Below are 144,179 nucleotides of genomic sequence, written 5' to 3'. Positions count from 1 at the left end.
GGGACATTTTGCTCGTAATTGTCCGAACAAGTCGGGAAACGCTTTGACCAGGTGAATTGTGAGGGGGTTCACCTAGGTCTGCAGCTTATCTCCTCGAATAACTCCCTTTTAGTCCCAGTTAAAGTTTCCTTTGGCAGCCTCAGTTCTTCGGTGTCGGCTTTTGTTGACAGTGGAGCTGCAGGAAACTTTATGGATTTAACTTGGGCTAAGGCCTTAGGCATTCCTCAGTTACCTTTGGGTAGGTGTGTCACCATGCATGGCTTAGATGGGAGTCCACTGTCTAATGGGATTATTTCTCTCCGTACACCTCCTGTACTACTTACAGTAGGAGCTCTACATTCCGAGAAAATCGAGTTCTTTCTTACACATTGCCCAGCAGTTCCAGTTGTTCTGGGTCACCCTTGGCTGGCCTTTCATAATCCCACCATTGATTGGCGGTCGGGGGAGATTTCACAGTGGGGTACTTTTTGTGATAAGGAATGTATCACGTTTCCAGTCAGAGTAGCAGCTATCATTCCAGAACCCATTCCGGTGGAATACCAGGAGTTTGCTGATGTTTTCTCCAAAGGCAATGCGGACATTCTGCCTCCCCATCGGCCTTATGATTGTGCTATTGAGTTAATTCCTGGTGCTGCATTGCCAAAGGGAAGATTATATGCATTATCCGGGCCAGAAACTGCGGCTATGAATGATTATGTAAAGGAGAGCCTTGTGAAAGGATTTATTAGACCATCAAAATCTCCTTTAAGTGCAGGCTTCTTCTTTGTGGAGAAAAAGGATGGCTCGCTTAGACCTTGCATTGATTTTAGAGCCCAGAATAAGATCTCAGTTAAAAACACCTATCCTTTGCCCTTGATTTCTGTACTCTTTGATCAGTTACGTTCTGCTGTGATTTTTTCTAAAATTGACCTTAGAGGAGCGTACAACCTCATCCGAATTAAATCTGGAGATGAGTGGAAAACGGCCTTCAGTACTCAGTCGGGTCACTACGAGTACCTGGTGATGCCGTTCGGCTTGTCTAATGCTCCAGCAGTTTTTCAAGACCTCATTAACAATGTGCTCCGTGACTTCCTAGGGAAATTCGTGGTCGTTTACTTAGACGACATCCTGATTTATTCTGAATCAATGGAACAACATGTTACCCAGGTGCGTCTGGTTCTTCAAAAATTACGTGAGAATCATTTATATGCCAAGCTGGAGAAGTGTGAGTTTCATGTCACGGAAGTATCTTTTTTAGGGTACATTATTTCCCCTCGGGATTTTCCATGGAACCAAAGAAGCTCCAGGCCATCCTTAGTTGGGCGCAACCCACCAATTTAAAAGCAATTCAGCGCTTTTTAGGGTTTGCGAATTATAATAGGAGGTTCATTCATTCTTTTTCTGACCTGGTTGCTCCCATTGTAGCTCTGACAAAGAAAGGAGCGGATCCTACCAACTGGTCGTGTGAAGCTGAGTTGTCCTTCCGGGCCTTGAAACAAGCCTTTGTCTCGGCTCCAGTCCTCAGACATCCCAATCCGGAATTGCCCTTTGTTGTGGAGGTTGATGCCTCGGAGGTTGGAGTGGGGGCTATCCTTTCTCAAAAGGATCCGGAGTCTCTGGAGTTACATCCTTGTGCCTTTATGTCCAGGAAATTCTCCTCCGCTGAATCCAACTATGACGTTGGTAATCGGGAGTTACTGGCGGTAAAGTGGGCTTTCGAGGAGTGGAGGCATTGGCTGGAGGGAGCAAAACATACTATTTCAGTATTGACTGACCATAAAAACCTGCAATACATCGAATCGGCTAAACGGCTTAATGCCCGGCAGGCACGTTGGGCTTTATTTTTTACTCGTTTCAAATTCATAATCACTTTCAGGCCTGGTTCCAAGAATACTAAGGCTGATGCCCTGTCACGCAGCTTTCTTCCGGTTCACAATAACAGTCCTGTTACTCCCATACTTCCATCTTCGGTCATTTGGGCAGGCCTCACACAAGATTTATTTACCCAGTTAAAACAGCTTCAACACCAAGCTTCTGGAAATACTCCTGCTGGTCGTCTTTACGTCCCTGAGTTTTTGAGAGCTACTGTTTTAACGGAATTCCATGATAACAAAGTTTCCGGGCATCCGGGAATCTCTAAGACTTTGGAGTTAGTCTCTCGCTCAGTATGGTGGCCTGGTCTTTCTAAAGACGTTAGGAAGTTTGTTTATTCATGTCAGGTTTGTGCACAGCATAAGGTTCCCCGTTCCTTGCCTATCGGGCAACTTATGCCCTTAAATGTTCCTCTCAGGCCATGGTCCCATATTTCCATGGATTTTGTGGTTGACCTTCCCCATTCAGCCGGATTCCGAGTCATATGGGTGGTAGTGGACCGTTTTAGCAAGATGGCTCATTTTATTGCTCTCCCCCGATTGCCTTCTGCCCAAGGGTTGGCAGTTTTGTTTCTCCGCCATGTTTTCAGACTTCATGGGTTGCCTACTGATATTGTTTCTGATCGGGGTCTTCATCGCACAATTCTGGAAATGTTTTTGTGCCTCATTAAAGATGAAATTGTCGTTAACATCCGGTTACCACCCACAATCCAACGGGCAAACCGAGCGAGTTAACCAATCATTGAAATAGTATTTGCGCTTGTATTCTGCCAAACTCCAGAATGATTGGTCCGAGTTTCTTCCGTTGGCGGAGTTTGCTTACAATAATTCTTGTCATTCCTCCACTAAAGAGTCTCCATTCTTTTCAGTTTTTGGTTTTCACCCCAGAGCTAATTCTTTTTTTCATCATTCCTCAGTCTCCTCGCTAACTTTAACCTCCCATCTCAGAGCCATTTGGAAAAAAGTGCACCTTGCTCTCAGAAAAGTGGCCTTTCGAGAGAAGAAATTTTCTGACAGGCTCCGACGTCCTTGCACTTTTAAGGTGGGAGATAGGGTATGGTTGTCGACTCGTAACATTAGGCTTCGACAATCCTTGGCTAGATTGGGACCCAAATTTATTGGGCCATTTCTTATTATTAAAAGAGTCAACCCAGTTGCCTTTCGGTTACGTTTACCAAGATCTCTCAGGATTGGAAATACGTTTCATTGTTCCCTGTTGAAACAATACGTTTCTTCCAGTAGATTTCCTCGGAGGATCTCTCAGGGTAGATCTCCGGTGGATGTACAGGGACAACAGGAGTTCTTGGTGGAGAAGGTTCTCGATTCCAAATTGTCCCGGGGCCGGCTTTATTTTCTGGTTCACTGGAGAGGCTATGGTCCGGAGGAAAGGTCTTGGGTCCTGGATAAGGATCTTCATGCCCCGAGGCTCGAGAGGGCATTTTTTCGGGAATTTCCTCGGAAACCTGGCTTTAGGGGTTCCTTGACCCCTCCTCAAGGGGGGGGGGTACTGTTAGGCGCCGGGGTCCGCTTGTCCGCGCGACCCGGGACCTAGCAACTAGGGACGCCGTGCACGTACAGCCGCCGGCTCCCTAGCAACGCTAGACGCCGGGCGCGCTGAAGCCGCACGGACCCTAGCAACGGGGTCGCCACTGGCGGACCGCGTTCCCCGTTGCTGGGTTTTAGGATTTAATGCGTTCACCTGTTCTCTGGCCGTGCAGCAAGGCAGCTGCACGGCATTTAGTCCAATCAGCCTCTAAACAGCTGATTGGAGGACTCCCTGTTAAGTACACTCCCAGGGCTTCTCACAGACGCCGGTAATAGCTTCCTGCATGCTGCCTTTGTTTGCTGAGAGTCTGTTTCCAGTTGTCACAATCCTGACTGTAGGTTTATATTTGGTGACTTACCCCTGCCATCTGTCCTGGATCCTGTGTCTTTTCACTCACGGAGTTAAACAGCTTGTCAGCACTATGAGTTTTCCTGAGTTCTCTGCCTGAGAGGTAATCAGCTCCACCTGTGGTGATCTCCTGTGTGAGGCTGAATTCAGTAATCTAAAAGCAAGCATCCTGTGTTTTGCAGAAGTCCAGGCTTCAGTGTTCTCTTGGCCTGCTAGGCCTCATTCTACATCACAGCCTTGGCTAGAGTAGTCACATGACAGTGACATCACCTAATCCTGCCCACCAATTATCAAGGACCAGGAAGTATAAATCAGGAGGCTGAGTTGGAATCTGGGCCAGTTCCTTGTGTCACATACAGCCTTGTGTGGGTCTTAAGCTGAGCTCCCTAAAGGTAACCTTTGTACCTAAGTTCCTGTGGAAACTCTGTTCCCTTGTTACCGTTTGGTTTATTTGTGTGTTGCCATTTGATTTCACCATTTCCCTGAGTTTCAATGTAAAGGTACAGCTGCAATGTTTCGTCTTAAAGGCACAGTACTGAATTCCGTGTTCTCCACTGAAAACCACAGCTGTCGTGTTTCAGTTTTACTACTGTTGTAGTTGGGATCTCCAGGGCTCAGTACCTCGTGCCTCAGCATCTCCATGCTTCCAGCATCTCCGTGCCTCAGCATCTCCGTGCCTCAGCACCTCCGTGCTTCCAGCACCTCAGTATCTCCGTGACTCAGCATCTCCGTGCCTCAGCACCTCAGTGCCTCAGCATCTCCGTGCCTCAGTGCCTCAGTACCTCCGTGCTTCCAGCACCTCCGTGCCACAGCACCTCCGTGCTACAGCACCTCCGTGCCTCAGTACCTCCGTGCCTCAGTACCTCCGTGCTTCCAGCACCTCAGTATCTCCGTGACTCAGCATCTCCGTGCCTCAGCACCTCAGTGCCTCAGCATCTCCGTGCCTCAGTGCCTCAGTACCTCCGTGCTTCCAGCACCTCCGTGCCACAGCACCTCCGTGCCACAGCACCTCCGTGCCTCAGTACCTCCGTGCCACAGCATCTCCGTGCTTCCAGCACCTCCGTGCCTCAGCACCCCTACGCACCCCAGTGTCTCTACGCACCCCAGTGCCTCCACGCACCTCAGTGCCTCCACGCACCTCAGTGTCTCCAAGCACCTCAGTGTCTCCAAGCACCTCAGTGTCTCCAAGCACCTCAGTGTCTCCAAGCACCTCAGTGTCCGCAAGCACCTCAGTGTACGCAAGCACCTCAGTGTCTCCAAGCACCCCGTGCCCGTTAGCACAATTATACCTGGTATTCTTCACTGATTCATCAGTGCCTTTCCAGTTCTGTCTTTCAGGAGACCTTCAGCATGCCTCCTGTCTGCCGACCTAATCCTGCATGAGGAGAACCTAGATTCGGCCATCTCTGCTGCGGTTCCTCTTCCCAGTCACCGGAGGAAACCCAGAGTCCACAGCATTTCCAAACCAGGTCAGTGGTAGTATTCACATAATCCTCCAGTCGCCCGCACAGACTTCACTACACCGGGTTCATAAAAACCTCAGTCATGACAGTAGGAACTGGCCACATGGACCCGGCCGAAAGTGTTAGTCTGACGCATGACCTCCTAAGCAATATTGCAGGACGCTTGGAAGGTCTGGAGTCGACTCAGCATCGATTGGCACAGTGTCTGCAGCGGAATTCGTCCTCCAGAGATTCTATGACCTTCTGCTCTAAGACTCCTGACCAACTGCAGATTTTCTACCAGATGTTACTACAGTTACAAGAACTTTTGCCTAGTATTCTCTCTGTGATGCCTGATCCCCTCAGGAATACTACCAACGTTGTTGATCCTGTTTTGTCCCATCCAGTTAGTAGAGTCTCTTTCTCTGCGCAAGGGAAAGTTTTTCATCAGAGCTATCCACGGCCCAAGCTCTCTGAAGCTGAACGTCAGCGGCGTAAGGAGCTACATCTCTGTCTTTACTGTGGAAATTCTGGTCATTTTGTTAAAGACTGCATTCTTCGCAAGCCAGGTAATAGTGACAAATCTCAGTATCATAGTGCTCATGTCTACAAGTCATCCACAGTATCCGATCCTTCTGCTGTTGACGGGGGTATCAAGAAGGCTACTCTTCTGAGAGAGACTCAAATTTATGACTGGGGTCCGGTGGTTAAAAGACCTTATCCCAAGTTGGGTGTCCAGAGAAGAATGTTCAAGCCATTTACAGTCACAGAGGAGTCCGTGTCCACAGACCCAGGAGGGGCGTCTTCAGAGCGTCCAGCCCCAGGAGGGGCGTCTTCAGAGCGTCCAGCCCCAGGAGGGGCGTCTTCAGAGCGTCCAGCCCCAGGAGGGGCGTCTTCAGAGCGTCCAGCCCCAGGAGGGGCGTCTTCAGAGCGTCCAGCCCCAGAGAGTCTTCAGAGTGCTGCCCAGCCAGTGAGTCTTCAGAGTGCTGCCCAGCCAGTGAGTCTACAGAGTGCTGCCCAGCCAGAGAGTCTACAGAGTGCTGCCCAGCCAGAGAGTTTACAGAGTGCTGCCCAGCCAGAGATTCTACAGAGTGCTGCCCAGCCAGAGATTCTACAGAGTGCTGCCCAGCCAGAGATTCTACAGAGTGCTGCCCAGCCAGAGATTCTACAGAGTGCTGCCCAGCCAGAGATTCTACAGAGTGCTGCCCAGCCAGAGATTCTACAGAGTGCTACCCAGCCAGAGATTCTACAGAGTGCTGCCCAGCCAGAGATTCTACAGAGTGCTGCCCAGCCAGAGATTCTACAGAGTGCTGCCCAGCCAGAGATTCTACAGAGTGCTGCCCAGCCAGAGATTCTACAGAGTGCTGCCCAGCCCCGTGAAGAGGGGGCTCTTGCCTCAGCCCAGCCCCGTGAAGAGGGGGCTCTTGCCTCAGCCCAGCCCCGTGAAGAGGGGGCTCTTGCCTCAGCCCAGCCCCGTGAAGTGGGGGCTCTTGCCTCAGCCCAGCCCTGTGAAGAAAGGGCTCAGCCCGTCCCGGTTCCAGCCGGTCCAGCAATACTCCAGGCCCTGCCTGGTCAGTCCGTCCCGGTTCCAGACGGTCCAGCAATATTCCAGGCCCTGCCTGGTCAGTCCGTCCCGGTTCCAGCCGGTCCAGCAATACTCCAGGCCCAGCCTGGTCAGTCCGTCCCGGTTCCAGCCGGTCCAGCAATACTCCAGGCTCCCCCTGGTCAGTCCGTCCCGGTTCCAGCCGGTCCAGCAATACTCCAGGTTCTGCCTGGTCAGTCCGTCCCGGTTACAGCCGGTCCAGCAATACTCCAGGACCAGCCTGGTCCGTCTCCTTTGGCTCCAGCCAATTCAAGTATCCTCGGATCCAATCCAGTCCTACTCGTCCAGCCAAAGCTTTCTTCAGTTTCATCCTCTAAGCCTGCCAAAGATAGTCCAAGTATCTCCTTCCGTAGGAATCCGACCATTCAGGTTGGTCATGTAGGAGTCTCTCCTAGCTCAATACTAAGTTCTCTGCCAAAGAATTTAAAGTTACAGTGCACTTCTAGGTCATTTTCAAACTGTGTATCTAAAGGAGATTCGTATTTTCCGTTAGACTTGGACTCAGACTCTGAATTTGATCCAGTTTATGATGCTACTCCTTTCCTGGGAGGTGCTGTTCCTTCCTGTTGTGCTTCCATGCATGAAGAGGTTCCAGAATCACCAAAAAGCTCTACAGGTCTCTGTATGAAAAGTCCTCGTTATAGAACAAGATTTAATTTAAGCCTCAGTGGAGTGCTAGCTTCGAAAGCACAATCTTCTCGCACTACAAAACGAGGAGAGGAACCTTCTACAGTTTATTCCTCAGTCCTTTCGGATGAAGGAAATTCCAGTCTTGTCTATGATGGATGGTCTACCTGTTCTGAAGATGAAGATCAGGAAGACTTCTAAAGAATCCAGCTTAAGTTTTGTTCTGGACCCTCTGGTTTCCACTTTTTAGAAGCTTTGTGTACAAGTTATTCATCAAGTTCCTCTAAGATTCAAGATGGGTGTCCGGAGTCCACCCTTGAAGAGGGGGATACTGTCACAATCCTGACTGTAGGTTTATATTTGGTGACTTACCCCTGCCATCTGTCCTGGATCCTGTGTCTTTTCACTCACGGAGTTAAACAGCTTGTCAGCACTATGAGTTTTCCTGAGTTCTCTGCCTGAGAGGTAATCAGCTCCACCTGTGGTGATCTCCTGTGTGAGGCTGAATTCAGTAATCTAAAAGCAAGCATCCTGTGTTTTGCAGAAGTCCAGGCTTCAGTGTTCTCTTGGCCTGCTAGGCCTCATTCTACATCACAGCCTTGGCTAGAGTAGTCACATGACAGTGACATCACCTAATCCTGCCCACCAATTATCAAGGACCAGGAAGTATAAATCAGGAGGCTGAGTTGGAATCTGGGCCAGTTCCTTGTGTCACATACAGCCTTGTGTGGGTCTTAAGCTGAGCTCCCTAAAGGTAACCTTTGTACCTAAGTTCTTGTGGAAACTCTGTTCCCTTGTTACCGTTTGGTTTATTTGTGTGTTGCCATTTGATTTTACCATTTCCCTGAGTTTCAATGTAAAGGTACAGCTGCAATGTTTCGTCTTAAAGGCACAGTACTGAATTCCGTGTTCTCCACTGAAAACCACAGCTGTCGTGTTTCAGTTTTACTACTGTTGTAGTTGGGATCTCCAGGGCTCAGTACCTCGTGCCTCAGCATCTCCGTGCTTCCAGCATCTCCGTGCCTCAGCATCTCCGTGCCTCAGCACCTCCGTGCTTCCAGCACCTCAGTATCTCCGTGACTCAGCATCTCCGTGCCTCAGCACCTCAGTGCCTCAGCATCTCCGTGCCTCAGTGCCTCAGTACCTCCGTGCTTCCAGCACCTCCGTGCCTCAGCACCTCCGTGCCTCAGTACCTCCGTGCTTCCAGCACCTCAGTATCTCCGTGACTCAGCATCTCCGTGCCTCAGCACCTCAGTGCCTCAGCATCTCCGTGCCTCAGTGCCTCCGTGCTTCCAGCACCTCCGTGCCACAGCACCTCCGTGCCACAGCACCTCCGTGCCTCAGTACCTCCGTGCCACAGCATCTCCGTGCTTCCAGCACCTCTGTGCCTCAGCACCCCTACGCACCCCAGTGTCTCTACGCACCCCAGTGCCTCCACGCACCTCAGTGCCTCCACGCACCTCAGTGTCTCCAAGCACCTCAGTGTCTCCAAGCACCTCAGTGTCTCCAAGCACCTCAGTGTCCGCAAGCACCTCAGTGTCCGCAAGCACCTCAGTGTCTCCAAGCACCCCGTGCCCGTTAGCACAATTATACCTGGTATTCTTCACTGATTCATCAGTGCCTTTCCAGTTCTGTCTTTCAGGAGACCTTCAGCATGCCTCCTGTCTGCCGACCTAATCCTGCATGAGGAGAACCTAGATTCGGCCATCTCTGCTGCGGTTCCTCTTCCCAGTCACCGGAGGAAACCCAGAGTCCACAGCATTTCCAAACCAGGTCAGTGGTAGTATTCACATAATCCTCCAGTCGCCCGCACAGACTTCACTACACCGGGTTCACAAAAACCTCAGTCATGACACCAGTCCTGCTGTATCCGGTCATTCCAGTCCTCAGAAGTCCTGTACTCGGGAGTTACCATCTCGTCCCTGGAGTCCTGACTGATCACCGTTTTATATCCAGTGGTGTTCGTGAGTTGCGGCTCTGCCGTGTGTTGCGGCTCAGCCGCTTTACCTTTTATATTTTGTGTTTGGAGCATTTGCGGAGGGTTCCGCTTCCACAAGTCCTCTCTGGTACTCGGCGGTGCCGGGTAGGAGAATTGGACAAGTGGATATTTTGGTTGTCCTTTTCCTTGGCGGTTTCTCCGCACATATTATAGTTTTGAGTTTGCACTGATCAGAATAATCAGCTTTCCTTGGTCACATCAAACACCATTTATGAGTTAACAATGCATTTATTTAACCCATGCCATAGTTAATTACAAATAGTTTCAGCTGGGCCTAGTGAGAGTTAAGAGATGAATACTTGATGTAAGAATTACACACAGATAAAAAAAAGAAAAAGTTTTTTTTTCTTTTACCTCTAGGATTTAGTTAAAATCTGCTTGCTAGTTTAGAATAGCCATTGAAATGTTAATTAACCTGTCCCACTACCCTCTTGAACAGGCATATGAACCTCTGTTGATATGCAAATTAGAAGCACTGAATGGGTAAATGAGTCTCAGGAGACCAGTGAATGGTACATATATAATATTATTATAATTATGTGTATATTTATATCAGTGTATGTTCTGCAAGATAGCTATCCAATCTTAATCATATCATTTAAATTATTGATTATTGCTAGAGTCATTATAGATCTGTGTGAAATAGGATACATTTGTTGCTATATAGGTAAATTTATAGGTAAATCTGAAATAACAGTATTTTAAGGAAGTAAGCGTAAAGACACAAACGCAGTTCTGCATAAAAGTTTAGACAGAACAAGTTGTGTCTAGTGGGCAATAGTAATTAGTATTGTTCACATTTATAGAGCTGTGTGATTTATTGCGGACCAGAGGCGTAAGTTATTATAAGACGCCCGGAGGCAAAAAAGTTTATATTGCCCCCCCTCCGCGCCCCAGTCCAGTTATACACTCACAGCCACATATACATGCACTCACATATATACAAATACACACCCAACCACATATACACACAGCATATACACACACATTATACCACTTATACACACATAGCCACATATATACACACACATATCTACATACTCACAGTCACATACACATCTATACAAATACACACACACACATACCCACATTGACACACACACTGTCCCCCACCCTGACACTTTCCTCCATCAGATATCGCATCTCACCTGCCTCAGTGTCAGCATGCAGGAGCTGGGCAGCGGCGTTGTGGGGCAGAAGCTGAAGCCAGGCAGCGGCGTTGTGCGGCAGGAGCTGAAGCCGGGAAGCTGTGCTGTGGTGGTGCAGGAGCCGGAGCCGGGTAGCGGCACTGTGAGGCGGGATCCGGCCAGCCGTGATGTTCTCAGGCTGAAGCTGGAGCTGGGTAGCTGCGCTATCGGGCGGGAGCTCAAGAGATGCTGAAGAGCTGAGACGCTGAGAGCTGAAGAGCGGTATCAATCTGGAGCCGGGCAACCGCACTTCTCAGGGGGCGGGATCCGGGGTGTCATTCAGGAGATGGGAGCCACAAGCGGACAACCACACTGTCGGAGGCAATGGAGAAGGTGCCCCCTTCATTGCTGGAGCCCGGCGGCATCCGTCTCCATTGCCTCCCAGACTTCCGCCACTGTTGCGGACGCAGGGTTTTGTACACGTGTCTCGGACAAAGTAAAGGACTGCGCACGCAGCGTAAGAGACACGCACGGTCGCGTGTTTGCGCAAAGTGCATAAGAATGCGGGCGCTGAGTACAAATTATACAATAGTGTTGTTTAGTTCAAAGGTGGGATAGTAGACATTTAATACAATAGCACATAACTATCAGATTTCAAAAGCAGATTACTCTAAATTTAGTTTAAAAACTGTATTGCCTCTGGGGTAAAGCTGCCAATCTGAATGAAAATATTTTCTGTACAGAAAAACCAAAGTGTATTTGAGTGAGTGAAAGCGGCACGAGTGGAACTGAACCCAGAAACTGAAGTGGTCTGAAGTGGTCTGAAGTGGTCTTAGCACAGGCCCGGTGGCGTAGGGTTCGCTACCTTGCGTTATTAGGAACTGAAGTGGTCTGAAGTGGTATCCCATACAACTAAAGTGGTCTGGAGTGGTCTAGGCTAAGTGGTCTACAGCAATCGTAGGGCATATAGATAACTAGTATCTATAGGCTGTGCTATTGCATCGCATGTCCGTGTGTTCTGCACAGCACAACGTGATACCATTGTGTCATATGCGCTGTGGGAGAGCATACGCAGACGTGATTGCATAGACAAAAGGGGATTTTCTTTGACAACGTCGGGAAATCTCCCTGGTGGGCTTCACTGGAAAGGGTGAAGGATAGTTATCTAATTTCTCTGTTTTTCACCCTGCAAACAATTCCAGTTGAAAGATACCGAAAAGGAATTTTTTGCTGCCTCTCTCAGGAAAATATTCCAAACAGAACTTTGACCGAAATAAATTACGGTGTTGTAAGGTCTGATAGGGGCCCTAGGTTGGGTACATTGCCTTCTCTATCGACAGTGTATGGTAGTACTGGCCAACGTGGGCGGTGAGCGGGTGGAAGCGCTCGGAGAACTTTCACCGTCACCTTATATTGAGTATTTTGGTGTTTGTGGGAAAAGGCCCACAATTATGGGAGCCAGTTGCTCAAGTAAGGGACGTTTAACCAGGGTTCAGGTTGAAGAGCCGCGGCCCAGGGGGTCAGCGAAGTTTAAAGGAAAAAGTATTATGTGTGGGAAATATGGTCCACACGCTGAAGACTTTTTGTCTGAATGGGAATGTATGACTGACAAAGATAAGGAACCATTCCCTAAGGTGAGCAGCTTTGAACCAGAGGTATTGCAGAACTTAAGGATAAGAATATGTCTGATAAAATCCCAAAGACAAAGGGTCAGACATACAAATTGTTTAAACCTGTGACAGCAAGAGGGGTTGGTGAGTTTGATCCTAAGGTATTGCAGGTGGTATGTCTAACCAAAGTCATATAAGACAAGAATGGAAATATAAGAACTGTTTGAATTTGTAGCAACAATAAATAAGTAGGAAGAAAAAAAAAAAAGAGAATGCAAGTACACCGCCATATGTAGATGTGGAAGCAGTTACGGCCAGCATACAAACTATAGAAAATAATAAAAATATGAAAAATATGACTGTAACCTATATATGTACTAATGAATGTTGAAGTTTTATTTAGGAGGAGAAGGTGACCTGATCGTTTTCAGCCATTTCTCATGTACCCAGAGGAGTATCCAACCGGTAAAAGAAGAGCAGTAGCCTGTGGGGGAAGTGGCTGAGACCAGTGGAACAGGTAAGTATGGTATCATTCATGTACATATATAGTAAAACCCAAAAAAATAAAACAAAAAATATCAAGAAAGTAACGTCAGAAATGGAGAAAAACCTGTCCGCACATTAGTATTTGCCAGTAGGAAAGCGGACAGAGACAAGGTAACCCCAGGGTATTTCTTTCAGTTACCATATAAGAAGTATTCATTCCTAGTAATGCCCCTAGTAAAGATGAGCTTGGAAATGTTTGTTAGACCATGTACAGACCCTTAATACGGGATGAGAAGGATTGAATGAATACTTCGCATGACCAAGAAGCTTGTTAAAAAAAATTGTTTTTGTCTTTTGCAGAAATAGAAAACTCTCCATCTGGATAAGATCACTGGTAAACACTAATTCGGCAATGGGAGGTGGCTGTCTCTGTGCAAATGGACGGGCTCAATAAGGCATTGAGTGTCAGGGTGCAGACTTCTTTGCAAAATTGGCAAGGGGTCACAGTAGCTAATCTTAGATAGTGTGCTATTGAACATCACAAGAATAGTGTTAGGCGCAGAGAACAACAGGTGGAGAGGTTGAGGATGGTAAGTATACTGGCACATACAGGAAAGGCCCATCAGTCCAAACCCCAGATCCCTAATGGTCAATAATATGTTACACTTGTAGGAAGGAAGGGCATTTTGCCAGAGACTGTAGGAGTAGTAGGACACATAGTCAATATAGATCCCCTAGACAGAAAACGCAAGCCACATTATTAAACACATAGACGGAACCAAGGGACATATAGTAAGGAATCATAAGCCATATAGAAAACACAGATTCAGCTAATGGGAAGAACAGAATAAATGCAACTTACTAATGTTACATTTCACTGTTCTAGATGCATGTCCATCCCAGGTAGAGGAAATTATCTCACAGATACCGGGTTTTTTAAGGGGAGTAGACCAAGTAGAGAATCACTTCCCCGTAGTGCCCAATCCAGTTGTCAAAATTTTTATAAAATCTTCTTCACCTCTACAAACTCATCTATCACCAACCTCTATTCTGTTTCTCTACAGTTTTCCTCTTCATCTTTTGTGTTCACACAGGGTGGTACAATACATGGACCCAAGTCCTAGGTCCTTCAGAGTTCTGCCCGAACCCAGTATATCTCAACAGCACGATGACACCAGTATTACTGCAGTGTGCCTTGTCATGCACAAAGGGTGGAGAATGGGAATACTGGTGAAGGGAAATTTTGTATAGACACTGATATGCCTGTTGGTAAATGGAAAACCTAACATTTTCTTTTTCATTTTCTTCTTCCTTCTCTCCACTAGAGATGTCTCTTTTTTCTTTTTCTTTTTTGAGTTATGCTCATGGTACTCTACATTGCAAACACACGATAGTTAAATTAAGATACAAAAAAAAATTGTGTTCCCTGCAGGAAGAGGCGTTCTGGAGGACAAAGGGGTATGGCCAGGAGTCCTCCAGAGTGGGGAGGTGGACACGGTAAGCCAGTAGCCTCCAGAGCATACCTTCCAAGTGTAGCTGAGGTGGCACACGGTCTGACTCATCTAGGCAAAGAGGGTAGGTGCAGGCTGATGAGAGCCTACTGGTGTGCGCCAGGATTCTATTCTCATGCAGGTAAGAGAGCAATGACCTGTCTTACTTGCTTGAGGATGAATATTGGTAAAGCAATACCAACAGAGCCATCCCATATCCCTCCTGCAGACGGATCTTTTCAGGAAATACAAATCGACTTCGTACAGTTAACACCCTTTAGGAATTATTGTTATGTATTGGTGTGCACTGATGTTTCCTCAAACTGGGTAGAGGCATTTCCTGCCGCCACGGATGCTGCTGTGTTTACCGCAAAGAAAAATTGCACAGAAATTTGTGTGTAGATAATGGTACCCCTAGAAGTAGGAGCAAAGCTTGAAATTGTACTATTGTGATCATAGATACTGCCACTAGTATTATGTAGCTTCGGAACCACTCCCAGATCTTCACTCGACGAATCACCCTCTTCAAAATTTGTTTTGGTTTTGGTATTTGTGTCTTTTTGGTTGTTTATGGAAGACAACCTCGTGTCATGATTGATCCGCACAATGATCAGAAATACACCAATGAGGTGACAGTACAGTACCTTGTTGAGATGAGCCAGCATTTGAGAACTTGACAAAAGAACTTGAAACTGTTGATTGCTGGTATGCCAAATGCTAATTGTCTTGATTGTGAACCAAGAGACTGTGTGATTGCTCTTACGCTCAGGTTGCCTAATACACAGGTGGGAAGGACCATACCAAGATTTGTTGAGAGCACTGAAGGTCGCCGAAAGAAAGACTTGGGTCCACTCGTCCCACTGCAAGAAGGTCGCTGACCCGGAGAGAACTCGTGACAAAGTAGTTTATTGCTCACATTCATCGAGTTTGTGAACTGTGTGTTTGAAGTGAACTGTGTGTTCCAAGTGAACTGTGTGTTCAAAGAGCAAGGTGGAGAGCAAAGTGAACTGTGTGTTCCAAGTGAACTGTGTGTCCAAAGAGCAAGGCAAAGAGAACCTCGTATCACCAGAGACTCTGTTCCGTGAAGACTGAGAGGCGGCACTGTTGGACACTACCTGAGCGTACTAAAGGACTGCAGAAAGACCAGTCATTGTAATTGATTTGTTATGAACAAGAGTTGTTTTGTTCTATTTCTCTTTCCTCTCTTTCCTGCTGACACACATTTTCTTTCAGAATATTCTATTTTTGCGAGGTTATTTTATGAGGAGTCGAGTGTGGGACTGGAACTGGTTCTGTAGGAAGGAGTGATTTCCTTATAGGATCCCAGGATTAGCCGATCAGTTTGTTAAAATCAGAGAAAAATCAAAGTTCTAGTAGTTATGGAGTTCAGAGGTAATCAGGAACAGTCAGACAATGGCTATTCACACATTGCAGATAAAGAGCTCATTAATATATGTGGAAGAAAGGTTTATGAGTGGCTCTCTCCGAACTCCGAAGGTTTATGTTATTTAGGAAGGACACTACTTATAACCCTTGTTCAATTATTAAACAGACCTAGCATACGTTCCAGAAATGGAAACAATGTTCAGAAAATGATAGGAATATGTAGATCATGAAAATTTTATATGTCACTGTCACGGTTTGTTTGTGTCTTCTTCATCTACCCAGCAGAACCTCAAATGAATCCAAACATCAGTGTACAAAGACGTAGGTACATGTATGTGTGAAATGTTCATCGCAAATCAGACATTATAGACCAAAGCACTGTCCCAGCATACTCTATAGGTTGAATGTTGTCCCACACCCAACCAGTGGTCCCGTGACCGCCGAGTGCATATAGAGGATGTCTCGTCCTCCTCCCTGTCTTCCCCAAATATAGTCAAGTGTCTGATTTGCGAAATGCATACATACTTGTGTCTAGGTCACCGATTATGGTATGAAATATATTTTTCTTATGTTAATAATTGATGGCAGTTATTGTTTACTGCCAAAGGGTGGACTGTCGAAGTCAAAAAATATTACATAAAGAGAACATACAAACTACACACATTTAAGTCGCTATACTTGCAAATACGCGCAGCGAGCACAGCAATATATGGTAACACATGCATTTACACGGACATGCCACAGAGATGGATTCAACACTTATTTCATGCAGTACATAATTATAATAATATCAAGTGCCAGACATCATGATGATTTAGAATTGTATATAATGAAGTAATGTCATGAATGTGTATTATTTGAACGAAACCAGATACACCGGTCATATTTACTATTAAAACAACCAGCTTAATGTGTAGATTAATTTGATACTTGTTATTAAGTTGTAGGACATTGCAGCGGATAATTATGATTGAATGTATAAAAGCTAAAATCACTTTTATTAGAACAATAGATATTCCAAACAGGAAACTCACGCCAGCCCTTTGGATGTCTTCAAGGCTGAATCTGATTACCATATACAAAGGAACTGGTGACTCATCATGAGTCCCCTCCCCCAGAAACTAGATGAGACATAAGCTGACCACACAGGAGGTCAGTTACTTGCTTTTTGGTCTCAGAGGATGATGAAGGAGTTGCTGGCAGTTCAGTTCCTGTATTTATTTACAGAGAGAGGGAGACATAAGCTGCATTGGAGGGAATTGTAATTGTATCGCTGGCATGTAACTGAAACTGTATGTAATGGCATATAACTGTATTTAATTGTATGTTCTAACTGCTTACTGTGTGAGTGTAACCATGTAACTATAGGTATACTGTACTTTGTAATATATATTGAATCCATATCCTTTTTAATAACAAATATATACATCAATGAGCTTTGGAACTCAGATAATGTGTGGGTGTATTGTTTTCTCTTATGGGATGCAGTGTTTTGCGATGTATAGCGCACATTCATGGGATGTGGTAATAAGAGGTGCAGGCGTTTACAATATATATTAGAGCGGGCATTTTAAATATTTGTGAGAAATCAATTTGGCATTCTTACTATGTTAGTATAATTGTATGTTCAGCATGTGGGGCAATTCCACAAACAATACAGTATGCATGTAACGATATATCGCGTTGACGTATTATGTGTAAGGTGATGTTCATCACAGATGCGATGCGATGCGATCGCAAATGCAGAAAGAAGGTGGTATGCACCGCCTCCTGCATTTGCATTGCAGTACTTACTAAATGATGGCCTTATTCAGGTTTGTTAGCAGTTGGGCAAAACCATGTGCACTGCGGGTGGGGCAGATAAAACATGTGCAGAGAGAGTTAGATTTGGGTGGGTTATATTGATTCTGTGCAGGGTAAATACTGGCTGCTTAATTTCTACACTGCAATTCAGATTTCAATTTGAACACACCCCACCCAAATCTTAAGGTGCATACACACGGTGAGATTTTGCCTAAATGCTGATTTTGACTATGCGATTTTCCATGAACTCCCCGGAGCCCAGAACCACCGATATTGTCTACACCAGTGGTCTCCAACCTTAATTGGGGTGTGAGCTACTCTCAGAAAATAAAACCTCTGAAGGAGCTACCCCCTCCCCCCCAATGCGCGTGCGTTCCTGCGAAATTGGGTGTGGCCTCATAACTACAAGTAATGCCCCCCTGTGTAGTGCCAGATACACAAATAATGCCCCTCAACAGTGCCAGATACACAAATAATGCCCCTCAGCAGTGCCAGATATACAAATAATGCCTCCCAGCAATGCCAGATACATGAATAATGCCCCCAGCAGTGCCAGATACACAAACAATGCCCTCCCAGCAGTGCCAGATACAATGCCCCCACCAGTGCCAGATACAATCCCCCCCGCAGTGCCATTTAAAATGCCCCCCGCAGCGCCAGATAAAATGCCCCCCCGCAGCGCCAGATACAGTGCCCCACACAGTGCTAACCCTTGCTGGCTTCTCCTACTGCCGCCGGTGCTGCTCCTCCTGTATGAGGGACGTTAGGAGAGGAGAGCGTAGCGCGCACCTCTCCTGTGAAGTCCGGAGAGCGGCTGCGGTGAGGCTGACAGAGTCTCTGGCGGCGGTGGGCATTTAAAATATGGTGCCGGTAAGTGAGCCAATCAAAACTCGTGGTCCGGCAGCCAATTAGATGCCGCCACTGCCGGTCCATGAGCTCTGATTGGCTAATGGCCGGCACCATATTAAAAATGAAGGGAGGAGGAGTGCCAGTGACTGCCCAAGCCCGTGTGCTGCCGAAAATACTACGCTGACCTACGGGTTGGAGATCACTGGTCTATACACACGGTGCGATTTTTTGACTATATGCAATTTTGCTTATACCAGTAACTAGATTGTACACTTTCTAGTCAAAATTGCCATCGTCTATTTTTTCGTGCGATACCGACCTACGGGAGCGCGCATCGGTATTGCAAGCTGTATATATATATATGGTGTCATACGTGCTAACTTTTCTTATGATTTTGACTCAAAATCGTAAGTACACGTCGCACCCTCTGTATGCACCTTAACTCTCTCTGCACATGTTACATCTGCCCCACCTGCAGTGCAACATGGTTTTGTCCAATTGCTAACTTTTTTGGTTTGCTAACAATCCTGAATAAGGCCCTTAGGCCTTATATTCCCTATTGCATGGGCTCACATACACAGTAGAGTTAATTTATTTGTCAGAAGACAAGTTACCTACCAGATGATCTGATGAGGAACCAACTGGGCACTCAAACGCTACCTGCACTTCCACCTGAACTAGATTGCAAGCACTTGGGGGAAAAATAATTCTATTTCACATCCACACTCTTTTACTTGCAAGACTAATAGGGGTCTGTTTACTAAGCCTTGGATGGAGATAAAGTCACTGGAGATAAAGTACCAGCCAATCGGCTCCTCTCATTTTTCAAAACAACCTGTAGAATAGTAGATAGGAGCCAATTGGCTGGTACCTTATCTCCAGCGACTTTATCTCCATCCAAGGCTTAATAAATAGACCCCTTAATAAGCATGCTGTCCCCCTGCTATCTGAATGCAGTGCTTCTCACCCTGGTGCTAGTCAATGACGTGCTGTTGGGTGAGGCAGAGCCTTTCCTATCATCTCTGATCAAAACTCACCAAATTCCCAGGCATTTATACTGCTGCACCTGTGTATAATGCCCACATGAACCCTTGAGCTCAAATATTGTATGTAAATCTGGCTCTGGTACTAGCCAGTGCCTCCTGAGCCATTTACCTCACCACACGTCCCTGGTGCTAGTACCTTCAGGCATTGAAACCTTTTCTGTAATAGCGGGGTATGCAGGTGATAGGTATGGTCATCGATGAGCTCATCATTGATGTTGACATAGTTGATTTCCATCAATGGCATGAAACCACTGATGGTGAACATATGGGCCAATCTAAGATGGTGGTGGGGCTCAGGGTGTGTACACACGGTGAGATCCTTGCTATGCCCGATTTTTACTTGTGATTTCCCTTGAATTCCCTGGAGCCAAGATAGCACAGATTTTGACTAACTTTTCTTGAGATATGGACTATGTGTGCTTACGATTTTGGCTTATGTGAGATTTTGGCTTATGTGAGATGTCATTGACATGTGAGATGAACTAGATAGTACACTGATCTAGCAAGGATTGACTTACCTGCACAGTCTATCTTTTCTTGCGATGCCGACCTGGTGGGACGCGCATCGGGATCAAATCTGGATCGCAAGGTGACTTTCACCTTGCGATCTGCACTAACTTTTCTCGCGATTTTGACTATATAGTCAAAATCGAAAGAAAATATCTCACCGTGTGTACACACCCTTAGCAGGCTACCAAGGGCAGAGCTAAGCTCCATTTTAATGAAACATCAAAGCATCGTCTCCCAGTCTGCCATCGATGACAGAGAACCATTGGATCTCTGCCATTGATGGCAAACCATTGATAGCTGTTAACACCATTAATGGTCAATTGAAATCACTAGCAGGTGATAAATAGACACGTAGGAAAAGTGTAGTGATCTCTAGCCCCAAGCATCACTGTAGGGCCCTGATTATATAGGATGACCATATTATCCCTTTTACCAGGCACGCTCATGGATTACACAGGTTCTGTGGCTGGCTGACTTCAAGCCTACATTTCAGCTGGTTTTAATCAGCCATAGAACCTGTGTAATCCATGAGTGTCCCAGGTAAAAGGGATAATATGGTCACCCTACAACTTAAAAAGTCTATCCTTGTAGCAAAAAAATGCATATACCGGGCCTGATTCAGAGTTGGACGTAATGGTGACATCAGGCGCAAGCAGCCAATTTTTGAGTCTGCGCAGGCGTCCACTGCACATGTGTCTCGATGGTTACTAGCCAGAGATGCAGAACAGGATCAGATGAATTTTAGCATCCATTCCTGGGAGGTAACAGAGGGAGGTGGCTAGCCAGGTGCAGGTCCAGATACAGCGGCTGTAGCTAAAGGCGCTGAGCCGTTCACATTCGGAAGCCATGTTCATATGAAGAAACTGCACCTACCACAGTTGCGACCAATGATGCGTCAAATGAGACGGATTTAAGCTGCAGCCAGTGGGCGCCATAGTAGGAAGACCATCAGCCGAGGGATTATTATTATTATCCTTTATTTATATGGCGCCACAATTATTAGCATAAAGACGCAGAAAAGGCAGCAAGAGGCAGCTGGGCTGCTTCTGCGTCCAACTCAGAATTTAGGATGACCATCGATGATTTGAAATCATCGATGGTCTGTGACCAATGGTAACTACTTTTACCATCCATGTGGGAGAACCAGATGGTTTCCTTCCATCGATGATACAGAGCTATTGATGATTGTCCCGCAGCTCATTTCACACTCAGCAGGGGTGACCATCGGTGGTTGAAACCATCTATGGTTACCTTGCAGATGGCTTCACACCATCGAGGTTATCCATTAATAGTACCATCGATGGACAACCCACCGACAGCCAGGGCTTGATTAAGCCCTCGGGGGGGCCCAGGACACCCAAGACAGGAGGGCCCCCCACCGACCACCAGCACCGCCCGGCTGCATGCGCTGCTCACCTCTCCTGTCACAGGCAACGGGAGCCACGCTGCAGCAGGGAGAGAAGACTACAGGCTGCCGGGGCAGGAGGGATCCACGCTGCCAGGGGAGGAGTCTGACTGTGCATGCGGCTCCCCCCTCGGGCAGCACGGTTGGGGACTGAGTCAAGCAATCTCCAGCCTCGGCCACCAGCAGCATTTTTCCTGGTAGCAGCGAAGGCTGGAGATTGCTTGACTCAGTCCCCGACCATGCTGCCTGAGAGGAGGGGGAGGGGAAGCCGCATGCACAGTCAGACTCCTCCCCTGGCAGCGTGGATCCCCCCTGCCTCGGCAGCCTGAAGAATGGCTACAGAGTGGTGCAAAGCTCTGGCCGAGGGGCCCCTTAAGGCAGGGGGACAGGGGTAATTAGACTTTTTGGTGCCCTGTGCCAGAGAGAGAATTTGCGCACCCCCCCCCCCCCCCCGTTTTTCCAATAGGGACATAAGGCGCATACCTCGTGGGGAAGGGGCATGACACGATTGATCCCAGAGAAAGCCCATGCTATGATGCCCCTTCCCACATTTTTATAATACACACACATTCATAGACCACTCCAAGAAAATAGATTTGGACACAAATCCTCTTTATACCATATCCATGCACTTAATGTCACGATCCGGGTATCTGGAGGCCATTACCTGCCGTTTAGGTGTCTTCTGAGACTGGCCCAGCGTTCCAAATCCGGATCTCATCTGTGTCAACACTCTGCACATCCCTCCTGTCATTCTGAGACACTACCACAGCGGCGCCATGTTTGAATCCAACATGGCGTCTCCTGTCCTCCGTGGCCTCCGCCGCCGTTACTGTGTTATTGCTGCAGGTTCTCAGAATCATGTATCATGCCTGCCGCGGCCTCTGCTGCCCTCCAAGTGTCTCAGCTTATAACAGTCATCTGGCGTCTCCTGTCCTCCGCGGCCGGCGCCGCCATTATCTGTTAGGTTCCTAGTGCTCAGAACAAGGGAGATGTTCATGAAGTGAGTCCAGAGCACCAGGACGTAATGCTGGGAAAGGGGAATGGAAAGGGAATAGCCCCTGGCGCCCTAACTCTGTTGTCCCACCCGTGCTGTCAGAAATCCCTTGCGAGACTATGGTTTCTTGAGCCCTTGGCAGCCGCGTTTGAAGGGCGGATTATGTCTGCCCAACTCCGATGCCCCCCGGTCTTAGTGAGAGACAAAGGGAAATCCGAGACAGGATGATAACAAGAGGCCCTCTAACTAAGCAAACAGGCCAGGGGCTACAAGCTAACTAAAAACCTAAAGTATGTGCGGAGAAACCGCCAAAGGAAAATAACAACAAAGGAAATGCTGATCACACGCCGACACAATACCTTTGTGTACCGGCGGTGACAGCATAAGCAGAACCCTCTGCAAAACACCAGGGACAGAAACAATAATGAAATACAGCGGCCTAGGCCAACGGACGCGGGAGAGCCGCTACTCACGGAACCGGTACGAATACTGGCAAACGGACAGGAACCCTCAATGATGCCGACACACACTCTCAGAACTGGAGGACAGGCAGAATCCCAAACGACAGACCGGTGGACACCAGGAAACCAGGAACTTGACCAGGGATAGGCAAAGCCACTGGACCTCAGGGCAGGAACGCCTCACAGCAGGACACGGGAACAGACACAGGAATCGACACAGGGACTGACACAGGAATCAACACAGGAAGCAGCTAGTCAGACACTGCTATACAGGAGCTCAGGGACTGACAGGAACCAGGTCAGACTTCAAGCAGACTGAAAACCAAGAAATATCACCAGCATCTGTGAATTGCAGTCAGCCAGCATATAACAGAGAGGCCTAATTAATAATCCCATGCAGCTGCCCTGTTGCATGATTCCAAACTGACAAGATGCAATTAGCAGCCAGGTGAGGCTGAACACATGGGAACAAGCTGCAATTACACAGACTCACCAGCGGCAGCAGACAAGAGTATTCTAAAACAGAGCAACAGGAAATCCTGGCATGCAAGACAACTTTATAAACATAAAATACAGAACAAAACTGCAAAACAGGAATGAGCCACAGCCGTGGCTCATAACATTATCACTATGTTTGCACATTTCATTTCAAACTAGTTTTCCCTCCAGGTTCCAGCATGGGCGCAGCCATGTTGGATTTGATCACATGCTCCAATTCCTCCAATCCACCGTCTCTGGAATCTGCATAATTGCCTAGCCAATGCCTGCATAGCAGCAGGTATAAGTATCCTGTGTCTAGGCCAGATAGATGTCAGTGCTTTGAATGTCATACCTTGTTCCAGTCTCTCTCTCTCCTGTGGCTTGTTTTTCCAGGTTCCAGTTCCTGTCTCCAGCATCCACAAAGAGACCCGCACCTGCTTTCCATCTTGCAGTGCAGCCTGACTCTACAGCCTTCCGTGGCTGTCCAGTTTCCAGCTATCTACTATCTGCTTCCAAGCAGCCAGCTTTCAACTGATTCCAGCTTCTACCAAACACCGGTGCTGATCCAGCGAATCCTATTTTACCAGCAGTATCCACTACCACCGGTAATCATCTTTCAGCTATTCTGTTTCTACGCTCCCTAGCATCTCACATCATCCACTCTGTGTTTTATCACCTGGCTGGTTCCATCCAGCATCCACTCCGTGACTTTAGTACCTGGCTGATTCCATTCAGCATCCACTCTGCATTTCATCACCTGGCTGATTCCACTCAGCATCCACTCCGTGTCTTACCACCTGGCTGGTTCCATCCAGCTGATACAGCAGCATACTCAAGTTACAGATTCACCTGCTACAACTACTGGCATGTTCCTCGGCTATTTCTACAACTACAACCAGGCCTGGTAAGGTGATTCCATCAAAGGACTTTTACATCTGTTCTAAACCTACCAGTGCTCTGAGATACCTCCTATGGTTATGTATTCCAGGAACTGTGTTATTTGCCACTGTCTTTGCTAAACTTGAATACTGCTTGTTATCACACGGAGTTTGTTAATAAACTTTTATTTTGAATTTTAAACTGGTTGTCATGGTCACACCTTCGGGTAATCATTCTGCACTTACATGTCCAGGGGTCTGATTAAACCTCCCAGGTTTAATTTCAACTCAGCCCCTACAACTGAGGCTTCCTCCCGTCAGCCTAAACCCTCAGTTGTGATAGTAGGCACTGACCATATGAATCCAGCCAGAGACCAGGATCAAGCGGCTAGACCTATGCAAGAACTGGCAGCCAGACTCGAACATCAGGAGGCTGCACAAGGTCACATCATCCGCTGTCTCCAGGATCTCTCTACTCGGCTGGATGGGATTCAGACGACCCTCCGTGGACCTGGCACGTCTGGTGCGTCCACCACAGTGACTCCAGCTGTAACCCCACCCACCTTGCCCATTTCCATACCACGTCTTCATCTTCCAACGCCAGCAAAATTTGACGGATCTCCAAGGTTCTGCAGGGGATTTCTCAACCAATGCGAAATCCATTTTGAGCTTCAATCTGGCAACTTCCCCAGTGACCGTACCAAAGTTGCTTATATTATTTCTCTCCTCAGTGGCTCAGCCCTTGATTGGGCATCACCGTTATGGGAGAAGTCTGATCCCCTGCTGTCCTCCTATACTGACTTTGTAGCATCATTCAGGCGCATCTTCGACGAGCCGGGCCGGGTTTCCTCTGCTTCATCTGAGATTCTCCGTCTACGCCAGGGAACACGTACTGTGGGACAGTATCTTATACAGTTCAAAATCCTGGCATCTGAACTGGCCTGGAACGACGGGGCCCTGTATGCTGCATTCTGGCATGGCTTGTCGGAACGCATTAAAGATGAGTTAGCTACCAGAGACTTGCCTTCTAAGTTGGATGAGCTAATTTCACTATGCACGAAGGTTGATCTACGGTTCAGAGAGAGAGCAACCGAGCGAGGAAGATCATCCGTTCCTAAATCTTCTGCTCCTCCTCCTCGTCAACCATCTCCATCCAAGGATGAGCCTATGCAAATTGGTCGTTCCCGTCTATCTCCCGCTGAGCGCCGAAGACGCCTCTCCGAGTCTCTATGTCTCTACTGTGCAGCTCCGTCGCACACTATCAACGCCTGTCCCAAATGTTCGGGAATCTCCAGATCCTAGCTCGCCAAGGAGAGGGCCGGCTAGGAGTATTGATCTCCTCTCCATCTCCTCATGATTGTAACCTCCCAGTGTCGCTCCAAATTGCTCAACGTTACAGGAACGTCATTGCCCTCCTTGATTCCGGAGCAGCTGGGAATTTCATAACCGAAGCTTATGTTAAACGGTGGTCCCTACCCACCGAGAGACTGTCCTCGTCCATCTCTTTGACTGCCGTGGATGGCAGCAAGATTTTTGACACAGTCATTTCCTTAAGGACTCTTCCAGTTCGTCTGAGAGTGGGAGTTCTTCATTCTGAGTATATTTCTTTTCTAGTGATTCCAAGAGCCACACATCCAGTGGTTTTAGGCCTTCCATGGCTCCGTCTCCACAACCCATCGATTGACTGGACGACTACGCAAATACTGGCATGGGGTCCCTCCTGTGCTGAGACTTGTTTAGCCAAAGTTCTTCCTGTTTGTTCTTCCTTCCCCAGGTCATCTGATGTTCCGCCTCCTCCATATCAAGACTTCACGGACGTGTTCAGTAAAGCCTCTGCTGATATCCTTCCTCCTCATAGAGAATGGGACTGCCCAATCGACCTCATTCCAGGGAAGGTTCCACCGCGAGGTCGAACTTATCCGTTGTCTCTGCCTGAGACACACTCCATGGAAGAGTACATCAAAGAGAACCTGGCGAAGGGTTTCATCCGACCATCTTCTTCTCCAGCCGGCGCAGGCTTCTTCTTCGTTAAGAGGAAAGACGGTGGTCTGCGTCCGTGCATCGACTACAGAGGTCTGAACGACATTACCGTCAAGAACCGATACCCCTTACCCCTGATTACCGAGCTCTTCGATAGAGTTAGTGGTGCAACCATTTTTACAAAGCTGGACTTGAGGGGTGCCTACAATCTCATCCGGATCCGTGAGGGTGACGAGTGGAAGACCGCCTTTAACACCCGTGACGGACATTATGAGTACCTCGTCATGCCCTTCGGATTGAGCAACGCTCCAGCAGTCTTCCAGCACTTCGTGAATGAGATCTTCAGGGACATCTTATACCGCCATGTCGTGGTTTATCTAGATGACATCCTCATCTTTGCTATTAATCTAGAAGATCATCGTTTCTGGGTAAAGGAGGTTCTTTCCCGTCTCCGTGTCAACCACCTCTATTGTAAATTGGAGAAGTGTATGTTTGAAGTTAAAACCATTCCGTTTCTAGGTTACATTTTGTCCGGTTCCGGACTAGAGATGGATCCTGAGAAACTCCAAGCAATCCAGAATTGGCCTATACCCTTAACCCTCAAAGGGGTCCAGAGGTTCTTAGGGTTCGCCAATTATTATAGAAAGTTTATACGAGACTTTTCCACCATTGTGGCGCCTATCACTGCATTAACCAAGAAGGGTGCTAATCCGTCCAAGTGGTCCGAAGAAGCTACGCAGGCCTTTCACCTTCTGAAGGAACGGTTCATCTCTGCACCAGTTCTGAAACAGCCCGACACCGACTCTCCTTTTATCTTAGAGGTAGATGCCTCCTCCGTTGGAGTAGGAGCGGTGTTATCCCAGAGGGCCAAAGATGGACATCTACATCCTTGCAGTTTCTTCTCCCGGAAGTTCTCCCCAGCTGAGCGCAACTATGCCATTGGCGATCAGGAGTTGCTAGCCATCAAGCTCGCTCTGGAGGAGTGGAGATACCTGTTGGAGGGAGCTTCTCATTCAATCACCATACTTACCGACCACAAAAATCTTTTATATCTCAAAGGCGCACAATGTCTGAACCCTCGTCAGGCCAGATGGGCACTTTTCTTCTCTAGGTTTGACTTTAAACTCCAGTTCTGTCCGGGTTCTCAGAATCGCCGATGCCCTTTCCCGCTCATGGGAGCAAGAAAATGAGTCCGAGTCTGCAGACAAGCATCCTATTATTAATCCGTTGGCATTCTCCACGGTAGGGATGGACTCTACGCCCCCGCCAGGGAAAAGTTTTGTTAAGCCAGTTCTAAGGAAGAAGCTCATGCATTGGGCCCACGCTTCCCGCTTTGCTGGACATACAGGCATTCAGAAAACCCTGGAGTTTATCTCTAGGTCCTACTGGTGGCCAACTCTGAAGAAGGACGTTATGGAATTTATTGCCTCCTGCCCAAAGTGTGCCCAACACAAAGTCTCCCGCCAGTCGCCTGCGGGGCAACTGGTTCCATTATCTGTTCCCCGTCGTCCATGGACCCATTTGTCGATGGACTTTGTTACCGATCTACCTATCTGCAACAAGTTCAATACCATCTGGGTGGTAGTTGACCGGTTCACCAAGATGGCACATTTCATCCCTCTCACCGGTCTTCCATCAGCTTCCAAGTTGGCTCAAGTGTTTATACAAGAGATCTTCCGACTTCACGGTCTTCCTGAAGAGATTATCTCGGATCGTGGAGTACAATTTGTAGCCAAATTTTGGCGAAGTTTGTGTCAAGCCCTCCAAGTCAAGTTAAAGTTTTCCACAGCTTACCATCCTCAGACCAATGGTCAAACCGAGAGGGTGAATCAGGACTTGGAGGACTTCCTCCGCATATATGTGTCTTCCTCTCAAGATGACTCGGTTCAACTCCTTCCTTGGGCCGAGTTCAGCCACAACAATCAATACCATTCCTCATCTTCTTCGACACCATTCCCCATTAATTATGGATTCCACCCTAAAGTCCCAGAATTTCAACCGCTTCCCACAACTTCTGTTCCAGCAGTGGATGTCACCTTGCGTCAGTTTTCAAATAACTGGAAGAACGTCCGCGCAGCCCTGCTTAAAGCCTCATCCAGGTATAAGAAGTTTGCCGATAGGAAGCGTAGAGCGGTTCCTGCTCTCAAGGTGGGTGATCGTGTATGGTTGTCCACGAAGAATTTGAGGTTGAGAGTTCCCAGCATGAAATTTGCACCTCGCTACATCGGTCCCTTCAAGATTGAACAAGTCATCAATCCTGTTGCCTACAGATACAGTTACCACCCTTCTTGAAAATACCCAAGACATTTCATGTTTCCTTGTTGAAACCGCTGATCCTGAATCGGTTTCATTCCGCACTTCCTCCAGCTCCCAAAGTTCAGACTCAACGGGGAGTCGAGTACGAGGTGGCCAAGATTTTGGACTCACGTTTCCGTTACGGTCAGTTACAGTATCTCATTGACTGGAAGGGCTATGGTCCTGAAGAACGCTCTTGGACCAATGCCTCAGACGTCCATGCTCCTGCCTTGGTCCGAAATTTCCACTCAAAGTTTCCTTTAAAGCCTAAGAAGTGTCCTGGGGCCACTCCTAAAGGGGGGGGGTGCTGTCACGTTCCGGGTATCTGGACGCCATTACCTGCCGTTTAGGTGTCTTCTGAGACTGGCCCAGCGTTCCAAATCCGGATCTCATTTGTGTCAACACTCTGCACATCCCTCCTGTCATTCTGAGACACTACCACAGCGGCGCCATGTTTGAATCCAACATGGCGTCTCCCGTCCTCCGCGGCCTCCGCCGCCGTTACTGTGTTATAGCTGCAGGTTCTCAGAATCATGTATCATGCCTGCCGCGGCCTCTGCTGCCCTCCAAGTGTCTCAGCATATAACAGTCATCTGGCGTCTCCTGTCCTCCGCGGCCGGCGCCGCCATTATCACTATGTTTGCACATTTCATTTCAAACTAGTTTTCCCTCCAGGTTCCAGCATGGGCGCAGCCATGTTGGATTTGATCACATGCTCCAATTCCTCCAATCCACCATCTCTGGAATCTGCATAATTGCCTAGCCAATGCCTGCATAGCAGCAGGTATAAGTATCCTGTGTCTAGGCCAGATAGATATCAGTGCTTTGAATGTCATACCTTGTTCCAGTCTCTCTCTCCTGTGGCTTATTTTTCCAGGTTCCAGTTCCTGTCTCCAGCATCCACAAAGAGACCCACACCTGCTTTCCATCTTGCAGTGCAGCCTGACTCTACAGCCTTCCGTGGCTGTCCAGTTTCCAGCTATCTACTATCTGCTTCCAAGCAGCCAGCTTTCAACTGATTCCAGCTTCTACCAAACACCGGTGCTGATCCAGCGGATCCTATCTTACCAGCAGTATCCACTACCACCGGTAATCATCTTTCAGCTATTCTGTTTCTACGCTCCCTAGCATCTCACATCATCCAATCTGTGTTTTATCACCTGGCTGGTTCCATCCAGCATCCACTCCGTGACTTTAGTACCTGGCTGATTACATTCAGCATCCACTCTGCATTTCATCACCTGGCTGATTCCACTCAGCATCCACTCCGTGTCTTACCACCTGGCTGGTTCCATCCAGCTGATACAGCAGCATACTCAAGTTACAGATTCACCTGCTACAACTACTGGCATGTTCCTCGGCTATTTCTAGAACTACAACCAGGCCTGGTAAGGTGATTCCATCAAAGGACTTTTACATCTGTTCTAAACCTACCAGTGCTCTGAGATACCTCCTATGGTTATGTATTCCAGGAACTGTGTTATTTGCCACTGTCTTTGCTAAACTTGAATACTGCTTGTTATCACACGGAGTTTGTTAATAAACTTTTATTTTGAATTTTAAACTGGTTGTCATGGTCACACCTTCGGGTAATCATTCTGCACTTACATGTCCAGGGGTCTGATTAAACCTCCCAGGTTTAATTTCAACTCAGCCCCTACAACTGAGGCTTCCTCCCGTCAGCCTAAACCCTCAGTTGTGACAGTAGGCACTGACCATATGAATCCAGCCGGAGTCCAGGATCAAGCGGCTAGACCTATGCAAGAACTGGCAGCCAGACTCGAACATCAGGAGGCTGCACAAGGTCACATCATCCGCTGTCTCCAGGATCTCTCTACTCGGCTGGATGGGATTCAGACGACCCTCCGTGGACCTGGCACGTCTGGTGCGTCCACCACAGTGACTCCAGCTGTAACCCCACCCACCTTGCCCATTTCCATACCACGTCTTCATCTTCCAACGCCAGCAAAATTTGACTGATCTCCAAGGTTCTGCAGGGGATTTCTCAACCAATGCGAAATCCATATTGAGCTTCAATCTGGCAACTTCACCAGTGACCGTACCAAAGTTGCTTATATTATTTCTCTCCTCAGTGGCTCAGCCCTTGATTGGGCATCACCGTTATGGGAGAAGTCTGATCCCCTGCTGTCCTCCTATACTGACTTTGTAGCATCATTCAGGCGCATCTTCGACGAGCCGGGCCGGGTTTCCTCTGCTTCATCTGAGATTCTCCGTCTACGCCAGGGAACACGTACTGTGGGACAGTATCTTATACAGTTCAAAATCCTGGCATCTGAACTGGCCTGGAACGACGAGGCCCTGTATGCTGCATTCTGGCATGGCTTGTCGGAACGCATTAAAGATGAGTTAGCTACCAGAGACTTGCCTTCTAAGTTGGATGAGCTAATTTCACTATGCACGAAGGTTGATCTACGGTTCAGAGAGAGAGCAACCGAGCGAGGAAGATCATCCGTTCCTAAATCTTCTGCTCCTCCTCCTCGTCAACCATCTCCATCCAAGGATGAGCCTATGCAAATTGGTCGTTCCCGTCTATCTCCCGCTGAGCGCCGAAGACGCCTCTCCGAGTCTCTATGTCTCTACTGTGCAGCTCCGTCGCACACTATCAACGCCTGTCTCAAACGTTCGGGAAACTCCAGATCCTAGCTCGCCAAGGAGAGGGCCGGCTAGGAGTAATGATCTCCTCTCCATCTCCTCATGATTGTAACCTCCCAGTGTCGCTCCAAATTGCTCAACGTTACAGGAACGTCATTGCCCTCCTTGATTCCGGAGCAGCTGGGAATTTCATAACCGAAGCTTATGTTAAACGGTGGTCCCTACCCACCGAGAGACTGTCCTCGTCCATCTCTTTGACTGCCGTGGATGGCAGCAAGATTTTTGACACAGTCATTTCCTTAAGGACTCTTCCAGTTCGTCTGAGAGTGGGAGTTCTTCATTCTGAGTATATTTCTTTTCTAGTGATTCCAAGAGCCACACATCCAGTGGTTTTAGGCCTTCCATGGCTCCGTCTCCACAACCCATCGATTGACTGGACGACTACGCAAATACTGGCATGGGGTCCCTCCTGTGCCGAGACTTGTTCAGCCAAAGTTCTTCCTGTTTGTTCTTCCTTCCCCAGGTCATCTGATGTTCCGCCTCCTCCATATCAAGACTTCACGGACGTGTTCAGTAAAGCCTCTGCTGATATCCTTCCTCCTCATAGAGAATGGGACTGCCCAATCGACCTCATTCCAGGGAAGGTTCCACCGCGAGGTCGAACTTATCCGTTGTCTCTGCCTGAGACACACTCCATGGAAGAGTACATCAAAGAGAACCTGGCGAAGGGTTTCATCCGACCATCTTCTTCTCCAGCCGGCGCAGGCTTCTTCTTCGTTAAGAAGAAAGACGGTGGTCTGCGTCCGTGCATCGACTACAGAGGTCTGAACGACATTACCGTCAAGAACCGATACCCCTTACCCCTGATTACCGAGCTCTTCGATAGAGTTAGTGGTGCAACCATTTTTACAAAGCTGGACTTGAGGGGTGCCTACAATCTCATCCGGATTCGTGGGGGTGACGAGTGGAAGACCGCCTTTAACACCCGTGACGGACATTATGAGTACCTCGTCATGCCCTTCGGATTGAGCAACGCTCCAGCAGTCTTCCAGCACTTCGTGAATGAGATCTTCAGGGACATCTTATACCGCCATGTCGTGGTTTATCTAGATGACATCCTCATCTTTGCTAATAATCTAGAAGATCATCGTTTCTGGGTAAAGGAGGTTCTTTCCCGTCTCCGTGTCAACCACCTCTATTGTAAATTGGAGAAGTGTATGTTTGAAGTTAAAACCATTCCGTTTCTAGGTTACATTGTGTCCGGTTCCGGACTAGAGATGGATCCTGAGAAACTCCAAGCAATCCAGAATTGGCCTATACCCTTAACCCTCAAAGGGGTCCAGAGGTTCTTAGGGTTCGCCAATTATTATAGAAAGTTTATACGAGACTTTTCCACCATTGTGGCGCCTATCACTGCATTAACCAAGAAGGGTGCTAATCCGTCCAAGTGGTCCGAAGAAGCTACGCAGGCCTTTCACCTTCTGAAGGAACGGTTCATCTCTGCACCAGTTCTGAAACAGCCCGACACCGACTCTCCTTTTATCTTAGAGGTAGATGCCTCCTCCGTTGGAGTAGGAGCGGTGTTATCCCAGAGGGCCAAAGATGGACATCTACATCCTTGCAGTTTCTTCTCCCGGAAGTTCTCCCCAGCTGAGCGCAACTATGCCATTGGCGATCAGGAGTTGCTAGCCATCAAGCTCACTCTGGAGGAGTGGAGATACCTGTTGGAGGGAGCTTCTCATTCAATCACCATACTTACCGACCACAAAAATCTTTTATATCTCAAAGGCGCACAATGTCTGAACCCTCGTCAGGCCAGATGGGCACTTTTCTTCTCTAGGTTTGACTTTAAACTCCAGTTCTGTCCGGGTTCTCAGAATCGTAAGGCCGATGCCCTTTCCCGCTCATGGGAGCAAGAAAATGAGTCCGAGTCTGCAGACAAGCATCCTATTATTAATCCGTTGGCATTCTCCACGGTAGGGATGGACTCTACGCCTCCGCCAGGGAAAAGTTTTGTTAAGCCAGTTCTAAGGAAGAAGCTCATGCATTGGGCCCACGCTTCCCGCTTTGCTGGACATACAGGCATTCAGAAAACCCTGGAGTTTATCTCTAGGTCCTACTGGTGGCCAACTCTGAAGAAGGACATTATGGAATTTATTGCCTCCTGCCCAAAGTGTGCCCAACACAAAGTCTCCCGCCAGTCGCCTGCGGGGCAACTGGTTCCATTATCTGTTCCCCGTTGTCCATGGACCCATTTGTCGATGGACTTTGTTACCGATCTACCTATCTGCAACAAGTTCAATACCATCTGGGTGGTAGTTGACCGGTTCACCAAGATGGCACATTTCATCCCTCTCACCGGTCTTCCGTCAGCTTCCAAGTTGGCTCAAGTGTTTATACAAGAGATCTTCCGACTTCACGGTCTTCCTGAAGAGATTATCTCGGATCGTGGAGTACAATTTGTAGACAAATTTTGGCGAAGTTTGTGTCAAGCCCTCCAAGTCAAGTTAAAGTTTTCCACAGCTTACCATCCTCAGACCAATGGTCAAACCAAGAGGGTGAATCAGGACTTGGAGGCCTTCCTCCGTATATATGTGTCTTCCTCTCAAGATGACTCGGTTCAACTCCTTCCTTGGGCCGAGTTCAGCCACAACAATCAATACCATTCCTCATCTTCTTCGACACCATTCTCCATTAATTATGGATTCCACCCTAAAGTCCCAGAATTTCAACCGCTTCCCACAACTTCTGTTCCAGCAGTGGATGTCACCTTGCGTCAGTTTTCAAATAACTGGAAGAACGTCCGCGCAGCCCTGCTTAAAGCCTCATCCAGGTATAAGAAGTTTGCCGATAGGAAGCGTAGAGCGGTTCCTGCTCTCAAGGTGGGTGATCGTGTGTGGTTGTCCACGAAGAATTTGAGGTTGAGAGTTCCCAGCATGAAATTTGCACCTCGCTACATCGGTCCCTTCAAGATTGAACAAGTCATCAATCCTGTTGCCTACAGATTACAGTTACCACCCTTCTTGAAAATACCCAGGACATTTCATGTTTCCTTGTTGAAACCGCTGATCCTGAATCGGTTTCATTCCGCACTTCCTCCAGCTCCCAAAGTTCAGACTCAACGGGGAGTCGAGTACGAGGTGGCCAAGATTTTGGACTCACGTTTCCGTTATGGTCAGTTACAGTATCTCATTGACTGGAAGGGCTATGGTCCTGAAGAACGCTCTTGGACCAATGCCTCTGACGTCCATGCTCCTGCCTTGGTCCGAAATTTCCACTCAAAGTTTCCTTTAAAGCCTAAGAAGTGTCCTGGGGCCACTCCTAAAGGGGGGGGGGGGGGGTGCTGTCACGATCCGGGTATCTGGACGCCATTACCTGCCATTTAGGTGTCTTCTGAGACTGGCCCAGCGTTCCCAATCCGGATCTCATCTGTGTCAACACTCTGCACATCCCTCCTGTCATTCTGAGACACTACCACAGCGGCGCCATGTTTGAATCCAACATGGCGTCTCCCGTCCTCCGCGGCCTCCGCCGCCGTTACTGTGTTATTGCTGCAGGTTCTCAGAATCATGTATCATGCCTGCCGCGGCCTCTGCTGCCCTCCAAGTGTCTCAGCATATAACAGTCATCTGGCGTCTCCTGTCCTCCGCGGCCGGCGCCGCCATTATCACTATGTTTGCACATTTCATTTCAAACTAGTTTTCCCTCCAGGTTCCAGCATGGGCGCAGCCATGTTGGATTTGATCACATGCTCCAATTCCTCCAATCCACCGTCTCTGGAATCTGCATAATTGCCTAGCCAATGCCTGCATAGCAGCAGGTATAAGTATCCTGTGTCTAGGCCAGATAGATGTCAGTGCTTTGAATGTCATACCTTGTTCCAGTCTCTCTCTCCTGTGGCTTGTTTTTCCAGGTTCCAGTTCCTGTCTCCAGCATCCACAAAGAGACCCGCACCTGCTTTCCATCTTGCAGTGCAGCCTGACTCTACAGCCTTCCGTGGCTGTCCAGTTTCCAGCTATCTACTATCTGCTTCCAAGCAGCCAGCTTTCAACTGATTCCAGCTTCTACCAAACACCGGTGCTGATCCAGCGGATCCTATCTTACCAGCAGTATCCACTACCACCGGTAATCATCTTTCAGCTATTCTGTTTCTACGCTCCCTAGCATCTCACATCATCCACTCTGTGTTTTATCACCTGGCTGGTTCCATCCAGCATCCACTCCGTGACTTTAGTACCTGGCTGATTCCATTCAGCATCCACTCTGCATTTCATCACCTGGCTGATTCCACTCAGCATCCACTCCGTGTCTTACCACCTGGCTGGTTCCATCCAGCTGATACAGCAGCATACTCAAGTTACAGATTCACCTGCTACAACTACTGGCATGTTCCTCGGCTATTTCTACAACTACAACCAGGCCTGGTAAGGTGATTCCATCAAAGGACTTTTACATCTGTTCTAAACCTACCAGTGCTCTGAGATACCTCCTATGGTTATGTATTCCAGGAACTGTGTTATTTGCCACTGTCTTTGCTAAACTTGAATACTGCTTGTTATCACACGGAGTTTGTTAATAAACTTTTATTTTTAATTTTAAACTGGTTGTCATGGTCACACCTTCGGGTAATCATTCTGCACTTACATTTCCAGGGGTCTGATTAAACCTCCCAGGTTTAATTTCAACTCAGCCCCTACAACTGAGGCTTCCTCCCGTCAGCCTAAACCCTCAGTTGTGACACTTAACTTGAGAGCTCTTTGTTATTCAGTTACAATACCCTTTATTAAATAACACATTTCAATATACTGCCATACCCAGGATTCAAACCTATAACCTGTTGAATTCTAATCAAACACCCTACTCATTGAGCTAATTTATTCTGCATAAAAACTATGAACACTATATGAAGCTGCTGGTACTTTGTTAATAACTAATCAGCAATGCAATTGAGCAGATCTATGTAGTGTGCAGCCACACATCCAGTCCCTTGCAGCCAAACACTACATAGATTTGCTCAGCCACAATGCTGATAATTTATTCACAAAGTACAATGTAAGATTCAAATAGTTAGAATTATATAGCTTAGAATTATCTACCTTTCTATGTAAAGACAGATTGCTCAATACAGGACCAGTGCATCCCTTACAGCGGCGGGTGTCACCGCACAGATGTGGGATGAGACGGCGGGCAGCGCTGGAGCCAGAAACCCGGCATCACCAATCCCCTTATACACCATTTAGCAGCCTCTGAGTGCTGTCCTTATATATAAAAAGATCTTTCCTGAGACCACACTCCTATTTGCGACGCTGTCCCTTTGTGAAGTAACATATTAACATAGTATCTGAGGTTGAAAAAAGACAATTGTCCATCGAGTTCAACCTATTTGTGGTCTCCTATGCATGATGATTTAACTAAAATTTCTGACTGATGCTGCTGTCAGCCGTTGCATTTTATCCCTATTTATAGTAACTATAATGCATGACTATGCACCACACCCCTGGATATCCTTATCCATTAGGAATTTATCTAACCCATTCTTAAAGGTGTTGACAGATTCCGCCATTATAACTCCCTCGGGCAGGGAATTCCAAACACGTATTGTCCTTACCGTGAAAAAGCCTTTGCGCCGTATTGTGCGGAATCTCCTCTCCTCTAACCTGAGCGAGTGTCCACGAGTCCTCTGTGTTGATCTAACCAAAAACAGGTCCCGCGCAAGCTCTGTGTATTGCCCTTTTATATATTTGTGGATGTTGATCATATCCCCTCTTAGTCTCCGCTTTTCCAATGTAAACATGCCTAGTCTTTCAAGCCTTTCCTTGTATTCCATCGTCTCCATGCCCTTAATTAGTTTGGTCGCCCTCCTCTGTACCTTTTCAAGCTCCAGGATATCCTTTTTGTAGTACGGTGCCCAGAATTGTACACAGTATTCAAGGTGTGGCCTCACTAGTGATTTATATAACGGGAGTATAATACTCTCGTCCCTAGCATCAATACCCCGTTTTATGCATGCTAATATCTTATTAGCCTTCTTTGCTGCAGTCCTACTTTGGGTACTACTGCTTAGCTTGCTATCTATGAGGACACCTAAGTCCTTTTCCAGTACAGAATCCCATAATTTTACCCCATTTAGTAGGTAGGTGTAATTTTTGTTCTTGTTACCACAGTGCATTACCTTACACTTGTCTGTGTTGAAGCGCATTCTCCATTTGGTTGCCCATGCTTCTAATTTAACTAAGTCATTCTGAAGAGACTCGGCATCCTCCTCTGTATTTATAGCCTTACACAATTTGGTATCATCTGCAAAAATTGATACCATGCTCTCTAGACCTTCTGTTAGGTCGTTAATGAAAATATTGAACAATAGCGGTCCTAATACTGAGCCTTGCGGGACACCACTTAGCACTTCAGTCCAAGTTGAAAAAGATCCATTAACCACAACGCGCTGCTCCCTGTTATCTAACCAGTTTTTGACCCAAGTGCATATTGTGCTTCCTAGCCCTGATTCTTGTAGCTTGTAGATAAGTCTCATGTGTGGTACAGTAAGAAACACTTTGGCAAAGTCTAAAAAGATTACATCCACGTCTTTACCCTGATCTAGGTTTGCGCTTAATGTTTCATAAAAGCCAAGTAAGTTGGTTTGACAGAATCTGTCCTTCATAAACCCATGTTGATTCCTTTTAATGACCTTATTGACTTCAAGGAACTTCTGAATACTATCTCTTAGAATACCTTCCAATACTTTCCCCACTATAGATGTAAGACTAACTGGTCTATAATTACCTGGTTCAGCTTTACTTCCCTTTTTGAATATAGGCACTACTTCCGCTATACGCCAGTCTTTGGGAACCATACCTGATATAACTGAATCCTTAAAGATCAAAGATAGCAGTTTTGCCAGTTCAGAGTGAAGCTCCATTAGAACCCTTGGGTGAATACCATCGGGCCCTGGTGATTTATTAATCTTTAAATGTTTTAATCGGTCACAGACTACTTCCTCGCTTAAATAAGTACCTATCAGTGGGATATTCTCATTATTGAGATTGTGTGTCAGTCCCTGAAATGGGTCCTCTCTAGTGAATACTGTTGAAAAAAACTCATTTAGTGTGTCCGCTATGTCATTATCATTTTTGCTTAAGACTCCCAACTTGTCTTTTAAAGGGCCTATACTCTCCTTCTTTAATCTCTTGCTATTAATGTATTTAAATAATTTTTGGGGATTCGCTTTGCTTTCCTTTGCTACTAGTTTTTCAGTTTCGACTTTAGCCGCTCTTATTTCCTTTTTGCAAATTTTGTTACATTCATTATAGTGCTGAAATGACTCTGCTTCCCCGTCAGATTTGTATTTTTTAAATGCTCGCCTTTTCTTGCCCATAAGTTCCTTAATCTTTTTGTTAAGCCACATCGGTTTATGATTTTTATTCCTTTTTTTGCTACTCATAGGAATACATTTGAGTGTATTTTTAGCTAGCAGGAATTTTAGTACCTCCCATTTCTCCGTAGTATTTTTTCCTAAAAACAAACCTTCCCATTCAATATCCCTGAAAAATACCCTCATCTTTTCAAAATTTGCTTTGCTAAAGTTTAGAGTCCTAGTTGAGCCAGTATAGGGCTGTTTATGGAAACTGATATTGAATGTGACCATATTGTGGTCGCTGTTTCCTATGGGTTCCCCTACTATAATACCTGATACCAAATCCCCATTGTTTGTTAATACCAGGTCTAAGATTGCATTGTACCTAGTTGGTTCCTCAATTAGTTGGACTAAGTAGTTATCATTAAGTGTGTTTAAACACATATTGCCCCTAGCAGTATCACATGAATCGTTTTTCCAGTTTATCTCTGGATAGTTAAAATCTCCCATCACTACTATGTCTCCTACTCCTGCTGCTCTTTCAATTTGCTTTAGTAACAATTCCTCATCAGATGCGTTGATACCAGGCGGCCTATAGCATACACCCAATACTAACTTTTTTTTTCCTTTTTCCCCGCATGCAATTTCTACCCATAATATCTCGACAGTGTCTACAGTCCCCTCCTGAATATCTTCCCGTATATCAGGTTTTAAAAACGGCTTTACGTAAAGACACACCCCTCCACCCTTTTTATTTAGTCTGTCTCTCCTAAACAGTGTATAGCCCTCTAGATTGACTGTCCAATCATGAGATTCATCCCACCAAGTTTCAGTAATGCCTATAATATCATACTGTTTGCTTGCTGCAAGTATTTCTAGTTCACCCTTTTTACCAGTAATGCTTCTGGCGTTTACATACATACAACTAAGATAAGTATTTTCCCTTGCGTTAGGGACATCTTTCACCTTATGTAGCAATGATGACCTGTAATCGTCATTGGTTAGTGCTTTGGTAAAATCCCTTTTAGTACCCCATTTCGTTTACTACCGCCATCCCCACTATTCTCACTGCATGACCCGTAGTTTCTAGCTAAACCCTCCCCCCAGGCTCCTAGTTTAAAATCTCCTCCAACCTTCTAACCATCCTTCCCCCCTGCACCGCTGCCCCCTCCTCAGTCAGGTGCAATCCATCACGACAAAAGAGATGGCGCCTGAGAAGTCCGCCCAGTGTTCCAGGAACACAAACCCCTCTTTCCTGCACCAATCCCTAAGCCACACATTTACCTCCCTAATCTCCCTCTGCCTCCCTGGACTAGCGCGTGGCACGGGTAATAATTCCGAGAATATTACCTTAGATGTCCTTGCCTTCAGTTTCTTTCCTAAGTCCCTATAGTCTTTCTTAAGGACATCCCACCTTCCGCTAACTTTGTCATTGGTGCCAACGTGCACCAAGACCGCCGGGTCTTTCCCAGCCCCTCCCAACAATCTATCTACCCGGTCCGCGATGTGCCGTACCCGAGCACCCGGGAGACAACAGACTGTACGGTGATCACGGTCCCGGTAGCAGACTGCCCTATCTGCCTTCCTGATGATAGAATCCCCTACCACCACCATCTGACTACGTACCTCTCTATCTTTTATCCCAACCGCGCCAGAGGGACCGCTCCTCTGGATGCTAGAGGGAGCAGTCTCCTCCGGCACCGTCATTTCTTCACTATCATCCTCCGATTCCTCGTCCAATCGGGCAAATTTGTTCGGGTTTGATAGTTCGGAGATGTCGAGCCTCCCCCTCTTTTTCTTCCTTCTAACTGTGACCCAACTGGCTACCTGATCATCATCCTCTTCTACCAGTGACCCCTCCCGCAACTCCTCCACCGTTCTGTCTAAACTACGCTCGAGATCATGAATCTCCCTCAGTCGCGTAACGGTTTGCTCTAGATCAGTTACCTGGGCTTCCAGGGCAACAGTTCGCACACACTTCGTGCAGATGTAATCACACTGGGCCGGTAGCTCCAGGTGTGCATACATCTTGCACGACATGCACTGAGTGAGGTCCTCAATCACAGCCCCTCCTATATTGTTTGTAAGGTCTAACTCCCTGTTACTCTCAAAGAAAAAACAGCAAAAATAAAAAGTAGAAGACAAGCAATCTCACTTATACAATAATTAAGCTGGCTTATACTTATCTATCTTTGTGCGGGTCTTGGGCCTTCACTTTTATGCAGCCGTAGTACTCTCTCCTGCCGCACCTATACTCCACTTAGCAGTTGCAGTTGTTCCAGCTCACTGCACCTCCTTTTCACTCGGCTTCCAGCTCACTTAGAAATCCAAGCAGCACTTAAAAGAGACAAGCCTTTCCACAGAGCCAGTAGTAGGGGAGGGAGGGCGCAAATTTATAGTTTGCAGGAGGGCGCCGACCACCCTGGCAACGGCCCTGGCTCAATGAATAGATTCTGTCTGCTATACAACAGGCAATGGGTTCGTATCCTGGGTATGTTAGCATCTTGAAATTTAATAAAGTACAGTGTGACTGAATAACAAAGAAATCTCAAGTTAAGTTCATTAATGTCGTATAGGTATTAGCAACAGAACGGGTCAAGTTAGGAGACAGGGACGGTCAGGAGATGTTGGGCTTCAAAAAGGAGGGAAGCTGCAAGTGAAAGTAATTAAAACAGATAACTGACAAGTGCAGCCAACAGTGCCCCCTACCCTGCAGCGCTATGGGGGTCATTCCGAGTTGTCCGCTCGTTATTTTTTTCTCGCAACGGAGCGATTAGTCGCTAATGCGCATGCGCAATGTCCGCAGTGCGACTGCGCCAAGTAAATTTGCTATGCAGTTAGGAATGTTACTCACGGCATTACGAGGTTTTTTCTTCGTTCTGGTGATCGTAATGTGATTGACAGGAAGTGGGTGTTTCTGGGCGGAAACTGGCCGTTTTATGGGAGTGTGTGAAAAAACGCTACCGTTTCTGGGAAAAACGCGGGAGTGGCTGGAGAAACGGAGGAGTGTCTGGGCGAACGCTGGGTGTGTTTGTGACGTCAAACCAGGAACGACAAGCACTGAACTGATCGCACTGGCAGAGTAAGTCTCGAGCTACTCAGAAACTGCACAGAGAAGTCTTTTCGCAATATTGCGAATCTTTCGTTCGCAATTTTGATAAGCTAAGATTCACTCCCAGTAGGCGGCGGCTTAGCGTGTGCAAAGCTGCTAAAAGCAGCTTGCGAGCGAACAACTCGGAATGACCCCCTATATGCGGTGCCCCCTCCGCACACACCGAGTTACGGCCCTGCCCCTGCACACCCCCTTAATCTTGACTGCCAACCCTACTCAGAATCACATCTGTGGTCTATAGTTCTGTCAATTTAAATTTTTTCATAGACTGTCATATGTCAGATTGTGCAATTTATTCTATTCTTGTGTCTGGTTTTTTTATTTTTATTCTTGTTTACAGCACATTCATTCCTATATACAGCTGTGCCTGAACATTTTATTTAACATTCATTACAAATATGCTGCTTTGCAAATGTTAGGTGGACAATGTTTGGGATACACTTACACTGGTCTGTCCATAATTTTACAAATAAACTGTATTCCTAACAACAGTAACTGTAATACTAGATCACTGCACTCACATCTAAGTATACATGATATATAAATACACAACATATACTATATAAAGTGCAAGCAAAGGGATCCAGTAGATCGCATTTCATATCCCACAGCACATTGCATCGTTTATATCTTAATCTAATTGCTACATAGAGTGTATATAATGTGTACAAATGCTGAAAGCCCTGTTACATAATGTCTCAATAAGCATGGCCATTGTCCTACAGAAAACTACATTTCCCAGCAGGCATTGCGCACTCCAGCAGCTCCCTCCCCTCTCATGTACCTGGAAGTGTTAGCTGGCCGTGGCTGCCGAGGATTAGCATGGAAGGTGACAATAAAGCTGCAAATATCATATCAGGGCAACTCTCTGTGTCTGCAGAATGTGTCATTGCAACGGGTGCTAATCATGCAATGATCATGCTGTGTCATATCCTCTGGCTGCCGTGGAACTACAAGTCCCAGCCACAGGTTGATTTCCATCATCGCTGAACATGCAAGGGGGTGGGTTTAGGATTGGCATATTCTCAGTAGCAAATAATAAAGTCCACAGTGGGGCTGAAAGGGTGTGTGTGTGTATATTATATGATATATAATATCCATCTATATATGTAAGTGTGCATGTGAGTGTGTCTATCTATCTATCTATCTATCTATCTATCTATCTATCTATCTATCTATCTATCTATCTATCTATCTATCTCAATTTATGTAAGACCTCTCTGCCTCCATTATCCTCCTGCACTTTCCCAAGAGTTTCTTGCCATAAGAGGCATAATATTATTAGTATACTTTGTATATTTACATTAAAATACTGTCTACTCGTTAAACAAATAAACATAACTCTTACATTTACACTTTAACCCCAGTTATTCAGTTAAGCTCATAATATTCTTTATTCTTCTTTTTAGCTTCTGAAATGAATCTGGCTGCCTTATAACTGAGGATGACCAAGAGCAAGATTTACTGACAATAACCGTGAGTTTGTTATCATAATCACACATCTTCTGCAGCTGGAATTTGCTGACATTGACGTCAGCATGTGAGCAGTATGATGTCAGCATGTGAGCAGTTTGATGTCAGTATCAGCATATGAGCAGTATGACGTGAGCACTATGACTTCAGAATGTGAGCAGTTTGATGTCAGTATTAGCAGGGCTGTTTCTAGCCAATTTGGCTCCCAGTGCGAGATTTAAAAATGCGCCCCCCCATGACATAAAAAATGTGCCCCCCCCCCCCCCCCCCCCCCCCACCCACACACACACACACACACACACACACACACACACACACACCTAGATTAAAAAAAAAAAAACTTGCGCGCCCGGCAAGGGCGTGGCCTAATCTAAATGGGTGTGGCCTCATTTAAATGGGCATGGCCTCGTCTGAAAAGACTACCTCACAATCCAGTTTTTGACCCTGCTCCAACAGATCACGACCACCACAGAAAAAAAAAATTCTACCATATTAAGCCCCACACAGTAATGCCCCCTGCACCATATTATACCACATACTGCAATGCCCTTGATACATTAAATCCCCACACTACGGCAGGCAAGAGTCCCCATTTTACACATTGAGAGAGAGAGAGAATACTTACAGAGGCGGTTACCGCTCTTCGGCCCGCCTCACCAGTCGCTCCTCGTGCCGGCCTTTCCCTCTTCCTAACTTGGATACCCCTCTGTACTCTGCTTGGGGGGGGGGTTTCGCGGAGTGACAGGGTTGCGTCGTGACGTAACGACGCAACCGCGTCATTCCGTAAAACTCCGCCCCCCGAGCGGGTTACTCGGGGAGAAATAGGAGGGGGAAGCAGGGAGCCACATTTAGTGCCGTGGCGGGCGCCCAGTGCGGTTGCACTGCTCGCCTGCCCCGAGAAACGGCCCTGAGTATCAGCATGTGAGCAGTATGACATCAGCATGTGAGCAGTTTGATGTCAGTATCAGCATGTGAGCAGCAAGATGTCAGCATGTGAGCAGCAAGATGTCAGAATTTGAGCAGTATGACATCAGCATGTGAGCAGCATTGTGAGGATATTGGGTTCAAAATCACTCAGTCACGGTGGTAGATGAAAAACCAACAGTGGTTTATTAACAGAATAGGTTATAACACAGTTCAGCACACTTCTGTGATCCAATTCTACACGACAATTCCCTCCTGGAGCTCCTGACAGAACATTACTTCTTAGTCAGTCTCCTGCCACTCTCTCTCCTTCTCTCTCAGGTCTTTCTCACGTCCCCTGTTTGCTATTATCAAACCTTTGTCTTTTCTACAATAAGGCGACACCCCCAGAACAGTTTCACATGCCCAGGCATGTCCCCTAGGCCACAATAGATGTTATCTAAAGTAACCTTACTTAATCTGATTGTGTGGCCTGGAATCCATTGTGTGGGGAAGAATGAGGGGGGTGTATGGCCTGACATCTGAGACTGGCTGTATCTACACAACAGCAAACACACAGGTTATCTGATCAGTCATATTGGGAAAACATTATTTTACAAACTATAACACAATAACCATTACATTCATATATATACATTGAAAACATAACTGTACCCTTGTAACAATAACATCATACAATATAATACAATATTGCCTAACATATAACTAATAACATATTGGCAATTGATGAAGTCCATGTGTAGGACCAGGGCTAGGAAAGTAACCACGTGTCTTTTACCACTGAGCGACACGACGCGCCAGCTGTGTCATCACATGTCGTCACATTACCTTCCCCTACTTTCTCGCCCTGTGTCCTAAGTAGCTGAAGCTTGCTGAGCGCAGTGATGCTCTCCTACATCAGACAGTCTGTGCCCCGTCATAATAATGACTGGCTGGTTTCTCTTGTGGGTCTGGTGGTTTTTGTGAATAGCATTTTACAGTTTGTACGGAGCCCACCAGCGTCCCAGGTCCAAAGTCTGTGGTAATTGTCATGAGGCTTGGGTGGGAATTTCTTTCCCCGGTCTGGTGGGTGCGTGGCCCACAGTACATAAATCAATACAGTCTTACCAGGGTCCGGCGGAAACGTGATCAGCAGTCCATAGTTCTTGTATTTCCCCCCGGTGTCCAATCCAAACACATTAATCAAAGTCCCCTTTGTAGACAGCCGCTGGGTTGGGGTAACAGCATGTGCAACAGTGTAATTCAGTAAGTCCAATAACTGCACCTGGGGACCTAATAATTCCCCTACACCCAACTGGGTAACCTCATAGTTCAGATAGTCACAATTTTCCTCCATAACCAAAATCTGATCTCTGGGGCCCTCACTCTCCCTCCCCAACACTGTATTCTCTGGGAACCCAACTTCCATCACCTCTGGTGCATCAGGACAGTGGCTTCCCTCCCCCAAACATGAATCACGGGTATGGTAATTGTCAGGGCACAATGGGGATTCCTTCATGCCAGAAGTTTCTTCTGTGCTATCCTGGGTAAATGCTTCCTCCAGCCTGGCTGGCTGGGTAACTTGTGGGATCCTACTCTGAGTCTTGTATGCTTGGGCCTGGAGTACAATCTGCTCAGCTTCCTTGTGTGTAGCCACCAACTCGACCATGGTTGTACTGGAACATGGATGTAGGTACACAGGGACAGTGGCATTACCTTCTCCATTCACTGCTACATGTCCTGGCTGAACACCATTGTCCTGGTTAGAGTCAGTCATTTCACCTTGCACACACTGCCAGTCCAAGACACATTCAGGTGCCCTAGAGTAGAGCAACATGTTCCCTTCCAGTTCCTGAGCTGATGCTATTTTCACCAGGTCTGATACCTGGATTTTCTCTGAGTCACAGGGAAGATTCTGGCATTCAGGCTGCAGCTCCTTACCATCAAGTTCACTGAATGGGAACAGACCTCCAGAATCTTCTGGGAGAGATACAATAGCTGGGGATACACTGGGCCCTTCCTGAACATCCTTTTCTGATAAAATAACTGGGGCAGCCATGAACATAGCTTCACAATAGGCCTCCCTCAGCCGAATATGCTGATCAGCCTGAAGTGAGACACTGTCTGCACTAGCCATGCTTATAGATGGGACATTACCACCTACTGCTGCCCTCGCAGAGATCTCCTCTTCCACCTCTGCCAATATGAAGGTATAGTGCATCTTCTCCTGGGGTGTTTGGATGACAGACCCCACTTCCTTCTCATTTTCAGTAGCCTCCCCCAAACACAACACTGTAAATGGCTCAATAGCCAAGACTGGTTGGTGCTCACCTGAAGGATTCCCTTGGAGGCTCAGCTGCTGAAGTGGTGGTCGGGTGATAGTAGCGACTTCTTCCTCAATGTCTCGCTGGCACTCTGCGATGGTTTCTATATCCTCCAAGCCCGCAAATGGCCACTTGTAACACAGCTCAGACTGGTCACCAAGTGTTTTACTGCGACATTCCCCCAGGGACAAGAGAACGGGTTGCAGACAGCGCTTCCTTGCATCCACCTGGACAAGCTCATCCTTTTCCAGTGTAACATACTGGGCAGACAGTTCATGACGCTCTCTCACTAAGTCCTCATCTTCCGTCTCAGCAACAGGGAAGTTGTAGTGCAGTTCCTCCTGGGGTGCCTGGATTGTGCTCACTGCTGTCTTCACTTCGTGTGCTTCCTTCCGTATAGACCACTGGGCAACTTCTTCCCTTGGGTATGGGAGAAGCTGTTGCAGGTGGTGCCTTTCTGCATCCACCCTGTAACACTGGTCTCGCCATGCTGGGGTATCCAGGGCCCCCCGATCCAATGCCACTTCCTCTGGCTCTGTCCGGGAAGGCAATTTACTCTGCACTTGCCCCTCTGTCTCTGTATATTGTATCCTTTGTGTCATTTGGGCCACTGTGGCGATCACTTCCTCCCTGAATTCTTCAAACTCTGGCTCCCCCAGCAGATTCCATGTGGCTGCTTCACTTCTGCAGTGCATGAACGCATTTCCCAGATGACACAACTTGTCCTGTATGCTGGATACTCTCCACCTGCTGATTTCCCACTGAGCTTCATTCCAGTGCTCCCAAATGTACTGCATTTTGGTAACTATACATAACAAATCCGGCTTCCCAGCCTGCCGATATGCTGACAAACTTCCAACCACAAGCTCCACTGCCCTGGTTCCATTACTGGTCTCCTCCGCTGAGGCCTGGACCATATCCTCCTCTTCCTCCTTATCACAAGGGTGCTCAACGTCCCATTGAGCCAGTTTTCCAATTAGGGATTCCTTGGTATCCACTGTATTAAACTCAATCTGTCTTGCTCGACAGAGGTCCTGTAGCTGATCCTTCTTGCTGTATCGGTAACATAGCGGGGCGGAATCCATTGCCTGCTGTGGTTTATACCTTTCTGCTGGTGTCTTGAGTGATCCCACCGCTGCCGCCAAATGTGAGGATATTGGGTTCAAAATCACTCAGTCACGGTGGTAGATGAAAAACCAACAGTGGTTTATTAACAGAATAGGTTATAACACAGTTCAGCACACTTCTGTGATCCAATTCTACACGACAATTCCCTCCTGGAGCTCCTGACAGAACATTACTTCTTAGTCAGTCTCCTGCCACTCTCTCTCCTTCTCTCTCAGGTCTTTCTCACGTCCCCTGTTTGCTATTATCAAACCTTTGTCTTTTCTACAATAAGGCGACACCCCCAGAACAGTTTCACATGCCCAGGCATGTCCCCTAGGCCACAATAGATGTTATCTAAAGTAACCTTACTTAATCTGATTGTGTGGCCTGGAATCCATTGTGTGGGTAAGAATGAGGGGGGTGTATGGCCTGACATCTGAGACTGGCTGTATCTACACAACAGCAAACACACAGGTTATCTGATCAGTCATATTGGGAAAACATTATTTTACAAACTATAACACAATAACCATTACATTCATATATATACATTGAAAACATAACTGTACCCTTGTAACAATAACATCATACAATATAATACAATATTGCCTAACATATAACTAATAACATATTGGCAATTGATGAAGTCCATGTGTAGGACCAGGGCTAGGAAAGTAACCACGTGTCTTTTACCACTGAGCGACACGACGCGCCAGCTGTGTCATCACATGTCGTCACAAGCATGATGTGAGCAGTGTGACATCAGTATGACATCAGCATGTGAGCAGCATGATGTCAGCATGTGGGCAGTTTGATGTTCATATCAGCATGTGTGCAGTATGACATCAAAGAACTCCTAAGACCAATACAGACATTAATGCAGTTTCCCAAACTACGCCATTACAGTCAAAGTTTTAAGGATATCAGTGCTTGAGTCCAGATGGTTACATCAAATTGACTGAGGTACTAATTAAGTCACCTGTGTGCAATCATGGCTATCCTTAAAACCTGGACTGTAATGGCGGAGTTTGGGAACCTCTGATTTAAACATTTGCACGTTGACAGAAAATTAGATATCTGAAATTTGGGTGGATTCAACTGTGTGTAGTTTTTGCGATGTACGGTTGTAACGGCGAGGAAACACCGGCAATGGAGCATGAAACCGCGGCTTTTTGGGAACAGAAAAATATAGCTGCATACAAAATATTCTGTGATCTCAGGGCTACTGTAAGTCCGGCACATGCGCGCACTTACTGATGGACATCACCTGCAATTTCATCTACCCCATTGTAATTATATTTGCTGTGCAGATGAGTACAGGCTATAGCGGGAAACAGTCAGGATCCCGGTTGTCGGAATCCCGGCAGTCAGAATGTAGACGCCAGAATACTGACCCTATTCTGAATGCCGACACCGGTATCCAGAATGGGTGCACTATCCTGACAGTCGGGATCCCGAATGAGGGCAGACCACGCCACACCACGGGGGTTTAGGTTTAGGCTGCGGGGGGGGGGGGGGGGGGGGGGGGGGGTGTAAGAGTTAGGCTGCATCCTGGGGAGGTTAGGGTCAGGATTACTCTCCTGCCATTAACATTTGTGAGCTACTTGCAAAAGCAGACAGTATTTACCCTGCACAGAAAAAATATATATGTATTTATTTGCTCCCCTTGCATTGCAACATGGTGTGTTTCAGACACAAAATTATTTGTTTTGTTTGCTTTACTTTCAAATCAGAATAAGGCTCTTCTTGATGTCATGTCTTAAATCAATGGAACACGAAAGCTGGTCTGGAATACTGTGACAGCCTCAGATTGTCCTTCTCATGCTGAAACTGATATTATTTTGTATTGTTTGCTCCTCCAGATGCTGTCCAGCTCCCATTAATCAGTTACAAGATGGAAATTCAGAAAGAGGAACCTAAAACTGTACCAGGGGAGCACAAACGATTCATAATTCCGTCTCAGGAAGCGGACAGCGCCCCGGTGAGATGCGCTAAATGTGCTCTAATGCAAGAGAAATAAAGACATACTTTAAAGTTACCAAACGTATACATCTAAAAAAAATAAAACCCTTTTAAAATACTTCAATTTGTTTAGCCTCTGTGTAATGGAAGATTTGGGCTGTGTTTGGCTGATAGTCACAGAGAGTTTTTTAGATTAGGATTTCTTGATTTGTGTAGATATAAAATATGGGGCTTACTGCTTCATGCTTCAGGAATACAGGCTTTCAACCAGGTGCCTGGTGTGGTCGCATCAGAAGTCACCACAGTAGGCTGACTTTCCCTAACAGGGGTGCATCTGATGTGATCAGTCAGAACAGGCCCCTCTGCACCTGCAGCTCCGCCCCCAATTTGTCCTGATCACCGTGGCCAGCCCGTGGTACCCCGCTCCCCCAGACGCAAACACCCGGCGGCTGTAGAGAGCAGCAGCCACCAGGGAAGCCAGTACTGCCCCTGTGTATATACCAGTTAAGGTGCATACACACTCTATGAGCGACGTCGTCTAGTGTTTCCCTGCCCGGTCGGCGGCCGACAATACACACTGAGTGATATGATCGTTCATATCGCTCAGTGACGTCATGACGGGGCCGGGCATGCAGCTCCTGGATGACAGTCCAGATTTGGGCATGCATGCAACGCTGACACTGAGTGTCGTTAACGACCCGCGGTGCCGCGCATCGGTTGCCGTCACTGGCATACACACTTGCCGAGAAAGTGAACGACATTGCTCAGGAAGGGAGAAAATGAGCGACATTGATTCATTTTATCGGTTTGTGTGTATGCACCTTTAGCTGCAGAGAGCGGCAGCCATCGGGGAAGCCTATCCGCATTGCTGTTACCCTGGGGCTGCAGAGAGCAGCAGCTGCCAGGGAAGCTAGCGCTGCCTGCCTCAGAGTAAGCACGGTGGACTGATCATTAGTCTCCCTGGCAGCTGCTGCTCTCTGCAGCCCCAGGGTAACATCTGCATGGGTGTGGTTCATAGGGTCGACCGCACTTAGGTCCACAGTGTCTCGGTCGACCACTATTGATCAACAGTGACTAAGTCGACACCTAAAATAGGTCGACACACACATTAGGTCGACATGACAAAAGATCGACATGAGGTTTAAAAAAAATAAATTGGTGTTGTTTTCTTCGTACAGTGACCAGGAACTCATTAGTGCACCGTGTCGGCTCGCTTTGCTTGCCACGCTTCGGGCAAGGTTACCGTTCCTATCGTAGTCCACGTGGATCATAAAGTATGAAAAAGTAAATCTGAAGAAGAAAAAATTTGAAAAACTCATGTCGACCTTTGGACATGTCGACCTAGTGACCATGTCGACCTAATGCATGTTGACCAATAGTGGTCGACCTAGAGACCGGATACCGCTCTGCATATTGGGGTGGGGGATTTAGGTCTATGGGGGGGGGGGGGGGGGGAGGGGTAAACAAAAAAAAATGACACTGGCCACAGGAGGAGGGGTGGGTAGGGAGTAATTTGATAATGGGCACCCATGGACTTGGGGTGGAGTGAGACACCCCCTACACACATTTGTTTTCAATAAAATATTTAAATAATTTTTTTAAAATCTGTTTTAAATTATATTACCTTTTAATAAAAACCCGACCATTTCTGACCAGTGTTGCTGGGGGGAAAAATCATCAGCTAAGTGATTAAATCACTTTGGGGGAGATGTAAAGAGTTATTAAGTGTGAAAGCCGCTATAACCAGCACTGTTCCACACCTAAATTGAACATCGGTATGTATGAAATGTTTGTAAGTTCTTTCCAACCCCCCCCCATCCTCCCTCATCCCACTTCAGGGGGCGAAATGTTAATCCATCTTGGCATTGTTGCTTCCTACTTCAGTTCAGAGATCTAGCATCCTCATAGCATAATTATAAGATTTGTAAGCTTTGCCTTTTAATATATATTAATTCTTGTACCTCCACCAGCAGATACGTTCTCTGTTTCAAGCCCCGGACGCAGCGCAGTCATCCTGCGTGAAACCAGCCGGCAGTTACGCCGATTACATTTTTCAGAATGAGACTAACGGCCCTGCACGGAAACCTCAGGTCGAGAAAGTAGATCCGTGCCCGCAACAGAAGCCACAGATCGGGGCAGTGGAAGCCAAGGAGCTGACAGGTTCCCTCACCGGACAGTCGGACATCCCAGCTGTCAAGTCTGGCGGAGGCAGAAGCTGTATCGTGGTCAGCACCCGGCAGGTGACAAATAAATGGGCATTAAAGTGTACAGAAGTTAGTATAGTCTCTGTCCCTTATATGTGTAACTAACGTTACTGTCTCATTGCCTCTCCTTCTTACAGAGGGGAAACCCACTTCTTAAGCATGTTCGAAATATACCATGGGAGTTTGGGGACATTGTACCAGATTATGTGTTGGGGGAGACATGCTGCGCCCTATTTCTTAGGTGAGTCATATACTGTTACCTCTTTAGGTAATGGAGCGTGTATAATGTATAAAATGCTTTTCTCAGTCAGCCACTAGGGGACACTGGAACATGCTGACACTAGGGCATAGACGGTGGCTATAGGGAGTCTGGCACTTTAAATTTTAATTATTGAAACATTTAAAAAAGTCTTCATTTTCATTAAAGAAATATATACGATCGCACGTATACGAGTGAACACTTGCAAACTGAAATGAGGTAGCAGGGAATTGAATTAGGTTTATTTCGGTTAATTATGGGGATTACAATGAAATAAGCCATTGGGCGGGGTGTAATAGAGTCCAAGTTCGCCATCCATGTGGGATGCTGGACGTACTCAGACTTTTTTTTACAAGGGGGGGGGGTTATTCAGACCTGATCGCTGTTGTGTAAATTTGCAATCCGGCTGCTTATCGATCGACTCATGTATACGTATCTTAGTATGCACGTGCAAGGCCAAACAGCAAAAAAATCCAGCAGCTTTTTTTGATCGCTAGCCGTGCGCAAGTGGATTGACATGAAGCTGCCGTTTGGGGGTGGTAACTGGACTTTCCCTTACGTCTTAGAGGATGCTGGGGACTCCAAAAGGACCATGGGGTATAGAAGGGATCCGCAGGAGCTTGGGCACACTGAAAAGACTTTGACTGGGTGTGAACTGGCTCCTCCCTCCTATGCCCCTCCTCCAGACCTCAGTTAGACTTTGTGCACAGGAGTGAATGGACACACACTAGGGGAGCTCTACTGAGTTTCTCTAGAAATGACTTTTGTTAGGTTTTTTATTTTCAGGGAGACCTGCTGCCTACAGGCTAGGCTCCCTGCAGCGTGGGAGTGAGGGGAGAGAAGTCAGACCTACTTCTTCTTAGTTAAGGGCTCTGCTTCTTAGGCTACTGGACACCATTAGCTCTAGAGGGTTCGATCACTTGGTTCGCCTAGCTGCTTGTTCCCGGAGCCGCGTCGTTATCCCCTCACAGAAGCCAGAAGAAAGAAGCCGGTTGAGTATGTGAAGATCCGAAGACATCAGACGGCAGAAGACTTCAGTAACGAGATAGCAGCGCAGCGGTAGCGCTGCGCTCCATTGCTCCCACACACTTCACCAACGGCACTTGCGGGTGCAGGGCGCTGGGGGAGGGAGCGCCCTGGGCAGCATGTTACTGGGGTCTTAAAGGGCTGGCAGACAGGCATTTTCGGTGCCCAGGCACCGTTTTCCGTACCAGCGCCAGCATAACATTTTGAATTTTTGCAGGACTGAAGTGCGCCGGGAAGGGGCGGGGCTTAGCCGCACAGCTCACCAGCGCCATTTTCTCTCATCCACAGCCGCTGCATGGGACGCTGGCCTGGGACCTCCAAGCTCCATTCAAGTAAAAGGGAGCAAAACGGGGGGGAGGGGGCACAGATATTTGGTGCTTATAGTTTATTTAAGAACAGCGTTATTCCACATATATTGTTTTGGTGTAATATATGGGCGCTGGGGTTTGAGCTGGCATACTCCCTCTGTGTTTTCTCTCTCCGGACTTCCTTGTGGGTCTGTCCCCTAGCTTCCTTATGTTCCCACACAACAGAAAAAGGCACCCCATCAGCAGATGCAGTCCTTTCGTCCAAATAAATACAAGCGAGGAAAGGGCTCGTCCTTCCTCGCTTCAAAGGGTAGAGGAAGGGGAAGAAAGTCGCCTGCAGTATCAGGCGCCCAGGACCAAAAGTCCTCCACCAAGTCCACCGCATGACGCTGGGGCCTGTGGGAGTCCGGACCGTGGGGGGCCGTCTGCGGATCTTCAGTCAGGTCTGGGTTCAATCAGGCCTGGATCCTTGGGTCCTAGAAATAGTGTCTCAGGGATACAGGCTGGAGTTTCAGGAGTTTTACCGCTTTTTCATTTCGGCCTTGCCAGTGTCTCTTCCGGACAGGGAGGTGGTGAAAGCAGCAATACAAAAGTTGTGTCAACAGAGGGTCATTGTTCCCGTTCCCCCGTCCCAACGGGGGAACGGAAACAATGGGGTTCTACTCGAGCCTCTTTGTTGTTCCGAAGCCGGACGGTTCGGTCAGACCGATTCTGAACCTAAAATCCCTCAATCCATACTTGAAAGTTTTCAAGTTCAAGATGGAATCTCTTCGAGCTGTGATCTCCAGCCTAGAAGGGGGGGGGGGGGGGATTTTATGGCGTCAGTCGACATAAAGGATGCCTACTTACACGTCCCGATATATCCCCCGCATCAAGCTTTCCTCAGGTTTGCGGTACAGGATTGTCATTACCAATTCCAGACGTTGCCGTTTGGGCTTTCCACGGCCCCGAGGATTTTCACCAAAGTCATGGCGGAAATGATGGTTCTCTTTCGCAAACAAGGGGTTACAATTATCCCGTACAGGACGATCTCCTGATAAAGGCGGGGTCCAAGGAACAATTGTTAAGAAATGTGGATTTGTCTCTGTCGGTTCTGGGACAACACGGTTGGGTGCTAAATTTGCCAAAGTCTCAGTTGATTCCGACCACTCGACTGCCATTTCTGGGCATGATTCTAGACACGGATTTACGGAGAGTGTTTCTTCCGGAAGACAAAGCTCTGGAACTACAGATAATGGTCAGGGAGCTTCTGAGGCCGTCAAGTGTGTCGATTCATCAATGTACTCGGGTTCTGGGGAAAATGGTTGTGGCGTACGAAGCCATTCCGTTTGGCAGGTTTCATGCACGGGTGTTTCAGTGGGATCTGCTGAGCAAATGGTCCGGGTCTCACCTGCACATGCACCGGAAAATAAGTCTATCTTCCAGAGCCAGGATTTCTCTCCTGTGGTGGCTACAAAGCTCTCACTTCTAGGAGGGCGCCGATTCGGAATCCAGGACTGGGTCCTACTGACAACAGATGCAAGTCTCCGAGGCTGGGGCGCAGTCACCCAAGGAAGAAATTTCCAGGGGAAATGGTCAAACCAGGAATCTTGTCTCCACATAAATGTTCTCGAGTTAAGAGCCATTTACAACGGCCTGCTACAAGCAAAAAGCCTTCTTCTGGGTCGGCCTGTCCTGATCCAGTCGGACAACATAACAGCGGTGGCGCATGTAAACCGTCAAGGCGGAACAAGGAGCAGGGCGGCTATGGTGGAGGCCACAAGAATCCTTCGCTGGGCGGAACAGCACATGAGCGCTCTGTCAGCAGTCTTCCTCCCAGGAGTGGATAACTGGGAAGCAGACTTCCTCAGCAGACACGATCTCCATCCGGTAGAGTGGGCTCTTCACCAAGAGGTATTTGCGGAAGTGACGAAGCGTTGGGGAATTCCTCTGATAGACATGATGGCGTCTCGCCTCAAGAAGAAGCTTCCGAGGTATTGTTCCAGGTCAAGGGACCCCCAAGCCAGTGCAGTGGACGCCCTGTTGACTCCGTGGGTGTTTCAGTCGGTGTATGTGTTCCCTCCGCTTCCTCTCATTCCAAAGGTGCTGGGAATCATACGACGAGCAAAGGTTCAGGCGATTCTCGTCGTTCCAGATTGGCCACGCAGGGCCTGGTATCCGGATCTTCAGGAATTACTAGTGGAAGATCCTTGGCGCTTCCTCTAAGAGAGGACCTGTTATTGCAGGGACCATGCGTGTTTCCGGACTTACCGCGGCTGCGTTTGATGGCATGGAAGTTGAGCGCCAAATCTTATAGGCCCTACACACTGGCCGATTTGTTTGAAAGATATGAACGATCTCGTTCATAAATGAACGAGAACTCGTTCATATCTTTCAGTGTGGAGGCTCCAGCGATGAACGATGCGCGGCCCCGCGCTCGTTCATCGCTGGTCCCTCGTCGGCTGTGCATGCAGGCCAATATGGACGATCTCGTCCATATTTGCCTGCACTTCAATGGAGCCACGTGACGGGGGAGTGAAGAAACTTCACTCCCCCCGTCACTGCCCCCCCCCCCCCCCGGCCGTATCCGCCGTCGGGCAGCTCGGCGGCGGATCGGCCAGTGTGTAGGGCCCATTAGCTCGAAAAGGTATTCCTGGGGAGGTCATCCCCACTCTCCTTAAGGCATGGAAGGAGGTTACGGCGAAACATTATCACCGTATTTGGAGAAAGTATGTTTCGTGGTGTGAGACCAAAACTGCTCCTGCGGAGGAATTTCACTTGGGTCAGTTTCTCCATTTTTTGCAGGCAGGCGTCGATGCAGGCCTGAAATTGGGTTCGATCAAAGTGCAGATTTCGGCTTTATCTATTTTCTTTCAGAAGGAATTGGCAGTCCTTCCAGAGGTTCAGACTTTTGTGAAGGGAGTGCTGCATATCCATCCTCCATTTGTGCCGCCTGTGGCGCCATGGGATCTTGAAGTGATCTTGCAGTTTCTTATGTCTCCCTGGTTTGAACCTTTACGTAAGGTTGAGTTAAAGTTTCTCACTTGGAAGGTAGTCATGCTTTTGGCTCTGGCGTCTGCCAGGCGAGTGTCAGAGTTGGCGGCCTTATCTCACAAGAGTCCATATTTGATCTTCCATTCGGATAGAGCAGAATTGAGGACTCGTCAACAATTTCTGCCGAAGGTCGTTTCTTCGTTTCACTTTAACCAACCTATTGTGGTACCTGTGGCTACGGATGCTGTGGCTGTTCCAAAGTCTCTTGATGTTGTAAGAGCTTTGAAAATTTACGTCGCCAGAACGGCTCTTGCCAGGAAAACAGAGGCTCTGTTTGTCCTGTATGCTTCCAACAAGATTGGAAATCCTGCTTCTAAGCAGACTATTGCACGCTGGATTTGTAGTACGATTCAGCAGCCTCATTCTTCGGCTGGGCTACCGTTGCCGAAGTCAGTAAAGGCCCATTCTACCAGAAAAGCGGGCTCGTCTTGGGCGGCTGCCCGAGGGGTCTCGGCACTTCAGCTCTTTGCCGAGCAGCTACGTGGTCGGGTTCAAACACCTTTGCTAAGTTTTACAAGTTTGATACCCTGGCTGATGAGGACCTCATGTTTGCTCAATCGGTGCTGCAGAGTCGTCCGCACTCTCCCGCCCGTTCTGGAGCTTTGGTATAGACCCCATGGTCCTTTTGGAGTCCCCAGCATCCTCTAGGACGTAAGAGAAAATAGGATTTTAGTAGCTACCGGTAAATCCTTTTCTCCTAGTCCGTAGAGGATGCTGGGCACCCATCCCAGTGCGGACTGTTACTTGCAGTGTATTATTGCTGGTTAAATTTGTTTACACGCGGGTTGTGTATTAGTTGTATTCAGCTTGTGTTAATTCATACTGTTATCTGGTTTCCTGATACTCCGGTTGTACGGTATGTTTGTGGTGTGGGCTGGTAGGTTTTCTCTCCCTTAGTTTAAACAAAAATCCTTTCCTCGAAATGTCCATCTCTACTGGGCACAATTTTTTTTATAACTGAGGTCTGGAGGAGAGGCATAGAGGGAGGAGCCAGTTCACACCCAGTCAAAGTCTTTTCAGTGTGCCCAAGCTCCTGCGGATCCCGTCTATACCCCATGGTCCTTTTGGAGTCACCAGCATCCTCTACGGACTAGGAGAAAAGTATTTACCGGTAGGTACTAAAATCCTATTTTTTTCTGCGAGTGTCAGGAAAAACGCAGGCGTAGCCCAGTGTTTTCAGGGAGGGTGTGTGACGTCGGCTCCGGTCCCGATCAGCCTGATTCTATTGCACCTGTAGGAGTAAGTCCTGGGCTACGCACAGACTGGAAAAATCATTTGATGGTGAGTGAGTTGCGGACGGATCTGCAGCTGACCGTCAATCGCCGAGATTTTCGCAAGCCGTATGCAGACTTGCGCGGGCGGGTTTTAACTCTTAAAACAGAGATATTGTAGCGCATATAGATTGGGCAAAAATGTATTGCTTCATTTCAAAAGATAACAAATACAATTTAATAAAACCAACAAACATAACCACCGGCCGGTAATTGAAACACATCAATATATTATTTTAAAAAACATGAAATATGCTCTTTTCTGTCTAAACACTATTGATAAAATAGACAAAAGCTCATTCAGCAATATCCTCTATAGTGTATGTTTTGACTGCTATATTAAATCAGTCCACTTTAACAATATAGCAGTCCATTCAGATATTTAAAAACACTGTATCACTGTAGAAATAATGTAGCAACGTGACACACTGTATGCTGATAAATCCAGCCAGCAATAATCACTGGTAGCTGCAATAATGGGTTTCAATGACAACAACGTGACAGGAAGTCCATTCAGAAATTGGGATCCGTTGAAGCTAAAAGGATTAATTCTTAAAAGTGTCTGGCCAGACAGAATATGTATGCTCACCGCTCTCTTCCAGCATTAAGATCACAGTGAACTCCTCCCGGCTGCTGGTGCTTTTAACCTTTAAGGGCAGTCATCTCTGGAGGGAATCATCCGTTTAGATCTGAAGATATTACTGGCGGTGAGCAGTACAGTTGGCAGTGGTATGGAGCGGAGATATATGAGTCCTTAACGCGTTTCCCCGCCTCCCTCCGGGTTCAGCGGCTTCATCAGAAATAGACTCACTGCTCCCTTTTGCTCTATTTAAACCTCGCGGTTAATTACCGCGGTGACGTCATCCCGCCGTTGTCTCTTTGGCGTATCATGCCTTTCTCTGGCTTTGGACCGCATACGGCTTAAGGGCGTTATGGCCGCAGCTTTAATTGTCACACCTGTGTAGGTCCAGCTGGTATCCACAAATCATTAGTTAAATGTAGATCTCATGTAAAATAATCATTTAATATAATCCCGTCAAGGTTACTACCAGCCTATTTGATAACAGCATATAGAAGCACTACTGTAAAAAATACTACTATGGTAATAAATAAATAAACGAAATAATCTCCTTCTCTCTCCTTTAGGAGACATGTCATCACAGAGAAAAAAACATATAAAAAAGAAACAAGAAAAAGGAAGAGGATATAGGAAAGGTCCTACATACATTTCATTCATTAAAAACAAGGATTGTTATAGTAATGAGCATCAGCATACTCTCAAATCCAATGAATTTATAGCGATTCCATCATTCCAAGCATGGAGATATTATCATTTTCAATAGTTCAATCAAATTTGTTTCTTACAGAGATTGTATTATATCAACATAGAAACTCTATCAGCTATATTTAAAGGGGAGAAGGGTAGAAAACATACTATTAGCCCTATCGGGCCCTGCAGGGCGCTTTATTAAAACAGTGTGTAACCATTAACAAGAACCACCCATACACGGACGGAACAATGGTAGGCAGCTAGCGTAGAGAGTATGCTGATGCTCATTACTATAACAATCCTTGTTTTTAATGAATGAAATGTATGTAGGACCTTTCCTATATCCTCTTCCTTTTTCTTGTTTATTTTTTATGTTTTTTTCTCTGTGATGACATGTCTCCTAAAGGAGAGAGAAGGAGATTATTTCGTTTATTTATTTATTACCATAGTAGTATTTTTTACAGTAGTGCTCCTATATGCTCTTATCAAATAGGCTGGTAGTAACCTTGACGGGATTATATTAAATGATTATTTTACATGAGATCTACATTTAACTAATGATTTGTGGATACCAGCTGGACCTACACAGGTGTGACAATTAAAGCTGCGGCCATAACGCCCTTAAGCCGTATGCGGTCCAAAGCCAGAGAGAGGCATGATACGCCAAAGAGACAACGGCGGGATGACGTCACCGCGGTAATTAACCGCGAGGTTTAAATAGAGCAAAAGGGAGCAGTGAGTCTATTTCTGATGAAGTCGCTGAACCCGGAGGGAGGCGGGGAAACGCGTTAAGGACTCATATATCTCCGCTCCATACCACTGCCAACTGTACTGCTCACCGCCAGTAATATCTTCAGATCTAAACGGATGATTCCCTCCAGAGATGACTGCCCTTAAAGGTTAAAAGCACCAGCAGCCGGGAGGAGTTCACTGTGATCTTAATGCTGGAAGAGAGTGGTGAGCATACATATTCTGTCTGGCCAGACACTTTTAAGAATTAATCCTTTTAGCTTCAACGGATCCCAATTTCTGAATGGACTTCCTGTCACGTTGTTGTCATTGAAACCCATTATTGCAGCTACCAGTGATTATTGCTGGCTGGATTTATCAGCATACAGTGTGTCACGTTGCTACATTATTTCTACAGTGATACAGTGTTTTTAAATATCTGAATGGACTGCTACATTGTTAAAGTGGACTGATTTAATATAGCAGTCAAAACATACACTATAGAGGATATTGCTGAATGAGCTTTTGTCTATTTTATCAATAGTGTTTAGACAGAAAAGAGCATATTTCATGTTTTTTAAAATAATATATTGATGTGTTTCAATTACCGGCCGGTGGTTATGTTTGTTGGTTTTATTAAATTGTATTTGTTATCTTTTGAAATGAAGCAATAAATTTTTGCCCAATCTATATGCGCTACAATATCTCTGTTTTATGATTTTTTCTTCTGATAAGGTTGAGTAGCCTTATTTTTGTTGGCTGCATTTAGATTGGTGTGTATCGAGCGCTTGGCTATATTTGATTGCTTTTTTAACGGGTTTTAACTCTAACTGGGCAGCAGCTATCTGATCGCAGACCGGAGCGATCAGGTTTGAATAACCCCCATGGTTTTGCCTTGTAAATGACTATCCCTTTAAAAAAAAAATTTAAAGTTCAGCCGCCATCTCACCCAATATAACAATTATAGAAGGTCTGACATATCTCCTAATTGCACACGCAGTCAAAGCCTGGGCCTGTGCCCTAACTGCTCCCACTGTGAGAGAGACAGGACAGGGTTCGGAGGAGAGAGGAGGACCGGCTGCTGCTGTTTTTATGGGTGCTAAGGGGTGGCATGACAAAGCAATGGATAGGGAGTGGGCAGTTGTCGGGATGAAGTTGCAACAAATTGTGGTGGTAGGGGGAGGATTTGCACAGGTACAGTAGGGAGGGGCCAGCCAGAGAGGAAGGGGGGGGGGGCGCGTTGTTGGGATAGAGACTGAGATATATTGTAACCCTTGGTTACGTCTAGTAATAGTGTGCTATACACTTCTAAACTATTAACACTCAGTGCCTCCACCCAAGCTTAACTCTAGATGTTATGTATTATTCTTTATTATGCTGGCTTGGGGCAGCTAGTAATATTTCTATTTAATAGATAATATTAACACCCTACACACTGCTCTCTTGTGTCTAAACAAAAGTGACAATTTTAATAGTAATGGTAGTACAATATTACAAAGATTGTAATATAACAAGAAAATATCATTTGTAGGTCACACTTTCCCTTCTAATCCTACCCTCAAGGCCTATACAGTTTTACCTGCATGCAATACAAAAAAAAATTACCTTTTGCCGTGTAAACGCTGGTTTACGTACAGGACTAAAAAGCATATACCTTAAACACTTGATACACTTTAATATTGAGCCGCTGCGGCCCTGGTAATTAACCTTTCACCTTTATGCGATTCACAAACCTTACGTGCACAAAGTCGCACAGTGTACACACTCTGCGTATGTACGCCTAAAGGGCGTAGTGACTACACAGTTTGCGTACACTGGCCTATACGCTGTTAGCACAATGCAGCAGCCCGAGTGGCTGTAAATACACTTTAATACCTTAGCAGGGAAAGGAAACATGACACCAAATTGTATTTAAAATGCCGGATTCCGACACACCAACATATTATTACTGAAAGGGGGTTACAATAACAATACAATACAATAGAATAATGGCTACAGTCAGTGGTACATACTTGTTTAGTTTCGCCTGCGCTTCCCAGTCTGGTCCTCAGTCATCAGGGTAGATGAGCTTTAGAGTCTGTGATAGTGACATGGCATGCAGCTGGCTCTTTATACAGTGGATCAAAACATAATACAATAGACACTGTGTGCTCCTCTTTCATTGGTTCGGGGGTAGGACATATCCTGTGCACCGGGGATCATTGGTCAGCTCAAGAAGTGGGCGATGGCTAAGACTTGAGATGTGATTTCTGTTGTTTGCATCTGAGTTCCCGCCCCATGACCAGTTAAACCCATCACATTAATCATACATAAATCTGGTATTATTAATAAATTAATGTTGTAATATATGATAATATTCTTATTCCCACCAGATTAATGTTTACGTGACTCGGAACAATATGATCCCACACATGATATGATTATCTATTTCCATCCTCAAGATACACATATATCCACATACAGCCACATATACACACACACATATATATATATATATACATACACACATACTCCTGCTATTACAATTTGTTAGGAATCATATATATATATATATATATATATATATCTCCAAGAGTTTAGACTGAATGTTATTACCTCCGATTTCTAAATGTCTGGTTTTGTAATTTTGCTAGCTATTGCTAATTGAGTTTCTCCTCAGCCAAGCTAGGTTCCTGGATATTGTCTTTCTTGTTTGCCCCGTCCTTAGATAAGACAATGACAATCCAGTATTTTATTGTCTTCGACAGAAACTGGCCTACCCTAGAACAATAGGAGTAAACAAAGGTGTTTGCCTTCTTCATAGACTTTCAAAGCTTTGTGTAAATAAGGTCATTGTATTTGAGTCTCTGGGAGCATAATTTATGGGTGACCCATCTTCATGCTATTTAGAAGCGAAAGCAGACAGTGGGTGATTTATGCAATATATGGATTAGATCTATGATATGTCTTTGTGGCTTTTCCATGCGAGTACAAATTCCACTGTAATTACTCATACCACGCTCTAATACGCAGGACCGCGGGAGCGACCATACGCAATTTGCGAATATGTGCACGCATGGCCGACTAAGTACGCACACGGAGGCCATCTATGTGATGTTTGTACGTAATGTGTGTACTGTAATATTTTCTGACTTCGACAGCCGTTACCTCTATGGTAGCTACCTGAGTTCACCTTTGACTGAAAAAATGTAATCCAAGGTGAACACCTGGGTCATTAAATCATGACACACCTTCCTATATGCATATGTGAATTGAGTTTATGGCTCAAGAATAAATACGAATATATCTATGCACACTAATTCATAACAAACGTTATGCATAAACCAGTAGTTTGCTTCACAATTAATACACATTCCCGTAGAAGTTCATGTAGGTTCTGAATGTGTTCAGTTAATGTCCACTTATAATGTTCATCTACTCTCAGCTTGTAGTATATCCACAAATGGACCCTTAAGTCCAGTACACCTGCTTAAAACCTATGCAATTACTTGTGCTGCTTGTAGGCTGGGAGATTTTCACAAGATAAAATACTCTATTTTACCAGGCAACATGTTTTTCAATATTGTGTCTCTTCCTATTGATGCTATTTTGACTTAGCTGTCTGGCAGGGTTCCCAGAATGGAAAAGTAACTTTGTTTAGCAAATACTGAAACTGTCTCAATAAATGTTGCAAATAGTCAGGTTTTACTTGTCTGGCAGTACTTATAATGGTTTCCTTTTCTGCTCCATAAAGAACAATGCCTTGACGTATGTAAGTCTTTCACTTGATAATAACTGAGCTTGCCTTTGTCATGGAGGTTAGTTTCTCCTGTATAAGCTCTTGGCAGCTATATTTGTGTCCTCTGTATACCCAGCTGACCGTAGATGTGTCTATAGCTGTGAGTGTAAGTTTCAGAATCTCACCCACTCACAACTGGCCGTGCTGATGCTCTGTCCCACTCTGGATCTCTCTCTGCTCACTGCTCTGGATAAAGCACTCTCCCTCAACTCTGGTCTCTAGGGATAGACACGCACCTCTGTCCCTCAGCTCTGCTACGCCTCTGCTCTCATTGCAGCCTGTCTTCACAGCCTGTCACACAGCTAACAACAGCATATCTCGTCCTGATGGCATTAACATCTAAAGCATTCCCTGCTTCTCTGCTAATGTTTGCAGCCATTATGGTGCAGGAGAGGTGAGCAGTAGCAGGGGAAACTTCCAGCGACATCCAATCCTATGCCCCACAGCACTACCTAATGATGCTGCTGCTCGGCGCCGGCTCAGTGCCAGCGCTAACCTCTGCCAACTCCAGCTCTATGAGTGGCAAGGTAGTCACAGGGAACTGCGCTCTCAACGAAAGAACTCCAGACTGACTCTTAGCGCTGAAAAGCCTTCTTTTATTCACTGTTTATTCACTGTTACTGTTACCACTAATATATGACATTTCTTTTCTGGTTCTACCTCTAAAGTTAAATAGTCCATACAAACTAAGTCCATAGGCCCACTGCTGCGAACAGTAACTAATGGTGCCCCTTTTGTTGGAAGAGTTTTACGTGCAATGCAGTTTCCACATGTTTTGCAATAGTTTTCAACATCTTTCTCTATCCCTGGCCAATAAAATCTATCTGTCACTAATCCAGCAGTTCCCAAGTGACGGTGTCTGTCATGTAAAGCTTGCAACACCATTTCTCTGAATTTCTTAGGCAGTACCAGCTGGTATCCCTCTCGCTTTCCGAACTTCTGCTTTTGCCTATAGAGCAACCCATCTTTCACAATCAAATTTTTACGTTTCCTATATAGCAGATCTCTGTATCTCTTGCTCACATTCAAATGTCTTGTACACCTTTTACCAGTCAATTGAGAAATGACATACCCTATTTGAGGGTCTTGATATTGTTCCCTCCTCATTTGCTGTTGTCTAATCCTGGGTAACCCCTCCATTTCCATCTGACTTATCCAACAGAAGGATAAAGGCAATACATTTGATTCTGCTCCTAACATAGATATATATCCTTCATGTTTAGGTATTGCATTTTGTGCCACACAAGTTTCTCGACAAATGCCTTTTATTTCCCCAGCTGGCACCTCTACCCACTCTTCACTCTGGGTATCTTCCGCTACTTGGCCTGGGATTCGTGATAAACTATCAGCATCAATATTGTTTATGCCAGGATGGTATTTTAAATTAAAATCATATATTGCCAATGCCGCTAACCACCGGTGACCAGTAGCATCTAATCTAGCGGTGGTTTGGATGTAAGTGAGGGGATTGTTGTCTGTATGCACTTCAAATGTGACTCCATACAGATAGTCATGGAATTTCTCCACTATACACCATTTAAGGGCCAAGAACTCCAATTTATAGGTTGGATACCTCCTTTCACTTTTTGACAACCCTCTACTGGCAAACGATACAGGTTTAAGTTCATCAGAACATTTCTGGTACAATACCCCTCCTATCCCTTCTAGTGAAGCGTCTACATGTACCACATATGGTAATTTGGGATTGGCATATGCCAATATGGGGGCATTTGTTAAACACTGCTTTAAATTCAGAAATGCTTCTTCACATGCAGGCGTCCACCTGTCTCCAAACAAATCATTCAGTTTGAATTTAAACTGAGCAGGTTCTACTTTCCCTTTCACCCTCTTACTTTGTTTACTAGGATACCCCTTAGTAAGATCAGTAAGAGGTTTGGCTATTTTAGAGTAATTTGGTACAAACAGTCTATAATATCCACAAAATCCCAAATATGACCTTAATTCCTTCAATTTTGTGGGTCGTGGCCATTTGTTCACTGCCTCGACTATAGATGGATCTGTGGAGACCCCATCTTTGCTTACAATATGCCCCAGGTATTTAACAGAGGACTGACACATCCTACATTTATCCAGAGACAATTTCAATCCCCCTTCTTTTAATCTGTCCAGCACTTTCAACAATCTCCCGTTATGCTCCTCCAAGCTGTTACCAAACACTATAATGTCATCTAGATATACAATGACTTCTCTGTAATTCATATCCCCAATGATTTTGTCCATTGTTCTTTGAAAAGTAGCTGGGGCACCTTTAATCCCCTGGGGCATGCTCAAAAATTCAAAAAATCCTAAAGGACAGATAAAAGCTGTTTTTTCTCTATCCTTCGAACACATGGGTATTTGGTAGAATCCATTACGAAGATCTAGCACTGAAAACCAGCAACTCCCTTGTAGGCAGTCTAAAGCCTCGTCTATTTTAGGAACTACATATTGATCCGGTACTGTTCGTTGATTAAGAGTCCTATAATCTACACACATTCAGAGCTTCCCATTTTTCTTTCGTGCTATTACTATTGGGGATGCATAGGGACTCTTAGACTCAATAATGACTTGGTTTTCTACTAATCCTTTTAAATGAGTTTGTACGTCTTCAAAATCTGCTGGGGCAATTCGGCGGGATCTCTCTCTGAATGGAGTATCGTTTGTCAATTTTATTTGATGTTCTACTCCTTTTACTCTGCCCAAATCCCATTCTCCCATATAATATACCCCTTCCTTCTCTTTCAGGCTTTGAATTAATTTGTGTTTTTCTCCTTCTGGTATACTGCTCCCATCAAAACACTTGTCAAATTCATCCCTTATCCTCTCAAGTTAAGATTGTACAAGTGCAACATATGTGGTCACAGGGTACTGTGATTCTTTATTGCTGCATCACTCCATATGGGCACCATAAAATTGTGTATTGGTTCCTACAATTATGGACACACCCTCTCCTCCCTGTGGCACTTCAGGGCATATGAGTGCAATGAATGGTATTTGTATTGCATCCTTACTGGACTCGTTTATAAATTCAATTTCTGTCTCTATGTATCCTAAATATGGGTACCTTTCTGTACTTAACCCCCATATCACGAGTCCAGTTAAGGGTTTTATTGGTATCCCTGATAACTTATCTCTATACCACCGTTCAAATATAATAGATACTTGTGAACCACTATCAAGTAGTACCTTGCAGGGATGTCCATTAATTCTAGCCTCTGTCATTGGGATGGGTCCTAATATACCTTCTGGCAATACTCAATTCCACCACGAATTCCCCATTGCGTTCACGCTGATATCTAGGGGGCCATTGCGGGGGTCACAGGCCACCCTCGCCCGTTTCCCCTCTTCGTGACCTGATCAGTATTTGTTTGGTTACCCGGACTTTGACTGCATTCAGCAGCTCTGTGTCCTAATTCTCCACATGAGAAACAGCCCCTTTCTCTATACCTATATCCCCTTCCCATACCTCATACTGGAGGATAAAAAACATTAGCATTACTTTGAGGTGCATGTGCATTTGCTCTGTTCTGTGAAGATATGAATTGGGCTATCTTTTTATTCTGTTCTTCAATCATTCTACAAATTTTTTCCTCTAATGCATTATTCGCCACAGTCGGACATACTACTTTTACCTTCTTGACTGTGCGTTCCCGCATATCAACCATTGTTTCCTCCATATTAATTTCATTAATTAATTGAAAGTTGGAGGGGTTTTACTTATCTCTGAACATCTTAACTTTTGTGCAATAGGATCTTTGGTTAATGCACCTCTTAATGGGCCAGATGTACTAAGCCTGAAAAGTGAAAAATATCACAGTGATAAAGTACCAGCCAATCAGCTCATAACTGTCATTTTTCATACACAGCCTGTAATATGGCAGTTAGGAGCTGATTGGCTGGTGCTTTATCACAGTGATATTTATCACTTTTCAGGCTTAGTACATCTCCCCCAATAACTGTTTCACCCTGTTTTCATCTACTTCTGTTTTCTTCATTCCCCCTTTTTCTATTATTTTGTACAATAGTTTGTCTAACCGGAACAGATAAGTACTTAACTTTTCTCCATTCTCTTGGAATGTATGGTGTAACCTGGATATTAGGTCCCCTATATCCTCTAACGTTCCATAGGCATAATCCAATGCCTCAAAATATGTTTCAAGGGCGGCATTCGGATTATTTCTCCTTGCCGCCTGGATCACTCCCATTGCTGGTCCACGCAAACTTTCTACCACCCTCTGACCTTTGATGTGGTCAGAACATTGCCACTCCTCTGTTTGTTGGACTGCGGCTTCTTTCCATACCTCATACGTATCCTCCCCTTGAGGTACTGGTTGCATCCCTGAAAATACTCTTAATCTACGGTAACTTCCTTCATAATGCCACCGTTCTAATTGTGTAACAACTCTGTCCACTATAGTCTCAAATTGAGTTCCTAGTTTTTCGTCACTTACTGGAGTATTATTATTTTCTACTCCCTCAGCATTACTCTCACTATTTTCTTGCTGGTCTACATTAACTTCTCCTGCGGACGCTCCAGTAATTCTATCACCACCCTCACTTACTGCAGGCATAATGATGCTCCAACGCCTCCCAGTATCCATGTCAGCCATTATAATTGCAGGGATTAAATAGGGATCTAATTAATTTTTAGTCTCTATCAGAATGGCACATACCATTCCTAACTCCCCTCTCCATTTATCAATCACTTGAGGTTGTTCTACACCAAATAGAGTACCTATTTGAGAAATAACATCTGGGTCTGAGAATTCTGGGAAGTTTCCCCCTACAGCTATGCGTTTACGAGGGTTTTTCCCATTCTGCTGATCCCAAAGGAAAATATCCTTCCCTGTTATACTTTCCATACTGACTGACTTTAAGCTTGTACAACAGGGGTACTCCTATTTATTGGGATCTCAGCAGTGCCTCCACTATGTAACCCTTGGTTACGTATAGTAATAGTTTGCTATTCACTTCTAAACTATTAACACTCAGTGCCTCCACCCAAGCTTAACTCTAGATGTTATGTATTATTCTTTATTATGCTGGCTTGGGGCAGCTAGTAATATTTCTATTTAATAGATATTAACACCCTACACACTGCTTTCTTGTGGATAAATAAAAAGTGACAATTTTAATAGTAATGGTAGTACAATATTACAAAGATTGTAATATAACAAAAAAATATAATTTGTAGGTCACACTTTCCCTTCTAATCCTACCCTCAAGGCCTATAAAGTTTTACCTGCATGCAATACAAAAAAAATTACCTTTGTCCGTTACCTCTATGGTAGCTACCTGAGTTCACCTTTGACTGAAAAAATGTAATCCAAGGTGAACACCCGGGTCATTAAATCAAATGTCGTGCATGACACACCTTCCTATATGCATATGTGAATTGAGCTTATGGCTCAAGAATAAATACGAATATATCTATGCACATTAATTCATAACTAACGTTATGCATAAACCAGTAGTTTGCTTCACAATTAATATACATTCCCATAGAAGTTCATGTAGGTTCTGAATGTGTTCAGTTAATGTCCACTTATAATGTTCATCTACTCTCAGCTTGTAGTATATCCACAAATGGACCCTTAAGTCCAGTACACCTGCTTAAAACCTATGCAATTACTTGTGCTGCTTGTAGGCTGGGAGATTGTCACAAGATAAAATACTCTATTTTACCAGGCAACATGTGTTTCAATATTGTGTCTCTTCCTATTGATGCTATTTTGACTTAGCTGTCTGGCAGGGTTCCCAGAATGGAAAAGTAACTTTGTTTAGCAAATACTGAAACTGTCTCAATAAATGTTGCAAATAGTCAGGTTTTACTTGTCTGGCAGTACTTATAATGGTTTCCTTTTCTGCTCCATATAGAACAATGCCTTGACGTATGTAAGTCTTTCACTTGATAATAACTGAGCTTGCCTTTGTCATGGAGGTTAGTTTCTCCTGTATAAGCTCTTGGCAGCTATATTTGTGTCCTCTGTATACCCAGCTGACCTGTGTCTATAGCTGTGAGTGTAAGTTTCAGAATCTCACCCACTCACGACTGGCCGTGCTGATGCTCTGTCCCACTCTGGATCTCTCTCTGTTCACTGCTCTGGATAAAGCTGTCCCGAGGCGACTCTCCCTCAACTCTGGTCTCTAGGGATAGACACGCACCTCTGTCCCTCAGCTCTGCTACGCAGAGCCGGCCCTAACCAATATGATGCCCTAGGCAAGATTTTGGCTGGTGCCCCCTAGCACCACCGCTGGTGCCCCCTAGCACCACCGCTGGTTCCGTCTCTGACCTTGCACCTCTTTCCCAGCACCATCACCCCTCACCCATAGCAGTCCTTATTTTGGTGTTTGTACCCCCTATATTTTAAATAGGAACAGATCGCACATTTGGCGCACAGCCCAAAAAGGGGTGTGTTTTTGCTGGCAAGGGGCATGGCCACACAATAGTAACCCCAATTCCAATTACACCACACAGTACTGCAACTTTATTCACATTTGATCATGCGATAGTGTCCATAATTCATATTACATCCCACAGTAGTATCACTTTACCTTATAAACGTTACTCCTCACAGTAGAGCCCCTTATTCACATTACATCACACTGAATTGCTCCTTATTCACATTACACCACACCCTATTGCTCTTTATTCACATTAGACGACACAGTAGTGATCTTTCTATACGCAATGCCACATAGTAGAGTCCCTTATACACATAATGCCACACATTAGTAATGCATTTATAGACATAATTCCGCACAGTAATGCCCCTTACACATATGAGACAAATTATTAATGTCCTTATAAACATAATGCGCCTTACACATTATGACAACCTTTATTAATGCCCTTTACACATAATGTCCCTTACACATACGCCGCACATTATTAATGCCCTTATACACATAATGACACACATTGTGCCCCCTACATATTCGCTGCACATTATTAGTGCCCCTATACACATAATAATGACACACATAGTGCCCCTTACACATATATTGCCTCAATGCTAATGTCAGGCGCCTTTTTTTATGAAAATGCATTTTATTTGCATTGCTATGTAGCTAGGATGCACAAGCTGCTTCTGCTGATTAAAATGATATGCAGCATGCCTATATACTGTGTGAGACTGTGGCTGTATCTGCATATGATATGCTACACACAGAATATAGGCATGCCGCATATCATTTTAATCAGCAGAAGCTGCTGATGCCCCTAGGCATATCAAATGCCCTAGGCAATTGCCTAGTTTGCCTATGGCCGGCTCTGCTGCTACGCCTCTGCTCTCATTGCAGCCTGTCACACAGCTAACAGCAGCATATCTCGTCCTGATGGCATTAACATCTAAAGCATTCCCTGCTTCTCTGCTAATGTTTGCAGCCATTATGGTGCAGGAGAGGGAGATACCTTTAAGATGTGCCTGTATGCTCAGTGCAATAAGGGCAGCGTCCTCAACCCTCCTACCTACCACTCAATGTTTACAGCATAGCGTGAGTGATGGCAATTAAGGCAAGGTCAACGCATATCCCTGGGTATTGCATTAGGTGGCTGCACTGTCAGTCTCCTCTCTGCTCCCTCAATGTTTACAGCGGAGGTGAGCGGTAGCAGGAGAAACTTCCAGCGACATCCAATCCTATGCCCCACAGCACTACCTAATGATGCTGCTGCTCGTCGTCGGCTCAGCCCCAGTGCTAGCTAACCTCTGCCAACTCCAGCTCTATGAGTGGCAAGGTAGCAACAGTGAACTGCGCTCTCACCGAGGGAACTCCAGACTGACTCTTAGCGCTGAAAAGCCTTCTTTTATTCACTGTTACAGTAAGGCTCGCGCTAACCGGCGGACCGTAATTGGTCCCTACCGTTCTCTGCTGCCAATCACCTTCCCCTTCTTCTAGGAGCTTGCGGCGGTCAGTGTAGCGAGCGCGAGGGGACCCGCTCTTCCCGCCCGGCAGACCATTTCTCAGCAGCGCGTGGTTGTGCAGGGCAGCTCGAGGACACCCTTTTGCCGCTTCTGCAGGCTATTTCACTGGGCTCTGTAGTGGCGCGCAGGGACCTCTGACAGACTTTTGCAAGTCTGTTATGTCAACTAAGCACTATACCTATATGCCACCTACTACTTCACATTGAACATGCCTCATTTAGTATACCAATGTGAGAGGTGCGGCTGCGGTGTGGTGGTGCCTGCTGCCGTGCAGGTGTAAATTCGGTACTCACCAGGCGCCGCTCTCTCTCACCTTCAGGTACCGGAACCTTCAACGGACCTGGAAATCTTCAATCGGATCCGGACACGGCGATTCCCTCTCGGAGCTGACCGACGATCGAGCTGAGGAGAGAATAGGTTACCTCAAGGGGGGTATCGACCCTTCTTCCACTGGAAAGGGGATACCCCAGGGGTGACCGCGACCTTCACCGGTTGGGTGAAAGGTCATCACCGGCACAAAGCCTCAGCCACCCAGATTTCACACACTCGCGCTCTCGCACGTAGTGTGATGAAAAGTATTCTCACGTCCGTGAGCAATCCCGACTCCGGCGCTCGGGGACAGACAAGGGACAAACGTACACGGATGCTACTCACCGTCACAAGTCTTGCACTCCGATCTTCTCCACTTACAGGTCCCTGTAAGGAGGCAAAGAGAAACAGCCGTGCAGGGCCAAAAACTACCCTAGTGTGCGTCCGCTACACTAGCTACATAAACAGAGCCCTCAAACTAGCTCGTGTGGGTGGTGCAACACAACTAAGCACAACTTAAACAACGCATACACTTTGCCCTGCACGGTAACAACCTACATCACAATATCGGAATACAAGATCACACGGTGCTGTCCCTTTAAATCCCTCCCGCTGGAAAGGGGGTGGGCGCCGCACGGCCTACCCACCTCCTGTCCCTTCCCTTATGTGGGCCCCAGGCCTGCCTACCTAAATACCTCAGGGTGGCCTGGGCCTAGCGCCCAGTGCCACCTGTACTCACCTCGGGGGTCTTATTCACTGGGCCTAGCGCCCCCTAGCTGCACACAGGCCGGAGGCCTGATTTCACCCACGGGCCTAGCGCCCGCCTAACCTGTCACACGCGGGGTGACCTGGGCCTAGTACCCAGCGTCACCTTTTGATATCCCTAGCTGGCCAAAATACCCTAGGGCCTAATGCCCTCTAATGCCCACAGGCCTATTGCCTGATATGCCCCCAGGCCTAGTGCCCGCCTAACTGGTGCCACAGAAAGAGGGTGGCTTGGGCCTAATGCCCAAACCACCTAATCAAATAATGGCCCCCAATCTCCTATCTGCGCCCAGGCCTAGTGCCTGAATTGTGCCCTCGGGCCTAATGCCCGTCCCTGGTGGTCGAGGGAGGAAAAGGGGAGGGGGTGAGGGTAGCCTCACTGAGGCCTCACCTGATCCAGGGGTCTCCGGCACCCTCTTCTGCCGCTGGCCCATCCTGGCCAGCGGCGCCTCCGTCTCTTCTCCGCATCCAGCCGCCGCTGGACATCTTCTTCAAGGGGCCTGGCGTCTCCTGGCCTCTTCCGCGGCCTCAGGACCTCTTCACCGCTCTTCGGCGCGGCCCGGCGTCTTCTCCCGGCGTCTTCTCTCTGCTCTTCCCGCCCGGCGTCCTCTTCTGACCTCGCGCCCCCGCACGCGGTCTTTTCTTCAGGCTCCCGCCCGGCGTCTGACGTCAGGCGCCGGGGGCGGGGCCTATGACGCGGCGAGCGCCGATTGGCTCGCCGCGTCCCTCTCTGATTGGCTGCCGCTCCGGGAGCCGCGATTGGCTCCCGGAGGGCGCCAACGTTTGAATCGACCCGCAGCCTCCGGTCCGGTGCAGGGAAAAGGGTAATCCCTGCACCGGACACCCGCCGCCACACACTGACAGGCGCTGGGGACAGACAAGCTGTCCCAGCGCTGTCAGCGACGTTGTCCCGCAGGGGACACAGGCACCCTGTCTGCTGCTGGAATGTGTCCTGTAAAACAGGACACATTCCCACACCAACACAAACAAATCTTCACCTTATGCTCAAATTAAATTATTGCTAAAAGAGCACCCCACCATTGTAATAAAAAAAAAAAATATATATATATATATGTGGAGTTCTGATCCGCGCACACTGTGGTAAGTCCAGAGTTTGTTAATTAACTCATGTGGTGCCCGCTCATCCACTCCTGCCAGGAGTCGGGGGTTTCTAAGTAATGTCAAAAATAAGGAGAGCACACTAGTGAATAATAATAAAAGGTAACACTTTACTTATGTAAATATCCACGTACATGTAAGTTAAAATTGATGCACTTAGCCAGTTTCTCCGGTAACTGCCGCCACGGAATGATCCTTCTGCTAGCGGGGTATTTCTCACGGAGAAGCCGTCTGCTCTGTATCAGACGGGAGATACAGAGCAGACATAAGTAAAGTGTTACCTTTTATTATTATTCACTGGTGCGCTCTCCTTATTTTTGACATATATATATATATATATATATCCAGTCAGCAGCACTCCTTGTTAGGACAGAATATATGCTTGAAAATAGCCGGTGCCCTCCATTTGAAGAAAATATCCTCAATAATATAACAATGCACAGCAGGCGGCACTCACGACTTTAAGAAGAAAACACAGGAATCCACCTGAGCGTGTCAACGTTTAAAAGTTTATAATCAAACTTTTTCGGTCCTGACGAAAAAGTTTGATTATAAACTTTGAAACGTTGACACGCTCAGGTGGATTTCTGTGTTTTCTTCTTAAAGTCGTGAGTGCCGCCTGCTGTGCATTGTTATATATATATATATACACACACATCTCACTATATGAAATCTCCACAATGAATTATTATATATATATATATATATATATATATAAAAAAAAAATTAATAACCATACAGATTTATATATATATATAATTATTTTATTAGGCATTCCTAAACCATCAATTCAATATTTATTTTAGCCTCATACTTTATGAATTTTAAATGAATAAATATGTTTATTTTAATTTATTTATTATTATTAATACATGACTACAATATTATTATTAAATACATGACAAGGAAAATTTTTTTTTCACATTCACCCAGTCTGGAGCCTTAGAGGTTCACTTGTTTGCTTTTGTATCCTGCCCTCTATATCCACTCCACCAATATTTAAGTTTCATGCTTGTACGCTTTATCTTGGTCCTCAGTCCACATTGTAATAACGTTTTTCAGCTTGTATGTTTTTGCATGGAACATTTTGGCTGCAGTTCTGTTTCGGTGTACCCTCCCTTAGGGGCAGCTTTGGCAATTCCCCACATAGGATGAATGAGAAAATAGGACTCTTGGTCCTCGCATTAAATACATTTTCCTGAATTCATCTGGGTGACCCTGTGTACACGCCCCATCTTAGTGGTGTTCTGTTTAAATGTTGTTCTGTAATATGGGCTTTGTTAATAAACTATGGTCCTGTCGGTAGATTGGTGGAGAACCTGTAAACAAATGTAAGTTTGTAAGAAGTGCCTAGTCCACCCGCAACGGTAGATGCTAGAATCAAGTGGGCTAAGGGACCTTTTCCGTAAGGGGGAGGAGTTACGACACAAGGGGGAGGAGCTAGGCCAGCGGGATAGTTCCTCTACTATCCACGCCACCAACTATTACCTTTAGTAATCAGGTGGCGAGCGAAGCGAGCCACCGTGCCCGAAGCGTGGCGAGCGTACTTTTCGGGTACCCTGTTCGCCCGTAGCTCCTCCCCCTGGTGACGTAGCTCCTCCCCTAGGTACGTCACAAGGTCCCTTCAGCCACTCCGATATAGAACCAACCCACCCGCAACACCTAGACTTTTGAAGGTTGCAGTGTACCCAGTGAGATTCAGGGAAAGGAATATAACATTCAGTACCAAATATCCTATTTTCTTGTTCATACTAGAATTAATATTATTGAAGTATACTGATTGATACATAGACTGCGTTACTCATCTGTTGTACATTCATCTAACTAGAACATGAAAGAAAATGTATATTCAACTCTGGTGTATAACTTTTCAGTTGTAGTCTGTTATGTACAAGTGTGGCTGTGCAGTGATCCTGTGTTACTCTTCCAGTTTGCGTTATCATAACCTGAATCCAGAATACATACACACACGCCTGCGGACCCTAGGTCAGTCCTATGCCCTCCGTATTCTCTTGGTGCAGGTGGACGTGGTAAGTGGAACGATCTAGGCTGAACCTGAGAAGAGTCCTTGCTGCAGTCTGATGTGTTTACTGGATGTTTTTCTTTCCTCTTGCAGAAAGACCCTCACTTCTCACTAAAGGAACTGGCAAAAATCGGTATCCTTGCAGACTGCACCCTGATACTGAGCTGGAGGTGAGAGAGGCTGTTTATGTGTGTGTAGGCTGGAAGGATATATGATGGCGTACATCAGGGGGAGACATAACTGTTGGGGTGGAAACTGAAAAAGTAATGGATAAGTGGAGAAGTTCTACAATGGGCCTAAGTAACCTTGTTAACTTGCATCCTATTCCTTACAGCCCAGATGAGGCTGCGCGATACCTAGAGACATACAAATGCTATGAACAAAAGCCGGCAGATGCTCTGAAAGAGAGGACGGAAAGCGACTTCATGTCCAGGGTGAGGGCACAATGGATAAAGACCATACCGTGTTTAGTAGAAGGGAGGATTGAGCTGTGGAACGCAGTAGGTAGGATAAGCTGTGTGCATTGTACCCAACGGAACACACAGAGGGGAGATAGGTGATTGTAAAGAAACGTGTTTATATCTGAAACATTTCTTTAAACTCCTGTGACAGCCTTTGCGTTCTCCTCCAGGTTACAGACTGCCTGACTACGGTCAAGTCGGTGAACAAGACGGACAGTTGCACCCTGCTCACTACGTTTGGGGTGAGTTGTCTCTGAACATCACTGCAATGCACCCATCCCCATGTAATCCCAAACGTCAGACTGTACGGTCTGGAACCACAGTTTGTGTAACTTGACGCAGACTGTTTTGCTCCATAAGGACCAAGCAGTTTATCAGGGGTGAAATTACAATGCTGTTATACGTGCAAGGGATTAGATCCATGCATATAACACACCCGTAAATAAACGCCAAGTGGTCCTCTCTAAAGTCCTATGCTAGCTGGATGTGATCCACTGATGCATGATTACTGGATCGCCAGATTGCACCTTGTCTTAATGTAAATAAGAATAAATAGGATTTTAATAACCTATTGGTAAATCCTTTTCTCCTAGTCTGTAGAGGATGCTGGGGACGACATCAAGACCATGGGGTATAGACGGGGTCCGCAGGAGACATGGGCACTCTAAAGACTTTTCATTGGGTGTGAACTGGCTCCTCCCTCTATGCCCCTCCTCCAGACCTCAGTTGTAGGAACTGTGCCCAGGGAGACTGACATTTCGGGGAAAGGAATTACTTAACTAGTGGTGAGATACATACCAGCTCACACCCTCAACAATGCTGCACACATGGCATTCAACATAACACACGCCAACAGGCATGAACCGATTGCAGCAACATGCTGAAACCAAGATAACACAACTTGTGTAACTCTAATAACTAAACTGCAGGTAAAGTACGCACTGGGATGGGCACTCAGCATCCTCTACGGACTAGGAGAAAAGGATTTACCGGTAGGTTATCAAAATCCTATTTTCTCATACATCCTAGAGGATGCTGGGGACGACATCAAGACCATGGGGTCTATACCAAAGCTCCAGTACGGACGGGAGAGTGCGGATTACCCTGCAGCACCGATTGACCAAGCTTGAGGTCCTCATCGGCCAAGGTGTCAAACTTGTAGAACTTAGCAAATGTGTTTGACCCTGACCAAGTAACTGCTCGGCAAAGTTGTAATGCCGAGACCCCCCCGGGCAGCCGCCCAGGATGAGCCCACCTTCCTAGTGGAGTGGGCCTTTACCGACGTCGGTAACGGCAATCCAGCCGTAGTATGAGCTTGCTGAATCGTATTTCTAATCCAACGTGCAATAGTCTGCTTGGAAGCAGGACAGCCAATCTTGTTGTGATCATACAGGACAAATAGAGTCTCTGTTTTCCGTATACGAGCCGTTCTAGCAACATAGATTTTCAAAGCTCCAACCACATCTAGAGATTTTGACTCAGTGAATGTGTCGGTAATTACTGGCACACCAATAGGTTGGTTTATGTGGAAAGATGAAACCACCTTCGGAAGAAAATGTTGACGAGTCCTCAACTCTGCCCTATCTTCATGGAAGATCAGGTAAGGGCTCTTGTGAGACAAGGCCCCCAATTCAGACACCCGCCTTGCGGATGCCAAAGCCAAAAGCATCACCACTTTCCAAGTGAGAAATTTCAACTCTGTCTTTTGTAGAGGCTCAAACCAATCTGATTGAAGGAACTGCAATACCACGTTAAGGTCCCATGGTGCCACTGGAGGCATGAATGAAGGTCTGAAACTCTGGGAGAGAGGCCAATTGTTTCTGGAAGAACACTGACAAGGCTGAAATCTGGACCTTGATTGATGCCAATCGGAGGCCCGACTCCACACCATCCTGCAAAAAATGGAGAAGACGTCCTAAATGAAACTTCCGTAGGAGCTTTCTTGGATTCACACCAAGATACATATTTTCTCCAAATACGGTGGTAATGTTTCGACGTTACTCCCTTTCTGGCCTGAATAAGGGTGGGGAGGACCTCCTTGGGAATATTCTTCCTGGCTAGGATACAGCTCTCAACAGCCATGCCGTCAAACGTAGCCGCGGTAAGTCTTGGTACACACACGGCCCCTGCTGCAGCAGGTCCTCCCGAGGAGGAAGAGGCCGAGGATGAGTAACTGCTGAAGATCTGGGTACTAAGCCCTCCTTGGCCAGTCTGGGGCAATGAAGATTGCTCGAACCCTTGTTTTTCTTATGATCCTGAGTACTTTTGGGATCAGCGGAAGTGGAGGGAAGACATACACTGACGGAAACACCCACTGGGTCACCAGTGCATCCACTGCTACTGCTTGAGGGTCTCTCGACCTGGAACAGTATCTCTGAAGCTTCTTGTTGAGACGAGACGCCATCATGTCTATTTGAGGAACTCCCCAAAGACTTGTCACCTCTGCGAAGACTTCTTGGTGGAGGCCCCACTCTCCTGGATGGAGATCGTGTCTGCTGAGGAAGTCTGCTTCCCAGTTGTCTACTCCTGGATTGAATATTGCTGACAGAGCTTGTAGATGTTTTTCTGCCCAGCGGAGGATTTTTGTCGCCTCTGCCATTGCCGCTCTGCTTTTCGTTTATGCGACTGCTATTACATTGTCCGCCTGGATCTGCACGGGACGGTCTTAAAGAAGATGTACCGCTTGTTGAAGGCTGTTGTAAATGGCTCTTAGCTCCAGAACATTTATGTGAAGGCAGGCTTCCTGTTGTGACCAACGTCCCTGGAAGTTTTCTCCCTGAGAGACTGCTCCCCAGCCTCGGAGACTTGCATCTGTGGTTACCAGGACCCAGTCCTGAATCCCGAACCTGCGTCCCTCTAGTAGGTGAGAGCTGTGTAACCACCACAGGAGCGAAATTCTGGTTTTTGACGACAGGATTATCTTTCTGTGCATGTGTAGGTGTGACCCCGACCACTTGTCCAACAGGTCCCACTGGAATACTCTGGCATGGAACCTGCCAAACTGTATGGCCTCGTAGGCCGCCACCATCTTCCCCAACAATTGAATGCACTGATGGATCGACACACTTGATGGTTTCAATATCTGTTTTACCATTTTCTAGATTTCCAGAGCCTTTTCCAGCGGAAGAAATACTCTCTGAACTTCTGTGTCCAGAATCATCCCAAGGAAAGACAACCTTGTCGTCGGTTCCAACTGTGACTTTGGGTAATTTATGATCCACCCGTGTTGTTGGAGTATTGACAGAGAGAGTGATATGTTTTGTAACAACTGCTCCCTGGATCTCGCCTTTATCAGGAGGTCGTCCAGATAAGGTATTATATTGACTCCTTTCTGACGAAGGAGAACCATCATCTCCGCCATCACCTTGGTGAATACCCCTGGCGCCGTGGAGAGACCGAAAGGTAACGTCTGGAATTGGTAATGGCAATCCTGAACCGCGAATCTCAGATAAACCTGGTGAGGAGGATAAATGGGAACATGCAGGTAAGCATCCTTTATGTTCACTGACACCAAGAAGTCCCCCTCCTCCAGACTGGCAATCACTGCCCGAAGTGATTCCATCTTGAATCTTCTTAGGTAACCATTCAGATCCTTTAGATTTAGGATCGGTCTGACCGAGCTGTCTGGCTTCGGAACCACAAAGAGGCTTGAATAAAAACCTCTCCCTTGTTGTGACAACGGTACCAGGACTATGACCTGGTCTTGACATAATCTTTGGATTGCCGCTGTTACTGCTTCTCTTTCTGACGGAGAAACTGGCAAGGTCGATTTGAAAAATCGGCATGGGGGAACGTCTTGAAACTCCAGCTTGTACCCCTGGGATACTATTTGCAACACCCAGGGATCCAGGCCAGTCAGAATCCAATCCTGGCTGAAGAGTCTGAGACGTGCCCCCACCCGAGCGGCCTCCCGCAAGGGAGCTCCAGCATCATGCTGGGGATTTGGCAGAAGTAGGGGTAGACTTCTGCTCTTGGGAACCTGGAGCCACTGTGGGCTTCTTTCCCCTTCCCCTACCTGCAAAGAATGGGGGAACCTTTCGTCTTTTTGTATTTATTGGGCCAAAAGGACTGCATTTGCGGGTGATAGGTCTTTTTTGCCGGTGCAGACGCAGAGGGCAAAAATGTCGACTTACCTGCGGTAGCCGCCGAGACTAATGCATCCAGTCTATCGCCAAATAAGGCCTCACCTTTATATAGGAGAGCCTCCATGTTTCTTTTGGAATCTGCATCCGTGTTCCACTGGCGAATCCATAACGCCCGCCTAGTCGATACTGCCATGCTAGCGGCCTGTGAACTCGAGTCCAATATCCTTCATTGCTTCCAGCATGTAGGCGGCAGCGTCCTTGATATTCCCTAACTTAAGGAGTATCTCATCTTTATCAATCGTGTCAATTTCTGATGACACGCTTTGTGACCATTTTTCAATAGCGCGACTCACCCATGCGCAGGCAATAGTGGGCCTAATCAATGTACCATTGGTAACATAAATGGATTTCAATGTCGTTTCCATTTTGTGGTCTGCCGGCTCTTTAAGAGAAGCCGTGCCCGGAGCAGGGAGAATTACCTTCTTTGTCAACCTGGAAAGTGCACTGTCTTACACAGGGGGTGACTCCCACTTTTTCCTGTCCTCAGCCGGGAAAGGGAAAGCTATGTGAATCCTTTTTGGAATACAAAATCTTTTATCAGGATTCACCCACATCCCTTCAAACAGAGCATTTAGTTTGTGTGAAGGGGGAAACGTGACTTTGGTCTTCTTTTCCTTACATAAATACGCCTTCTCCTGAGGTACAGGAGTGGTTTCTGTAACCTCCAACACGTCCCTTATAGCCACAATCATATATTGTATATTTTTTGCCAATTTATGATCTATCTCTCTGGATTCACTATCGTCGACACAAGAGTCAGAATCCGTGTCGGTATCAATGTTTACAACATTTGCAAATGGTCTCTTATGTGACCCAGAGGGGCCGCCCGCATAAGGAATAACAGCATCCTGAAAAATCACATCTTCCACAGATTTTCTCCAGCATGCAGCATTAGATTCAGACTTATCTAATCTACGGTTAATCAGATGCATACTGTCACGTATCTCTTTCACCCATGCAGGCTCTTGGTGTGCCGGTAGCGCCACCACTTTACAACTCTGTCCCTAAAATGGCTTTCTCCAGGGAGGAACTCCCTGCCTCAGACATGCCTCACACTGTACAGCACACCAACAGACACACTGGGACTTATTTTGGGGACAGACCCACAGTAAACTCTGTCAGAGGGACACAGGATAGGAGCAGCCAGTTCACAATCCCAGCGCCAGTAATTCCTGTGAACACAGTATGTTCACAGCCTAACAGCGCTTTTTAAATAGTAATATACACTATCAAATGCACCACAATCGCTTTGTGCCCCCCCTTTATAGCACCCTGTACTTGTCAGAAGTGGAGGAGAGGACCAGCGTGTTCTCTGCAGCCTGAGGAGAGAGAGAAAATGGCGCTGAGTAGTGTGCTGGCTGCCTGAGGAAGAAGCTCCGCCCCCGCAATGGCGCGTCCTTACACTCATACAAACACTGTAATATTTTTTTTGTATAATCTGTTTTTATTTAGGACAGCATAGCAGTGTAAAGATTGCATCACATTTTAACAGATGAGGAAGAGAATCGTCAGGACACAAACGAAGGTCTAATACATCATAGCCTTAAAAAGTAGGGAGGCGCATCATCCCCATTGCTGGGGGGTTAATATAGGCATTAGCGTAAGTAGGTGTTTCTATAACATTCGTCTGGTATCCCCTCGCCATCTATCCATACTATGGTGTAATTGCAATCTTAAATTGCATTGTATAGAAGCTGTAGAGAGAAGAGAGGAAAGAAATGAGAGGAATAATAGAGAGAAAACATATTGTGACCAAACTAGGGGGGACAGTTGAATTGGGGAGGGAATGTGGTACAATCTATCTATTCGATCTATTGTGCATTGAGATCATTTGGCAGCATAGACATAGTCCTTGTAATCTTCAGAGGACATGTACTCTATCCAGGGCATCCACATGGTCATGAACTCCGAGAGTTTATCTCTGGAGACCAGGAGAATGTTTTCCATATTCATATAATGATTAATTCTGTTAAACCATAGTTTCCTAGTGGGTGGGAGTTGTGATCTCCATAATGTGGGGATGACCGCCCTCGCTGCATTAGACAGGTGTCGAAGTAACGACGTGTTATGTTGAGCCAGTGAGAATGAGGAATGGGAGAGTAACCAGAATGCTGGGTCTGTGGGGACGGGTGTGTGAAGTATATCTTGAGAAGTGGATATAACATCCCTCCAGAATGGTTTTAGTAGGGGACAGTTCCACCAGATATGCATCAGGGAGCCTGTAGCACTGAGACATCTCCAGCATCTGTCCGTCACTCCAGGGTACATGAAGTGGAGGAGAGAGGGGTGCCTGTACCATCTCATTAAGAGCTTATATTGGGTTTCCCTGACTTGTATGCAGACTGAGCTTTTGTGGGATTTGAGAAATATCGACTGCCAGTCTTTGTCTGTCAGGGGGATCCCGAGATCTCTTTCCCAGGCCAGCTTGAAGGGTATGGGCGTCTGGGCGTTTGGGGTCTGTAGTAGTTTATAAAGTAAGGAGATAGTGTGCTGGGGGGGGGCATGTGGCGACACACATCCTCTCAAACTGTGTTAACTCGCGTGAGGCTCGGAGATACCTACGCTCTGAGTGCAAAAAGTGTCTAAGCGGTAGGTACTTCCAAAAGTCACGTTGCGGAACTTCCCATTTTAACCGTATTTCTGAGAATTGTTTAACTCCTGTGGAGGTTGTCATCTGGCCTACTCTAGAGAGGCCTTCAAGGGCCCAGTCACGAAAGTGGGAGGGAGTCAAACCGGGCTGAAAGTCGGGGTTTGCTAAAAAAGAGGTCAATGGGCCAAAATCGGAAGAGAGAAAGGGCCAGCGGCGCGCCTTTTTCCAAAACGATAGGGTGGGGGGAATAGTAATATTTGGGTGGGGGGAAGGGGGTTTAGGCAGGGAGGGGAGCCAGGGAAAGATCTCTGGGAATTGTTGCATATATAGCCCCTCTATATCCACCCATTGCTTTGTTTCTCGACTCCTCGTCCAATCCAGAACCCTATTGAGCATTATTGCCCAATAGTAGCCTCTGATGTCAGGCAATTGGAAACCACCATTTCGGGTAGAGCGGATCATAATGGATCGGCTTATTCTTGGCCGTCTCCGAGACCAGATAAATTGTTGTATTAACAGTTGGATGGATCTGAACCAGGAGTCTGGAATCTGTATGGGAAGGGTCTGTAGTTTGTAGAGTAGTTTGGGGAGGGTATTCATCTTTACGACGTTCACCCTTCCCAGCCAAGAGGTACCATCTGCTATAGTCAGCCCTGAGTGTTCGAAGGAGGGGGGTGAAGTTTAAGGCGTATAGATGAGATAGGTCATTTGGCAACTGTATTCCTAGGTAAGACAGATGAGAAGTGTTCCAATTAAAGGGGAAGGATCGTTTAAGTTTAGCTATGGTGTCGGGGGGAAAGGAGATGTTTTAAGGCGCATGATTTGGGCATGTTGATTTTAAAGTTGGAGAGTGAACCGAAGTGGGATAGCTCTCGCATAAAATGGGGGAGGGAGGAGATCGGGTGCGTTATTGTGGCTAGCAGGTCATCCGCGAACAGGGAAAGTTTGTGTTCCGTATCGCCAATCGTCAAGCCCGTAATGCCGTCATTGGCCCTAATGGCTCTAGCGAGAGCTTCGATACAGAGAACAAATAGTAGAGGGGATAGTGGGCAGCCTTGTCGTGTCCCATTGCCTATGGGGAAGGAATCGGATAAGGATCCGTTTACGCGGACCCGTGCTGTGGGAGATCTATAAAGGCCCATTATCCTGTTAAGCATCCGGGGACCCAATCCAATATGCTCCAGTACAGACCTCCTAAAGCCCCAACCGACCCGGTCAAAAGCCTTTTCGGCATCAGTGGATAATAACACTGTGGGTGGGCCGCCCCGGGACGCGATATGAATCAAGCTCAGTACCTTAGTGGTATTATCTTTGGCCTCGCGGCCCGGGACAAACCCCACCTGATCGCTGTGGATCAGGGAAGGCAGGAATGCGTTCAGTCTGTTTGCCATTAATTTTGCAAAGAGCTTGACATCGACGTTTAGGAGAGATATGGGTCTATAGTTGGAGCACACCGAGGGGTCTTTGCCGGGCTTAGGCAACACGGAGATATGCGCCTCTAAGGATTGGTTGGAGAAATGGGTGTTTGCGGATATTGAATTAAAGGCCTGGAGGAGATAAGGGGATGTGAGGTCCTTGAATTGTTTATAATAGGTGAGGGTGAAGCCATCTGGTCCTGGGCTCTTACCAGGCGGGGTCATGGCCAGGGCATTCTCCAGTTCTTGTTGGGTGAAGGGTAGTTCCAAAGCCTCCCTGTCCAGAGGTGACAGGACGGGGTAGGACACTTTTTCTAGGTACGCCTTTGCCCGTGATAAGTCACATGGAGAAGCGGTATTATCCGGTCGATTTTCTAGATTATATAAAAGGGAGTAGTACTGTTTGAAGCTTGCCGCAATTTCTGGGGTTTTGAATCGGAGGATATTCCCAAGATCTTTTACATTGTTAATATACAGGGAGGAACGCTGGGCTTTGAGGGCCTGGGCCAGAAGGCGACCAGGTTTATTACCCCACTGGTAGTATTTAGAGTTACATTTTCGGACAGATAGTTGGATACTATCAGTAAGGGTTTTCTTTAGTTGGGCCCGTGTATCTAGTAGAGCTAGGTAATCAGTCTCCGAAAGGGTAGATTTGTGTAGGGACTCGAGGTGGTGTAGTTGGTCTAATAATTTAGTGATTAGTGCTGACTTCTGTTTCTTCACAAATGTCCCCAACTGTATGAGTTTACCTCGTATGGTGCATTTATGCGCTTCCCATAGGGTAATTTTTGAGACGTCTGCAGTGTCATTTATGGAGAAGAATTCAGCCAGAGCTTTTTCTATTTCGCCCCTGCGATACTGGTCTTGCAACAATGATTCATTGAGACGCCAGGTCCATTGACCTGGGGTAGTCTGCGGGGTCGAGAGTGTCATGTGTACAGGAGCATGGTCGGACCAGGTTATCGGGCCGATGGAGGAGTCTATCAATAAGGGGAGATGCCTGTGACCCAGAAATAAATAATCGAGGCGGGAATATGCTTTGTGTGGAGGGGAGTAGAAGGAGTAGTCTCTGGTTGAGGGGTGGAGAACCCGCCAGGAGTCAGCCAGTTGGAGGCCATGAAACAATCGTCTAACCTGTCAGTACTGGCGCTGAGAGGTCCGTGGGGCGTTGGAAGATGAATCCAAAGATGGATCCATTATCCAGTTCAGGTCACCTCCAAGAACAGTCACACCTGAAAGGAGTGGTTCTATTTGGGAGAGTGCGGTGCGGAAGAATGGGACCTGATCCTTGTTTGGGGCGTAAAGTGCAATAAATGTGTATGGACAGGAACCTATTTTACAACGCACCATCAGAAGACGGCCCGGGACCAATTTATGGACTGACATATCTGACAGCTGGAGGGTCCTGGAGAACACTATCGCCACGCCCTTTGATTTAGAGTCTGCGTTGTTATTGTAAAAAGCCTGGGGATAGCGGTAGTTGGTCAAAGGAGGGTTCTTAGCTGAGATTTTAAAATGCGTCTCCTGGACCATTGCAACATCTACTCTATCAGCCCACAGGGACCTCAAAAGGGATGATCTTTTCTCCGGTACATTGAGACCCTTCGCGTTGATCGAAGCGACTTTAATTTTGCCTGCGGACATCATGGGGGATAAGTGCTATGGTGGAATGCGTTAAGTCCAGAGTGGTCAGTAAAAGAGAAGAAAGAGAGACAGGAAGGAAAAAAAGGGGAACAGGGCATGGAGAAAAAGAGATCAGTAAGAACATTCAAAAAACATTAAAAAAAAACCCGCATTGGGATAACCATTCCGTCTGAGGGTTGGGTATCCAAGAGGCTACACAGCCAGGGGCGGGTGTGGGGCGGGCAAGGGAGCCACCGCCAAAGGCATAATGAAAATGAGAGAAGACATTATATTAAGCAATATACTTATATAAGCTGAACTGAGTGTACATAATAAACTGTAAACCTTATACCTCGTCAACAAGAGGAAATCTTCGAATAGTGAAAAATGCAAGAAATCTCGTAATAATTGAACAAGGAATAGTAATAATAATCAACGACCCAAAACGTGTGGGGGAGGTGAGGCCGGAGCCTCTGTTACAGCGGAAGTTCACATGGTAGTTCTTCAGTAGCGTGTAATGATATTGCGCTGTAATCTAAGAACAGTGACACTTTGTAACCTATAGAGATATCTAAAGTAGAACTTGGACAAGCAAAGGGTCCAGAATAATCGGTCAGGTGACAAGTGATTCCTTGTTGGGGGGAGGGCTTTTAGTGCCTTTCCCTCCACCTTTCCGCACCACCTGCCAAGGTGGTCCTAGGTTCAGGGGCTGGAAAGATGGTAGCTCTGGAATAGGGAAGTCCCAATCGTGTAAATCAGGTTTTGGTATGCCAAGTCCCGTGCAGAACTCTGGGAGGTCCAAGTAGGAGTTGAGGGTGTGGGTTTTCCCAGATGAGGAGACCTGGAGGCTGAAGGGGAAGCCCCACCGATATTTCAACTGACGTTTGCGGAATTCTTCCGTCAGGGGTTTAAGGGCTTTTCGTTGTTGTAATGTGTGCCAGGACAAGTCTTGATAAATTTGTATCACGGAACCGTTGAAGTCTACTCCATCAAGTTGGCGAACTTTGCGCATGATATCCTCTTTTTGGGAGAAATAATGCAACCTGCATATGACATCACGTGGTCTATCCGCGGAGAGGCCTCTTGGTTTCAGGGAGCGATGGGCCCTGTCAAAGGTGATGATATCATTGGGGTCGTTACCCAAGATCTCGTTGAAGATCTTCGTAAGGGCGTCGATCAGCCCTGTTGGAGGAACCTCTTCCGGTAGGCCTCGCACGCGGATATTGTTTCGTCTCCCTCTGTTGTCCAAATCTGTCAGCCGCAGCTGTAGGGAGCGGATCTCCGATGATTGGGTTTCGATGACAGTCGTCAATGATTTTAGAATTGTATCAGAGGAGGTTTGGTGATCTTCCAGGCTCGATACTCGTTCAGATATGTGTGAAATGTCCTGTCTCATGGCAGCCAGCTCGCGTCTCACCGTATCTTGTAAATCTTGTTTAGTGGGTAGGGTCTTCATATAAGCCAATATGTCTTGCAGATCCTTGCCACCCGATGAGAGAGCTTGCGGTGCATTCGCGCTTGGGGGAGATGGGTGAGGGGCTGGTGAGAGAGAGGGGGAGGTTGCTGCAGGGGGGTTGTCAGTTGGAGCGGGAGAAGTAGGTTGTAGGAAGGGCCTCATTGCAGATTGCGACATGTTCCCCCGAAGAGTCGGTTTGCCTGTCTTCTGAGAAGATTTCTTATTCTGGGGCATCGCTCAAGTAGCTTAATTTCCCTGTATCGACTTGACGAGGTGAGATATGATCACATGTTTAGCATGAGAGTGCCTTCAGCGGTATGGCTCCCCGTGGGTTGACTTCAGCAGCACATTACGGCATCAATGGCCACGGTAGCCAGTTCAGGTGCATATCTTATAGCGTCATAGGCTCTGAGATATCGAGGTGAGATCATTTAATATCTTTTGTATAGGCAGAAATATGTTTCACCAGTAATTTACCCCAGGTTAACCACTAGGGGGAGCCTTTGGCTTGGGCTATACTATGGAGCCTGTGGTTTGATGAGCCCTGATGTCTGCCGGGTAATGTGTTTAAAGGGAGTCCCCGGATTCTGGATGGGAACTAGGCCGTGGCCTGCAGGAAGGTGGTGGGGGTCTCCTCCAGCTCTGAGATTCCGACCCCAGAAGCAGAGGGGTAATTAGACCCCTTTAACAGCTATGCGGGAGTATGGTGTTAGGGAGAGAGCGTGCTCTCATATGTCCGACGGGGCAGTGATCCCCGGCCAGGACCCTCCAAGGACAGGTGTCCAGGGGTGCAGCGGGCCCCGAGGTCTACGCGGCGTGTGGCAGGGGAGGACAGCGCGTCTCCCCTCCGAGGCAGTCAGGCGGTCCGGGCGGGTGAAGCCGCCGCGTCTCGGAGCTGCAAGCGGGAGGCAGCCAGCATGCGAGAGTCCCAGCGGCTCAGTGTAGACAGCCGGCGCGATGATCGCGGGGCGAGCTCCGGCTGTGGAGCAAACTCACCGCTGCGGGAGGGTCCGTCTCCAGATCCCGTGTGCAGGTCCCGATGGGTGCGGGGAGGGAAGCCCGGTCTCAGCAGGGTGCCCGTGTGCGCCGGGCGGGTTCGTCCAGCTTCCGCTCTACTCTAGGCCCCGGCTTCCGTTTGGGGAGGTAGGCCGCAGTCCGCAGGAGCGCTTAAAAGCGCTCCCCGACTCTGCGGGCTCCCCAGGTGCCGGCAGCAGGGTCAGGCAAGCCTCTGGAGTGTCTTCTGGCTAGTTAGGGATGTGGAAGTAGGGTGTTAGGAGGCTTTATGAGTGCCGTTTGGGGAGAGCTAAGATGTCGCACTTCTTCTCCAGTTGCCAGCCAAGCCACGCCCCCAACACTGTAATATTTATACTGGTGGGGGTAGGGCTGTGCCAGCGGCAACTTATGCCCCCTTTTAGCCAGTTTGAGGTATTTTTCTTGCTGCCCAGGGCACCTGTCTTCTGGCTCTGTGAGGGGGGTGACGGCTTGCTGTGGGAGTGAGCATCTAGACACGGCTAGCGTTCAGTTCCCTTCAGGAGCTAATGGTGTCCTGTCAGCCAGAAGCAGAGCCATGAAACTCTGAGGAAGTTGGTTCTGCTTCTGCCCCCTCAGTCTCACGAAGCAGGGAGACTGATGCCAGCAGATCTCCCTGAAAGTAAAAAACCTAACATAAGTCTTTTCAGAGAAACTCAGTAGAGCTCCTCAGAGTGCATCCAGTCGACCTGGGCACATTTCTAAAACTGAGGTCTGGAGGAGGGGCATAGAGGGAGGAGCCAGTTCACACCCAATGAAAAGTCTTTAGAGTGCCCATGTCTCCTGCGGATCCCGTCTATACCCCATGGTCTTGATGTTGTACCCAGCATCCTCTAGGACGTATGAGAAAAATCTAAACAGTATAACAATTCCACTAGGCACCAGTCTTGTACATTGCCATTTAACTCATCAATAGGTTCTACTGTATTTGTTGCTAATATATTAGCATCTTCTATGATTTATAATAGTGATAAAAAAAAAAGAACTGGTGAAGAAGACCCTGCTCATTCAACTCTAAAATAGACAAGAATTGTGGATGCGGGATGGATGGGTTGTCTATGTTCTCCTCGTGGAAAGGACCAGGAAGTGACAACATCAGAGGGCTTCCACCCTTACATCACGTTAATGTTTTATCTGTTCTCCGTTAGTTTTAGGTTATTTTGTTTTAGATATACACTATAGTACCCTTACGGGCTCGCCACGATTCGGGCTCGGTGTCTCCCTCCGCTTGCCACAGGTTACTATTCCAAATAGTTGGTGACATGGACCCAGGGGTTTATAGGAAATGTCCTGCACATCCCAGCATGCCTTGCAACAGTTTTAGCATGCCGTAATAGGAAAATTGTGGCAAAGCATGCTGGGATGTGTTGTTCCACAGCAGCTGGAGTGCCGCATGTTGAATACTCATGCTTTAGAGGTTCACAGAGGCAGACAAGGGTAGGCAGAGAATAGAAGTGGAGATTGTTCGGTTGGTAAGATGAATAAGCCTGGCTGGAGGTTCATAAAGGGTTGAAGTGGGAGCGATCTGTATAGGGTAATGGGAGTCATCAGAGGATTCAGATAGTCAAAGTAAGAGGTGCATGATGTTAAATGTTGAGGGTATCACGTGACAGTTTATAAAGATCATGTCAGCTAAAGAAGGCAATGACTGTATGTGAGCTTGTAAGAGTAACCGATCATCCCCAGACTACGAGCTTGGGAAAGGAGAGGTAACAGTTATGTTGTTGACACTGATAGAATAATGGGAAGGGATGGTATCAGGATCCTGGCACTTGGGATGCCGGCTGTCAAAAATAGGATTTTGGTACTTACCAGATAAATCCTTTTCTTTGAATCCACAGGGGGCACTGGAGTACTCTTGGGATATGGATGGGCGTTAGCAGGACATGGGCACTGAATATTTAAATTAGTAACTCTCCTCCCCTCCATACTCCCATAGTACCTCAGTGTTTTTTACTGAGCCGAACAGGAGCGTTAGAGAAGATTAACAATGGAGAATTACATATAACAATATAACATAACGGACAACAATGAAGTTGACACATAACGTAACGGACAACTAAACAGTTGACACCATAACCGATATAACCTCAACATTTGAACAAGTCGTGAGAATGTGTTACCATAAGATCCCCTAACTTACCACAAGCCAGGTAAAACTGCTCTGGGTGGGCGTCCAGTGCCACCTGTGGATTCAAAGAAAAGGATTTATCTGGTAAGTACCAAAATCCTATTTTCTTCTTCATCCACTAGGGGTCACTGGAGTACTCTTGGGACGTCCCAAGTTTCCCCCTTGGGCGGGAGAGCTGTTAGGCACCTGTAACACTAGACGGCCAAAGCTAGATGCTGATGCCGCAAACGTATCAAACTTGTAAAAGCGCACAAACGTGTGCACTGATGACGATGTAGCCGCACGGCAAAGCTGCGTCGTAGAAGCCTCACGACCTGCTGCCCATGAAGTTCCCACAGAACGTGTGGCATGAGCTGAAACTGATGTAGGCGGCTGTAGCCTAGCATGAAGGTAAGCCTGACGTATGGTCAGTTTAATCCATCTGGATAAGGTCTGCTTGGAAGCTGGCCAACCCATCTTGACAGCATCATAGAGAGCAATGTATCCATCTTACGTACTGTTAACGTTCGGGCTACATAAATGCGTAGTGCGCGTACCACATCCAAAGTAGCTGAAGTTCCTGAACCTTCTGATAACACAGGAACTATGATTGGTTGATTGATTGATGTGAAAAGATGATACCACCTTTGGTAGGAAAGCGGGAATCGTCCGAAGCTCCGCTCTGTCATCATGAAACACCAGATACAGTGGCTTACATGACAAGGCACCCAATTCTGAAACACGCCTTGCTGAAGCTAAGGTTAGGAGAAAAATTGTTTTCCAAGTGAGAAATTTAAAATCCACTTGTTGTAATGGTTCAAAATATGAAGTCTGTAAAAATCTAAAACCAGATTCAAGTCCCATGGCGCTGTAGGTGGTATAAATGGAGGCTGTACTCTGAGGACACCTTGCAGGAAAGTGTGTACAGTCGGCAAAAGAGCCAAATGCCTTTGAAAGTAAACTGACAAGGCAGAGACCTGCACCTTTAGTGTAGATAAATGTAGTCCTCCATCCAACCCCGTCTGTAAAAATAGCAAAAGACGGGATAACTTGAAAGATGATGTCGGAAACTTCAGAGCTTCACACCAACCTATATAGGCACGCCAAATTCTGTGATAATGAGCTGCTGTAACTGGCTTCCTAGTACATAACATGGTTGGTATAACCGATTCCGGAATACCTTCTCTTCTTAAGAGGGCGGTTTCAACAGCCACCCCGTCAAACGCAGCCGCGCTAAATCGGGGTAAAGGAACGGACTCTGTTGTAACAGGTCTGGACGTAGCGGGAGCGGCCAAGGATCATCTGAGTAGCCCGCGGAGATCCGAGAACCATACTAGCCGTGGCCATTGAGGCGCCACTAGTATGACTGTGGTGGACTCTCGTTTGATCCGCTTTAGCAACAGAGGAAGCAGCGGAAACGGTGGAAACAGATACACGAGGCTGTACGGCCACGCGATCGTGAAAGCATCCACTGCTACTGCCTTTGGATCTCTTGTTCTGGACACATACTGGGGTGTTTAATGATTGTGGCGAGATGCCATCAGGTCCACCTGTGGGTAACCCCACCGCTGGACCAACATCTGAAACACTGCTGGATTTAATGCCCATTCTCCTGGATGAAAATCCCGACGGCTGAGATAATCCGCCTCCCAGTTGTCCACTCCCGGAATGAACACTGCCGGCAATATCACCTGGTTATGTTCGGCCCAATTGAGGATTCAAGCTACTTCCCGCATGGCCATGCGGCTTCTTGTTTCTCCTTGTTTGTTGATGTACGCGACTGCCGTCGCGTTGTCTGACTGCACCTGGACAGTCTGAGACCGGAGCACGTGCACTGCTTGGCGTAGCGCGTTGTAAACTGCCCGGAGTTCCAGGACATTTATAGACAGCAATCTTTCGCGAACTGTCCAGAGACCCTGAAGCTGACAATCTTGGATCACAGCTCCCCAACCTCTGAGACTCGCGTCCGTTGTTAGAATTCCAGACGCCGAACCTTTTTCCTGCGGTGAGATTGTGTACTTGGAGCCACTTCTTCCGAATTGGAGCTTTTCGAAAGCCGCCGCCATTTTTCCTAACAGTCGAATAAACAAATGCACCGAGACTGTGCGTGGCTTGAGCACTAACTGTACCAGATGACAAATACTCTGTACCTTCTGTTCTGGCAGGTACATTCTTTGATTCACTGTATCGAGAATCATTCCTAGGAATTGAAGTCGTTGAGACGGAATCAGATTTGATTTCTTGAAGTTGACAATCCAACCGTGCTGAACTAGCACATTGTATGTCAGCAAGGCATGTTGGAGGAGTATCTGTTGAGACGGAGCTTTGATGAGCAGATCGTCCAAGTAAGGAACTATTATCACTCCCAGGGATCTGAGATGAGCTATCATCACAGACATCACTTTGGTGAATACCCGAGGCGCCGACGAAAGGCCAAACGGTAGAGCCTGAAATTGATCATGGTTTTGCTGTACCGCAAACCTTAAGTACTTTTGATGCGGTGGCCAAATTGGAATGTGTAAGTACGCATCCTTGAGATCCAGCGCAATCATGAATTCCTGTGGCTCTAAACCTGCAATTACTGTCCGCAGGGATTCCATCTTGAATCTGTAGTAAGTGACGTACTGACTGAGCCCCTTTAGGTTCAATATTAGTCTGACAGCCATCCGGCTTTGGAACTACAAAAAGACTGGAATAATAACCTTGACCTTGTTGATGAACTGGGACCGGAATCAACACTGCTGAATCTAGCAGAGATTGAATCGCGATCTGCAGAACCGCCTTTTTGTCTTCTGAAACAGGCAGTCCTGTCTTGAAAAAGCGCTCTGGAGGGAGACAATCGAACTCTATTTCGTAACCTTTTAACACTAAATTGCGGATCCACCCATATGTGGATGTTTGGAACCACGCCAAATGGAACGTCTGTAGGCGTGCCCCCACAACTGAAGATCCGAGATGGGCTGGGAGCCCATCGTGCCACTGGCCTTTTCGGTGGTATTAGCGTCCTGACGACGGGTGGTGGTTTGTGGAAACCCACGTCCTCTAAAACGTCTATCCTGTGTGGTTGTTCCTCTACCACGGCCTCGAAAGGGCTGAGGTCTAAATGATTTGAACGCTGGTCCAGAGTATTTCCGTCTAGGTACTTGTGGAGGCAAAGGCAGGAAAACAGACTTTGACCCCGTGGCCTCAGAAATCCATTTGTCCAATTCAGAACCAAACAACTTCTCGCCAGCGTAAGGTAACGCTTCTATTCCTCGTTTGACCTCTGCCTCCGCCTGCCAAGAATGCAGCCAGAGAGCCCGTTGTGCCGTGACAAGTGACGCCGAAAGGCGACAAGTGACCTGGCAGACGTCCGTAGAAGCTATACATAGGTACTCAGCAGCTTCACAGATTTGATCAGCGAGAAGTATAAGGTGGTCGTCTTGTAGGGCGGACCTGAGCTGTGTTATCCATACAATCATAGCCATAGTTACCCAAATTCCAACCGAACCAGGTCTAAGCAGCACCCCTGCTGCTGTATACATTGACTTTATCATAGCTTCCAGCTTACGCTCCGACGGGTCTTTAAGCGTAGTAGCAGTTGGTACTAGAATTGTTAACTTTCTAAAAAGTTTTGACACCGACGAATCCACCATTGGAGGATTTTCCCATTTAGATGTCACCGACTCTGGAAACAGGTAACTAGACAGAAACCGGCGAGGTATAGAAAACCGTTTATCCGGATTCTTCCATGCCTCTATGAACTGCTTATTAAGAGATTCTGAAAAAGGAAAACATACTGGAGATCTGTCGTTTAGCAAATACCACCTCATCATTTGTAAGAGGGTCTTCAGTCTCTGTAAAATTCAGAGACTGACGTACCGCCCTGATATTATCAATACCCAGGCTGTCAATATCCTCACTATCTGACTACTGGTCCAATTCACCTTCCTCATGTTCATCTTGCGCAGTGAGGTCTGGCATTGAATCGTCAGAATGCAACATAGCAGAAACTGCTAAATTATAAGACAAATGATAACTATCTTTGTGACCCGAAGTAGACTTGGACCTTTGCAAAGACTGAGACATTTCCCGAGACCCTTCGGCGGTCTCACCCGAGCCTCAGATCTTGCCGCTTCCCGCTTTTGTCAAGAGGTGGCCAATTCTGATTGCAACCCAGCCATTACATCCGCTAGTATTGTCCATTGAGGATCAGGAGACGAAATCGGAGTAGAAATCGTATTTGTAGCTGAATTTACAAAACATACTGTGCATGTGGTAGATCCATCAGGTAACACACTCGCACAGACATTCCAGTTAAACTGCTTTTTAGATTTTGCCGGTGTCAAACTCATGTACACAGACAACACAAATAGACAAAGAGAGACAAGTCCCATGACTCGGTAAACTGTTACTGAGGTGTGTATACAGCCAAAGTGCAGTGCACGTGGCCAGACTATATGAAACCTGATCCAAAAGTCCTACTAATACCACAGCGCCATCCGGTGGAGTATTGTTGTAGGACAGCACCTTCCTGAAAAAAGAAGCAGGAAGCATGGTTAAAATGGCCTCTAGCCATGTGCTTATGTATAACATAGCAAAACCAGGTTATCAAGACGTGCCCTTATAACCATGCCCTTAACAGTGACAGGGTAACATAGGGGTGGGCAAAATACGGCCCGCGGGCCGGATGCGGCCCGCAAACCGATCCTGCCCGGCCCACTGCCTCCCACTAGCAAGCAATGACAAGCGGCCCGACCGGCTGAGCTGCTTGTCATTGCTCTGCAGTACCTCCAAGCTGCCGGTGCCAGTCTCCCCTGCTGCTGCTGCTGCACCGCGCCTGTGTTGTAGTAGCCTCCTCCCGCCTGCAGAGTCCCCAGTGACAACGGCTGTGTACAGCCGAAAAGGGGCGGAGCTACGTGTCGACGAGGGGGCGGGGCTACACGGGACCTCAGGGGGCGGAGCTACACGGGACCAGAGCCAGACTGCTACAGATCAATCTTTCCTGCACTGCCAGCCAGCCAGCCAGATCAGTGAGTTAATGGAAAAATAAGAATTTACTTACCGATAATTCTATTTCTCGTAGTCCGTAGTGGATGCTGGGGACTCCGTCAGGACCATGGGGATTAGCGGCTCCGCAGGAGACAGGGCACAAAAATAAAGCTTTAGGATCAGGTGGTGTGCACTGGCTCCTCCCCCTATGACCCTCCTCCAAGCCTCAGTTAGGATACTGTGCCCGGACGAGCGTACACAATAAGGAAGGATCTTGAATCCCGGGTAAGACTCATACCAGCCACACCAATCACACCGTACAACTTGTGATCTGAACCCAGTTAACAGTATGACAAAACGTAGGAGCCTCTGAACAGACGGCTCACAACAATAACAACCCGATTTTTTTGTAACAATAACTATGTACAAGTATTGCAGACAATCCGCACTTGGGATGGGCGCCCAGCATCCACTACGGACTACGAGAAATAGAATTATTGGTAAGTAAATTCTTATTTTCTCTAACGTCCTAAGTGGATGCTGGGGACTCCGTCAGGACCATGGGGATTATACCAAAGCTCCCAAACGGGCGGGAGAGTGCGGATGACCCTGCAGCACCGAATGAGAGACTCCATGTCCTCCTCAGCCAGGGTATCAAATTTGTAGAATTTAGCAAACGTGTTTGCCCCTGACCAAGTAAATGCTCAGCAAAGTTGTAAAGCCGAGACCCCTCAGGCAGTCGCCCAAGATGAGCCCACTTCCTTGTGGAATGGTCTTTTTCTGATTTTGTCTGTGGCAAGCCTGCCACAGAATGAGCAAGCTGAATTGTACTACAAATCCAGCGAGCAATCGTCTGTTTAGAAGCAGGAGCACCCATCTTGTTGGGTGCATACAGGCTAAACAGCGAGTCAGATTTTCTGACTCCAGTCGTCCTGGAAACATATATTTTCAGGGCCCTGACAACGTCAAGTAACTTGGAGTCCTCCAAGTCCCTAGTAGCCGCAGGTACCACAATAGGTTGGTTCATGTGAAAAACAGAAAACACCTTAAGGAGAAATTGAGGACGAGTCCTCAATTCTGCCCTGTCAGAATGAAAAATTAAGTAAGGGCTTTTATATGATAAAGCCGGCCATTCTGACACACGCCTGGCTGAAGCCAGGGCTAATAGAATCTTCACCTTCCATGTGAAATATTTTAAGTCCACAGTGGTGAGTGGATCAAACCAATGTGACTTTAGGAAACTCAAAACAACATTGAGATCCCAAGGTGCCACTGGGGGCACAAAAGGAGGCTGTATATGCAGTACCCCTTTTACAAACGTCTGAACTTCAGGCACTGAAGCCAGTTCTTTCTGGAATAAATTTGACAGGGTCGAAATTTGAACCTTAATGGACCCTAATTTTAGGTCCATAGACAGTCCTGTTTTCAGGAAATGTAGGAAACGACCCAGTTGGAATTCCTCTGTAGGGACCTTCTTGGCCTCACACCACGCAACATATTTTCGCCAATTGCGGTGAAAATGTTTTGCGGTTACATCCTTCCTGGCTTCGACCAGGGTAGGGATGACTTCATCTGGAATGCCCTTTCAGGATCCGGCGTTCAACTGCCATGCCGTCAAACGCAGCCGCGGTAAGTCTTGGAACAGACAAGGCCCCTGCTGGAGCAGGTCCTTTCTTAAAGGTAGAGGCCACGGTTCTTCCGTGAGAATCTCTTGAAATTCCGGGTACCAAGTCCTTCTTGACCCATCCGGAACCACGAGTATCGTTCTTACTCATCTCCTTGATTCTCAGTACTTTTGGTATGAGATGCATAGGAGGGAACACATACCATGACTGGTACACCCACAGTGTTACCAGAGCGTCCACCGCTATTGCCTGAGGGTCCCTTGACCTGGCGCAATATCTGTCTAGTTTTTTGTTCAGGCGGGACGCCATCATGTCCACCTTTGGTTTTTCCCAACGGTTTACAATCATGTGGAAGACTTCCCGCTGAAGTCCCCACTCTCCCGGGTGGAGGTTATGCTGAGGAAGTCTGCTTCCCAGTTTTCCACTCCCGGAATTAACACTGCTGAGAGTGTTATCACATGATTTTTCGCCCAGCGAAGAATCCTTGCAGTTTCTGCCATTTCCCTCCTGCTTCTTGTGCCGCCCTGTTTTCGTGGGCGACTGCCGTGATGTTGTCCCACTGGATCAATACCGGCTGACCTTGAAGCAGAGGTCTTGCTAAGCTTAGAGCCTTGTAAATTGGCCTTAGCTCCAGTATATTTATGTGGAGAGAAGTCTCCAGACTTGATCACACTCCCTGGAAATTTTTTCCTTGTGTGACTGCTCCCCAGCCACTCAGGCTGGCATCCGTGGTCACCAGGACCCAGTCCTGAATGCCGAATCTGCGGCCCTTTCATAGATGAGCACTCTGCAGCCACCGCAGAAGAAACACCCTTGTCCTTGGAGACAGGGTTATCCGCTGATGCATCTGAAGATGCGATCCGGACCATTTTCCCAGCAGATCCCACTGAAAGGTTCTTGCGTGAAATCTACCGAATGGGATCGCTTTGTAAGAAACCACCATTTTTCACAGGACCCTTTGTGCAATGATGCACTGATACTTTTCCTGGTTTTAGGAGGTTCCTGACTAGCTCGGATAACTCCCTGGCTTTCTTCTCCGGGAGAAAACATCCTTTTCTGGACTGTGTCCAGAATCATCCCTAGGAACATTAGACGTGTCGTCGGAAAAAGCTGCGATTTTGGAATATTTAGAATCCACTCGTGCTGTCGTAGAACTACTTGAGATAGTGCTACTCCGACCGCCAACTGTTCACTGGACCTTGCCCTTATCAGGAAAGCGTCCATATTTCTTTTAGGAAGAATCATCATTTCGGCCATTACCTTGGTAAAGACCCGGGGTGCCGTGGACAATCCAAACGGCAGCGTCTGAACTGATAGTGACAGTTCTGTACCACGAACCTGAGATACCCTTGGTGAGAAAGGCAAAATTTGGACTTGTAGGTAAGCGTCCCTGATATCCAGTGACACCATATCGTCCTGGTTCGCTATCACTGCTCTGAGTGACTCCATCTTGATTTGAACACTTGTATGTAATTGTTCAAATCTTTTAGATCTCACCGAGCCGTTTGGCTTCAGTACCACAATATATTGTGGAATAATACCCCTTCCCTTGTTGTAGGAGGGGTACTTTGATTATCACGTGCTGGGAATACAGCCTGTGAATTTTTTTCCAATACTGCCTCCCTGTCGGAGGGAGACGTTGGTAAAGCAGACTTCAGGAACTTGTGAGGGGAAGACGTCTCGAATTTCCAATGTACACCTGGGATACTACGTGTAGGATCCAGGAGTCCACTTGCGAGTGAGCCCACTGCGTGCTGAAACTCTTGAGATGACCCCCCACCGCACCTGAGTCCGCTTGTATGGCCCCAGCGTCATGCTGCGGACTTGGCAGAAGCTGTGGAGGACTTCTGTTCCTGGGAATGGGCTGCCTGCTGCAGTCTTCTTCCAGTTCCTCTAACCCTGGGCAGATATGACTGGCCTTTTGCCCGCCTGCCTTTATGGGTACGAAAGGACTGAGACTGAAAAGACTGTGTCCTTTTCTGCTGAGATGTGACTTGGGGTAACAAAAGTGGATTTTCCAGCTGTTGCCATGGCAACCAGGTCCGATGGACCGCCCCTTTATACGGCAATACTTCCATGTGCCGTCTGGAATCTGCATCACCTGACCACTGTCGTGTCTATAAACATCGTCTGGCAGATATGGACATCACATCTACTCTTGATGCCAGAATGCAAATATCCCTCTGCGCATCTCGCATATATAGAAATGCATCCTTAAAATGCTCTATAGTCAATAAAATATTGTTCCTGTCAAGGGTATCAATATTTTCAGTCAGGAAATCCGACCAAGCCCCCCCAGCGCTGCACATCCAGGCTGAGGCGATTGCTGGTCGTAGTATAACACCAGTATGTGTGTATATACTTCTTAGGATATTTTTCAGCTTCCTATCAGCTGGCTCCTTGAGGGCGGCCGTATCTGGAGACGGTAACGCCACTTGTTTTTATAAGCGTGTGAGCGCCTTATCCACCCTAAGGTGTGTTTCCCAACTCGCCCTCACTTCTGGCGGGAAAAGGTATACCTCCAATAATTTACCATCGGAGGAAACCCACGTATCATCACACACTTTAATTTATCTGATTCAGGAAAAACTACAAGTAGATTTTTCCCACCCTACATAATACCCTTATTTGTGGTACTTGTAGTATCAGAAATATGTAACACCTCCTTCATTGCCCTTAACATGTAACGTGTGGCCCTAAAGGAAAATACGTTTGTTTCTTCACCGTCGACACTGAAGTCAGTGTCCGTGTCTGTGTCGACCAACTGAGGTAAATGGGCGTTTTTACAAGCCCCTGACGGTGTCTGAGACGCCTGGACAGGTACTAATTTGTTTGCCGGCCGTCTCATGTCGTCAACCGACCTTGCATCGTGTTGACATTATCACGTAATTCCTAAATAAGCCATCCATTCCGGTGTCGACTCCCTAGAGAGTGACATCACCCATACAGGCAATTTGCTCCGCCTCCTCACCAACATCGTCCTCCTACATGTCGACACACACGTACCGACACACAGCACACACACAGGGAATGCTCTGATAGAGGACAGGACCCCACTAGCCCTTTGGGGAGACAGAGGGAGAGTTTGCCAGCACACACCAAAAACGCTATAATTATACAGGGACAACCCCTTATACAAGTGTTTTCCCTTATAGCATTTTCACATATGTAATCATATCGCCAAATAAGTGCCCCCCCTCTCTGTTTTAACCCTGTTTCTGTAGTGCAGTGCAGGGGAGAGCCTGGGAGCCTTCCTCTCAGCAGAGCTGAGCAGGAAAATGGCGCCGTGTGCTGAGGAGAATAGGCCCCGCCCCCTAAAACGGCGGGTTCTTCTCCCGGAGTTTGTGAGATCTGGCAGGGGTTAAATACATCCATATAGCCTCAAGGGCTATATGTGATGTATTTTAGCCATACAAAAGGTATAATACATTGCTGCCCAGAGCGCCCCCCCCAGCGCCCTGCACCCTCAGTGACCGCTGGTATGAAGTGTGCTGACAACAATGGCGCACAGCTGCAGTGCTGTGCGCTACCTTATGAAGACTGAAAGTCTTCTGCCGCCTGTTTCTGGACCTCTGGACCTCTTCAACTTCGGCATCTGCAAGGGGGGTCGGCGGCGCGGCTCCGAGACGAACCCCAGGGTGAGACCTGTGTTCCGACTCCCTCTGGAGCTAATGGTGTCCAGTAGCCTAAGAATCCAATCCATCCTGCACGCAGGTGAGTTGAAATTCTCTCCCCTAAGTCCCTCGTTGCAGTGAGCCTGTTGCCAGCAGGACTCACTGAAAATAAAAAACCTAAAAAACTTTTTCTAAGCAGCTCTTTAGGAGAGCCACCTAGATTGCACCCTGCTCGGACGGGCACAAAAACCTAACTGAGGCTTGGAGGAGGGTCATAGGGGGAGGAGCCAGTGCACACCACCTGATCCTAAAGCTTTATTTTTGTGCCCTGTCTCCTGCGGAGCCGCTAATCCCCATGGTCCTGACGGAGTCCCCAGCATCCACTTAGGACGTTAGAGAAAAGTGAGTGAAAGAAAGTGTGTGTGTGTGTGTGTGTGTGTGTATGTGAGAGTGTGTGTGTTAGTGTGTGTATATTTGTGTGTGCGGGCAGTGGCGTCAGACTGTCTTTAGGTTGGGGGGTAGAGATCTTTAGCTCTCGCTGTACCAACCCCTCCAGTGTTCTGTCACCATGTCACCCCCCAATGTTCTGTCACCGAGTCACCCCCCGTGTTCTGTCACCGTGTCACCCCCCCATGTTCTGTCACCGTGTCACCCCCCCATGTTCTGTCACCGTGTCACCCCCCCATGTTCTGTCACCAAGTCACCCCCCCATGTTCTGTCACCAAGTCACCCCCCAGTGTTCTGTCACCGTGTCACACCCCCGTATTCTGTCACCGTGTCACCCCCCCATGTTCTGTCACCATGTCACCCCCCCATGTTCTGTCACCGTATCACACCCCAGTGTTCTGTCACCGTGTCACCCCATGTTCTGTCATTATGTCACCCCCCCCATGTTCTGTCACCGTGTCACACCACAGTGTTCTGTCACCGTGTCACCCCATGTTCTGTCATTATGTCACCCCCCCATGTTCTGTCACCGAGTCACCCCCCAGTGTTCTGTCACCGTGTCACCCCCCCATGTTATGTCACCGTGTCACCCCCCCATGTTCTGTCACCGAGTCACCCCCCAGTGTTCTGTCACCGTGTCACACCCCCGTATTCTGTCACAGTGTCACCCCCCCATGTTCTGTCACCATGTCACCCCCCCATGTTCTGTCACCGTATCACACCCCAGTGTTCTGTCACCGTGTCACCCCATGTTCTGTCATTATATCACCCCCCCCATGTTCTGTCACGTGTCACACCCCAGTGTTCTGTCACCCCATGTTCTGTTACCGTGTCACCCCCCCATGTTCTGTCACTATGTCACACCCCCGTGTTCTGTCACTGTCACCGCCCGTGTTCTGTCACTGTGTCACCCCATGTTCTGTCATCGTGTCACCCCCCTGTGTTCTGTCACTGTGTCACACTTTTCCCCAGGGGCCATAAGACACTGCATAATTTGCTTGCTGCGCAATGATTATCCCAAATAAAATGTTAATGTGTAAAAGGGGGCTGTACCTGCTGTAATGTGTAAAAGGGAGCTCTACCTTCCGTACTGTGTAAAAAGGGGGCTCTACTGTCCATACTGTGTATAAGGGAGCTCTACCTGCCATAATGTGTGTAAAAGGGGCTCTACCTGTTATAATGTGTGTAAGTGGTGCTACTGTGTGGCGCAATTTGAATAATGGAGACTATTGAGCAGCCTAATATGAATCTATTCTTTTTTGGCCATGCCTCTTCCACATGAAGCCACATCCCTATATTTTTGGCACGTGGGGGGGGGGGGAGCTGCTATTTTATGTGTGGCCCTCGGATACTGACAAAAAAGCATCAAGTGGCCCCTCAGCTGAAATAATTGCCCACCCCTGGGGTAACATAAAGCAGCCTTTGTCAATATAATGCTGCCTTTCCTCAATATAAAGCAGCCCTTCTTAATATACAGCAGCCTTCTTATAATATATGCTTAACAGCCTTTATAGTGCTGCTGCTGTGGGCATTATCTCCACCCCCCTGCAGCTGCGCTGCATGTTACAGGGACAGACAGCGGCAGCAGTGAGGGCTGTCCGCGGTCTGAGTGAGGGCTGAGAGCCGCCGCAGCTTCCCCCCTCTTCTTCCCCCCTAGAGCGAGCTCCCGTAGTGAGTGAGCCGGGGAGCGCTAGCAGCAGCGGCCGCTGCTGTGTACGATCTCCCTCTACAGCGCGGGAGCTGGGGAGCGTCAGATGGAGCAGCGGCTGGGAGCTGTATCAGCGGACGGCAACAGGCATTAGCGGTCTGGCGGTCCCCACACATGGCCGGCCCGATACCATTACAATAAATACCTGTGATCCTGGGCTATGACGAGGCTTCTTCACCCAAGCTCCGTCCAGTCCTTCGTGCAGCCTCAGCTGGAAATAGCTGAGCTGCCTGTAGTCTATGGCGGTGCTCCTGTCTGAGCGCCAACAAGCTACGAGCTGCCTGCAGCAGCTTCCACAGTCCCGGACCTACGCTTCTTTGTTAAGCTGGGAAGGGATTGGTAACCGTAAAATAATAAAATAAGAATTTACTCACCGGTAATTCTATTTCTCGTAGTCCGTAGTGGATGCTGGGAACTCCGAAAGGACCATGGGGAATAGCGGGCTCCGAAGGAGGCTGGGCACTCTAGAAAGATTTAGGACTACCTGGTGTGCACTGGCTCCTCCCACTATGACCCTCCTCCAAGCCTCAGTTAGGACACTGTGCCCGGACGAGCGTACACAATAAGGAAGGATTTTGAATCCCGGGTAAGACTCATACCAGCCACACCAATCACACCGTACAACTCGTGATATGAATCCCAGTTAACAGTATGAAACAACTGAGCCTCTCAACAGATGGCTCAACAATAACCCGATTTAGTTAACAATAACTATGTACAAGTATTGCAGATAAACCGCACTTGGGATGGGCGCCCAGCATCCACTACGGACTACGAGAAATAGAATTACCGGTGAGTAAATTCTTATTTTCTCTAACGTCCTAGTGGATGCTGGGAACTCCGAAAGGACCATGGGGATTATACCAAAGCTCCCAAACGGGCGGGAGAGTGCGGATGACTCTGCAGCACCGAATGAGAGAACTCCAGGTCCTCCTCAGCCAGGGTATCAAATTTGTAGAATTTAGCAAACGTGTTTGCTCCTGACCAAGTAGCTGCTCGGCAAAGTTGTAAAGCCGAGACCCCTCGGGCAGCCGCCCAAGATGAGCCCACCTTCCTAGTGGAATGGGCATTTACAGATTTTGGCTGTGGCAGGCCTGCCACAGAATGAGCAAGCTGAATTGTACTACAAATCCAGCGAGCAATAGTCTGCTTAGAAGCAGGAGCACCCAGCTTGTTGGGTGCATACAGGATAAACAGCGAGTCAGATTTTCTGACTCCAGCCGTCCTGGAAACATATATTTTCAGGGCCCTGACAACGTCTAGCAACTTGGAGTCCTCCAAGTCCCTAGTAGCCGCAGGCACCACAATAGGCTGTTTCAGGTGAAACGCTGACACCACCTTTGGGAGAAATTGGGGACGAGTCCTCAATTCTGCCCTATCCATATGGAAAATCAGATAAGGGCTTTTACATGATAAAGCCGCCAATTCTGACACACGCCTGGCTGAAGCCAAAGCCAATAACATGACCACTTTCCACGTGAGATATTTCAGATCCACGGTTTTTAGTGGCTCAAACCAATGTGATTTTAAGAAACTCAACATCACGTTGAGATCCCAAGGTGCCACAGGAGGCACAAATGGGGGCTGAATATGCAGCACTCCTTTCACAAATGTCTGAACTTCAGGTACTGAAGCTAGTTCTTTTTGAAAGAAAATCGACAGAGCCGAGATCTGTACTTTAATGGAGCCTAGTTTTAGGCCCATATTAACTCCTGCTTGCAGGAAATGCAGAAATCGACCTAGTTGAAATTCCTCTGTTGGGGCCTTTTCGGCCTCACACCATGCAACATACTTCTGCCATATGCGGTGATAATGATTTGCTGTAACCTCTTTTCTAGCTTTAATAAGCGTAGGATTGACTTCCTCCGGAATGCCCTTTTCCTTCAGGATCCGGCGTTCAACCGCCATGCCGTCAAACGCAGCCGCGGTAAGTCTTGGAACAGACAGGGCCCCTGCTGTAGCAGGTCTTGTCTGAGCGGCAGAGACCACGGGTCCTCTGAGATCATCTCTTGAAGTTCCGGGTACCACGCTCTTCTTGGCCAATCCGGAACCACGAGAATTGTTTACAACTCGCTTTCTTATTATTCTCAATACCTTTGGTATGAGAGGTAGAGGAGGGAACACATAAACTGACTGGTACACCCACGGTGTCACTAGAGCGTCCACAGCTATCGCCTGAGGGTCTCTTGACCTGGCGCAATACCTCTCTAGTTTTTTGTTTAGGCGGGACGCCATCATGTCCACCTGTGGACGACCCCACTGATTTACAATCATTTGGAAGACTTCTGGATGAAGTCCCCACTCTCCCGGGTGGAGGTCGTGCCTGCTGAGAAAGTCTGCTTCCCAGTTGTCCACTCCCGGGATGAACACTGCTGACAGTGCTAGTACATGATTTTCCGCCCATCGGAGAATCCTTGTGGCTTCTGCCATTGCCATCCTGCTTCTTGTGCCGCCCTCTCGATTCACATGGGCGACTGCCGTGATGTTGTCTGACTGGATCAGCATCGGCTGGTGTAGGAGCAGGGATTTTGCTTGACATAGGGCATTGTAAATGGCCCTTAGTTCCAGAATATTTATGTGAAGGGAAGTCTCCTGACTTGACCATAGTCCTTGGAAGTTTCTTCCTTTTGTGACTGCCCCCCAGCCTCTTAGGCTGGCATCCGTGGTCACCAGGACCCAGTCCTGTATGCCGAATCTGCGGCCCTCCAAAAGATGAGCACTCTGCAGCCACCACAGAAGAGACACCCTGGTTCTTGGGGACAGGGTTATCAAGCGATGCATCTGAAGATGCGATCTGGACCACTTGTCCAACAGGTCCCACTGAAAAATCCTGGCATGGAACCTGCCGAATGGAATTGCTTCGTAAGAAGCTACCATCTTTCCCAGGACCCGCGTGCAGTGATGCACCGATACCTGTTTTGGTTTTAGGAGGTCTCTGACTAGAGAAGACAACTCCCTGGCTTTCTCCTCCGGGAGAAACACTTTTTTCTGGACTGTGTCCAGAATCATTCCCAGGAACATTAGACGTGTCGTCGGGACCAGCTGTGACTTTGGGATATTCAGAATCCAGCCGTGCTGGCGCAGCACTTCCTGAGATAGTGCTACTCCCACTAACAACTGTTCCTTGGATCGTGCCTTTATTAGGAGATCGTCCAAGTATGGGATAATTAAAACTCCCTTTTTTCGAAGGAGTATCATCATTTCCGCCATAACCTTGGTAAATACCCTCGGTGCCGTGGAGAGTCCAAACGGCAGCGTCTGGAATTGGTAATGGCAATCCTGTACCACAAATCTGAGGTACTCCTGGTGAGGATGGTAAATGGGGACATGCAGGTAAGCATCCTTGATGTCCAGGGATACCATGTAATCCCCCTCCTCCAGGCTTGCAATAACCGCCCTGAGCGATTCCATCTTGAACTTGAATTTTTTTATGTATGTGTTCAAGGATTTCAAATTTAAAATGGGTCTCACCGAACCGTCCGGTTTCGGCACCACAAATAGTGTGGAATAGTAACCCCGGCCTTGTTGAAGTAGGGGTACCTTGATTATCACCTGCTGGGAATACAGCTTGTGAATCGCTGCTAGCACCGCCTCCCTGTCTGAGGGAGCAATCGGCAAGGCAGATTTTAGGAACCGGTGGGGTGGAGCCGCCTCGAATTCTAGCTTGTACCCCTGAGATACTATTTGAAGGATCCAGGGATCCACCTGTGAGCAAGCCCACTGATCGCTGAAATTCATGAGGCGGGCCCCCACCGTACCTGGCTCCGCCTGTGGAGCCCCACCGTCATGCGGCGGACTTGGAAGAGGAAGCGGGGGAGGACTTTTGCTCCTGGGAACCTGCTGTTTGTTGCAGCCTTTTTCCCCTACCTCTGCCTCTAGAGAGAAAAGACCCTCCTTTTCCCCGCTTGTTTTTCTGGGTCCGAAAGGACTGAACCTGATAAAATGGCGCCTTCTTAGGCTGTGAGGGGACATGGGGTAAAAATGCTGACTTCCCAGACGTTGCTGTGGAAACTAGGTCGGAGAGACCATCCCCAAATAATTCCTCCCCCTTATAAGGCAAAACTTCCATGTGCCTTTTGGAATCTGCATCTCCAGTCCACTGGCGAGTCCATAAGCATCTCCTAGCAGAGATGGACAATGCACTTATTTTAGATGCCAGCCGGCAGACTTCCCTCTGTGCATCTCTCATATATAAGACTGAGTCTTTGATATGGTCAATTGTTAGCAGAATCGTGTCTCTGTCTAGTGTGTCAATATTTTCTGACAGTTTATCCGACCACGCAGCGGCAGCACTGCACATCCATGCTGACGCAATAGCTGGTCTAAGTATAATGCCTGAGTGTGTATATACAGACTTCAGGATCGCCTCCTGCTTTCTATCAGCAGGTTCCTTAAGGGCGGCCGTATCCTGGGACGGTAGTGCCACCTTTTTAGACAAACGTGTGAGCGCTTTATCCACTCTAGAAGGTGTTTCCCAACGTAACCTATCCTCTGGCGGGAAAGGGAACGCCATTAGTACCTTCTTAGGAATTACCAATTTCTTATCAGGGGAAGCCCACGCTTCTTCACACACTTCATTTAATTCATCTGACGGGGGAAAAACTACAGGTAGTTTTTTCTCCCCAAACATAATACCCTTTTTTGTGGTACCTGGATGTAAATCAGAGATATTTAACACCTCTTTCATTGCCTCAATCATGCAGTGAATGGCCTTAATGGGCATTAAATTTGACTCCTCGTCGTCGACACTGGTGTCAGTATCCGTGTCGACATCTACTTGTGCCATCTGAGATAGCGGGCGTTTCAGAGCCCCTGATGACTTTTGAGACACCTGGACAGGCACGAGCTGAGAACTCGGCTGTCCCGCAGTCGGCATGTCGTCAAATTTCTTATGTAATGAGTCTATACGTACACTCATTTCTTTCCATAAGCACATCCACTCAGGTGTCTGCCCCCCAGGGGGTGACATCCCTTCTAAAGGCATCTGCTCCGCCTCCACCTCATTATCCTCATCAAACATGTCGACACAGCCGTACCGACACACTCCACACACACAGGGAATGCTCAATATAGAGGACAGGACCCACAAAAGCCCTTTGGGGGGACAGAGTGAGAGTATGCCAGCACACACCAGAGCGCTATATAAGGCAGGGACTAACTGAGTTATGTCCCTTATAGCTGCTTTTTAATATAAACTATATACTGTGCCAAATTAAATGCCCCCCCTCTCTCTTTTTTACCCTTTTCTGTAGAGTAGTCTGCAGGGGAGAGCCAGGGAGCTTCCTTCCAGCGGAACTGTGAGGGAAAAATGGCGCCCAGTGTGCTGAGGGAGATAGCTCCGCCCCTTTTCCGCAGCCTATTCTCCCGCTTTTTTATGGAATCTGGCAGGGGTATTTACCTCATATATAGCCCCTGGGGCTATATATTGAGGTATTTTTGCCAGCCAAGGTGTTTTTATTGCTGCCTCAGGGCGCCCCCCCCAGCGCCCTGCACCCTCAGTGACCGGAGTGTGAAGTGTGAGAGGAGCAATGGCGCACAGCTGCAGTGCTGTGCGCTACCTTGGTGAAGACTGATGTCTTCATGCCGCCGATTTTCCAGACCATCTTCTTGCTTCTGGCTCTGTAAGGGGGACGGCGGCGCGGCTCCGGGACCGAATATCAAGGCTGGGCCTGCGGTCGATCCCTCTGGAGCTAATGGTGTCCAGTAGCCTAAGAAGCCCAATCCGGCTGCAAGCAGGCGAGTTCGCTTCTTCTCCCCTTAGTCCCTCGCTGCAGTGAGCCTGTTGCCAGCAGGTCTCACTGAAAATAATAAACCTAAGACTATCTTTCTTCTAAGAGCTCAGGAGAGCCCCTAGTGTGCATCCAACCTCGGCCGGGCACAAAATCTAACTGAGGCTTGGAGGAGGGTCATAGTGGGAGGAGCCAGTGCACACCAGGTAGTCCTAAATCTTTCTAGAGTGCCCAGCCTCCTTCGGAGCCCGCTATTCCCCATGGTCCTTTCGGAGTTCCCAGCATCCACTAGGACGTTAGAGAAATTAAAATAAAGTAATTGTGGTTAGGAATCCACTAGTGCTTCTATCCTGTGAGGCACCAAAAAAACACTGAGGTACTATGGGAGTATGGAGGGGAGTAGAGTTACTAATTTGAATATTCAGTGCCTGTCCTGCTAACGCCCGTCCATATCCCAAGAGTACTCCAGTGACCCCTAGTGGATGAAGAAGAAATACCGACAGGGGCATTCCAATACTCAGGATGCCAACACTTAGAAGTATGCTACACCTAATCCCCAACCCTCCCCGTTGGTGCCTAACCCCCCTCCCCACAGCCTAACCCTCCTTTCTTGCATTCTAACCCTATCCCTCCTCCCGCAGCCTAAAACTAGCCACCCACTTCCCGTGGCTAACCTCTGTACAGTGCCAGCAGTCTCTCGTTCAGGGTCCCGGACTCAGCATTTCGATCCATGTCAGGATTCCAGCGTTGGTATCCTGATGATCTCATTGTGAATGTGCAGAACATGAAATGGGGAAATATCGGTTCTGTTTTAGATGCTGAAGGGACAGCCAAACCAAACTGTCAGATTAGAATTCCATGATATGTAGAGACAATCTCATTAATTTTGTAGGGCTTTCCCACTTAACCTATGCACCAGCCATGCAGATTCAGTCTCATTCCATTGTTTTACTTACTGAATGTTTCATACCCCTCTTTGCAATGCATACCTGTCTATGCATTAGGAAACTATTGTAGTAATTGTGCTGTATTTGTCCTTCAGACCGTTGCAGACCTTGCAAACGCATCTCGAGAAGACCTGTCTCTTTGTCCAGGACTCGGTCCTCAGAAAGTAAGCTTCATGCAGTTACCTCTCAGTGCTCTATGACCAGATGTACATCCCAGATTGTATCTTATTTCCAGGGCGCACATTCGTGGTCACAGTTCTCTGCTGATTTTAACACTTATACATACACAGAGTGAATGGTTTTGGTCAGTAAGCGGAGTCATGAACAAATTAGCCCAGTATCTGTTCCACGGGTGGTCTCCAATTTCATTTGTGTGGTATAGCATGGCTTGAATGGTAGCTAATCTTGGCCAACAGATGGAATATGAGCTGACACAGCTCAGTCTGGGTTTTTGCCCAAAATGTAGTGTTGCTAAAGCGTTATATACAGAAGGGTTCAGTATGGTTTACACACGGACAGAATACAGATGGTCATAATCCAGACAGCCATCCACCTACAGTTAGAATACCGACATGCGTTTTTTCTGGGGGGGGGGGGGTGTTTGTGTCAATGTCGACATAGGTCAATGGCTGTCAGGATTACGACCATCGGTACAGTGTCCGTCGGTAACTCAACTGCTACCCATGCAGAATGGTATTTGCTCAATTTATTGGCTCATCACAGGTGCACGGAAGGGAGGGGTTAATCTGGTCAAGAAAAAACAAACCGCTCTCAATTTATTAATATGTAAACGTATGACCGAAAGTAGGTGATATTATCATATACTGTAGGACCACCGGAGCAGAGAGGCCTTGCCGCGGCTGGTGGCTTGCCATATGTTTGCAAATGTAATTGAGATCTCTGCATTACTATTATGTAGTATGTTAGGCTCTTTTGCTGGTCTATTGCAGTGTGCTGGGGGAACGGTTTGGATTTTTAGAGTGTTAATAAACCACCACATTGGTAAATGTTTCAGATATAGCTTGCGCAGGACCTTCCAGCCCTGAATATGTTTCTACATCTTTCTTACTGCTCCATTAGGCAAAGAGGCTGTTTGACACTCTCCATGAACCTTTCCTCAAAACAAAAAAGTAAGCACTGAAACGGAAGGGTCCAGTAGCGGAATCAGCACATGTGACCACTCGGACGAAGACAACTCTTGAATCGGAGGAAGACAACTCTTGGACTGGAGCCTGGGCTTTAACCCTATTGTGCAGAATGACTTACACACATTAAATTGTATTTATAAGCTTTTGTTTTTACATGCATATTCATTCATTCATTCTTCTCTTCATCCTATATATAGGCACAAAGCAAGCACATTGGGTGTTTTTTTTGTGGACAACTGTTTATTGTGTACCAAAACAAACTGGATACAATTCCTACAATATATGTTCCACTACTGCTGAATACTATAGGAGTCCTTATGACAACACTTCAAAAAGTGTTGAACAGGGAACTTAGAACACTGCCATATACAGTAATCAACATACATAAAAAATTAGCATGTGCTACAATCTATGGGTACTTTAAGTTTTCCATGTTTTACTGATGCTAACAAGTTAACAGACTGAGGTTCAGGGGGTACAAAAAAAAACACATATATAGCCCACTTTGCCCTGATCCCCAATGTACAGCTTGCAGGTATTGCTTATTAACAGAATTACAGATTTGGTGTTGAACATTAACAGGGCAAGACACAACCTTCCAGGCACCGGAGATCTGGATTATCCAGTCACAGTTAGAGTTTGAAAACAACCCTGGATAACCCGCACAGACACAACCAGATAGTGGGGAGGATATCCGGTCTCTAGGTCGTCAAGACTTAGGACGACAGTGTCTAGGTCGACCACTATTGGTCCACAGTAATTAGGTCGACAGGTCAAAAGGTCAACATGAGTTTTTCAAATTTTTTTCTTTGTACTTTTTCATACTTTACGAGCCATGTGGACTACGATCGGGAATGGTAACCTGTGCCGAGGACAGCATGGCCTGCGAAGCGAGCCACGCAAGGTGCACTAATTGGGGTTCCCGATCACTACGGCAAAAACGACACCAAAAAAGATTAAAAACTCAACCTTTTGACCTGTCGACCTACACCATGTTGTCCTAGAAACCCTGTCGACCTAGTTACTGTCGACCAATAGTGGTCAACCTAAGTGTGGTCGGCCCTTCAATACCACACCCAGTGGGGAGTGCTTACACCAATCCATGTCTATGGAGGTTAACTGTAGCGAGACAAACTAAAAAAACAAACAAAAAACAACAATATAAAAACACTTTATATAGGCTTTAACAAAATGCCACTTCTAAATATATACTAAAAAACAAAACACAACAAATATTCAATAAATGTTAATTCATGAAAATGGACAAACTGTGCTACATTAATATACAGTATGTATAGTTTACTTTGTTTTATTTTCCCCAGTGTCCCCCTAGAGGTCACACTCAAGAAGTGGGAGAGAACTTTTGTACACCAGGGGGTATATTACTAAAGGTTGCTTTTTATTGATTTTAATCAATTTCAGTTTGATCTTAATCAATGTTGGGCTCACAGGGCTAAAACACATTTACTAAAAGATGATTTTTTAATATTAATTTTTAAATGTTAGTCAATGTGTGTTTTAGCCCTGTAAAACCGACATCGATTACAATTGATTTTAATCGAACTGAAATTGATTGAAATCGACCTTTAGTAAATATAACCCCCCGGTATGCAAATAAATATGAAGAAAAGGGTTTGTTACCTGTAACACCCAAACACGCGTCTTCTAAACTAACAAACCATTACACTGGCCTCTGATTGGTTTGCATGGACACAGGACCCTGTAATGCACAATTTGTGCAGCACTATTCATAAATGTCCTCAAATGTTTGTGATGTAATCTCGTTTATAAAGTCCCTTTATCTCAACAGGAGAGCAGACAAGATCTTGTACTTCTAGATTTCTCACTACCCCACTGCACAGTGCTGTGAATATAGCATCTCAATAAAACAGAAAGCGACAACTAGCAGGAGTGTGTATCAGATAAAGAGTTTATAAATGTATTACCAAACACCTGTTATGCTATGTCAGAAGAACTAAAGACTTATTTAGTAGCATGGTAAAAATGCTCACATATTCTGTAACGCACAGCAGTACACATCTGATTTCACTAGTGTAGCTCTCAGTAATGTGACTGTAAGCTGTTATTGCATTGGTTGCTATGTATTAACGCATATTAGTGTTAGTTACGTCATGTTATTTAATATGACTTTTACGAATTCAGTTCTTTGTACATAACTGCAAGCTCAGGTCTGATAACGACATCGCCGTAATGCAATGGATTGGTTTTGTCTTCTAACCAGACGGTTAACAGATGATAAACTCTGTGAGAGCAATCTTGTCCCTTTAACAGCCTAAACTGTCCCTAAGTGTTACGCAGACACTGACTTACAGGGGTTTATTTAATTAGTTGCAAGCAGAGCAAAGTGCGATCATCCTGGAGTTGTGCAACTTTGTACACAACCTTCTGGGGAAGTGGATGCACTTAACTGTAGCTATTTGCATTGAGCCCTTGGCTTATAACATTGACTCTTTAATACATGCACCTGCTCTAAAAGGTTTTACTTTAGTAACAGATCTTTGTTATATAGCACTCGCACATAATGCACTGCTTTACAGAGAATACATGGTTATTCACATCAATACCTTCACCATTGCGGCCTACAGTCCCCACACACATTAGGGTTCATTTTTGGGAAGCCAATTCAGCTACCAGTATGTGACATTTGGATTGTGGGAGGAAACCCATGCAAACATAGGACAAACAAACAAGCTCCCACAGGTGGGAATCTAACCCATGACTCCAGTACTGTGAGGGAACAATGCTAACCACTGTGCTTCCATGCTGTCTCCCTAAAATCCAATTTTCTGGCCCGTGAGTAGGCGGGCAGTTTTCTACTTGTTAAGTGTGTGGCTACATGCTGTGTTCCTGCCAAGTACGATTGGGAAACTTAAGTGCTAAAAGGGTTTAATTGGATGACTGAGGGTAAAAAAATTCCTATGGCAGGGATATTCAGCAGACTGCCCTTCAGCTGCTGTGCAACTACAAGTACCAGCATGTCCTGCCACAGTTTTGCTATTAGGGCATGCTAAAACTGCCAGAGAGCATGCTGGGATGTGTAATTCAACAACAGCTAGAGGGCATCATATGCTCTCATCATTACTAATATAATGATTCGCCCCTGAACAAGCTGCACTGTTAAGCCGTTCTGTCTTGTAAGTACATGCATTCAGCCTGCTCCTAATTTACAGCAGAGGTATATCATACAATATCCTTTCTTGCTGTACAAAACAGTCTGCATATTTTTCTCACTGGGGGCCTGCCCAACCCTGCAGTATTCACGTGTGTACGGTCATTAGGCAGAAAGTGCCCGTCCTTATCAGATCACTGCTGCCAAGCAGCAGACTCACCAGCGGTAGTGTGGAACACCAGCGGTAACTTCCAGCTGATTAATGCTTTCTACTTACTTCATTTCATTAGCCATCAAGAAACCTCTGACCAAGCTGGTTTAACCTAGAGTGATCTTTAACCATAAGTGTCACTTCTTGCAGTACAGGTTTGAAAAATTAAGGGGAAACTGGGCAGAAAGTGGATTACAATACGGTTAATCAAACATTTAACATTACAAACACGCAACATATAATTTAAAATATTGTTTGTAAAAAATCCCACATATAAATTAAAAATCCCTAACACGAGGGTAACACTCACATCGACGTGTTTCATCTTAATTGCATTTCATAGTGTAATGCTTTAAAAACGAATCACGTGATGCAAGTTAGCTGAGCTTTTCAATATAAAAAGGACAGAACTAGTCTAGTACAAGTGCTTCTTGTCATTACACGCTAGAAAATAAACTTTAAAACATTAAGCTGGAGCTCTAGCTAGCTAAGCTGGAGCCCCAGTAACTACCGATATAAGAAAATGTCCATGACCAGCTCAGACCTTTCTGGTCTTCATGGGCTGGACACAGTTTTTGCATATCTTAAACACTGAGGAGTCAGGGATGCCGTTTTTTTTATACAGCTGGACTTAGCAAGTGCCAGCTCCTACTGCACAATAAGCATCAGGTTTGTGTATCTGAAACCCGACTACTCACTCCCCACCCACGGAACAGAGAAAGTCAAGGATGGAGGCAAGCTCAATGTTTATCGGGCAGGAGTAATGAGAAACAAAGAATTATGGAAAAACATTCCCTTTACACAAGTATCAGCCTAAAATGGGGCCTTTTCAGACTTGTGCAGCCCAGGGGGTAAATTTACTAAGATGGGAGTTCTATTTAAGATGGGATGTTGCCCATAGCAACCAATCAGATTCCAGGTATTATCCTCTAGAAGGTGCTAGATAAATGAGAAGTAGAATCTGATTGGTTGCTATGGGCAACATCCCATCTTAAATAGAACTCCCATCTTAGTAAATTTTCCCCCAGGTCTCTGGTGACCCATGCTTAAATACTTCCCTCACTGCTCACTTCAATTATGTATAATACCCTGTGAGTTGCAGGCACTGCTGAGATTCGGATGATTTTGGCCATAGATTTAAGGTGGCGATAATTGGTTGGTTTTGCTTTTTAGATTATTGACGATTTAAATCTACGGGCTAAATCGCCTGAATTGTGGCAGATGCATGCAATTCACAGGCTATGACACATGGGCCTGTATGTCACTTTAGTGAGAGGACCACCTGCAGTGGTTTACATCAACTTATGCCTAATAAGAAAATCTTTTTGGGTAAAGTAGCGCCTGAGAATAATGGCTTGGTGTGAAATACTTATTAAACAATGTGATACAAACAGTATCTTCTAAAAAAAAAAACCTTTGTATGTGTTCCCTTTATTAAATAAGAACTACGAAAAAAAAGGGACTTAATTTAGGCTTTAATAATTTAGGCTTTAATAGCAACTTAAATTTGTTATCCCTTTGTGATTCTATTCCCCAAAGCGGGTAGAGTGCTAAAATTTTTTTTTAGATAAAAACAATTCTATATTATGAATTTAATGCCAAAAACAGTAAATGGCTACAGGGCCCAATGCTTATTGTCGCCCATGAACATATTATTTTGGTAAGGATGAAAGCACTTTTTGCTACTGAAGTCCAGGAAGAAGCAATAAGCAAGCATCTTTGCAAAGGATAGGGTTTGCATAGCTTTCCAGACATAACTGGCATGTGCTTCCCCCATTTTCTGAACTGAACGCTTGGAACAGTTGCTATAAAAAAGCTCTGTGTAAATAAAATGGAAAGTGGAACTTCACCTGTACTAATGATGACGAGCTTAGTGCCCAATATATATATTTCTTAATTCCCTGAATTTAGGAATAAATATATTCCTCCAAACACTGTATAATAAAAAAGATTATGCGGGTAAATAAGTCACAGTGATACAAGGTTCCACTATACAAGATACAGGTGAAGTCTAAAATCTGGTTTGAAAACACAGCCCTAGATTCAATCCCAACAAGCTGCATTCTCTGAACGCTCTGCACCGACGTTCCAGATTGGAGTGCTGCTAAGAAAATAATTAAAAATAGTCACAGAGCATTAGGAAAAGTCCCAGGTGGCGTTCTTTGACCAATATTCGTATCTTTAACATTGGTGTCCTAAAAAAAAAATTGACGGTTCATTCAGTTCTGCTGAGTTTCGGAGTGAACACTTGCCAACTTGTCCGTTCCATCAGGCCACACGATAAGCTTTCATCAGGGAATACTCTCGGCGACTGGCTCGCGATGCCCAAAGAAAGAGGGCGCCAGCCATGACCTGCAGAGGTGAGGAGACACAAGCCAAGCAGAAGGACCAGCCATACTCTCCCCGTACACCTGGAGGAGGGGGCAAGCTGCTCTGCAGCATGTGCATCCCGCTGGAGAAGCACAGAACCGCTCCCAATGTGCACACACCTGCAAAGGGACCGGGAATGTGGAGCAAAGAGAGAGAGCGAGAGTGTACAGGAAAATAATGAGCAAGACTGTGGAGACGATAACAACAGTGACACAGAGGATGTAGAAGACTCGTCAATGCTACTCACCTGCCAGTAGGTGCATGGCCCCAGTTCCTAATGCTGGGTAGATGCTGCGGCACACACAGCCGGCAAGACCAACGATGGCTCCAAAAAATATCAACCCAAGTGCCACCAATGGGAGCAGAAACTGGCAGCGCCACAAATCTGAAACACAAGTAGGCATGAAATGAAGCCTATGTGACTTACCAGTAAGAGCTGCATGCTGCTGAATTCATTCCAGTATATCCAGGCAGTGTACATATCTTATACACATCGGACTATGGCAGGTTATGGCGAGTCTGTGCTGGCAGCAGAAATTAATCAAAACTATTTTAATTACATTTTATTTTGGAGAAATAAAAAAAAATAAAAAAGTGAGTATAATGGTTAAAAATATAATAATGACCTCTCCGACACGATTCTTGGTGTATCTGGATCTTCTTAAGGCTGCGTCTCCATTATGTTATGATCTCTACTCTGATTGCTTAGTAAATGTCACTATGGTAGCTTTTCTTGGTAACCACTATCATCGTTCCCCTCCCCCCTCTTCCCTCCTACTTTCTCCTCATGTGGTTTCCCCCTTCCCCCTCCCCTTGATGCTGTTTATTGCTTAGTGTTTGTCACAGAGACACTGTGGTCTGATTTGAGAAGTAAAGGTATATACACTCTTAGTAATATAGTAAACTATATCGCTCATTTCCCCTCTCAGCAATATAGTTTTCTCTGACGTCCTAGTGGATGCTGGGAACTCCGTAAGGACCATGGGGAATAGCGGCTCCGCAGGAGACTGGGCACAAAAGTAAAAGCTTTAAGACTACCTGGTGTGCACTGGCTCCTCCCCCTATGACCCTCCACCAAGCCTCAGTTAGATTTTTGTGCCCGGCCGAGAAGGGTGCACACTAGGGGCTCTCCTGAGCTTCTTAGTAAAAGTTTAGTTTTAGGTTTTTTATTTTCAGTGAGACCTGCTGGCAACAGGCTCACTGCATCGAGGGACTAAGGGGAGAAGAAGCGAACTCACCTGCGTGCAGAGTGGATTGGGCTTCTTAGGCTACTGGACACCATTAGCTCCAGAGGGACCGAACACAGGCCCAGCCTCGGAGCTCGGTCCCAGAGCCGCGCCGCCGGCCCCCTTACAGAGCCAGAAGCAAGAAAAGGTCCGGAAAAATCGTCGGCAGAAGACATCAGTCTTCAACAAGGTAGCGCACAGCACTGCAGCTGTGCGCCATTGTTACTCAGCACACTTCACACTCCGGTCACTGAGGGTGCAGGGCGCTAGGGGGGGGCGCCCTGAGCAGCAATGTAAAACACCTTGGCTGGCATAAATACACCACATATAACCCCCAGGGCTATATGGATGTATTTTAACCCCTGCCAGAACTCACCAAAAAAGCGGGAGAAAAGGCCGCCGAGAAAGGGGCGGAGCCTATCTCCTCAGCACACGGGCGCCATTTTCCATCACAGCTCAGCTGGAAGGACGTCTCCCTAACTCTCCCCTGCAGTCCTGCACTACAGAAAAGGGTAAAAAAGAGAGGGGGGCACTAATTTGGCGCAGTTTTTATACTAACAGCAGCTATAAAGGGAAAAGCACATTTTATAGTGGTATTCCTGTATATATATAGCGCTCTGGTGTGTGCTGGCATACTCTCCCTCTGTCTCCCCAAAGGGCTAGTGGGGTCCTGTCCTCTATCAGAGCATTCCCTGTGTGTGTGCGGTGTGTCGGTACGATTGTGTCGACATGTTTGAGGAGGAAAATGAGATGGAGGCGGAGCAATTGCCTATTATACAGTTGTCACCCCCTAGGGAGTCGACACCTGAGTGGATGAGCTTATGGAAGGAATTGCGTGACAGTGTCAGCTCTTTACGACAGACAGTTGACGACATGAGACAGCCGGCTACTCAGCTTGTGCCTGTCCAGGGGTCTCAAACGCCATCAGGGGCTTTAAAACGCCCGTTACCTCAAATGGCAGACACAGACACGGATACTGACTCCAGTGTCGATGATGAGGAGACAAACGTGACTTCCACTAGGGCCACACGTTACATGATTGAAGCAATGAAAAATGTATTGCATATCTCTGATAATACAAGTACCACTAAAAAGGGTATTATGTTTGGTGAGAAAAAACTGCCTGTAGTTTTTCCTGTGTCCGAGGAATTAAATGAAGTGTGTGATGAGGCGTGGGTTTCCCCCGATAAAAAACTGATAATTCCTAAAAGGTTATTGGCATCGTACCCTTTCCCGCCAGAGGATAGGGCACGTTGGGAAACACCCCCTAGGGTGGATAAAGCGCTCACACGCTTGTCTAAACAGGTAGCACTACCCTCTCCTGATACGGCCGCCCTAAAGGAACCTGCCGATAGAAAGCTGGAGAATATCCTAAAATGTATATACTCTCACACGGGTGTTATACTGCGACCAGCAATCGCCTCAGCCTGGATGTGCAGTGCGGGCCTGGCGTGGTCGGATTCCCTGACTGAAAATATTGATACCCTAGATAGGGACAGTATATTACTGACTATAGAGCATTTGAAGGATGCATTTCTATATATGCGTGATGCACAGAGGGATATTTGCCGACTGGCATCAAGAGTTAGCGCGCTGTCCATTTCTGCAAGAAGAGGTTTATGGACGCGGCAGTGGTCAGGTGATGCGGATTCTAAAAGGCACATGGAAGTATTGCCTTTTAAGGGGGAGGAGTTATTTGGGGTAGGTCTATCAGACCTGGTATCCACGGCAACTGCTGGAAAATCCAAATTTTTACCCCAGGTAGCTTCTCAACCTAAGAAGACACCGTATTATCAGGCGCAGTCCTTTCGGCCCCATAAGGGCAAGCGGGCAAAAGGCGCCTCATTTCTGCCCCGTGGCAGAGGGAGAGGAAAAAGGCTGCAACAAACAGCCAGTTCCCAGGAACAAAAGCCCTCTCCCGCCTCCGCAAAGTCCTCAGCATGACGCTGGGGCTTTACAAGCGGACTCAGGCACGGTGGGGGACCGTCTCAAGAAATTCAGTGCGCAGTGGGCCCACTCGCAAGTGGACCCCTGGATCCTTCAGGTGGTATCTCAGGGGTACAAATTGGAATTCGAGACGTCTCCCCCTCGCCGTTTCCTAAAGTCTGCTTTACCAACGTCTCCCTCAGACAGGGAGGCAGTATTGGAAGCCATTCACAAGCTGTATTCCCAGCAGGTGATAATCAAGGTACCCCTCCTACAACAGGGAAAGGGGTACTATTCCACACTATTTGTGGTACCGAAGCCGGACGGCTCGGTGAGACCAATTTTAAACCTAAAATCCTTGAACACTTACATACAAAGGTTCAAATTCAAGATGGAGTCACTCAGAGCAGTGATTGCAAACCTGGAAGAGGGGGACTATATGGTGTCTCTGGACATCAAAGATGCTTACCTACATGTCCCAATTTACCCTTCTCACCAAGGGTACCTCAGGTTTGTGGTACAGAACTGTCACTATCAGTTTCAGACGCTGCCGTTTGGATTGTCCACGGCACCCCGGGTCTTTACCAAGGTAATGGCCGAAATGATGATACTCCTTCGAAGAAAGGGAGTTTTAGTTATCCCTTACTTGGACGATATCCTGATAAGGGCAAGATCCAGGGAACAGTTGGAAGTCGGAGTAGCACTATCTCAGATAGTGCTGCGCCAGCACGGTTGGATTCTCAATATTCCAAAATCGCAGCTGATCCCGACGACACGACTTCTATTCCTAGGGATGATCCTGGACACAGTCCAGAAAAAGGTGTTTCTCCCGGAGGAGAAAGCCAGGGAGTTATCCGAACTAGTCAGAAATCTCCTAAAACCAGGCCAAGTCTCAGTGCATCAATGCACAAGGGTCCTGGGAAAGATGGTGGCTTCTTACGAAGCAATCCCATTCGGCAGATTCCACGCAAGAACCTTCCAGTGGGATCTGCTAGACAAATGGTCCGGGTCGCATCTTCAGATGCATCAGCGGATAATCTTGTCACCAAGGACAAGGGTGTCTCTCCTGTGGTGGTTGCAGAGTGCTCATCTTCTAGAGGGCCGCAGATTCGGCATTCAGGACTGGGTCCTGGTGACCACGGATGCCAGCCTGAGAGGCTGGGGAGCAGTCACACAGGGAAAAAATTTCCAGGGCTTGTGGTCAAGCCTGGAGACATCACTTCACATAAATATCCTGGAGCTAAGGGCCATCTACAATGCTCTAAGCCTAGCAAGACCTCTGCTTCAAGGTCAGCCGGTGCTGATCCAGTCGGACAACATCACGGCAGTCGCCCACGTAAACAGACAGGGCGGCACAAGAAGCAGGAGGGCAATGACAGAAGTTGCAAGGATTCTTCGCTGGGCGGAAAATCATGTGATAGCACTGTCAGCAGTGTTCATTCCGGGAGTGGACAACTGGGAAGCAGACTTCCTCAGCAGACACGACCTCCACCCGGGGGAGTGGGGACTTCACCCAGAAGTCTTCCACATGATTGTGAACCGTTGGGAAAAACCAAAAGGTGGACATGATGGCGTCCCGCCTCAACAAAAAACTAGACAGGTATTGCGCCAGGTCAAGGGACCCTCAGGCAATAGCTGTGGACGCTCTGGTAACACCGTGGGTGTACCAGTCAGTGTATGTGTTCCCTCCTCTGCCTCTCATACCCAAGGTACTGAGAATCATAAGAAGGAGAGGAGTAAGGACTATACTCGTGGCTCCGGATTGGCCAAGAAGGACTTGGTACCCGGAACTTCAAGAGATGCTCACAGAGGACCCGTGGCCTCTACCTCTAAGAAAGGACCTGCTCCAGCAGGGACCCTGTCTGTTCCAAGACTTACCGCGGCTGCGTTTGACGGCATGGAGGTTGAACGCCGGATCCTGAAGGAAAAAGGCATTCCGAATGAAGTCATCCCTACCCTGATCAAAGCCAGGAAGGATGTAACCGTACAACATTATCACCGTATTTGGCGTAAATATGTTGCGTGGTGCGAGGCCAGGAAGGCCCCTACAGAGGAATTTCAACTGGGTCGTTTCCTGCATTTCCTGCAAACAGGACTGTCTATGGGCCTAAAATTAGGGTCCATTAAGGTTCAAATTTCGGCCCTGTCGATTTTCTTCCAGAAAGAACTGGCTTCAGTTCCTGAAGTTCAGACGTTTGTCAAGGGGGTACTGCATATACAGCCTCCTTTTGTGCCTCCAGTGGCACCTTGGGATCTCAATGTAGTTTTGGGGTTCCTAAAATCACATTGGTTTGAACCACTCTCCACTGTGGACTTAAAATATCTCACATGAAAAGTGGTAATGCTGTTAGCCCTGGCTTCAGCCAGGCGTGTCTCAGAATTGGCGGCTTTATCCTATAAAAGCCCTTACCTAATTTTTCATACGGACAGGGCAGAATTGAGGACTCGTCCTCAATTTCTCCCTAAGGTGGTTTCAGCGTTTCACTTGAACCAGCCTATTGTGGTACCTGCGGCTACTAGGGACTTGGAGGACTCCAAGTTGCTGGACGTAGTCAGGGCCCTGAAAATATATGTTTCCAGGACGGCTGGAGTCAGAAAATCTGACTCGCTGTTTATCCTGTATGCACCCAACAAGCTGGGTGCTCCTGCTTCTAAGCAGACTATTGCTCGTTGGATTTGTAGTACAATTCAGCTTGCACATTCTGTGGCAGGCCTGCCACAGCCAAAATCTGTAAAAGCCCATTCCACAAGGAAGGTGGGCTCATCTTGGACGGCTGCCCGAGGGGTCTCGGCTTTACAACTTTGCCGAGCAGCTACTTGGTCAGGGGCAAACACGTTTGCTAAATTCTACAAATTTGATACCCTGGCTGAGGAGGACCTGGAGTTCTCTCATTCGGTGCTGCAGAGTCATCCGCACTCTCCCGCCCGTTTGGGAGCTTTGGTATAATCCCCATGGTCCTTACGGAGTTCCCAGCATCCACTAGGACGTCAGAGAAAATAAGAATTTACTTACCGATAATTCTATTTCTCGTAGTCCGTAGTGGATGCTGGGCGCCCATCCCAAGTGCGGATTGAGAAATAGAATTATCGGTAAGTAAATTCTTGTTTTCTATATCGCCCAGTGTGTATGCAGCGGACGACGAGCGATGCACGGCCCTGCAGGTCGTTAACGACCCTCGGTCTTGGCCGGGCATGCAGCTCAATTTGGACTCATCGTCCAAAAGCTGCATGATGTCACTGTGCGATATCGCACAGTGTGTATGCCCGCCGTCGGACGGCCCAGTCCGGGAAGGGAAACGATGTCGCTCACTGATTTCTGCGTACTTCTGTATGTACTATTGTCTTGTGACACTTAACAAGTCACTGTCATTTGTTTTATTCTGAAAAATTCAATAAAATTGTATAAAACAATAGAAATAAATATAAAATATATATATATATATATAAAAAACAACTGCAGGAGGGGATGCTGGCGGTCATAATACAGACGCTGGCATCCTGATCTGTGTAATCCCGACACGGATGAGGTAAGTATGTTCCCCTCTTACTTCCTGCAGCCTAAACTAACCCCCCCCCCCCCACACACCCCTCCGGGTGTCACGTAAAGCTAAAGACCCCCCCCACCCCCCGGGCCCTAACCCATCTGCTATACTTATGGTCAGGATGCAGGCTTTTGGTATTCCAGCATCGGTCAAAGGACCAGCAGAGAAACCCGCACAGCGCAGTGTAGCTGTTTAAGCCCCAGTTTCTATACCAGCAAGAACAGAGGGTAGGAAATTCCAATTGTGTCAGCCAAGTGAGTCCTAGTAAGTGATTGCTGGTTCTATAAGAGCGCATAGATTAAGTGGGCCAATTTACACATCCAGTAACATAGCTCAGTGTTGGTCACACACAATACGATGTCACGCAATGCATATTGCAGGGATTCCTCTACTCACATGTCCGAACTAGATCAATCTCAGAGTTGTGATTTCCAGGCTGCGTATATTTCTCTAAGAACTGATCAGAGAAAGACAGAGAGACGCATCGGTAGTCAGATGGCGGTTCCATCATATCTTGAATGGAAAAAAACATGGATGTCAAATTAGGATATTTAAATCTCCAGTTGTTTTTTGCTATTCACACCCTACAACATGATAACGGAATAATTTACAGCCCATAGGTTTTTTTCCTGCTTGTTCAAATACAACACAAGCTATTTAAACAGAGTTGTGTCTACATATACCTCAATACACCAAGTATTTTTCTTTACATTTTGTGTCACACACGTACAGAACGGTATCCGTTTGGCAGGTCGACCCTACTTAGGTCAACAGTCACTAGGTCGACCACTATTGATCAACATGGACATGGTCAACATGGACATGGTCGACACATGAAAAGTAGACATGGCTTTTTTTTTATTATAGATTTTTAACTTTTTCATACTTTACCATCCACGTGGACTATGATTGGGAATAGTAACCTGTGCTGAGCGCAGCGAGGCACCTTGCCAGCGTGAGCCATGCAAGGGGACGCGGTACACTAATTGGGGTTACTGGTCATGTTACGGAAAAAATTACACCAAAAACAGTTCAAAAATCCATGCCGATCTTTTCATGTGTTGACAATTTGTCCAATAGTGGTCGACCGAATGACTGTCGACCTTAACAAGGTCAACCATTCATACCAGAACCGTCCAAAACACCACTCAGCGTACTACAGGCGCTGGGCTGCAACTTTTAAACACGTACAAAGTGGCAGATGAAGCACAATGAGTATATGAGGACACATCTGTACTTCATTTAAATAACAAGAAGGATTCTAGACTTATATTCAGAATGGAACACGTGTCCTTCCTGTATAGTCCGACTTCTGTGATTTTTATACAAAATTCACTGGGCCTAACTCAGTAATGATTGCAATTGCACAGCTGCGTGCAGCAACGTTGTAAATGCAAACCTTTGCAATGCAAATGCTGGAGGAAGTGCATACCATCTCCTTCCTGCATCTGCCATCGCATCTGTGATGAACATCGCGACCATCGGTTGCAATGTTCATCTGCGACGGCAGGCTGGCTTGCCATTGCAGTGTGGCTTGCAAGGCCAAGGAAACTGCATACGCGCCGCAGTCCTTGGCCTTGCCACTCCCGGAAAACGGGGGCGATGAGCCCGTTTACCCCAAAGTCAACCATCCTGTACCTCACTCCAAACACCTCTAACAGTCAATCAGACAGAAGTGTTTGCATCCCTGCACATGCACCGAACGGGTCTTGCATGTGTGCAGTTTTCCGAACATCTGAATTAGGCACATTGAGGCAGATGTATTAAGCCTGGAGAAGTGATACAGCAGTGATAAGTGAAGGTGATAACGCACTAGCCAATCAGCTCTTAACTGTCATTTTTCAAACCCGTAATGATTGGCTGGTGCCTTATCACCTTCCACTTATCACTTCTTCAGGTTTAATACATATGTCATCCCTGTTTGTTAAGACCAGCGACTGATGTCAGCTCAAAGTCTGTAGCACATAGGGGTGTATTCAATAGCTATCGGAAGCTGCCGTCTTGTCGGACTGACGGCAGCTTCCGACAGATTTCGGTCGGAAGGGGTTCCGACCTATTCAAAAAGTGCAGTTTTTGCCCGACAAGTCGGGAATTCATGACTTGTCGAAAAACACGTGGATCGGTGCCGCGTGCTTCTGTCGGAAACGGGGCCAAATCCAACAATCTCAATCCGACTTTAAAAAAAGTCAGATTGAGGTGAGGAGACGGGGAGCGGTGCGGCGAGCTATAGGGAGCGGGGCGATGGCTACGGGGAGTGGTGGGCTACAGGGAGCGTGCTGAGAGGTACCATGACAGCCATTCCCCGGCCAGGCAGCTCTCTCCCTGCAGCGCAGCACTGGGCGTGTTGTGCGGCTCCAGCAGCTCCCTGTGTTCTCACACACGGGGAGCTGCTGACAGCTGCACGGACACTGGCCAAATCCGACAGTTGGATTTGGCCACTCTATTGAATAGTTGTTGTCGGATCAACTCCGACAAATGCATGTCGGAATGGATCTGACTCTTGTTGAATATACCCCTAAATGAAATCAAAGATTTGTCACTGGAGTCCTTTCTGAAGTGTTGTATTGCACCAATAGGGTAGAGATGGAAACAAGTAACAGTAATGATATATATGTCATTTTATTTTCAAACAGGAATATAAAACGAAAACCACAGATAAACACTAATTAAATACAACAAAGTACCAAATATTATTTGTTTCAGACATATGCCGTCAATGTTGCCTTCTACCATCACTCTACACCCATTGAATAGATTATGAGCTCTTGTGACGAACAATACATATAAACATATACAATACATATAAACGTTTTGTGTTATGAACCGAAACCCTTAAAGATGCTAAACTTTAGAAGGTAGAAAACTATAAATCCCATATGAAACAATTACTTAGCAACACAGTTGTAGCACAATACTCCTGGGTATTTACTTATTAAGATGGGACGGTAGTTACGGTGCCTCTGTATACAGAGAGTAGGGGGTAAATTTACGAAGATGGGAGTTCTATTTAAGATGGGATGTTGCCCATAGCAACCAGATTCCAGGTATTGTCTTATAGAAGGTGCTAGATAAATATAAAGTAGTATCTGATTGGTTGCTATGGGCAACAGCCCATCCTAAATAGAACTCCCATCTTAGTAAATGTACCCCTAGGAGAGAAGTTAGGAGACCATCTTCTTAAGTGTTTTTCATCTAATTATGCTGCTTTCACATCACAAACCTTGCTTTTAAAACGGGTCCGAGCAGTTAAACCCCCTTCACATTGCATGTTGTAACCAGTATATTACCATTTCATTACCGTTTTGGTGCCTTTCACACTGAACCCGTTTCACCCATAGAAAACAGTGGTTGTCATTTTAAATGGACTTTTCTGGCCCACACATTATTAATAATTATTAATTAATTATTAATAATTTGGCTAGTCGTACGATGGAACCCAGCAGCTTCAAGCATCTTTACCATGTTTTTGTAGATTACTGCATCCTTCACTGTCCCAGTGATTTGTCTACATATTTCTTCATCCCCTCTGATCCTAAGCAGCTCCCTAACCTCCTCATCACTCCAATTTGCCATTTTAAACTGTATTCTGTATAATAAAACGCTCCTTTCATTCTCATGTGTTTCCTCCAGTTTATTTCCTGCTTCTGCCTGGTGACATCATGCATGGAGACAGCCTATCACCTTCTGTGGCTTGGTTTCTGAGCCTATCACACTGCACAATGAAACGGGTCTGAATCGTGTAGGACCCTGCATTTTAACCGTTTCAAAATACCGGTATTTTGAAAACGGTAAATTCAAGGTGGCCCTTTCACACCGCAGCTAGAACCGTTTTGGAAGGCTTAAAAATCTGCAATTTACCGGGTTAAAACTGCGGTGTGAAAGGGGTACCAGAAACTTAAGTTCCGTGAAGAAAATAGGTAACAACTGGGAAAACCAATAGTTTGGCCAAATAAATGGTTTAGGGGTCTATTCATGAAGCAGTGACAAGTGTAGAGAAGTGAGCCAGTGGAGAAGTTGCTCATGGCAACCAATCAGCTGCTCCGTACAATTGTATAGTATGTGAATGATAAATGTTACTTCAATGCTAATTGGTTGCCATGGGGAACTTCTCCACACTTCACTGCTTTACGAATAGACCCCTTTGGGCTTATTGTGGAGCAATCGCTTTCGGCTAGACCTATCCCGCATTCCAGAAGAGAAATCCGAGAGCTACTCACCCTCGCTGTGCTGATCAGCATTCTTCTCGGAGAAGGTAATGCATTGCTGCCACAAGCCCAAGCTGCCGTTGCAGTGGTACAGAGCGTCCGTGTACGCCTTCTCGTTGGCCTTCTCTTCCTCATTCAGGAATTCAGAGGCGGCTGACTCGCTGACGTTGGCAAGCGCAGGAGAGGTGAAGTAGTGGTACCAGGAGACTGTCCCCACTGCCGCAGCCAAGTAGATCACCGACAGGAGAGACAGGACGCTGCCAATGACTAGTGCAGTGGCAAATCGGTTGTCCATGGCTCTCGGTCACCAGCGGTCGCTGGTTCAGGGTGCTGCAGGAAGCATCTGTCAGGGGTGAAAAACGTAAGGCGTTATAGCATGCTTTCATGTCCATCCCACAGCTGCACGTGTGCAACCTAGCGGTACGTATGCCAGGGAAGCCACAATCTACCATCACGCAAGCCGCAGGTGGCTCTCCAGCCAATGCAGAACTATAAGTCCCAGAATGCCCAGTCATTCTTTCTAGCAGGGCAGGATACGACCTGCAGCTCCAGGAAAGCTGGGGAGTCACTGGCTGCCAAGCATGCCCATCCTGTGCCACCTTCCCACTGGGCAAGGAAGGACTGGCTGGGACATGCCCATGTACACAGAGAGCAGTCACATACATGTCACACCCCTATAATAATGCCATCCACGGCACATTATCCCCCTGTGCCGCACACACTGTTGCACAGCTGCAAAGAGCAGAGAAATAGAGCAGTATAATATTATTCTACACAACTTCCAGACAACAACCTCACCATTCTCAGCAGCTTCTTCCTCCCGGCGCTACTGCTTCCGGGTCGCGTAGAGCAGAGCATTGTGGTCGTCGTAGTCCCAGGGCTGGGGAGGAACGGCGCATGCGCACTGCACACATATTGGGGGACTGCTAAGGGGATGAGGAGGTACGACGAGAATGGCACTTACGCAGCGCCGCTTACAGCGCTCCTGCTGGTGTGAAAGGGAGATGTTCCCAGTAAGGGAGGGCAGGAGGACCCAGGGTTTTTATTTTTAATAAAGTGACTTTTTATTTTTAGAGTGGTATTTTAAATATATTTTATACCGTGTGCTACTCTTTTTTCTGCCGTTACATATGGCTTTTTATATTGCATTTGCTCTCTGTAGGTCAATATTTCATTTATGGCCACAACCCTCCATCGCAACGTTCTGCAAACGCATCTGCTTGTCAGGCAGAGGTGTTTGCAGCCAATGCGTTGCTAGCACGCACGCAGGACAGGACCTGATGAGTTATCGTGGCCGCATCACATCGATAGGCGATGCAACCTGAATAACCCTCATAGTTCCCACCCTCATACAAACCATTCCAACAGAATGCCACTGTCTGAGGCTTGTTTGTGGGACAAACAGCGATAAAAAATAATCTGCAATTTTGCAAAAGTATTATATATATATATATATATATATATATATATAGGAGATTGACTCACTGATTGACTCATCATGAAATCTCTTAAGCCACAAGGCCTACAATCTTGAAACTTGGCAGGTAGCTTCTTCTTAGGTCCCAGGTACTTGCTAAGAGCCGGTTTTACAAATGTCACTGCCCATCCACGGAAAACGCCAAAAATGTATGTATGTATGTATGTATGTATGTTCCAGCATAACTCCGGAATGCCTGCAGCAATTTACACCAAACCTGGTACATATATGACTTACAATCTGGGAACAAACACTGTGGAGGTAGGGGGGGTAAAACACCCCTGGCACCCCTAGGGGTGAGGCAGCAGCACAGAGTAACTCTGGAATGCCTGGAGCATAGTCGCCTACCCTCCCTCATTCTGCAGGAGACTCCCTGAAATAGTAGCAATCTCCCTCACTCCCTGAATGGACCAGCAATCTCCCTGATTGCACCTGACCCCCATTATGCAGCTGTTACATTATTGGGGAAAAACAAACAAATCAGAGATACATACATTAAAATGGGCTCATCGGTGCCATTTCCCTGCTTTGGTTATAAGGCACAATGTCCCTCATTCCGAGTTGATCGTTCGCTGCCGTTGTTCGCAGCGCAGCGATCAGGGTATTACTGCGCATGCATATGCACCGCAATGCGCACCCGCATCATACGGGTACAAACAAATAATCCATTCGCACAACCGATCGCAAGGAGATTGACAGGAAGAAGGCGTTTATGGGTGTCAACTGACCGTTTTCTGGAAGTGGTAGGGAAAACGCGGGCGTGTCCAGGCATTTGCTGGGCGGGTGTCTAACGTCAATTCTGGGACTGGACAGGCTGAAGTGATCGCAAGGGCTGAGTAAGTTCAGACCTACTCAGAAACTGCCAAAAACTTTTTTGTCCAGCTTGCAAAGCGAAAATACACTCCCCCGTGGGCGGCGACTATACGTTTGCACGGCTGCAAAAAGTAGCTAGCGAGCGAACAACTCGGAATGAGGGCCAATGATCCCTATGGCTACATGCATTTTAAATAAGGTTTTTCATGGCCACTTACAGTATATGGAACCTCATGTAAAACACAATACACAAACAAATCCTGCAAAATATCAGTGGGGGTAATTCCAAGTTGATCGCAGCAGGAAATTTTTTAGCAGTTGGGCAAAACCATGTGCACTGCAGGGGGGACAGATATACAGATGTATCCACATTTATCTTGACGGTTAATAGGACTAACTGTGACTGGCCAGTCAGACTTAATCCCCTGCTGTAATGACTTAATCCCCTGCTGTATTGTTCTCTGTATTGTATTGCAGTTGAGAACAATAGCTGAAGGGTTTATGCTAATAAGTCATTTTGTGACTAGGCACAGAAAACTACTCAAGATAACGGTGGATACATCTGTAACATGTGTAGAGAGAGTTAAATTTGGGTGTGGTGAGTTCAATCTGCAATCTAATTTGCCGTGTAAAAATAAAGCAGCCAGTATTACCCTGCACAGAAACAAAATAACCCGCCCAAATCTAACTCTCTCTGCACATGTTATATCTGCCCCCCCCCTGAAGTGCACATGGTTTTGCCCAACTGCTAAAAAAAAAATCCTGCTGCGATCAACTTGGAATTACCCCCAGTGTCTTTTGTTTAACAAGTAGTTCTTACTAACTTTGGGGCTCATTTACATTTGGATGTAAGCCATTTTTATGACACGCCTCACAGATGTAGCAGCACACGTCCGCGCTGATAGGTGTGACTTTCACATCTTCCTGAAATGCATTTTCAAAAGTAGGCAAGTATGGGCTGGAGCAATTTACACCAACCTTGGTACACATATGACTAACAATCTGGGAACAAACACTGTGGGTGCAAAACACCTCTAGCACCCCTAGGGGTGGGACAGCTACACAGAGTATATCAGGAGAAAGCGTAAAATCCGGAATGCCTGGACCAATTGACACCACACTTGGTGCACATATGACTTACAATCTAGGAACAAACACTGGGGGGGGGGGGGGGGGAGACACCTTTAGCAACCCTAGGGGTGTGGCCGCAGCACAAAGTATTTCAGTAGACAGCATAACACTGGAATGGCTGGAGCAATTTACACCAAACTTGGTACACATATGACTTACAATCTGGGAATAAACACTGTGGGGGTAAGACACCCCCAGCACCCCCAGTGTTGGAGAATTTCAGGAAACAGCATAACTTTGGAATGCCAAACAACAAACTTGCTACACATATGACTTACAATCAGAGAACAAACACTGTGCGGGAAAGACACCCCTAGGGGTGAGGCAGCAGCACAGAGTATTTCAGCAGACAGCATAACTCTGGACTGCCTGGTGCAATTTACACTAAACTTGGTACACATATGACTTACAATCTGGGAACATGGGAACAAACGCTGTGGGGGTAACACACCCCTAGCACACCTAGGGGTGGGCCAGAAACATAGACTATATCAGGACATGCATGATATGTCAGTGACGACAGGGCTTCATGTGACAGTGGCAGTGACATGATGTGAGAAGGGGAATGGAGGAAGGAGGAAGCCGCACGCTGAGACTCATAGTGGGAGGAGCAGGGTTCCCAGCAGCACAGAGTATATTAGGAGATGCATGATATGTTAGGCAGGACAGGGCTACATGCAGGGCCGGCTCCAGGCATGTTCGAATAGAGCGGCCGCACGGGGCGCCACCCTTAATGGGCGCCACCATATTCGTGCCTGGAGCCGAGCCAGCCTGCAGCGCTACCCGGCCTGCCCGATCCTGTTGTGTGCGCGCTATGTATGCTGTGCGGCGCCGGCGTCTGACGTCAGACGCCGGCACCGCGCAGCACGCATAGCGCACACAACAGTTTAGGAAGAGTCCCACCGCGCCTTCAGCAGACTCCCCCTTCCCAGCACCGCAGGTATTGTGGGGGCATTTCTGGATCGGGCACTGTGTGGGGGCATTTATGTATTGGGCAGGGCACTGTGGGGGTCATATCTGGCACTGTGGGGTCATATCTGGCACTGTGGGGGCATTTATGTATCTGGCACTGTGGGGGCATATCTGCACTGTGGGGGCATTTATGTATCTGGCACTGTGGGGGCGTATCTGGCACTGTGGGGGCATATCTGCACTGTGGGGGCATTTATGTATCTGGAACTGGGGTCATTTATGTATCTGGCACTGTGGGGGCATGTATGTATCTGGCACTGTGGGGGCATTTATGTATCTGGCACTGTGGGGGCATATCTGCACTGTGGGGGCATTTATGTATCTGGCACTGGGGGCATTTATGTATCTGGCACTGTGGGGGCATGTATGTATCTGGCACTGTGGGGGCATTTATGTATCTGGCACTGTGGGGGCATATCTGCACTGTGGGGGCATTTATGTATCTTGAACTGTGGGGTCATTTATGTATTTGGCACTGGGGCATTTATGTATCTGGCACTGTGGGGGCATATCTGCACTGTGGGGGCATTTATGTATCTGGCACTGTGGGGGCATATCTGCACTGTGGGGGCATTTATGTATCTGGAACTGGGCTCATTTATGTATCTGGCACTGTGGGGGCATGTATGTATCTGGCACTGTGGGGGCATTTATGTATCTGGCACTGTGGGGGCATATCTGCACTGTGGGGGCATTTATGTATCTGGCACTGGGGGCATTTATGTATCTGGCACTGTGGGGGCATGTATGTATTGGGCAGGGCACTGTGGGGGTCATATCTGGCACTGTGGGGTCATATCTGGCACTGTGGGGGCATTTATGTATCTGGCACTGTGGGGGCATATCTGCACTGTGGGGGCATTTATGTATCTGGCACTGTGGGGGCGTATCTGGCACTGTGGGGGCATATCTGCACTGTGGGGGCATTTATGTATCTGGAACTGGGGTCATTTATGTATCTGGCACTGTGGGGGCATGTATGTATCTGGCACTGTGGGGGCATTTATGTATCTGGCACTGTGGGGGCATATCTGCACTGTGGGGGCATTTATGTATCTGGCACTGGGGGCATTTATGTATCTGGCACTGTGGGGGCATGTATGTATCTGGCACTGTGGGGGCATTTATGTATCTGGCACTGTGGGGGCATATCTGCACTGTGGGGGCATTTATGTATCTTGAACTGTGGGGTCATTTATGTATTTGGCACTGGGGGCATTTATGTATCTGGCACTGTGGGGGCATATCTGCACTGTGGGGGCATTTATGTATCTGGCACTGTGGGGGCATATCTGCACTGTGGGGGCATTTATGTATCTGGAACTGGGCTCATTTATGTATCTGGCACTGTGGGGGCATGTATGTATCTGGCACTGTGGGGGCATTTATGTATCTGGCACTGTGGGGGCATATCTGCACTGTGGGGGCATTTATGTATCTGGCACTGGGGGCATTTATGTATTTGGCACTGGGGGCATTTATGTATCTGGCACTGTGGGGGCATATCTGCACTGTGGGGGCATTTATGTATCTGGCACTGTGGGGGCATTTATGTATCTGGAACTGGGCTCATTTATGTATCTGGCACTGTGGGGGCATGTATGTATCTGGCACTGTGGGGGCATTTATGTATCTGGCACTGTGGGGGCATATCTGCACTGTGGGGGCATTTATGTATCTTGAACTGTGGGGTCATTTATGTATTTGGCACTGGGGGCATTTATGTATCTGGCACTGTGGGGGCATATCTGCACTGTGGGGGCATTTATGTATCTGGCACTGTGGGGGCATTTATGTATCTGGAACTGTGGGGGCATATCTGCACTGTAGGGGCATTTATGTATCTAGCACTGTGGGGGCGTATCTGGCACTGTGGGGTCATATCTGCACTGTGGGGGCATTTATGTATCTGGAACTGGGGTCATTTATGTATCTGGCACTGTGGGGGCATGCATGTATATGGCACTGTGGGGGCATTTATGTATCTGGCACTGTGGGGGCATATCTGCACTGTGGGGGCATTTATGTATCTTGAACTGTGGGGTCATTTATGTATTTGGCACTGGGGGCATTTATGTATCTGGCACTGTGGGGGCATATCTGCACTGTGGGGGCATTTATGTATCTGGCACTGTGGGGGCATTTATGTATCTGGAACTGTGGGGGCATATCTGTACTGTGGGAGCATTTATATATCTGGCACTGTGGGGGCATTTATGTATCTGGCACTGTGGGGGCATATCTGCACTGTGGGGGCATTTATGTATCTGGAACTGGGTGCATTTATGTATCTGGCACTGTGGGGGGATATCTGCACTGTGGGGGCATTTATGTATCTGGCAATGTGGGGGCATATCTGTACTGTGGGTCATTTATGTATCTGGCACTGTGGGGGAATTTATGTATCTGGCACTGTGGGGGCATTAATGTATCTGGCACTGTGGGGGCATATCTTGAACTGTGGGGTCATTTATGTATTTGGCACTGGGGGCATTTATGTATCTGGCACTGTGGGGGCATATCTGCACTGTGGGGGCATTTATGTATCTGGAACTGTGGGGGCATTTATGTATCTGGAACTATGGGGGCATATCTGCACTGTGGGAGCATTTATGTATCTGGCACTGTGGGGGCATTTATGTATCTGGCACTGTGGGGGCATATCTGCACTGTGGGGGCATTTATGTATCTGGAACTGGGTGCATTTATGTATCTGGCACTGTGGGGGGATATCTGCACTGTGGGGGCATTTATGTATCTGGCAATGTGGGGGCATATCTGTACTGTGGGTCATTTATGTATCTGGCACTGTGGGGGAATTTATGTATCTGGCACTGTGGGGGCATTCATGTATCTGGCACTGTGGGGGCATATCTGCACTGTGGGGGCATATCTGCACTGTGGGGGCATTTACGCATCTGGAACTGGGGGCATTTATGTATCCGACACTGTAGGGGCATGTATGTATCTGGCACTGTGGGGGCGTATCTGGCACTGTGGGGTCATATCTGCACTGTGGGGGCATTTATGTATCTGGAACTGGGGTCATTTATGTATCTGGCACTGTGGGGGCATGCATGTATATGGCACTGTGGGGGCATTTATGTATCTGGCACTGTGGGGGCATATCTGCACTGTGGGGGCATTTATGTATCTTGAACTGTGGGGTCATTTATGTATTTGGCACTGGGGGCATTTATGTATCTGGCACTGTGGGGGCATATCTGCACTGTGGGGGCATTTATGTATCTGGCACTGTGGGGGCATTTATGTATCTGGAACTGTGGGGGCATATCTGTACTGTGGGAGCATTTATATATCTGGCACTGTGGGGGCATTTATGTATCTGGCACTGTGGGGGCATATCTGCACTGTGGGGGCATTTATGTATCTGGAACTGGGTGCATTTATGTATCTGGCACTGTGGGGGGATATCTGCACTGTGGGGGCATTTATGTATCTGGCAATGTGGGGGCATATCTGTACTGTGGGTCATTTATGTATCTGGCACTGTGGGGGAATTTATGTATCTGGCACTGTGGGGGCATTAATGTATCTGGCACTGTGGGGGCATATCTTGAACTGTGGGGTCATTTATGTATTTGGCACTGGGGGCATTTATGTATCTGGCACTGTGGGGGCATATCTGCACTGTGGGGGCATTTATGTATCTGGAACTGTGGGGGCATTTATGTATCTGGAACTATGGGGGCATATCTGCACTGTGGGAGCATTTATGTATCTGGCACTGTGGGGGCATTTATGTATCTGGCACTGTGGGGGCATATCTGCACTGTGGGGGCATTTATGTATCTGGAACTGGGTGCATTTATGTATCTGGCACTGTGGGGGGATATCTGCACTGTGGGGGCATTTATGTATCTGGCAATGTGGGGGCATATCTGTACTGTGGGTCATTTATGTATCTGGCACTGTGGGGGAATTTATGTATCTGGCACTGTGGGGGCATTCATGTATCTGGCACTGTGGGGGCATATCTGCACTGTGGGGGCATATCTGCACTGTGGGGGCATTTACGCATCTGGAACTGGGGGCATTTATGTATCCGACACTGTAGGGGCATGTATGTATCTGGCACTGTAGGGGCATATCTGCACTGTGGCGGCATTTATGTATCTGGCACTGTGGGGGCATATCTGCACTGTGGGGGCATTTATGTATTTGGCACTGTGTGGCCATTTATATATCTGGCACTGCTGGGGGACATGTCACGTGTATCTGGCACTGCTGGGGGGCATGTCACGTGTATCTGGCACTGCTGGGGGGCATGTCACATGTAGCAGGCACTGCTGGGGGGCATGTCACGTGTAGCTGGCACTGCTGGGGGGCATGTCACGTGTAGCTGGCACTGCTGGGGAGCATGTCACGTGTAGCTGGCACTGCTGGGGAGCATATCTTGTAGTGTTACCGCTAGGCGTCTGTGGCTAGGCAATGTGTCTCAGAGCTCTACCTGGCGCAATGTGTCTCAGTGCTCTACCTGGCGCAATGTGTCTCAGTGCTCTACCTGGCGCAATGTGTCTCAGTTCTCTACCTGGTGCAATGTGTATCAGTGCTCTGCCTGGCGCAATGTGTCTAATGTGCTGTGCCTGGCGCAAAGTGTCTAATGTGCTATGCCTGGCGCAAAGTGTCTAACGTGCTGTTCCTGGCGCAAAGTGTCTAATGTGCTGTGCCTGGCGCAAAGTGTATAGGAGGTTCTACCTGGTGCAATGTGTATTAGCTGCACTACTGTGTGGTGTAATGCGAATTGCCACTATTATGTGGCCACGCACCTTCCCCACGAAGTAACGCCCCTAAATTTTTTCGGCACGCACTGTCCATACTTTAGCATGTAGGTATAAGAACAACAAACATTACAGTATGTACATCATTTTGCCCTCCTAACTTAAAAATGTGCCCTCCCTGTGATCAGCACCCTGCCCTAAAAAGTGAACACTATCATGTGTATCTGGCACTGCAGGGGGGCATGTCATGTGTAGCTGGCACTGCTGCGGGGCATGTCATGTGTAGCTGGCACTGCTGTGGGGCATGTCATGTGTAGCTGGCACTGCTGCGGGGCATGTCATGTGTAGCTGACACTGCTGGGGGGCATATCATGTCTATCTGGCACTGCACATTATGTGTATCTGGCACTATACTGGAGACATTATGTGTATCAGACACTGTACTGGAGACATTGTGTGTAAGGAACACTACTGTGGCTGTTATGTGTAAGGCTGCTAATTGTGTGCATAGAGGGGGTGTGAAAATATATTTATTTATAGTTTGATGATATGAAGTTACGAGACCACGCCCACTTCCCCAGGAGGCCACACCCACTTTTCCAGGAGCGCGCGCATAGGGGGGCACTTTTAAATTTTCTCGCCCAGGGTGCTAGTAGGCCTGGAGCCGGTCCTGGCTACATGTGACAGGTGCAGTGACATGATGTCAGGAGGGGAATGGAGGTAGCAGGAAGCCACACACTGAGAGTTATATAGTAGAAGTAGCATGTTCCCCCAGCAGCACAGAGTATATCAGGAGATGCATAATGTGCTGCGCTATATAAGAAACTGTAAATAAATTAGATCATTTCACAGGGGCACTGACATGATGTGAGGGGAATGGAGGCAGCAAGAATTGTCAATAATGTCAAATTGTCATTTAGATAGACATTTAGATAGATCATTTAGATCATTTAGATAGATCCACAGATAGACATTTTGAAAGCCGGGATAGCCTCCAGGTACACAGGGGAGATTAGGGGGGTTAATTTACACTCCCCAGCGGCTGCTATTGTCTGCAGCCACTGGAGGAGGGAGTCCTGCCGTGCTGACCGATCAGCAGTGATTGGCAGCACAGCAATCAGTAGGGGAGAGTGCAGGGAGGCAGAGGGACCTTCGGTCCCTCTGACAGCAGCAGCGAATGGAAGTTTCCCTTCCCTGCCGCTGCTAACACAGTGTATCTGACTGGTCGCATCCTGTGTGACCAGGTCAGATAAAGCACTTGATGGCATGGTCACAGTCCTAATCTCATATTGCTGCAATTAGAAATGTTTTTGTTGTTTTGGGGGGTGGAGGTAATTTAGCAATGTAATGATACTGGGACAGCTGCTCTGTTGAGCAGCATTCCTGGTGAATGCAAAACTGGCAAACCCTGCACCATTGTAATCCTGCACATTTGCCGCTGGCTGCAAGTTTACACTGGTAGGTTATGCCCAGGCAGCGTTCCCGAAAATGCACAACTTGTCGCACGTGCAGTAAAAAGGTCAGAAGAAAAGGAGGGATCTGATGAGATCCCTCTTCGCTAGAGGTGGATTTAGACCTCATGGTGCCCTAAGCAAGGCACTGATTTGGGGCCCCCCTTCTTCAAGCAATCCCCCATCCTAGTCAGTAAGTGTATTCCAAGTCTCTTTTTCACATTACACTACACAGTAGTACCCCTTATACACATTACGCCATACACAGTAGTTAACCTTATACATAATGCCCACAGTAGCAGTGGCACTTACACACAGAATGCCCACAGTAGTTGTGCCCCTTACACACATAATGCCCACCGTAGTAGTGTTGCTTATACACATAATGACCACAGTAGTTGTGCTTCTTACACAAATTATACCCACAGTAGTTATGCCCCTTACACACATAATGCCCAAAATAGTTGTGTCCGTTGCACATATAATGCCCACAGTAATTGTCCCGCTTACATACAAAATGCCCACATTAGTAGTGCCGCTTACACACAAGATGCCCACATTAGTAGTGTCACACACATAATGCCCACATTAGTAGTGTCACACACGTAATGCCCACAGTAGTAGTGCCGCTTACACATATAATGCCCATAATAGTAGTGCCCTTTACACATATAATGCCCACAGTAGTAAATCCGCTTACACACAAAATGTCCACAGTAGTAGTGCCGCTTATTACCAGTTATTTATGTAGCGCACACATATTTCGCAGCGCTTTACAGAGAATATTTGCTCATTCACATCACTCCCTGCCCCAGTGGAGCTTACAATCTATATTCCCTATCCCATGTACACTCATTCACGCTAGGGTTAATTTTGCTTGGAGCCAATTAACCTACCAGTATATTTTTGGAGTGTGGGAGGAAACCAGAGGAGCCGGAGGAAACCCACGCAAGTACGGGGAGAATATACAAACTCCGCACAGTTAGGGCCATGCTGGGAATCAAACCCATGACCTCAGTGCTGTGAGGCAGTAATGCTAACCATTAAACCATCCGTACTGCCCTACAAATATAATGCCCATAGTAGTACACATTTAATGTCCATAGTCCTCCTAACACACATAATGCCCACAATAGTTGGGCTGCTTACACATAAATTATAATACCCACAGTACTTGTGCCGCTTACACACATAATGCCCACAGTAGTAGTGCCACCTACACATATTACGTCCACAGTGGTTGTGCGCTTACACACATAACGCCCACAGTGGTTGTGCCGCTTACACATATAATGTCCATTGTAGTAGTGCCGCTTACACATATAATGCCCACAGTGGTAGTGCCGTTTACACACATAATGCCCAAAGTGGTAGTGCCATTGACACACATAATGCCCACAGTAACCATCCTCGGTTCCTCACACTTGGAGTGTGGTCCTTAGCTGCTACCATAGAATTTGATGGCAGATAAGAACCACTTGGCCCATCTAGTCTACCAATGGCTTAGCTACCATAGGTGCAGCGGGTGCAGCTGCTATGGGACCCACAGTTGGGGGTGTAGTAGGGGTGGGCTGTTTTCCTTATCTGTCCTATGCAATACATGGAGCCCCTACATATGTTACTATGGGGCCCACAAATGACTAGACATGTCCCTGGCTGCTCCCTCATAACCAAATGCCAGCTCTTCATGTCGGGCATTGCAGGAGCATTTAAATCACTGGATGAGTGACATTCTGTAATTTATCCAGTGTTCTAGTTGACACCCAGGGCAAGTGCCTAGGAGCGCATGATAGAAGCACTATCCTTGGGTATGTTAGAGCAGTAGGAGGACATGTTGCTCTGACCCCATTAACTCTATGTGGCGAGTGTCTGGCCAACATAAGGGAGCAAGATTTGCCTCCCTGGCAACCTCACTACATGCTTGGCAGTGTGACATTGGAGGTTACACATTTCCTCTTTGCCTGTTACTGCAAGAAACACAAAGCATCAGTGCTGTTCTATAAACTGTGGTGCTGACTGCTGTGCAGAATGGAGTCGATGAAGCTCATGGTGGACTAAAAGAAACTCCGGCCAGCTCACTGCTCACTCCAGTAACAAGCTTATATTGACGCCTGTCAGATCAGAGGAGCTTCACTGCATAAAATGCACAGTACGAAATGGGGAGGGATGATCTGTTTCCAGGGCCGCCATAAGGGGGGTACTGCAGGGACTTTTGTCCTGGGCCCCAACAGACAGGGGGGCCAGGCCACATCTGCAGCTGCGGACGAGTGTGTGTGTATAAATGTCCTCAACAAAATGGCCATCATCATGGAGGAGATAAAACAATTCACAATATGGACTATCAAATATATAGGAACACAATGAAGCATTGCATTTAACAGCAGACAAAGATAAGGCAATATTATATATGTCTGCAGAATTGCGACTGACCAACTACTGTATCACTCTGGGAAAATCTAGCTGCCTGACAGCACAGATGCGAGAGGGGTTAGAGGGGGCAGGAGCATATATGTGTGAGAGGTAGGTTACTGAGGAATATGTGTGTAAGAGGGAGGCAGATGGGGCAGGGCTGGGGTATGTGTGTGAGACGGAGGTGTCTGGGGCAGGAGCATATATGAATGCGAGGTAAGTGGCTGAAGTATAGGTGTGTGAGAGGGAGGCGGAGGGGGCAGTGTATATATGTGTGAGAGTTAGGTGGCTGCGGGCAGGGGTGTAGCGTGGGTGGCTCCAGTGGAGCGCGAGCTCCGGGTGCTGGAAAAGTTAGAGGGCGCGTAGCCGCCTGCACCCCTCCCTCTGTCCACTATACCGCGGTCCGCTGTACAGGCAGCTGCAGAGTAGAGATGAGCGGGTTCGGTTTCTCTGAATCCGAACCCGCCCGAACTTCATGGTTTTTTTCACGGGTCCGAGCAGACTCGGATCCTCCCGCCTTGCTCGGTTAACCCGAGCGCGCCCGAACGTCATCATGACGCTGTCGGATTCTCGCGAGACTCGGATTCTATATAAGGAGCCGCGCGTCGCCGCCATTTTCACACGTGCATTGAGATTGATAGGGAGAGGACGTGGCTGGCGTCCTCTCCATTTAGATTAGAAGAGAGAGAGAGAGATTGACCTGATTTACTGGAGCTTAGGAGTACTGTAGAAGTGTAGAGAGTGCAGAGTTTACTAGTGACTGACCACAGTGACCACCAGACAGTGCAGTTTTATTTAATATATCCGTTCTCTGCCTGAAAAAAACGATACACACAGTGACTCAGTCACATACCATATCTGTGTGCACTGCTCAGCCCAGTGTGCTGCATCATCTATGTATATATATCTGACTGTGCTCAGCTCACACAGCTTATAATTGTGGGGGAGACTGGGGAGCACTGCAGTGCCAGTTATAGGTTATAGCAGGAGCCAGGAGAACATATTATATTAAAATTAAACAGTGCACACTTTTGCTGCAGGAGTGCCACTGCCAGTGTGACTGACCAGTGACCTGACCACACTGACCACCAGTATAGTTAGTAGTATACTATATTGTGATTGCCTGAAAAAGTTAAACACTCGTCGTGTGACTTCACTTGTGTGGTGTTTTTTTTTTATTCTATAAAAAACTCATTCTGCTGACAGACAGTGTCCAGCAGGTCCGTCATTATATAATATATACCTGTCCGGCTGCAGTAGTGATATATATATATTTTTTATATCATTATTTATCATCCAGTCGCAGCAGACACAGTACGGTAGTTCACGGCTGTAGCTACCTCTGTGTCGGCACTCGGCAGTCCGTCCATAATTGTATACCACCTACCCGTGGTTTTTTTTTCTTTCTTCTTTATACATACATACTACTACATCTCTTTATCAACCAGTCTATATTAGCAGCAGACTCAGTACAGTACGGTAGTCCATGGCTGTAGCTACCTCTGTGTCGGCACTCGGCAGTCCGTCCATAATTGTATACCACCTACCCGTGGTTTTTTTTTCTTTCTTCTTTATACATACATACTACTACATCTCTTTATCAACCAGTCTATATTAGCAGCAGACACAGTACAGTAAGGTAGTTCACGGCTGTAGCTACCTCTGTGTCGGCACTCGGCAGTCCGTCCATAATTGTATACCACCTACCCGTGGTTTTTTTTTCTTTCTTCTTTATACATACATACTACTACATCTCTTTATCAACCAGTCTATATTAGCAGCAGACACAGTACAGTACGGTAGTCCACGGCTGTAGCTACCTCTGTGTCGGCACTCGGCAGTCCGTCCATAATTGTATACCACCTACCCGTGGTTTTTTTTTCTTTCTTCTTTATACATACATACTACTACATCTCTTTATCAACCAGTCTATATTAGCAGCAGACACAGTACAGTACGGTAGTTCACGGCTGTAGCTACCTCTGTGTCGGCACTCGGCAGTCCGTCCATAATTGTATACCACCTACCCGAGGTTTTTTTTTCTTTCTTCTTTATACATACATACTACTACATCTCTTTATCAACCAGTCTATATTAGCAGCAGACACAGTACAGTACGGTAGTCCACGGCTGTAGCTACCTCTGTGTCGGCACTCGGCAGTCCGTCCATAATTGTATACCACCTACCCGTGGTTTTTTTTTCTTTCTTCTTTATACATACATACTACTACATCTCTTTATCAACCAGTCTATATTAGCAGCAGACACAGTACAGTACGGTAGTTCACGGCTGTAGCTACCTCTGTGTCGGCACTCGGCAGTCCGTCCATAATTGTATACCACCTACCCGTGGTTTTTTTTTCTTTCTTCTTTATACATACATACTACTACATCTCTTTATCAACCAGTCTATATTAGCAGCAGACACAGTACAGTACGGTAGTTCACGGCTGTAGCTACCTCTGTGTCGGCACTCGGCAGTCCGTCCATAATTGTATACCACCTACCCGTGGTTTTTTTTTCTTTCTTCTTTATACATACATACTACTACATCTCTTTATCAACCAGTCTATATTAGCAGCAGACACAGTACAGTACGGTAGTCCACGGCTGTAGCTACCTCTGTGTCGGCACTCGGCAGTCCGTCCATAATTGTATACCACCTACCCGTGGTTTTTTTTTCTTTCTTCTTTATACATACATACTACTACATCTCTTTATCAACCAGTCTATATTAGCAGCAGACACAGTACAGTACGGTAGTTCACGGCTGTAGCTACCTCTGTGTCGGCACTCGGCAGTCCGTCCATAATTGTATACCACCTACCCGTGGTTTTTTTTTCTTTCTTCTTTATACATACATACTACTACATCTCTTTATCAACCAGTCTATATTAGCAGCAGACACAGTACAGTACGGTAGTTCACGGCTGTAGCTACCTCTGTGTCGGCACTCGGCAGTCCGTCCATAATTGTATACCACCTACCCGTGGTTTTTTTTTCTTTCTTCTTTATACATACATACATACTACTACATCTCTTTATCAACCAGTCTATATTAGCAGCAGACACAGTACAGTACGGTAGTCCACGGCTGTAGCTACCTCTGTGTCGGCACTCGGCAGTCCGTCCATAATTGTATACTAGTATCCATCCATCTCCATTGTTTACCTGAGGTGCCTTTTAGTTGTGCCTATTAAAATATGGAGAACAAAAATGTTGAGGTTCCAAAATTAGGGAAAGATCAAGATCCACTTCCACCTCGTGCTGAAGCTGCTGCCACTAGTCATGGCCGAGACGATGAAATGCCAGCAACGTCGTCTGCCAAGGCCGATGCCCAATGTCATAGTACAGAGCATGTCAAATCCAAAACACCAAATATCAGTAAAAAAAGGACTCCAAAACCTAAAATAAAATTGTCGTCGGAGAAGCGTAAACTTGCCAATATGCCATTTACCACACGGAGTGGCAAGGAACGGCTGAGGCCCTGGCCTATGTTCATGGCTAGTGGTTCAGCTTCACATGAGGATGGAGGCACTCAGCCTCTCGCTAGAAAAATGAAAAGACTCAAGCTGGCAAAAGCAGTAGCACCACAAAGAACTGTGCGTTCTTCGAAATCCCAAATCCACAAGGAGAGTCCAATTGTGTCTGTTGCGATGCCTGACCTTCCCAACACTGGACGTGAAGAGCATGCGCCTTCCACCATTTGCACGCCCCCTGCAAGTGCTGGAAGGAGCACCCGCAGTCCAGTTCCTGATAGATTGAAGATGTCAGTGTTGAAGTACACCAGGATGAGGAGGATATGGGTGTTGCTGGCGCTGGGGAGGAAATTGACCAGGAGGATTCTGATGGTGAGGTGGTTTGTTTAAGTCAGGCACCCGGGGAGACACCTGTTGTCCGTGGGAGGAATATGGCCGTTGACATGCCTGGTGAAAATACCAAAAAAATCAGCTCTTCGGTGTGGAGGTATTTCAACAGAAATGCGGACACCAGGTGTCAAGCCGTGTGTTCCCTTTGTCAAGCTGTAATAAGTAGGGGTAAGGACGTTAACCACCTCGGAACATCCTCCCTTATACGTCACCTGCAGCGCATTCATAATAAGTCAGTGACAAGTTCAAAAACTTTGGGTGACAGCGGAAGCAGTCCACTGACCAGTAAATCCCTTCCTCTTGTAACCAAGCTCACGCAAACCACCCCACCAACTCCCTCAGTGTCAATTTCCTCCTTCCCCAGGAATGCCAATAGTCCTGCAGGCCATGTCACTGGCAATTCTGATGATTCCTCTCCTGCCTGGGATTCCTCCGATGCATCCTTGCGTGTAACGCCTACTGCTGCTGGCGCTGCTGTTGTTGCTGCTGGGAGTCGATGGTCATCCCAGAGGGGAAGTCGTAAGACCACTTTTACTACTTCCACCAAGCAATTGACTGTCCAACAGTCCTTTGCGAGGAAGATGAAATATCACAGCAGTCATCCT

General features: G+C 47.0%; 2 protein-coding genes across 5 annotated transcripts; one reads left to right on the top strand and one right to left on the bottom strand.

Annotated features, from left to right (window-relative positions):
• Positions 1 to 42,024: 42,024 nt before the first annotated feature.
• Positions 42,025 to 110,242, top strand: ERCC1 (ERCC excision repair 1, endonuclease non-catalytic subunit). 4 transcript variants are annotated; one of them, XM_063958445.1, is made up of 11 exons: positions 42,025 to 42,123; positions 42,704 to 42,770; positions 48,964 to 49,082; positions 51,037 to 51,303; positions 51,405 to 51,508; positions 74,990 to 75,089; positions 75,176 to 75,252; positions 75,417 to 75,516; positions 75,714 to 75,785; positions 109,048 to 109,116; positions 110,033 to 110,242. In XM_063958445.1, exons 3-11 carry the CDS (start codon positions 48,996 to 48,998, stop codon positions 110,084 to 110,086), a joined length of 930 nt encoding a protein of 309 aa, XP_063814515.1. In that variant the 5' UTR covers positions 42,025 to 42,123; positions 42,704 to 42,770; positions 48,964 to 48,995; the 3' UTR covers positions 110,087 to 110,242. The 4 variants fall into 4 exon arrangements, with proteins under 4 accessions (XP_063814515.1, XP_063814512.1, XP_063814514.1 ...); XM_063958442.1 differs by having other exon boundaries at positions 51,034 to 51,303; XM_063958444.1 differs by lacking the exon at positions 42,025 to 42,123 and adding an exon at positions 42,158 to 42,263 and having other exon boundaries at positions 51,034 to 51,303.
• Positions 110,243 to 110,320: 78 nt separating this feature from the next.
• On the bottom strand, positions 110,321 to 127,613 carry CLDND1 (claudin domain containing 1). Its single transcript, XM_063958446.1, has 5 exons — positions 127,509 to 127,613; positions 126,723 to 127,053; positions 122,902 to 123,018; positions 116,059 to 116,196; positions 110,321 to 115,930 (listed from the first exon to the last, which is right to left on the bottom strand). Exons 2-5 carry the CDS (start codon positions 127,003 to 127,005, stop codon positions 115,710 to 115,712), a joined length of 759 nt encoding a protein of 252 aa, XP_063814516.1. The 5' UTR covers positions 127,006 to 127,053; positions 127,509 to 127,613; the 3' UTR covers positions 110,321 to 115,709.
• Between the last annotated feature and the right edge of the window lie 16,566 nt (positions 127,614 to 144,179).

The sequence above is a fragment of the Pseudophryne corroboree genome, chromosome 3 (assembly GCF_028390025.1).
Source record: "Pseudophryne corroboree isolate aPseCor3 chromosome 3, aPseCor3.hap2, whole genome shotgun sequence".
Taxonomy (NCBI): Eukaryota; Metazoa; Chordata; class Amphibia; order Anura; family Myobatrachidae; genus Pseudophryne; species Pseudophryne corroboree.
This window is presented reverse-complemented; position numbering and strand designations above follow the sequence as displayed.

Excerpts from the sequence above, each read along its gene's own strand:
- ERCC1 (XM_063958442.1), top strand. The coding sequence starts at position 48,996 with ATGGAAATTCAGAAAGAGGAACCTAAAACTGTACCAGGGGAGCACAAA. Across the intron at positions 51,304-51,404 it reads TCGTGGTCAGCACCCGGCAG|AGGGGAAACCCACTTCTTAA; the intron begins GTGACAAATAAA and ends TCCTTCTTACAG. Across the intron at positions 75,090-75,175 it reads TCTTGGTGCAGGTGGACGTG|AAAGACCCTCACTTCTCACT; the intron begins GTAAGTGGAACG and ends TTCCTCTTGCAG.
- CLDND1 (XM_063958446.1), bottom strand. The coding sequence starts at position 127,005 with ATGGACAACCGATTTGCCACTGCACTAGTCATTGGCAGCGTCCTGTCT. Across the intron at positions 116,197-122,901 it reads GATTGATCTAGTTCGGACAT|ATTTGTGGCGCTGCCAGTTT; the intron begins GTGAGTAGAGGA and ends CTTGTGTTTCAG. Across the intron at positions 115,931-116,058 it reads GGCCATGCACCTACTGGCAG|GTGTGTGCACATTGGGAGCG; the intron begins GTGAGTAGCATT and ends GTCCCTTTGCAG.